The following is a 144,179-nucleotide window of genomic DNA, read 5'->3' on the forward strand; positions in this document are numbered from 1 at the left end:
TATGACGCTTGAACTCTGCTGGGAACACTTTCAATGAAGTGTGCAGGTCTGTAGAGGAGTGGTAGCCCATTCTTCCACAAGAGCGGAAACCAGAGAAGATGGTCATGTTAGACGCTGGCGTCTGGCGCGGAGTCGACGTTCTAACTCACCCCAATGGCGTTCCGTTGAGTTCAGGTCGGAACCTTGGACAGGCTAGTCCATGTCACGAATATTATTGTCCACAAACCACTTCCTCGCAGATGTTGCTTTATGACAGGGTGCATTGTCGTGCTGATAGAAACAGTCGTCGTCTCCGAACTGTTCCTCTGCTGTGCGCAGAACACAGTGCCATAAAATGTGTTCGCATCCTTCCGCATTTAGCGTTTTCTTAAGCACAAAAGGGGACCAAACCTGGTACTCGCGGAGTATATCGTGGTTCATCACTCCAAAACACTCGTTTCCAATCGTCTACTGTCCACTGGTTTCGCTCTTTCCACTACTTCAAGAGTCACATAGCGTACGGAACACTGAGGCTTTCCAGCAGTCGCTCGGCCATTCTTTTTAACTCCCTACGTAGTCGTTGTGTTAACTGGACTGCCGGTAGCACTTTGCAGCTTATGAGTGGTGTGGCTACAGCGTGATCAAATACTGGCTGTAGCCAACTGGAATTTTAGCTCAACCAGGAGTTACATAACTCATCACATTTCTCCGTTTAGCATATATCGTTGCGTCCGACACATACGATGGTTATAAACATTCAGATGTTTATCAAGTTCAAAACTTAACCACAGCATTGGCAATGCTGATCCAAGAAATAATTTCAAATCACATTTTGTGTGCTATCAAACATGAATGAGCAAATTTCACCAACGAGTGCTTGCATGATTACACATCACTTTCACGCATACACTTGCCACATCTGCAGCCATATTCTTCCACCTATTGTGAACTGCACGGCCTAGCGCATTTCCCATTAAGGCCACGTATTAAGTTTTCGTTCCGTTCCAGTTGCGTGCGGAACGCTGGAAGAACGCCGAAATGCCACTGTGCGAGCAGAAATTTGTCTGATCTTGTGTTCTCGGTCCCCACGGGAGCGATACACAGGACGCAATATTTCTAGATTGCCCATTTAACACTGGTCCTCGAAACTTTGTATGTAGAATTTCGTTGGATACTTACCATCTGTTTTAAGCGCATGCCGTTCATGTTGTTCAGCGTTTTCGTGACCATTTCCTGTGGGTCAAACAAATCAGTAATCATTCCCATTGCATTTCTTTGTATACGTTCAATATCCCCTATTATTTCCATTTGATATGAGTCACACACACTTTAGCAGGATCCTACCACCGAATCGAAGTCCACCACCGGCATTAGCCACAACTGATTCTATATGATTATTCCATTTCATATCCCTACAAATTGTTACACCCAGGTGTTTGTACGAGTTGACTGATACCAATTGTGATTAATTGACATTGTGATATTATGCTTTTATGTAATTTATTTAGAGTATGGCTAATACAGACATATCACAAGATCAAATTACATATACAAATGTATATATTTACACACAAGAAACTTAAGTTTGGCTTTACAACTGAATATCCAGACCTTCGATCCAGCGCACTGCATCTGGAGTTGCTAGCAGAAAGTCCTCTTCAGTACCGTGATAGGCTCGAATCCTGCATTCACTGACAATGTGGTGAACAGTCTGGTATGGAGCCCCGCAGTCACAGGCTGGATTAGGCAGCTTCTTCCACTTAAAGGAGCATCCCTGCATCGGCCATGGCCGGTACGGATTCTGTTGAGGGTAGTCCAGGTCTTGCGTGGTAGGTCGAATCCACTTGGAAGTGTAGCATCTGAGAAGATGTTACGCAGGCGCACATCTGTCCTGCTTCCCACCGACCTTTCCATTCTTCAAGAGGTTTGAAATCCTTAGCAACCATGTCAGCAGCATCGCACAGAGTTGGATAGTGTGATTTCAATCTCTTGCGATTTAAAAGTGGCAGGTCGCTATGCACGGGTAGGTTAGAATTCCTGAATATCTTGTGGAATTTCCTCATAAGGGCAGTACTTGTGCGTAGATCAGGAGGCATTATACCGGTTAACAGTGGAAACCAATAAACTGGAGTAGATCTGACTGCGCCAGATATTGTGCGCATTGTCGCATTCAGCTGGGTGTCAACAAGCCTTGTAGGAGAACTGTTCATCAGAACAGGTGCACAATACTCAGCACTTGAGTACACCAAGTCCAGCCTGAAGATCGCGGGGTGGTGGCTGAAGATCCCTGGGTAGTTCTGCATAGCTTATGGAGGATGTTGTTTCGAGTCCTCAACTTTTGAGCTAAGTTAAGAAGCTGTTGTTTGAAGCATAGAGTACGGTCCAGAGCGACACCAAGATATTTTGGGTTCCAATTATGACGAATAATTCTGCCTCTGAAACTTACTTCCAGTAAGTTCGCCAACTGATTATTTAAATGGAAGCAACACACTTTTGTTTTACTCACACTGGGTTGGAGTCTCCAGATTTTGAAGTAATTGTCCAATACAGACAGGTCATTGGTTAGAATCTCTTCTGTTGTCTTCATTTCCTGATGTTGTACAGTTAGAGACAGGTCATTGGCATAGCAGAATTTTCTGGACGAAGTGTCAGGTAGATCAGATAGATATAGGTTGAACAATAATAGTGAGAGAACTGATCCTTGGGACAATCCGTTGTTTAGCTTCCTCTCCTTACTTATGTTGCTTCCAGTGATTACCTGCAACTTCCGATCGCTTAGCATGCTGTTAACCAGTCGAACCATTGTTCTGCAGGGTATGATGTGGAGAAATTTGTTGATAAGACCTTCCCCCCACACAGTGTCGAAGGCGGCAGTTAGATCAACAAACGCTGCAGATGTTTTCTGCTTCATTTGGTATCCTGACTCCATGCAGGATGTGAGAAACAATACTTGGTCGCAGCACCTAAGCCCTGGTCTGAAGCCTGCCTGATCAACTGGAACATTCTCTATGATAGCGCTACTTATTCTGTTATATACTAGCCTTTCAAAAAGCTTACACGCTTTTACGTTTTGTGAAGTGCACAGTTTTACGTTTCTGAATATTTAAAGCAAAAAGTCAGTCATTGCATAACTTCGAAATATTATCAAGATTTTTCCGGTAGCATTTCGTTGTAGATAACTGCATCGACTGCAAAAAGTCTGAGGTTACTTTTAATATTGTCTGCAAGGTAATAAATATGCTAAACGAACATCAAGGGGCCCAGCGCATTTCTGTAGAGCACTCTTGAAATATCTTCTACGTGTCTCATGTGTCGACATCGAATATAATACGCTGCGTCCTCTATATCAATAAATTCACAATCCAGTTACATATTTCTTTGGGCTTTTCAGAAGTCAAAAAATACTGCTTCTGCCTGCTTTTCTTGACATTTGATTATCAGTATGTTATCTGAATTCGGTTCCGCTTTACAGTTTGTTTTTTTTTTTTTTTGTTTTGTTTCCGTAATCGAATCTAATTAGAACGGAGGCGGTCATACCGCCGTTGCGTTTGAGTTCAGAATATGTTCTAATATTATGTAGTAATTCGATGTCAGTGATAATGCATAGTAGTGTACTGAATCCCTCCTGCTACCTTGCTTGTATGAGGATGTGACTTGCGCTTCCTTCTAAGTACTACGCATAGTTTTCTGTTCGAAGGATCTGTAGTGTATTATAGTTAAAAGAGTGGCTAATTAAACTACTAACTTTATGTATAATCTGAGACGAATTCCATCGTATCTAGGGCCTTTTTCAGTTTCAACAATATATATTGTTTTTCTTCGCCAATGATATTAACATCTATAGAACTCACCTTTGCAGTGGTGCGACAATTAAACTGTAGCATGACTCCCCTACATATCTTCGTGAAGGAACATTTGAAAACAGTTCAGCATTTCTTCTTATTATTTTCTGTCCTCAATTTCAGTTCCTTTGTCATCCATGAGTATCTGGACACTAACTTTGGGGCCATTGTCAGTATTAACATAACACTAAAATTTCTTTTTTGTGAGAGGCCTTTCTGTTACGGCAGCTGTTGAAGGCCACGCATTGATGCTTTAATAGCCAAACTAATTCATGTTACATTTCGCTATCTATAGCCCTATACTTTGTTTGACAGCTGTTGTGCAATAGTCGTTGTTTCTTTAGAATATTTTTTTTATTTTTTCAGGTATTGTACTCCATGGTGTGTTCGTCCCATCATGACCTGTTCTACTAGCTACATATCTATCCTAGTGCTTGACCAATTACTCGTGTAATCTTGAACATTACCTCTATTGCTCCTAGCCAGAGCTACGTGTTTCATGTTCCTCCGCAAGGTATGACAATCCTGCCTCTTTATTGTTCAGTAAACATGTTAATACACTGGCGGGAAAAATAGCAGCACCAGGAATGAGTTGTGCGACATAAACGAACGTTGATAAGCGTGTTTCTACATGTGTAAGTTGATGATGTCTATTCAAATGTCCCATCTGTTGCGTAAGAGTGCAAATCGGGATTGCTTTAAATAAACACTATAATCGTCGTGAGCATTAGTTATCTTTGAGATTGGAGGTGGTGAGTTGAGGTTAGTCAATAGCGCCTTTAGGGAGACAAAGACGCCATATCAGCAACTCACTGAGCTTGGACGAGGTCGTGTAATAGGGCCACGAGAAGCTGAATGTTCCTTCTGCGATACTTGAGAAATACTTGGCACGAAAGTAGCCATTGTACATAATTGTTGGGAGCGGTAGTCACGGAAGTATGCGGCCCCAAGAAGACCGGCTCCAGACGGCCAAGTGCCATCTACATCTACATCTACATCTACATACATACTCCGCAATCCACCAAGCAGTGCGTGGCGGAGGGTACCCCGTACCACAACTAGCACCTTCTCTCCCTGTTCCACTACCAAACAGAATGAGGGAAAAATGACTGCCTATATGCCTCTGTACGAGCTCTCATCTCTCTTATCCTATCTTTGTGGTCTTTCCGCGAAATATAAGTTGGCGGCAGTAAAATTGTACTTCAGTCAACCTCAAATGCTGCTTCTCTAAATTTCCTCAGTAGCAATTCACGAAAAGAACGTCCCCTTCCTCCAGAGACTCCCACCCGAGTTCCTGAAGCATTTCCGTAACACTCGCGTGATGATCAAACCAACCAGTAACAAATCTAGCAGCCGGCCTCTGAATTGCTTCTATGTCCTCCCTCAATCCGACCTGATAGGGATCCCAAACGCTCGACCAGTACTCAAGAATAGGTCGTATTAGTGTTTTATAAGCGGTCTCCTTTACAGATGAACCACATCTTCTCAAAATTCTACCAATGAACCGAAGACGAAGACTACCGAGGGGGAAGACCATCGAGTTCAACGTATTGCTCTGGCGAATCGTACTGCATCTGCAGCAATTTGAGAGGGAGTTACAGTGACACACCGAAGCGTTACAAATCGGTTACTTCAAGGACAGTTCCACGCCAGACGCCCTATAGTGTACATTCTACCGATCCCAAACTACCGCCATTTGCGACTTCAGTTGCGTCAAGCAAGAGCTCATTGAGTAGAGGGGAGGATGTGGTCTGTCGTGTTTTCTGAGGCCTGTGTGTTGGTTGTAAGGAGGCCAGTTGAGGACCTTTAACCAACCTGTCTGAGTGCTCGGCGCTCTGGACCTGTGTCTTGGGGTCAGATTTCGTACGACAGCTGGAGCACTCTAGTGGTTATCCTACGCACCCTGACTGTAAAACTGTACATCAGTCTGATGATTCATGAACAACATTCCAGGGGGTGTTTCCCAACAGGATAACTCTCGTCCACACACCGCTGTTGTGACCCAACATGCTCTACAGAGTGTAGACATGTTGCCATGGCCTGCTCGATCGCCAGATCTGTTTCCAATCGAACACGTATGGGAAATCATGGGACGACAACTCCAGCCTCAAACAGAATAACCGTCCCTGTATTGACCGACAGCAAGGAACATCCCACAAACTGAAATCCGGCACCTATCCAACATAATGCACGTACATTTGCGTGCTTGCATTCAATAGTGTGGCGGCTACACCGGTTATTAATGTATCAGCATTTCACATTTGCAATGGCTTAACTCGCGCTTACATTAACCTGTGCTCTTGCAATGTTAATCGCTTAAATATGTTATATAGATCACTGTATTCATAAATATTCATTACTCTACATTAATGATTTTTTGGTGTTGCGATTTTTTGTCAGTGTGTATGTTTGTTTTATTTGTCCTTTGTACTTTGGTAATAATTATTACAACAACTGTCTGACGTCCATTATTATCGGTGAAAGTGTAGATACCCTCAGATCTTTTTGTTGCCATAGGATCTAACACATTTTTGTCCAGGGGACTTCTGAACCACCTGTTTCTACTCGTTCTCAGAAAAATTATTTAGGATTGCATCACAGAGTGTCTTATCACGACTTTCGCTTATAAAACTGTAATTACCCTAGTATATTGGTTGGTGGCTAGTCTGCTTCAGCGAGGACAATATGACCAGGGAACGTATGAGGCAATGAGCTAAGGTTTCTCTCAAGTTTTCGATTGCAACCTTGGATGAACCTAGTTACCAATAGAAGGAGTTAGTTATAAGTTTTACACTGATACATTCAGCAAAAACAGGGGTATCCAACCAGTTAGAAGTAAAGCCCAACTGTTTCTTCATGCCTGACGATGTGCAGTGGGAAACCAGAATCAAATACGTAAATATTTTCGTTTTGGCAGCTATATGGGAGTTATATTGAGCAAGCAATAAAGGAAACAAAAGAAAAATTCGGAGTAGGTATTAAAACCCATGGAGAAGAAATAAAAACTTTGAGGTTCGCCGATGACATTGTAATTCTGTCAGAGACAGCAAAGGACTTGGAAGAGCAGTTGAACGGAACGGACAGTGTCGTGAAAGGAGGACATAAGATGAACATCAACAAAAGCAAAACGAGGATAATGGAATGTAGTCGAATTAAGTCGGGTGATGCTGAGGGAAGTAGATTAGTAAATGAGACACTTAAAGTAGTTAAGGAGTTTCGCTATTTGGGGAGCAAAATAACTGATGATGGTCGAAGTAGACTGGCAATGGCAAGGAAAGCGTTTCTGAAGAAGAGAAATTTGTTAACATCGAGTATAGATTTAAGTGTCAGGAAGTCGTTTCTGAAAGTATTTGTATGGAGTGTAGTCATGTATGGAAGTGAAACATGGACGATAAATAATTTGGACAAAAAGAGAATAGAAGCTTTCGAAATGTGGTGCTACAGAATAATGCTGAAGATTAGATGGGTAGATCACTTAGCTAATGAGGAGGTATTGAATAGAATTGGGGAGAAGAGGAGTTTGTGGCACAACTTGACTAGAAGAAGGGATCGGTTCGTAGGACATGTTCTGAGTCATCGAGGGATCACCAATTTAGTATTGGAGGACAGCATGGAGGGTAAAAATGGTAGAGGGAGACCAAGAGATGAATACACTAAGCAGATTCAGAAGGATGCAGGTTGCAGTAAGTTCTGGGAGATGAAGAAGCTTGCACAGTATAGAGTAGCATGGAGAGCTGCATCAGGACTGAAGACCACAACAACAACAACACAATGGGAGTTGACGTCTTTTATTTAAGCCAAAGATATTCCAGAATACAGAAGCAATTTTAAAGTGAAAATAAGGTTCTCATCATCTCTTATTGGGCAGTGCGTGATCACTGCCAGATGCTATAGGCCTATATCATGTGTGACAGAGATCAGTTATTGCCATCTCCAGAAGAGTTATCTAGCAAGTATGTGACTGCAAGCGCCGACTGAACGTTGCAACTCGGCGTCTCTTTCCTACGCGAGGCGGCTGGCAAGACAGATGTCCCTCCACCGTTAGCAGGAGTGACACAGAGCAGGGGTTGTCCGTCTCTTACACGTTTAGGATGCTCTTTACCGTTTGCGTCTCGTATATGGACGGTGGTGGCTCGTGACAACTGATGGCATATCGAGACTGGATCTCCCAGGCACGATCATTGTTACTGTGTCTCCGACCGAGTGCTGAATTACCACAAATGTGACACAGTGGCAGTGGCAGCTGGGCTGGAGTGACCCCTAGTTCCTCGTAGACTTGGTACGTATTTCTTGTAGTGTGCTAATTGTTCGCTGTAGCATTTACTTGAATCTTTGGTCGATGATCGGATGCAAATAGGAATGTGAAGTGCTTACAGAAAATGCTGTTAACATGTGGACAGCCATCCCTATCCAGCACATCTTTACAAAACATTTGAATGCCAGGATGTAATGGAGGAAATAAAAATAATTTTGTAGGAAGAATTTTTTATTATATATACTTCTACAGATGATCAGTGATCATAATCAAATTACAGTAATTGTGCTTTTTGCAATATTTTGCGAATTATCTTTTACTGTATACTTTAAATTCACTCTGTACCGCATTCAACCCTATAGGAGCAACAAAGAACATGGATATTCTGTCTGTAAATTCACTTTATAGTTATGTACTGAGGGGAGCAAAAGCTACGTACTTTGGCACTGGATGAATTGACTTGTATTTACACTATGCTCACGAAAATCATATAATACGTCTCCTATATATGGTCAAAAATGACTCAATGTGTCTGTCGCGACAACTAATGCACTATGTAGGTCGGGCAAGTTCACTACACTCGAATGTACAGTGTAAATGCTAGTTTCTCCAGAAGTTAATCCTAGTATTGATTGCTTCCCACGCCCAGGTTCCCGGGTTCGATTCCCGGCGGGGTCAGGGATTTTCTCTGCCTCGTGATGACTGGGTGTTGTGTGATGTCCTTAGGTTAGTTAGGTTTAAGTAGTTCTAAGTTCTAGGGGACTGATGACCATGGCTGTTAAGTCCCACAGTGCTCAGAGCCATTTGAACCTAGTATTGATTCTCTGTACACATCGACTATGGACACCTTCCTTCCAAACACGAACCTCAATAGGAGTATGAGAAGCGTCATAATCGATCGTCATTTTCCTGCCAGAGTATTCCATCGCGCTACTTAGAAACTCCCACTCATACCAAGCCTGCACTCTAGCACCAAAACGTTGAACGTTTTCAAAAAAATGGTTCAAATGGCTAGGAGCACTATGGGACTTAACTGCTGTGGTCATCAGTCCCCTAGAACTTAGAACTACTTAAACCTAACTAACCTAAGGACATCACACACATCCATGCCCGAGGCAGGGTTCGAACCTACGACCGTAGCGGTCGCGCGGTTCCAGACTGTAGCGCCTAGAACCGCTCGGTCACTCCGGCCGGCTGAACGTTTTCAATTTCAATTATTAGATCTAAGTCACTATTAGATGCTTGGCCTACATTCACGTGTTTCGGTCTCTTTGAGAACACTGCATTATGGCGACTATGATGAGACTCAGAAAAGTTTGTGCTGAAAATGCGAACTGAGAAAGAAAAGATTGTATTAAAGGAAATGTAAGAAGAAACTAATATTTAACCGAAGAATTATTGAAGGTTATTGCTGTGTCGTTAGCAACAAAACCTTATGACAAAATAAGTAAGTAGTTAATATCCAAGACAGATAAAGATATTTGAGAAGAAATAATTTGTCGATGAGTAATAACTAAATTAACTGACAACAGCTGCGACTACGAAGAATTTATAAACTCTATGAGTCGGAAGATCGACGTCAGAGATCACAAACGGCTGAAATTGATTTTGTCAGCTCCATAACTATGCCACAATGATTAACGGAATGCCGGCCGGAGTGGCCGAGCGGTTCTAGGCGCTGCAGTCTGGAACCGCGCGACCGCTACGGTCGCAGGTTCGAATCCTGCCTCGGGCATGGATGTGTGTGATGTCCTTAGGTTAGTTAGGTTTAAGTAGTTCTAAGTTCTAAGGGACGTATGACCTCAGCAGTTGAGTCCCTTAGTGCTCAGAGCCATTTTTTTTATTAACGGAATCTGTGGCAGCTGCTCACCGCCAGCTGCAATTCTGGTTTATTAAGTTGAGCAACCTAGCTACCTGTCTCCCCGTCACTGCTGCGATAGTCTCAGACACGCAAACAACTCTTATGAGTTGTGGTGAAGCCAAATTAACGTGTGTGTATGTGTGTGTCTGTTATGGGATAATTTAAAGAGCATTTTGTGTTCAAAACGAAGTTACCTGCCCACTGTGACAGTCGTGACTGAGTATTGTTTAAAATTGGAAATTTGTGAGAAGGTCTTATGGGACCAAACTGCTGAGGTCATCAGTCCCTAAGCCTACACACATACACACCCATGCCCGAGGGAGGACTAGAACCTATGACGGAATATTGTTTCAGCTTCATGCCTTTATCGACTAGAAGTTTGGGGCAGCGTTTAGAAAATGTATTCAAAAACCTTTACTGACAAGTTAAGAAAGCTAGATGCAATTAAGGCTGCTTTAGTTGAACAATTAGAAGCGCAAAGTGCTAGATTCAAAAAAGCTGTTGTGGGGTAAAAGGAACAGATGATCTTTGAACTTCACGATAAATTAGAGGTCACCAATGCAAATTTGAAAGCTGATTTAAAGGCGCAAGGGGATGATGTAAAAGGTGAATTACAAGTAACTGACCGGAAATTCTATCAACATGTTACGAACTCCCGCAAGGGAAAGTTACAAATTAATAATAATCAGAGATCGGGTTATATGCATCATAAAAACCTTAAATTATGCATGCAAACATGCATGAAAAATGCTTAAGATGCGTGAAAAGTGTCGAAATAAGCAAGTTCAAATAATAACAAGGTATGGTAATTACTGTATGCGTTATATCTCAAAGTCGAACCTGTGCATATCATTTACGAGGAAGAGCGCCGGCCACGCAAAAAATCGATACATTTAGAACGCTGATATTTTCTGAATACTTTCTAGTAGAGGTTGGGAAGGGTGCCTTTCTGAGATTATTTTCTAAAACTTTGCAAAATGGGGACGCATAGAGTGTATCAAGAATTGTTTCTTCTTTGCTATTGTTGTCGGTAACAAGGGGATGCGATCCGAGTGAATCGCAGCGAAACAATCGTTATGTACAGGACTAACTTCTCGCTCTGTCGCAGGCAGAGGGGCACTCTCAAAAACTCCGTAATATTTTATTTAAAAAACAAAATACAAACATGAATTTTTTGAACAGCATTAACTTTTAATTAATACTATTGGACCAAAGCATCATTTTCAATTTATTTTACATTTTTCTGCTATTGTAAACATAAACGACTAAGTACTGTTCCCATGTTCGGTGATAAGATTGTGTCTTCAATCACTCAAAACATTTTTGTAAGTAGAAAAGACCGTTCCACATCAACGGAGGTAATTGGGCAGTATCTGAATTTGGGTGCTATGTTGGCACTTATTGTTTCTGGTAAAATTTCACCCGTCCCATTAATAAAACCATCAGTTTGGGACAAGGGTTATTGTTCAAAATAATTTTCAAAATTTTCTTCAAGTTTTTTGGGAATACCTCCGGCAATGAGGAGTTCATTAGAATAATTTTATTCATTAATTTAATAGATTCATTCAACGCCAAACCTTGAGTTTCAAGCTTTTTAATACTTGCAGGTATATGGGAAAAATGAGTGCTAATCATAACAACGTCTATTTTTAATATGGTATCATTAAATGCTTCCTTGCACTGGCAAACTTCAAAATCCTCTGCACTATCGAAGTCGCTTACTACCCTCTAGTGGCCTCCAAATGTTCGTTGTAAAACAACACAGCTTCGACCCACTTACACCGAGTTACCACTGGTTCGGGAGATAAAGGCACATTTGGTAGTTTTTCTTTTTAGGTCTTGATGCGAGGAGGAGTCTTTAGAAACAGTTTCTTTGTGGATGAAATCAGTTTATTTACATTCACAAACGTGGAACGTACTTCTTCAGCAAGGCGATGTACTACATGAGCAAAGCACGTCATATGAATCAAATTGGGATAAAATACTCGGAGGGCTTTTCCTGCTTTGATCATATAGGGAGCAGCATCTGAAATAAACACAAACACCCCTTCATCTACAGAAGATTCTGGAAATATTTTTCTCATACCATCATTTACAAATCCGGCGATCGAAGAATGATTTACTAGTTCAAGTTCTTTGCAGGCCGCTAAATAGAAAGAAGAAGGCTCTTCTTTTAAAGCACCAACAACTAAATTTGTAATGTAACTGCCACAAGTGTCGGTAGTTCCGCCAGCTGAAACCCAGATAATACTGTCCTTGAGTTCATTGCGCGTTTCTTCCAGAATATTTATGTAAATTGTCGGTATGTAATTTTTACCCAATGTTGATTCACCTGGTATATTTTGATTGAAGCAATATTTTGCGCAGGAAGCCTTTGAGGATAGGGTTTGAAAGTTTGTGGAGAGGAATATTGCTTGCAGTGAATGCTTCACATAGATCCATGTTAAGCCGACTTTTCTGGTTGCCTTTGGACAAATTCCTGCTACTGCAACTTGTTGTCAGATGTTGTTGTGGTCCTTTCTTCTCCATTCCTGCAATGTGAAGACTTGTCTTGACATGCTGGTCTATTTGAAACTTTTATCTGCACGAAACATTTTTATCGCAAACTCGACAATATAAAATAATTCCGTCATATGTAAATATTCCAGGATGGTCAGCTATCCAAGCAACGACGTTTCTTTTTTCGGGCGGAGTGGCGGTCAACACGTTACACACTACACGTCGTTAACACGTTCAACTGTGTACAAGTAAATAGAAAGCTAAACTGAAACAATGGACGTGCGACTGAAAGCTTGCGTAGTTTGTTGCCGACGCGTACGTTATGACAGCGGAAGGGATTAACCGGGAGGCGCGGCCGCAGGAGCATTGACTGTTTGCCTGTTCCTATTCCTCTTCTGTAATGACTTCGCTAGGCAATGGCTCTCGGTTAGCGATTGCACGCAGTTTTAGGTCGCGGTCAATCTGTGAGACACCAAAACTAGATCTAGCTCTAGACCGCCCGTCTAAATTTTTAAATATTGTAAACATAGAGGGAAAATATGCGTCGTCACTAGTTGTTAGTTAAAACATGCAATAACCGGTGAAGAGTAACCAAATATATAATTGCATGTGCAACATGCAAATGCATATAAGCCGGTCTCTAATAATAAGAAATCTCAATCACAATCTACAATTTCTAATTTAACCATCCAGCAGGTTCGCTGGAAGTACAGCAGCCGCGGTTTTCATGCCTTGTCAGTGCCTTAACCTTGAGCTATTGCACCACCGTTGCAATTTCTTCCATGACGCTTACTCGACAATGTTAAAATGACTCCAGTTTCTTCGTTTAGCTTTTTTAGTTACTTTCTGAAGTATCAGCATCGAGGTGCTGTAGGTTGTGAAAAGTATAACGCGCACGTGCTGGTGTGATAGTTGTAAATTAAGTTCTACGAATCAGTATGCAGGGGTAGGTGCAATAAATGCTTGCCTATACTTATTCACTATTTTTTATTTAACATTTTATGCAGTGTATGTAGTAATTTGTTCAGTGCAGGCTTAGTTTTTCTTAATAATATCCATGTCGTATATTTTACAATGTCCGCCTGCTCGTGTGTCTTCAGGCGCGCCTGCCGGAAGTTTAACCCTCCAGCGGGTGCGCTGTTGTGAAAAGGACGACAGCAATGATTTTTATGCCTTATCGATGCCTTGAGCTTGAGATATTGCGTCAGGTTTGCTTTCACTTGAAAATTTCCATCGTGTAAATTTTACAACGCGCACCTGAACATGTGACAATTTTTGGTGCGCTTGCTGGAAGGTTAAGAGAGAAGTTATGTTCTGAAATGAATGAAAAAGATGACTTAGTGAGAAATGAGATTGATGAACAATTTAGGGACATAATAAGGATTTAAAATAGATTTATTTCACTGAACAAGAATTCACAGAAGCACATAAACAAATCTCATATACTACAGAAGGATAAAAAAAATTAGAGCAAAATAAAGATTCCGAAGTAACTCCAATCACAGGCTGTAAACTTGCAACTCTGGAAGAGCATGTTGGTTATTTAACTCAACAGAAGTTTCAGGAAAATTATGAGTCACCTGTCAGCAGACCTCGTCCATCTGCTAAGAGAGAAAGGACAGAAACAGAGCCACACAGTTGTGGGATGAATGAGCTAAAATAAAGGATGAGGTTAGCAAAAAAAGAGTAATGGCAGTTGCAGTTCCCTCTAGAGTTAACAGACGAATTGCACTTAGAAAATGGGACAAACTTATGCAAACAATTTCCTAAATTTAAACTGGAAGAGCAGATTCACACTCAGAGGAATTCGCTTCTTGGGGCGATTTCCAAGAAAAAAAAAGTATTGGTCATCCAATAGTCAAGAGAAGTTGACACACTTGAATTATTGGACCTTAAATGTTGTAGTAATAGCTGGGGTAGTTTTAAGAAATTTATCGAATGGTACATAACAAGGAAAAAATATTAGATGATCCTACTGAATAAAGTCAGTTAATAAGAGTATTAGTTAGAAGGTTAAAGAACCATATGAGAAAAGAGCTATGGTACTGTGGTTGGTCAAACGTTAATGAGTTGTTAACATTTATTGAAGGACTGGATACATTAAACAAAGAACGTGTAGACTAATCCCAGACTGACAACTCTCGTGAACAGACAATAATACTGACAATCGTTACTCACCCTAATTTTCACGAAAGAATGAAATATAGTATTGTAAGGTAAGAGGAAGAAAAAAATAGGATGAATAATGAGAGTCATATGAGGATTCAAGTATTTAATTCCAACAATGTGAGAAATATGCCAACAGACAGACCATTTTCACACCCATCAGCGAAAAATAATGCATATTCTGAAACGGGGGCGAGGCTCCAGGATGTGACAATGGAACAGTAGGCCCTCATACAGAAAAGATGGTAGCCCAATATCTACTAATGAGTGGTCACTGGGAGAAGAAGAAGAAAATAAATATAAGGAACAAATATAGCCCATAATAGCGGCCTGTGTTTTGAGGATTAAAGTAGATATTCATTTAGATTCTGGAAATGAAACATCTTTAACATCACATGAATTACTGTCAGCTAAGAGAAAACATATGCATACCCCTATATTACCTCTAAGTGGTATATATGTGGTGGCTACAACAAGCTGTAAAGAAAAGCAAACACAGAAATTAACGAGGCTGCCTATCATAATTGATACCTTTAAGTTTTGTCAGACGTTGTGGGTGGTTAAATTTAGATGTTCTTCTGGCATTGGAATGGTCACTGGATAATAAACTATCATTGTATTTTAACAGAAGCCAAGTTGTCTGGGAAGGAGAGAGTAACACCTATAGCGTATCCGCGGGAAAGCCAAATCTGGATGGCAGGCTCTGGGGTTGAACCCTGCTCTTCTGAAAGCGAATCTAGTTAGTGCGCTAGGTACTACGCCACCACGCTCAATGCTACGAGAGAATTGATTTTGGTGATTGGGGGGGGGGGGGGGGGGGAAGAATAAACGGAAAAGCATCATAGTAAAGTGGACTTACAATAGAACACAAAACGGCTGTATATTGCTTGTATTTATATAGAAAATTTATATTATTCTGGATCATATAACTAATAAATTATAACTTTCATTATCCGTCATAAATCAGTGAAATTCTTTTGTCGACATTGTGCCTATGGCAGTAAACGTTGTTTACAGATGGCAGCGAACTTTTGCGTGTGCATGTCGGCAGTCCACGTCTTTCCAACATATGTGACATAGCGAGCTGGGTAAGAAGCACAATGACCATCACGAAGACAGTAGAAGTAGGTGGAAAGGAATTTCATCTTGCTCAAAGCTGAGATATGTGCACGGTGCCCACTTCGTAGGCCCATCGATCATGTGCTATGGTAGAATAAGGGAAGTAGGTTTAGTTCAAATGTGTATGGATTCCTAACGGATCAAACTGCTGAGGTCATCGGTCCCTAGACTTACACACTACTTAGACTAACTTATGCTCAGAACAATACACACACACCCATGACCGAGGGAGGACTCGAACCTCCGGCGAGAGGGGCCGCGCAATCCGTGATATGGCGCCTCAAACCGCGCGGCCACTCCGCGCGGCGTAGATTCAGTGTTTTATGTCAAGCTAAAGTAATTAGAGACGTACCTTTGTTCGGATTTTTTGTTGTTGGAGGGGAATGAAGCGAGTGTGGCCTTTTAAAGGAATCATCCCAGCATTCGCCTAGAGTGAACAAAGAAACCGCGGGAAAGCCAAATTTGGATGGCCGGCTCTGGGGTTGAACCCTGCTCATCTGAAAGCGAATCTAGTGCGCTAGGCACTACACCACCACGCTCAGTGCTACTGCTATCGTCCGCCGCTCGTGGTCTCGCGGTAGCGTTCTCGCTTCCCGAGCACGGGGTCCCGGGTTCGATTCCCGGCGGGGTCAGGGATTTTCACCTGCCTCGAGATGACTGGGTGTTTGTGTTGTCCTCCTCATTTCATCATCATCCAGGAAAGTGGCGAAATTGGACTGAGCAAAGGTTGGGAAATTGTACGGGCGCTGATAACCACGCAGTTGAGCGCCCCACAAACCAAACATCATCATCATCACGCTCAGTGCTACGAGAGAAATGACAAACGAAAATCATGGTTTCATAAAAGCACAGAATAAGAACGTTTCCGTTCAGTTGATTCTTACAGTAATGAACATGATACATGCTGTATCAATGCTAGATCGCTACCATTAGACCCAGAAGAAGGCTGCTGCAATCGTGGCCGAAACGTTGGCTTTTCTATAGCAGCAGTAGTTTTTACATCATGACGCGGTACCAAACCCAGAAAACTTTTATGTCAACTTTAAGAAACTTCTTATGAAATAGCATATTCTCTGTAATACGTACAAGGTAAACTCGAAGATAGGCAGATGCTGATCGAAACACCGGAGGCTGTCAGAAAGACATTTCGTGAAGCATTCAATTACTATCGAAGCAAAACATTACCAAACGGGCTCTCCCTAAATCTTAAAAAAATTTGTCGTAAGCTAAAACAATCAGTGGTAAAAAATAAATGTTGATACACTCATTGTCGAGACAGGAGCCGAAGTACAAAATAGGAAAATTAAAGCCGAAATGTTAAATTCCGTCTTGAGATGTCCCTTTTCAAAATAAGATCAAGAAATATTGTCACCATTTAAAAATCGTACTCATACAAAGATGAGTAACATAATAATCAGCACTAGCAACGTTGAGAAACAGCTCAAATCTCCAACACAACAAATCTCAGGGCCCGTCGGGCTCCCTGTCAAATTCTACCCAGATCGAATTAGCCCCCCACCTTAACTATAATTTACCGTGGGTCTCTTTAACAAGGAATTGTTCCTAGTAACTGGAAAAGAAAACAAGCCACACCCCTCTATATAAAAGAAAGTAGAACGGATCCACAGAACTACAGCCCTATATCGCTCACGTCTATCTGCAGCAGAATACTATAACATACTTTGAATATAAAGATAATATCCTACCTGGAACAAAATAAACTTCTCCATGGAAGTCAGTATAGATTCCGAAAGTATCGATCAAGCGAAACCCAACTTTCTCTGTACACTAATGATATCCTAAGCGACAGGGGAAACCAGGTGGATTCAGTGTTTCTGGACTTCCAAATGGCACAATTCACTTCAGAGTTGATCGTTGCACCATGAGGGAGAACATCAAACAGAATAACCCCTTCATAGTCCCACAAGAGTCGCCACATCACCGGCTGAGAGTGTGGCTTTGAACTTTTCCTTCGGTGTGGCGTCACTCCATAAATTGCCGTTTTGTTTGCGGTTCGAAGTGAGGAACCCATGTTTCATCGCCTATGTAGATTTTGGCCAAGAAATTGTAACGATCGGCTTCGTAATGTGCAAGCAATTCCGCACAGATGGTCCTTCGTCGTTCTTTATGGTCTTCTATTGGGCAACTAGGAACTCGGCATTTACACACCTTTGAGAACCCCAACTGGCTGACGAGGGTGTCAGCATTACCAACAGAGACGTCCAACTGTGTAGCGAGTTGTTTGACTGTGATCCGTTGACTGCCTCGAACTAGAGTGCTCGCACATTCCAACATTGCAGGAGTCGTAGCTCTGTGCGGCCGGCCAGCTCGCGGGAGAGCGGACAGGTTTGTGCGACCTTGTTGCGATGGTGAGTCACACCTCGCCCATCGACTCACCGTGCTTTTGCCCACTGTCAGGGCTCCGTAACCACTCTGTAAGCGCCTATGAATATCTGCGATGCTCTGGTTTCCCTCCAAAAGAAACTCAATGGCAGCTCTCTGCTTGGAATGCAACTCCGCTACAGACGCCTTTTTGAACGCTACGTATAGTGCCGCTACCAATCGGAACTTCATGAAACTAAAGGGGCTGAAGCAGGAATATTTCACAATGTCCCACAACAAATTCTGCATTTTTTCAACTGAAATTGACCGAAAAAGTAAATATGTTGCATTACTTATTGAATACTTCTCATACGAAGGTAAATATAGAAAAGTAAACATACAAAAATAGAGATATTACCATATTCTTCACACCAGCCGTTCCTCTCTCATACATAACGATAATTAAAGTAAACATCAGGAAGCGCGATACCGATGCCCTGTGAACGAATGTTTGCTCAGTGCACGCATCCCCATCATCTTGGACAATTAGGTTAGCCCACACGCAAGGACAACGCTACCTGTACTTCCCAGGACCCCAGACAGACCATACTTCTTTGAGGCTCAGTCCACACAGTGATGCCAATATCGTCGCCAACGCTGGCTCATCGCTGCCGTAATTCCCTCGCGTACTACGTCACGCTGGCAACAGCAGAGGTTTGAAAAAGCGGTAATTTTGAAACAAAGATTAAATTGCAATCGATTTTAAGATCACTTCCTTTTTTTAGCTTTGTCAATCGTTCGGGAGGTGTCTGAACCCCAACCCCCCTCCCGTCTGGGGACGGCCATGATAAACTTTAAACATGAACAAATTAGTAAAATCTCTACATCTATCAAATGTACAAATGTGTGTGAAATCTCATGGGACTTAACTGCTAAGGTCATCAGTCCCTAAGCTTACACATTACTTAACCTAAATTATCCTAAGGACAAACACACACACCCATGCCTGAGGGAGGACTCGAACCTCCGCCGGGACCAGCCGCATAGTCCATGACCTACATCTATCAGTTACCACAAATATTATAGTAGTAGAGAAACAGAAGTAAGGAGGAGAAGAAATATTAGACAGTTTAAAAATAAAAGCATGAACTGTAACATATACTGAAGTAACAAGAGTCAGGGGCTAGCAATATGCACATACGTGGATGGTGGTGGTATAACGTACACAAGGTGTAAAAGGGCAATTCATTGGCGAAGCTGTCATTTCAGTTGATTATGTGAAAACGTTTGTGACGTGATGATACCCGCATGACGGGAATTAACAATCTCTGACAGCGTTATATTAGTTGGGGCCAGACAAATGGAACATTCAATTTCTGAAATCGTTAGGGATTCAATATTCCGAGATCCACAGCGTCAAGAGTGTGCCGATAATACCAAATTTCAATCATCACTTCTCATCACGGGCAACGAAGTAGCTGACGGCCCTTCACATAACGACCGAAAGCAGCGGCGTTCACGTTGAGTTGTCAGTGCTAACAGACAAGCAACACTGCGTGAAATAACCACAGAAGTCAATGTGGGACGTACGACGAACGGGTCCGTTAGGACAGCGCGGCAAAATTTGGCATTAATGGGCTGTGGCAGCAGACGACTGACACAAGTGCCCTTGCTAACAGCACAACATCGCGTGCAGTGCCCCTCCTAGGCTCGTGAGCATATCGTTTGGACCCTAGACTACTAGAAAACCGGGGGCCTGGTCAAATGAATCCCAATTTCAATTGGTAAGAACTGATGGTAGGGTTCGAGTGTGGCGCAGACCCCATGAAGACATGGACCCAAGTTGTCAACAAGGCACTGTGCAAGCTGGTGGTGGGTCCATAATGGCGTAGGCTGTGTTAACATGGAATTTTGACTGGAAAAGGTTATGTTTGGATACTTGGATATCATTTGTAACCATTCGTGTACCTCATGTTCCCAAACAACGATGGAATTTTTATGGATGACAAAGCACGGTATCACCAGGCCACAATTGTTCATGACTGGTTTGACATCATTCTGTACTATTCAAGGGAATGATAACCGAGAGCCAGTTCGTATACAAAATCCTGCACCAGCAACGCTTTCACAATTATGGACGGCTATAGAGGCAGCATAACTCAATATTTATGCGGAGGCCTTCCAGCGACTTGTTGAGTCAATGCCACATTGAGTTGCTGCTCTATACCGGGCAAAAGAAGGCCAAGTGTGTATAGCAAGAGGTGTTGAGTCAGTTTTAGATGCATGAACATTGTTTACATACATTGCGACTGAACAGGACTGGCCCATCAGTACAGAAGAGTTATCATCGAAATTTGTGTGGGTAAGTTATTACTAGTTTCTAAGTCTCTGAAAGACCATTGCGCTCTGTTGATTTGATCTTTAAGAAAGCTACAAGAAAAAGCAATAACAATTAATCTATCGAAGTCACATTTTGGAAGACAAGAATTAAAGTTTTTGGGTTATATCATTGGGATTTTGTGAGGATTCAATCAGACTCAGATAGAATAAGAAGTATAAAAAAGTGTCCTGAACCATGAAACTAAGTTCGTTCCTAGGTTTAGCTAAATTTTATAGACGATTCACAAAAGCACAAGTGATGAACGATCAATGAATATCTAATACGTTGAACACTGAGTTAAGTGGCTTTGTGATGAAGTTACTTCTGTAGCATTTACTAACATTATACAAGCGTTATTAGACTTCAAGATTTTAAGTCGCCCTGTGATGAACAAGGTCGTCAAGTTAGCCATGGATGTGTCAGCATATGACCTCGGTTGTGAATTGTTTCGAGGAGAATGGGATCCTGAGAAGGGAGACCACCTAACCATAGCTTTTGCTATGTGTAGTCTGAATAAACACGAATCAAGTTATTCAGCTACTGAGAAGGGACTACTATCTGTAACTTAGTTACAAGGAACACCTGAGTGCGTGCTCGCAAAATCCCAATTATGTTTACGGCAATCGATGCCCCACGTGTTGTTTACCACGCAGCCACACTATTGGGTGCTAGTGGCAACATGGGGAGGTATGCGATGGTGAGCACAGCATGAGTCTACGGGAAGTAGGTGAGCTGCTCAGTCGATGAGCAACTAACTCGCAGCACTGCACATGCTTGGTACAAAGCAGAGCAACTGTAACAATAAACAAAGCAAACAATGCATTATATCTACAACAGTTGCCTAAGGTGACATTTCATCAGGAACCCGAGGAATTTCGCAGATTGAAAAAGAAGTGGCAGATGAAGCATATTAGTCTCTATAATCTGGCACTTTACCAGCCGACACGTCCAGTAGTCAGACACAAAGAGCCAAGATCACGTGACGTGAACGGGTGGGCTACATCAAGTGAACAGTTTAGTAAACAATACGTAGTCAGCCACCAGTTGTGGATTGTTGCGTACATTGTGCAATCGAATTAATACCCTTTTTAACTTGACTTTGATAGTGTTAGTGAGTGTTTCGTATCTTTACTACAATATGTCTTAAACAGGGAGCGAGAAACGTGAACACAAGACATTGGCCTTGGTTGAAAAATCCGAAATTATTAAAAAATTAAACAAAAGAGAAAAAAATAACGATTTAGCTTTATTTTATGGAGTTGGGCGTGCTACCATTTATGGCATTAAAAAATCGTGATAAAATTGAAGGGCTGGTGCACAATTTGAACAACAAATGCAGTGGCAGGAATTCATAAAAACCGGTGAGTACCTATTAATTAAAGACGTTTTGTACAGATGGTTTTCTTCGCGGACGTAGTAAACACACTTCCGTTTCAGGAGAGCTTATCCAAGAAAAAGCGAGATTTTTCTATAAAGAAATTATGAAAAAAGACGATTTTCGCGGAAGTACCGGACGGCTTGATAAGTTTAAAAACAGATTTGGTATCCGTTTGCTAACCACAACAGGAGAAAAACCCTCATGTGACATCGAAGCTGTAGAGCTGTACAAACTTTAGAAGAGTTAAATCCTTGTCCTGATCAGGTTTACACCGTGGAAAAGCGGATTGTTCTGGAGACTTTTGCCCAGAAAAACATTCGTCCACAAAGTAGAGGCAAGTTCTCCTGGCAGAAAAATGCCTAAAGATAGGCTAACATTTATGCCATGCTCCAATGCTAACGGAAAGCACGAACTTCAGCTGTTTGTCATAGGAAAATCAAAAAATCCTAGGGCGTTCAAAACTGCAAAACATCTATAAGTCAAATATAAACACCAAAACGAAACTCGGATGACACGGGAATCATTCAGTGAGTGATTTCACGACAAGTTTGTGCCATCGGCCAAAAAATTCCTCAAGAAGCAAATCTTGTCTCAGAAAGCTTTGTTGGTGTTGGATAACTGCCCCAGATATTCAGCCACAAAAGAGTGCCCCCTTCATCACCTAGTACAACTCCTGAATGGAACAACTGAACCACATCCTTCACCACGGCTATGATTACCTACTGTCATGCCCTGAATTGAGGGACATCCTACCTGACATACTTCCCACCCCCCCACCCCACCCCCAAAGCATTGTTCGGTCACCAACCCAACCTCCACAACATCCTAGGCCATCCCTATGCCACTCCCAATCCCAACCACTTACCACAACAATCAAACCCTGTGGAAGTTCCTGATGTAAAATCTGCCTAGTCCATCCACCCAGCATTTCCTATTTCAGTCCTGTCACAGGTTTATCCTACCCAATAAGGGGCTGGGCTATTTATGAAAGCAGCCATGTCATTTACCGGCTCTGCTGCAGTCATTGCACTGCGTTTTATATTGGTATGACTACCAACCAGCTGTCCATCAGGATTAACGGCCACCGCCAAACTGTGGCCAAGAGCAAATAGACCACCCTGTGGCACAGCATGAAGCTGAACATTAACACACTTGATTTCAATGGCTACTTCACTGCCCAAGACATTTGGATCCTTCCCTCAATCACCAGCTTTTCTGAACTGCGCAGATGGGAGTTATCCTTACAACACATTCTTGATTCCTATAATTATCCTGGTCTCAACCTCTGATAACATGCTGCCTCCACACCCTTCACCCAATAGTTTCCACTGTTTCTGTCCTATAATCTCCTCCCCATTCTCATCTCCCACCCTATTTATTTGCCGCTCTCTGCCCATGCATCCATCCATCTTTCCCTGATCCTCTCCGTTTTTGCTCCTTTTTTTTCCCACCTCCTTGCCCCACAACCTTCTGACAATGCACCTGTTGGCATTCTAGCCCCTGCACACTCCACCTGACAGCATTCATCTCTCTCCTCAGTGATGCACTACTATCCCTTCCCTGCCCTGTCCAGATTGCTGCTTACATCCGATGTGATAGTTGCATTCCGGCCCAAGATGCTGGAGTTGGCAGTCATGTGTGCATGAGGTGTGGTTGTGTGTATGTATGAATGGTGTGTGTCTCTCTTTTACTGATGAAGGCATTGTTGGAACCTAAGGTTAGTTTTAATGTCACAATATGTAAATGTATGCCCCCATTTTTCTCTAACAGTGAAACAAGTTGCATAAGTTATAAGAGGATCTGTAGTTTAATGTTGTTGTGAAGCACAGATCGGTCTAATACTAGGTTGGTGCATAAGTTCATAGCATTTTTGTTTTGCATGTTGGTATTCTAGTTGCTATGGCTTTATTTATTGAATGTCATGTTTTATTTGTAGATCACTGTTGCTACTTAAGTTTCCATATTGTCATTTGGAGATAGTGAGTGAAACTGTGGATGCTAGAAAATGGGGTGCCAAGTTGAGAAATCGAAGCATTTGTGACAGATTCTTCTGTTTGATTTCGGTAGAGGGTGCTAGTAGAGGAGCCAGAAACATTTTTGCTGTGTATAGGGATAGTGCCATTGGACAGAGCATGGCAAGAAAATAGTTTTCTCATTTTAAAGAGGATCATTTTGACATTAGTGACACTCCATGTTCAGGAAGATCTTTGACATATTTAAACACATTAATCCACAACAACTTATGACAGTGAACCCAAGAACTGGGAAATATGATGAACTGTGATCATTCCACCATCATGTAACGCTCTTATTCAATGGGGAATGATAAAAAATCAGACATATATAGGTACCAGATTCTCTAAGCCAAAATCACAAAAGTCAGCGGGTGGTCATTTGTGCATCTCTGATTGCTTGTCGTCAATTGGCTAGTGAATATCACGGAGCATTCCTATCGTGTTTCATTACTGGTGGTGAGAAATGGGGTCTTTATATTAATATAAGGAAACGATAGGAATGTTTGAGCCCAAACAAAGCAGCAACTCCATGTACAAAGACGTGTGTGCATCCACAAAATATAATGTTATGCATCTGATGGAATGTCAACAATGTAATATTCTCTGAATTGCTTCCCTGATGTGTAACCATCACAGCTGATGTTTATTGCCAATAACCAAGATGTCTTGCAGACACAGTCCAAGAACAGCAATACTGTGTACTCCATGATAATTCCCACCCGCATTCTACTAGATTGCCAAAATACACTAGGCAGGATACAGATTTGGAAGTCATTCCACACCCACCTTATTCACCTGAACTTGTGCCCTCAGATTTTTCACCTTTTTCTTCTCTTTATCAAACAACCTTCAAGGAACTTCCTTTCCAGATGAAAATGCATCTGAATGTGCTGTACAAGTTCTTCGCCTCAAAATCCCATGATTTCTACAGCTGTGAAATGGAAAAGTTACCCCAGCATTGACAGACTGTTACAAGTGAAGAAGGAGAAAATATTATTGATGACTAAAGCCTCTGTTATGTGTATTTTTGGCGCTCATTAAGCTTAGGGAAAAATACTATGAATTAATGCACCAACCTGATAATAAAGCAGAAACAGCCATCTTCCTTCCTAAGGAGTAACTTTAATTTACTATTGTTGATCATAAAGTTAAAGAAGAGAGGAATGGATGACATTGTTAAGTGAGTGGAATAAAATTCACCCCTAATAAGTAATGACATTTCATTTCAAGGAATTCTGCAACAGCATATTTTTAAGAAAAGTTTATGTTGTCAGTTTAAAAAATAAAGTAAAATAATAATAAGGACTTGTTCTAATAGATAAACAAAAGAAGAAACCATTTAGAACTTTGAAATACTAATTAGATGGTGAAATCTTTTAGATAAAAGTAATTGGCCTGGGGTATACAAAAAAGAAATTCTAATGCCCTATCACATTAGCATCAAACATTTATAACTGTTCCTTTTGATGCACAACATGTTCCCGATTTGAATTCACACTGCAGTGATGTGTGTGTGTGTGTGTGTGTGTGTGTGTGTGTGTGTGTGTGTGTGTGTGTCCAATTCAAAGTCTTTGCATCAAATGTCTAGGGTGACAGATCACATTATTGGAATGACTGTTGTCAGAGATAAAATTTTACTGACACTTCCTGATGACATTAAGAATAATTTGGTATTCATCAGGCCTGGGCGGCAAGATTTCACTGAACTATCAGGGTTTACTAACCAGGTGTGCCACATACTTCCTACCCCAGTAAATTGATAGAATAATTTTTAGCAAAAAAACCTTAAGAGTGAGTGTCTCTAATTAGAGAAATGTATTTTGTATGGAGTGACAACTGGATTAAAGGTAACAAATACATATGCTGCAGAGTGTCTACATCCTGCCACATCTCAGGGGCACAAGCAATACAAAGGGATGTCTAGCATCACCGAGAAGCATCAGCGTCTACGACTTTGATGCAAAGAAAATGAAACATACTTACCATGTAGCAGCAATACTGAGTCGCAGATAGGCACAACAAAAAGACCGTCAAAGCTTTTGGCCAAACAGGCCTCCATAAGAATTAGACAACATACACACATATGTTTGCGCAAACGCAACTCACACACAAATGACCACAGCCTTTGGCTGCCAAGGCCAGACTGCGAGCAGCAGCCCATGATGAGACAAGCAAACTGGCTGATGGGGGTAAGGAAACTGGTGTGGGGAAGGATAGCAGAGTAGGGATGAGGGCAATAAAGCTCTGCTTGTGGGAGCATATGGGGACAAGGTTTGAAGAAGGTAGGGCAGTTAGGCAGAGTTGGAAAGTTAGATGGAGGGTGGGGGCAGTAACTCAGTAAAAAGACTGTGGATGCATTTGTGGAATAGAGGGCTGTGTAGTGCTGGAATGGGAACAGGGAAGGGGATAGGTGGGTAAAGGGCAATGGCTAACAAAGACTGAGGCCAGTAAGGTTACAAGATCATTGGGTATGTTGTAGGGAGAGTTCTCATCTGCACAATTCAGAAAAGTTGGTGTTGGTGGGAAGGATCTAGATGGCATAGGCTGTGAAGCAATCATTGAATTGAAGAACGACACAACGGGCAACGTGCTAGGCCACAGTTTGTCGGTGGCCATTCAATCAGACAGACAGCTTGGTTTTCGTGCTAATGTAGAGGTAGATGATGATTGAGACCGGAGTGGTGGAGGGGGTGACGGTGGGAGGGTGTATGGGCCAGGTCTTGCATCTAAATCATTCTCCTACCACCACCTATGCCACTTTTGTACAAGCATCACCTATCTCATCAAAGGCAGGGCTACCTGTGAAAACAGTCATGTGATCTACAAGCTAAGCTGTAACCACTGTGCTGCATTCTACATTGGCATGAAAACCAACAAGCTATCAGTCCACATTAGTGGCCACCTGCGAACTGTAGCCAAGAAACAGCTGGACCACTCAGATGCTCAGCACACTGCCCAATATGATGTTCTTCACTTCAATGACTGCTTCACAAGCTGTGCCATCGAGATCTTTCCCATCAACACCAGTTAATCTGAATTGCATAGGTGAGAACTATGCAATATATCCTATGTTCCTGTAACCCTCTTGGCGTCAGTCTTCATTAGTCATTGTCCTTTACTCACCTTTCCCCTTCCTTGTTCCCATTCCAGCACTACACAGCCCTCTATACCATCAATGTACCCACAGTCTTTTTACATCTCTCCTTTTCCGTTACCTCCCCCCCTCCCCCCTCCCCCCCCCCCCGCCCCCGCTTCTGTTTCTTGTTTCTGTCCGACCTTCGAACTGCACCTAGCTGCCCCCTTGCCCTATCCTCTTCCCACCTCATCCTTGTATGCTCTCGCAAGCAGCACTTTACCTTCCCCCACTACTACCCTGCTATCCCTTCCCCTGTGTGAGCCAGCCTCCTCCTTACCCCACTATGCAGTTTGCTTATCCCATATCCCACCATGTGCTGCTACTCACAATCTGGCCTCGGCAACCGGACTATGGCCATGCTTGTGTGACTTGTGTTTGCATGAGTATATGTGTGTGTTTTTTGTCTAATTCTGATGAATGCCTGTTTGGCTGAAAGCTTCGTTTAACAGTCTTTTTGTTCTACCTATTTGGGACTCAGCATCTTTGCTATATGTTGAGTGGCAACTATCCTTTTCATAAAATTATCATTTTCTCATATTTGGGTTTTATATATACAAAAGTGTAACTGCACTTGTCACTTTACAAATGAAGTTAATACTTACTGATAACAGAGAGCAGTATTCCTTCTCTCTGTCACAGATTCTGTCAGTTCTGCCATCTCAGCAGGATTCCTGCTCACAGTTAAGGATCAGTACCACAATAGAATACATTCAAAGAGAACATTTAAACTTAAATTTTTTTTTATTCTCACTGTTTACTTGGTATCATCTGACTTACATTTCTTAAAATAATATAACATTAGATAACTATAGACATTGTGCCTTAGATATACTATTAACAAATTAAATTAAAATTTTTGTGTTGTTAGCACAGAATCATTCTTTTTTCTTCACAAGAGGCACAGCATACTTCTCATAAGCTGCAGACAAGGCCTTTAGTATGGGGCCAACATATTCCAATGATCTAGAACAAAATTACGTATTGATAAGTACCTCTGTTCTGTGTGAGCAAATGAATTTTTTCTGATTAAAAATCTTACATAAACATTAATAATGCTTTTTATCACAAGGAAAAAATAGTAAAATTAGAAAAACAGAGTGGTGGGTCAAGTACTCACTGTCAGCAGCCGAAATACCTGTATTCCCAATGGGCATATTCAAAAGTGAAAAAACTATTCAAAGCAGTTATTAACATTGCTCTTGAAGATGTAAAAATATTGTTCCATCAAAGGCTAACCTTGAGTTTCAATATTATTTTCACATGAAAATTAATTTGAAATATCAGACATGAAATGCATAGGCTCACATTGTATATACAGGGCATGAAAATGTATTTCAGATATACAGTGAATGGTCAGAAACGCATCTAATACTGCAGGCTGGTCGAAATTGAACTGGCAGGAGATATTTCATGCACTTTAAAACAGACTTACGTCATCCAAACCTGAGGTGGATAATATAAGTTGGGTTGCCTGTTTTAAGATGCCAACCCTGTAGAAAGGAACTGTGCTAGGTTACTGAAGTAACAGCAAACAAATTCAAAGATTTTACATAATCAATTACAATTGAAATAACTCAGTTGCATTGTGATTAACTTTCACTCTAATGATTTAACATATAAGACTTGGTGGAATGTAAGCAATGAAATGAGAAATGATAACTACCAAACATTCAGAGAAGTCATGTAGAAATCAATTGGTATAAGAAAAATAACTTAAAATTGTGGTACAATGTTAGAAACTTGAGTCTATCTTCTGAGCATACAAAATAAAGCAATGAAGACACCAAGTTGGAACATCAACAACGTAAGGAAAAGATAAATTGCTACTTACTGTAGAGATGACATGTTAAGTTGCAGACAGACACAATTAAAAGACACTTACATATCAGCTTTTGGCCACAGCCTTCATCAGGAAAAGAAAGAGAAAGATACACTCATTCATTCACACAAGCAAGCACATGACCACCATCTCCGGCAGCTTGGACCAGCATACAGATAATCACTTAACATGCAGATCAAATTCGTAAGTGTATCTGGGTATGTACATCTGCATCAGTGTGTTCTGAAGAAAAAAGCAACAGGGGATATTCAATGTATACCAAGAACAGCATGGGAAAGAATCACAGAAATTCCGGAAAACCTGAATTACAGGCTCTTGAAGATAGATTCCAGCTATCCTGTGAAATCCTACTTGCAGTTTAAAGAGCAAGTATTGAGTGAGGAACTTAGGAACACACTACATTCTCTTATATATTGCCCCCAAAGGGATTGCAAAAACAAAGTTACATTAATTACTGCATGTTCAGAAGCATTTATCAATCATTCTTCCCATGCTCCATTCACAAATGGAACGAGGCAAAACGCTGCTAAAAAGTTGGTACACAGGAACTACCTTCTATGATGCACTTCACAGTGGTTAGTGGAGTACAGATACAGAAATAGATATCCACTAGTCGACAAATGACTCCACTGTATGGTGAGTGGTTGCCTCCACTAATTTTTATTTTTTTATTCCACACAGTCTCAACTCCCCCCCCCCCCCCCCCTCTTCCCCCTCCTCTGGTACATTTTAAGTGGGAACACAAACAGAAGTTGGTGGAAGACAGATACTTGATTTCAGAAGGATTGCAAGAAGAAGGATGTGTTCGAGGGACAGTTCCCACTTGCATAGTCTAGAAAAAAAGAAAGGAAGAATAGAGTTTAACATCTTTATTTATTTTCACCAATTTCACTACTTCTTAGTCATCTTCTTTCCATTGCTGTCAGAGCCTACCTTCATAGAAAGTTTTGCTTCATGTTCTCCCTAAGCCTTCATATAAATACCTCCATAGGAAATTCTGCTTCTCATTTTCCCTAAGCCCTCACCTGTAAACTCATCCATATTTTTACCAATTTTAAACTGTCATATAATTAGCTAACATTTCAAAGTTGTATGCCCCAATGGATATGATATGCAACTGCAGGTGCCAAATAATTCTCTTCTATGAGGTATCTGAGAACAGCAGTTTTGGTTTCTGGTGAATCTCAGGCATGTTATAATCAGTACTAATAAATACTCGTATTTTGCTCTTAGTATTTATTCTGTTTGAACTGATTGCTGACAGGATTGTTGTGGCAACAACCACAGACCTGACTTTGCAATGTGTCAAGAGGCATGCAGGTGAGCAGCCTACAAAATCCTACCACCAGGCACTAGAACACTGCTGGCACAGCATGCTGCAACACCACAGTCTGCTGCAGTGGTGGGCTAGATTTCCACATGCTGTGGCACAGCACTGTGCTTCTGTAGTCAAACCTGTGTGATCAGAGGTGGTCTCCTGTCACAACATAGGTGGCCTAAGCAACTATAAATACTTGCCACTCAGCTCTCTTGGCCAAACTTGAATTTGTACTATGCATAATTCCAGGACTACCAGCTGCAGTCGACACCTTGACAGGCTTCACGTCAGCTGTAAAATCCAAGTAGGCCAAGTAGCTTCGGCTTCATCTAGCAGCATCATCATATAGCCACTGGTCTGCAAGCCACTTATAGATCTGAAGAAGGTTCTGTGTATTGAGCCAGAGTCATGAAGTGAAGACCTGCTCTAGGATTTCTTTGACTGGCACTTCAGATGACTCTGAGGGCCCCCAGTTTGATGCAGGGCGTCTGAAGTGCACAGCCACCAGTGCATTAGTTCAGTGGCTGCTGGGAATGTATTCCTTGCATCAGCCGTATGGCCTTGCTGGCCGTAGCTCTTCTGCTGTGGCAGCTCTCCCCTGCTTAACACACACATGCACTGCCATGGTATCTAGCACATTGTGAAGAGTTATGCTGAGGTAGCAATCCAGTGCCTGGATGACCACACACACACTACTGAGATGTTGACAACCATCCCTGAACAGAAGTCTTGCTGAATAAAGTATGTTAATACTGAATCTCTTGTGATTCATCACCTACCGTGGTATGGTAGAATGCAACCCCCAATTCGTGCACATGCCGTTGTGGGGCAAAAATGACTGTTCTGGCTGATGGTAGTAACCACATTGCACATTTGGTGTTAGAAGAAAGCCAGTAACACAATGACATCAAGGGACAGCAGCATCATTTCAACATGGTGATTGGTGAGTTTTTTCATGTGATTGCACTGTCATGCCAAACTGCCTAGATTGGAGGATTGAATTGAAGGTTCAACTGGTGAAAGTTGTAACAACCCAAGGGTGATTTTCTCTTTTCCAGATTGCGTGTACTGATGACAGTCTGTTGGTTTATGAATCATCTGATACACTTTTGATCAACATTTGGACGATTGTCAGCTTTTGCAGAGAAGCTGGTTTTTTAATTGGATTTATCCATTATTTCTACTTCTGTATCCTAATGGATAGTTATGAAAATCTTTGGTATTTTTTGGTATGCATATAAAAATTTTTGCACTCTAAAAAGCTAGTCATCTGGATTTTTTGCATTTAATTTAAAAAGAATCACATAAAATTAATTATTAATGTTAATCCAAATTTTATTTTACATTAATGCATGAATCTCTACTTTTATAATTTACAAAATTAATCAAAATACAGAGTCATTTTCCAATTTTGCTGTTTCATTACTATTATTTTCCAGTTTCTGTAGTAATACAGCCAAAGTGGAAAATGACACCATCTTTTTACTAAATTCATTGCTTCAGTATCCACTATGAAGAAAATACAAAATTAATGTTATAGTATAGATCAATATAACTTCTTTGAAAATTATCTTTGGTGTATTATGGGCTTTGGCCATAAGTTGAAACCATGTGAGGCAGTTTGTTTTCTATTGTTGTTGTGGTTATGGCTCTGCTTGGCTAAGTCTCATTTCAAATCTGTTGTGTGAAGTTATGGCAGGTGTACATTGTCTGTTGTGACTCACAAAGACATAAATTCACTTCACAGAACTATGTAAATCAAAGAAATATTATGTGATACAAAGTGTGGCATGGAATGTGTTTGCAATCAAGTTAATGATTAAATACATCAGCAGCAGCAAATAATCAGTGTTTAGCCACCTATAAATCAAACCCCTGACCTCTATACTGCAAAGTTTTGATCAAATTAGTTTCAGCCTCTGGACCACTAAAGTCACCAAAACAACAGGTAGAGGTTGACATTTTACATAACTACCACTCAATGGACTATTTTTATTTTGCAAGAATGAGATGATTCACCAGAGTGGCATGTTACATATTTTTCTGATTATTTTTCATAACACCTTTATGATGGATAACTATAAAGTGGACTCCGTCAGTGATTTAAGTGACTTTAGGTTGCACACTAGAGAATAGATGGTGGTTTGTGTCCATTTAGGTACAGTAAGTGTAACTTGTCAGAGCACAGTTCTCCATACGCCCAGTCCTTCCAGTGATTTGTTGTAAATGTATGAGGCTTGGACATTAGGCCAGAGAATGCTTTCTTCCAGGAGTGCAAGTTCTGCAAGGTTCGCAGAAAAGCTTATGTGAAGTTTGGAAGGTAGGAGTCGAGGTACTGGCAGAACTGAATCTGTGGGGATGGGTCATGAATCGTGCTTGGGTAGCTCAGAGGGTAGAGTAGCTCAGATGGTTGATCACTTGCCCGCGAAAAGCAAAGGTCACAAGTTCGAGTCTTGGTCCAGCACACAGTTTTAATCTGCCAGGAAGTTTCATATCCATGCACACTCCGCTGGAGAGTGAAATTCTCGTTCAGTAAACATACTGTATGTGGTTGAGCCACTAAAAGTGAATTAGATAAGACGTGGCATTGCATATGCAGGAGTGTGGTACGTATACTTGGTGAGGATGTACTGTCTGTCAGAACAGATTTCTTTGGGACCAATGACATAGACTTGTCTTAAGTGTTGATGGTTGCCAATTTGGAGATTTTAGAGGAACATGATCTGGACAGAATGAATTCAGAGCCTTTACCTGTTAAACTACATTACAGCAAAACATAGAACACTTGAAAGGAGTAATAAAGTTAGCAATGGCACAGTTGCTATTAGAGTTTGAAGATCTGTTTGGTCCTCATTACTCTTTTCTTGTGACCCTAGAGACACAGCATCAAATCACAACTGGGTCATTGCCCATGCGTCATAAGCTATACGGAATGCAACATCATCTGCAATCAGTGATGGGATAGTCCATTGATCAGGAGTTACAAGACAGTATTATTGCAGAAAGTAATAGTCTTTGGGGAGCACCGTTGATGACCATTCCAAAAAATAGTACAGATGGCACAAAAGCCACAGAAGTTTTGTTGTGATTACAGATACCTAAATAGTTGCAAGATTACAGACACTTATCCAATCCCAAATATAATGGAACTTTGGATAATCTGGGGCAGTGCAGGTATTTCTCCACCATGTATCTGTGGAATGGCTATCATCATCTAGAAGCAGTAGCAGAGAAACAACTGTGAAGTTTGGAAGGTCACATGACTTAGTGTTGTGGTTGCAACTGTGCTGTGGAAAGAAGTAATGAGGTAGGCATAAGATCATGTGTTAGCAGGCCATGGGGTTGAAGAACCTCAGAACGATATGCAGTCAGTGTGGGTGGCGAACACAAAAGCAGGCCATGGAGCAGTATGTCAAAAACTGCGTACAGTGTGTATAGTGGGCTGAATTGAGCCATCAGCACATTCCTCTGCAAAGTTTACCAGAAGCCAGTAAACCATTTTAAGTGATTGGTTCAAATATCTTAGGTTCTTCTGGGTAAATGCTGGCAGGGAATCACTATGTACTAACAATAACAGATCACTTTTCATGCCATGGGAATGGTGGCTATCCCATATCAGCAATCTGACATGGTGGCTCAGATCATGGTGAATAATTCATTGTTGAAGTTTGGTGTTCCAAAAATGTGGATATTGACCAGAGCACTAATAGTATGTTAGTCTTAATGAAACAGTTTTGTCATTTGTTAGATATCTATAAATTAGGGGCAAGTGCTTTACACCCACAAGCAAATGGAAGAACTGAGTGAATTCATTGTACAATAGGGAAAATGTTAAGCCATTATGTCAATCATCATAACGACTGGGATACCTTATCCTACAGTGTGATAGTGTAGAATTCAAAAGTTCATGAGAGTATGGGACTGTCACTGTATGAGGTAATATGTGGCTGGAAAATGCCATCACCAAACAAGGGAAAAATGGGAAACTGATACAAAATTTCCTGAGAACTTAATCAAGTACAAAAAGTAAATATAAAATCCCTGGAATATGAAGAACAGGTGCAGCAACAGACTGCTAAGTTATCTGAATACTGTGTAGGACAGTGGGCAATGTTAACAAGCCTTATAACCTGAAAGGAAATACAAAGAAACTGTTCACTTATTATCAGAGTACATACCATGTAATCGAGATGACCTCATCAGTGAGTGTGAAATTGCAACTTCCTATTTGTATAACAGTTGCCCACATTTGGCATATATGAACTTTTTGTGGTGTGCTGAGGTCTCTGTCACTGTTACCAGCTTCAGCCCTAAATGTGAGGGTAGCAGCAAGTGGAGAAGACCGTTCTTGCACAATCCATGTGCACGTTGTCGTATACATTAAAATGTAAGGTGAATGATATAAAGGAGACTTGAGAATGATTGATGTTCCCTGCTTCAGGGAACACTGCCTGGGGAGATGGCCATGAAGGGAATCATGTTACTGATGCTGCTGCACTTCTCAAGCTGCAGGAGGATCAGCACCATGCAGGTAAAACCAATAGAGGGTGGGGTGCTTTTCACCTGGCAAAAATATGTCATCATGATGGATCATTGATGGACACTGAAACTGACATACACTGCTGGGATTTGAAGAATGAGGTTGAGAGGCTGGATGAAGTCTTCAAGGAGCATCATCAGTAAGCTGGAGAGAAGAGGGTACTGAGTGAGGTGCACATGGAATACCAGGTGCTGCAAGTCTCCTATGATCATCTTTGGGAGCAATAATCGGAGGCCACGGATTTGGTTCCACACACTTGGAGGAGGCATCAGTGGGGGTGGATAGATGCATTAGATAGGTTGTTAAAAACTGTGTTATAACAGGTGACAACAGTATAAGGCAAGTTAATGATCTGTTGATTCATGTGCAAGTAGAAGGTGAAGGCATTAAATTTCTGGCAGAGAGACTTGCTACCCAGTTGACAAACATGGACAGGGGGTGTTAAACAGCATTAGTTAGTTGTAGGAGTTAACAGTGGAACTGACTAGATACATAAAAATGATGAGCAATACAATAATCAAGATTTATGCATATTGCATGTCCGGCTAGACCTGTTGGCTACATGGTTAGCATGGCAAAGCTCATGCATACTCCTGCCATCAGTATTGTGGATGCTTACACAGAAATAGCTGTATTATGGTAACCCATGCCCCATACAGTTTATGGACAGCTAATTTATATACTGCTACCACCAGATCAATTTCTGCCAGATCTGTGCCAGGCAAGGGCTAAACTGCCAGTATGTTGGACCTTATTGTACGTCCAAAGGAAAGTACTAGTCACTGTATTACCATCTTGCAACAATGGAGGTCAGTGCCAACTATGCTCATTCCCATGAGCTAGTACGCTTGTCAGTAGTTGGTACCAACAGAAGGTATGAGTGCTATGCAATTCACCTGTGTCCCGTAATATGAGTGAAATTTTCACGTGTTTGGACAAAGATGATTGTCCTGGTTACACCAGATGGGAAGAGACATACTTTGGTGACAGCAGAGGGAACATATTATGGTGTGTCCATCCATGGTGGCCCAAACTGTCACAGAGATGTGCAAGATAGAATGTTTTTTGGGGGGAGAAGTGCGGGAGGATGTCCACATGACAAACTCGCAACACAATCATGTTTTCAGAAGGCAAGCTCTCATGATCATATATACTCCTTGTATGATTCGGTTGTATCTATCACCACTTGCTGCAAGCACGTATGTTCAAGGGGAACAATACATTTAGAACTACATAACAGTGGGATATTACTGCATGGAATGAAGTATGATGTAATAGTTGATATGCTCCAGAACCTAATCGATCCTTAACTGTATTTACCTGATAATACTTTAGAAATCTGCCAGCCAGGAATCTGACATACCTGAATAATATCCTAGTCACCACCATACTCAGTTCTCTCAATGAGCTTATAGCCACCCAGAATTGGCATATTAGTGAAGAACAGATGTTCCAACATCTCCAATAATACTGCAGCAAATAACAGCACAGGGTTCTGGTAACAGAAATTTCATTCTTGGGTGTAATGTTAACCCCAGTCTTCACTTGTATAGCCTATGTCTGTCAATGGCAGAGAACCATCCGGCCATCTACACTTGCACGACCACTCTGCAGTTCACACTCACATGCTTGGCAGGGGGCTCATCAAAGCACTTCCACAAATTTCTCTGCTGTTTCACTCCTGAACAGCACACAGAAAAGAGAACATTTAAATCTTTCCATGTGCACTCCGATTCCTCTGATTTTATTACTATGATCATTTCTCCCTATGAAGGTACACTTCAACAGAATATTTTTGCCTTTGGGCGAGAAATTTGGTGATTCAAATTTCATGAAAAGAGCTCACAGCAGTGAAAAATGCCTTTGTTTTAATGATTGCCACCACAAATTTTATATTGTATCCATGTTACTCTCTCCCTATTTCACAGTAATACAAAACCTACTGTACTTCTTTGAACTTTATCAGTCCCATCTAGTATGGATCTCATGCTGCACAGCAATACTCTAGCAGAGGACAGACAAGTGTGGTGTAGGCCGTGGATTCACCGTATCATCTGAGTGTTCTGCCAGGGAACCACAGTCTTTGGTTCACCTTATCCACAATATTATCTGTGTGATCATTCCAGTTTTAGTTGTTCATATTTGCAATTGTTATAACTGTTAGGTATTCAGTTGTACTAGCAGCCTTTAGATTTGTGTGATTCATCATGTAACAGAAATTTAATGAATTTCTTTTAGTACTCATGTGTATGACCTCCATTTTTCATTGTTTAGTGTCATTTGCCACTTTTTTTACCATAAATGACAGGACCATCAGCTAATAATCTAAGAGGGCTGCTCAGATTGTTTCATAAATGATTTGTGTAGATTATGAACAGCAGAGGGCCTATAACACTTCCTTGGGTGACATCAGACATTACTTGTTTCACGTGACAACTTAGTGTCAATTTCTATCAACTGTGGCCTCTCTGGCAATAAAACACAAATCCAGGTGCACAACTGAGATGATATAATCAATAGGCTTGCTATCTGATTTGAAGATAATTGCTAGGAATGGTGTCAAAAGGAAATCAAGAAATCTGGAAATATGGAATCAATGTAAGATCCCCTGTCAATAGCACTCATAACTTTATGAGAATAAAATGCTTGCCTTTATTAAGTTGTTTGAGTTGCTGAGGATGTCCACTTCTAAGTTAAGTTAGCAGCTGTTTTTGATTCAAGTTCTGGAATATTTACTTCATATTCTTTGGTGGAAGAATTTTGGAAAACTGTATTAAAACTACTTTTGTAGTACTGTCATTGGTAGCATCACCAGCACTGTTGGCTATACAATCATGTGAAACCCAACTCACATTTTTCTCACATGATATACTGAAAGCTTTGGATAAAGGCAGTTATATAGATGCAGTATTTCTTGATTTCTGAGAAGCATTTGGCTCAGTACACACCTAGGCTTATTGTCAAAATTACAATCATATGGGGTATCAAGTGATATTTGTGACTGGATTGTGAACTTTTTTGGGAGGGAGGACACAGATTGTTCTCTTGGATGGAGAGTCATTGTCAGATGTGGAAGTAACTTCAGATGTGTCCCACGGAAGTGTGTTGGGATCCTTGCTGTTCAGGCTGTATATTAACGACCTTGCAGACAATATTAATAGCAACCTCAGACTTTTTGCAGATGGTGCAGTTATCTATAATGAAGTGCCATCTGAAAGAAGCTGCACAAATATTCGGTTAGATCTTGATAAGATTTAAGGTGGTGAAAAAATTAGCAACTTGCTCTAAATGCTCAGAAATGTAAAATTGTTCTCTTCACAAAATGAAAAAATGTAGTATCCTATGACTATTGTATCAGTGTGTCACTGTTGGAATTGGCCAACTCATGTAAGTACCTGGGTGCAACACTTTGTAGGAATATGAAATGGAATGATCTTGTAGGCTCAGTTGTGGGTAAAGCAGATCTTAGACTTTGGTTTATTGGCAGAATGTTGGAGAAGTGCAATCAGTCTACAAAGGAGATTGCTTACAGATCACTCAAGTGATCTGTTCCAGAATATTGGTAAAATGTATGGGACCCATAACAAATAGAACTAACAGATGGTATGGAACATATACAGAGAAGGGCAGCATGAATGATCACAGGTTTGTTTGATCCATGGGAAAGTGTCACAGAGATACTGAAGGAACTGAACTGGAAGACTATTCTGAGAAAGTCTATTAATAAAGTTTCAAGAACCAGTTGTAAATGATGACTCTAGGAATACATTACAATCCCCTGTGTATCACTCAACCAGGGATCATGAGGATAAGATTAGAGTAATTACTTCACGTGCAGAGGCATTCAGACTATTATTCTTCCCATGCTTTGTACATGAATGGGATGGAAAGAAACCCTAATAATTGGTACAATGGGTTGTACCCTCTGCCATGCATCTAATGGTGGTTTGCAGAATATAGATGTAGATGTAGATGTAGAAGTACTGATTGTGTCTTGCTACTGGTGTACTTTACATACGAGCAGAATCTCTTTGGATTTTCTGTCAAATTTCGAGACAGTTTCATTGGGGAGTCCTTGGTAAATTTTGAGCTTCTGCAAAACTTTGCTAATCTTGGCAGTTTTGTGTTGTTTTAAATTTAGCATGCTATTTCCATTGCCTGTGCAACTGTGTTCTAACATGTCTTATGTACCATGGGGAATCAGTTCCATCTCTTATTGATTTATTTTGTGTAAATCTTTCAATTGCTGTTGATACTACTTTCTTGAATTCAAACACCATCTGTTTCTGTGCTTACATCATTAGTTCAGAAGGAATGGAGACTTCCTCTTGGGAAGGTGTGAAGCAAATCTTTTAAATAGATATACTTTAGATTTATTTCTGATGAGTTTGGATTTTATGATATTCAGTGTCACTATAACTACCTTGTGGTCATTAACCACTGTACCCATCATGATGCTCCCTATTTGCTCAGAATTTTTTGTTGCTAAGAGGACAAGTATGTTTTTGGAAACATTTACATTTTGAGTGGGCTCCTAAACTAATAAGTCAAAATAATTTTCAGAGGAAGCATTTAGTAAAATTTTGGATGAAGCTTTATGCCTACCACCAGCTTTGAACATGTATTTTTGCCAACATATCGAGGGTAGACTGAAGCCATCGCCAGTTATAACTCTATAAGTGGAGTATCTATTTGAGATGATACTAAAGTAATCTTTGAATATTTCAGCAACTGTATCATCAGAGTCAGGGGGCCAGTAAAAGTAACCAATTATTAATTGATTCCAGTTGTCAAGTGTAAGCTCTACCCATACTATGAGTCATACTCTCCCGCAAGTCACAGCATTATCAAAGGCACCTTCAGTGCTGGGTGAGAGGGTTTGCATGTTGCAGTGCAGTCAGGTGCAATGTCGGCAGTAGCATAGCTGCTGGCAGGTCACCCAAGCCAGACAGGCTTTGACAGAGGAGCAGGATGACAGGCTTTGACAGAGGAGCAGGATGAATCATGTCTCACATATAGCAGGGGGCACTCTATAGGTGAAGGGAAGCCAACCTGGTCCTCAAAGTTGGGGGCTGGGCATTTGGCTGACAACCCCAGCTCATGAAATGGAATTGTTGCAGATACTGCACGTCAGCCTAGAAGGATATGCATTATAGGATGCTGACATGGCAAAGAAAAAAGTTAACAAGAAGGAAAATGGATATCATGATAACCACCTGGGACCTGAGGACACTTACGAGACCTGGCAAATTGCAAGCAATTATAGAAAAAATAGATAAGTATAGAGTAAAACAGCTGTACTACAACAAATACAATGGAAAGGACAGGGAAAGACTGCTTCAAGGAATCATATACTGACGTATAGTAGCAGGGATACAGGCCATCACAGTATTGGCTCTCTTACACATAGCTCAGTGAAGTAAAATATAATTAGTTTCAAAGCAATTAACAATACGTTGTGTTCTTTGAGAGTTAGGGCAAAATTTTTCAGTGTTCAATGTGCGTGCCCATGTCCCTAAGGAGAAATCAGATGAAGATGAGAGGGATGCAATTTACTCCAAACTGGAAGAGGACATCAGCAAAGTACAAAGGCATGATACAAAAATCTTTGGGGATCTGAATGCTAAAATATGGAGTGAAGAAGTGTGTAGAAACATAATGGGGAAAGAAAGCTTGCATGAAGACAGTAATGATAATGGACTAAGGCTGGCAGACTAAGCCAATGGCAAGCAGACAATAATAAAAAGCACATGGCATCAGAGGAAAGATATTAAGAAATGCATGTGGGCATTACCAGACGGAGTTACAAGAAACCAGATAGACCAAGTAATTATAGATAAATGGCACACATCAGACAATGTGGAAGTAGTATCTGTAGAGGGGCAGACGACACACAGTTCATTATTGTACTTAGTGTAGATCTGATACAGACAGAATGCAGATGTGGCATGAAACAAGAGGAGTAGGGGAAAAGTGGAACACAGTAGAGAAAGTCTCCAAACTAAAGAAAAGTAGGAAGAATGCAAGAATAAATTAGAAGAGACTATTGATGCAAAAAAGACTGCATGGAAGGAAGGGGGTGTGGAAACTGAATGGGGGGGGAGTGGAGAGGGATATTGGAAACAGAAAACAGCCATCATGCAGCTGTGGCAAAAGTACCAGGAGGGCAGGATACCAGAGAACAGTGAAATGGTTCAACGTGGAAGTGCCCACTGGTACTTCAAGAGACAAATAAAGCAAGACAAGAAAACTGGGAAACGAAGACTATAGACAGAGCGGATAAGTAATGCAAGGTGAAGAAAAGGCTATATGAAAGGAGTACGAGAATTGAAAGAAATGAATGATAATAATGAGATACAAAAATTCTATGAAACATCTAGAGGAATGAAGAGAGGACTTCTATAAAGGTAAAGATGGAAACTTATTGGAAATAAAAGCAAAGCTTTGGGAAGATGGCAAGAGTATTTTGCCAAGTTAATTGATGGAAAGGCAGGTGGGAGGAGAGGGGAAAGCTTGAGTGAACAACAGGAGGAACTGAATTTGGAACTGAAATTAGAATCTGAAGTGCAGGACCAGGAACTCAAATCACCAGATTCATAGGATGTGAAGACTGCAATTTTTAAAATTAAAGAATAGTAAAGCAGCAGGAGAAGAAGGCTTAGAGGCTGAATTATTAAAATTAGGGGGGAGGGGAGGGAAGAAGATGGAGATGGCTTTTAATGAATTAATAAAGGAAATGTGGATTAAGAAAGGAATGCCTAAGGACTAGAGCATGGGAATAATCTGCACATTACTTAAGAAAAGGTATAAGGCAGAGTGCAGCAATTACTGTGGGATTTTCTCTTAGATGCAACATATAAGGTGTTTAGTAAGCTTTTAGCCTCTCAGCTAGAAGACCTGATGGAATTGATCCTGGGGGATTATCAAGTTGGATTTAGGAGAAATGGTTCCACAGATGCCCAGATTTTTTTTATTAAGAGAAGAGAAATTTGATGCATATGACAAGCAACAGCATGAGTTGTACATTGATTGTAAATAAGCATATGACAGCCGTGACAGGAATGAGATTCTCCTTGGTGTGAAGGACTTAAGAATCGCACTAAAATTAACGAGAATGGTCAAAATGACAATGAAAGCAACAGTTTTCAAGGTCAGAATAGAGCAAGAGTTGTCAGAAGAGTTCCATCTGGGTAGTGGACTGTGGCAGAGAGATGTGATCTCTGGTTCACTCTTTAAATTAGAAGTAGATAAGGTAATTTGTGAACCAACTCAGGGGGAATAAAATTTTATCAGCAGGTCCAGGTAGTAGCATACATTGATGGTCTAACATTAATTGCAAGGAATATCAGAGCTCTAAAGAATAATTACGCTGCATTGGAAGGAGCAGTGCAGAAGTTAGGACTGGAAGTGAATAAAGGTAAAACAAAGTGTCTGATGATGGGAGATCCTGGTGAAGATAAGAATTTCAATAAAAATAAATGGGGAAGCATACCAAAGAGTGGTAAATTTTAAGACTCAATAACAACAGAAGGTAGCACTCAATAACAACAGAAGGTAGCAGGACAGCAGGAGAAAATCAAGAAATGATAGCAAGTAGGAACTGATGTTATTATTCCTTGCAGAATACATTCAGGTCAAGAAGTGTTAGAAAGAGTCCAAAAATCCAAATACATTTTTGATTATTTTAAGACCTATAGTAATGTATGGATCAGAAGGCTGACCATGAAGGAGGAAGGCTGGTTATTGAGATGGGAAAGGAAGATTATGAGAAGTATATTTGAGACAGAGAGAGAGAGAGGAAGGAAACTGGAGGATAAGGATGAACAAAGAACTACAGACACTTTGTGGACAGATGAATATTGTTGTGAAAATCAAGCAAGGAAGAATACAATGGGAAGGATATGTACAGAGAATGCCATAAACTCGAAGTGTTATGAAAATGTTTATAGAAGCCTGCAGGGAGAAGGAAAAGAGGAAAAGGTGGCTTGAAGGTATGGGTTATGACCTCAAAGCAATAGAAATCAGAAACTGGAGAAGGAAACCCATGGACAGAGAAGAATGGTGGCAGGTGGAAAAAGAGACCAAGTCTCTACAGGAACTTATAAATAAGTAAGTATACTAACTCAAAAGAACTACTTACAATTTCAGCATAAGGTAAACTAATTATAACAGCAACAAATGCACTGTCATCAGCTTATCCAATCCGCCCTTTCTGAATGCCGTTAGGTTGTTTGTAAGTATTTCAGATGAACTTATCTCTAGCTTTAACCAGCATTCAGTACCTATAATGATTTAAGTTTCAGTACTTTCTATAGTACTTGGGGCTATGCAGCTCTGATTCTTTCCCACTACAGCAATAACAATTCACTAAAGTTCCTTGATCAAGCCTCATCTTGTGTTTGACCTACACTCCTTGAGACTGAAGCCATTTTTGTTCCTTCCTGAGACTCTCTAACCTTAAACACCATCCAGTCCACTCCACACAGCCCCTGCTACCACTGTAGCTGCTTCCTGTTTGGAATGGAACCCAGATTATTAATCAGAATCTGATACCACACCACCCTATGGTGCAAGTCAAGTAATTTACAGCCTACATGGTTGCAGAACCAATGAGCCTCTGATTTGGACTTTCCATTTGGCTCTTTACCAAAGATACAGGAGCTCTGCCTTCATGTAGCAAGCAAGACTGACAGTCTTTACCAGTGCAGACAGCTGCCAGAAACCAGAGGGAATATCTTCCAATCAAAAGTGACACACATCATTAGTATCACTGTGAGACACCAACTGCAGTTGGCTGTACCCTGTTCTCTTCATTTCATCTGAAATTACACATATCACATCTGGGATGACTCCCCTCTGATATGCACACAGAGTGCACACTGGACTTGTTCCCCTCATTGGCAGCCGTATCCTTAAACGGCCCCATTATGTACCTAACATTGGCACTCCCAACTACCGATGATCCTACTCTCTCTGGATGTCTGTATCTTACATGCTGAGAGGCTTCCTCTGAAATAGGACAAGTGACTGCATTTTGCTCAGGATGTCTATCAGCCACAGAGAGCTCCTGAAACCAGTTTGTCACATGAGCCAGGAAGGCCTTTCGATTGGCCCCTCAGAAACTCTTCCGCTGCCTGCCACACCTTGGAACTACCTCTCATTCAACCACAGGTGAGGGATCATCCCCAATGTGGTCAGTGACTAGGGTGGTTACAATAGTGAACCAATTGTGGGACACATGGTAAGTACTGGATGTAACTTGGATTCCCACGTCTGGCCCCCTACAATGATGCCCATTAGCAACAGCCTCAAGCTGTGTGATTGAAGCCAGCACTGCCTGGAGCTGTGAGCAAAGGGTCCCCTACTCAGTGCACATCCAAGCACAACAATCACAACCCTTATCCATACAAAAGATGGCAGAACTACACACTAGACAGTTACTAAAACGTGGACCTGTGCCTACCAAATATACAAACTTGCAATAAACGTAAAAGAATTAAACTACTAAGCACACAGGTAATTGTAAATAAGTTGCTTCTAGTTATAAGCTCATAAAATAATTCACAAATGAATGTTCTACTCTCCTGTTGTGCTGCAGAATGAGAAGCTGCTGGCTAACTAAGGTGTCTCACAAGAGCCCACCCAAATTCCCAGTCCATTACATACCAACAAAGTGGGCCAACCAAGGATGTACTGGTCATTCTGTATCGTCTGACAAGTGAACAGATAAGGCCAGTCAGTTTAGAAAGTGTAAATAAGAATGTAAGAGAGATAAAAATGCAATAGTACTGTGTTATTTTAAGTGAGTCCCTTTGTTAGCAGTATCCTAGAATCTTCATAAGGGGGAGGCATATTGGCAACAACCACAGACCAGACTTTAGTACCTTTTGAGGAGCGTGCAGGCAACTTGGTGTGTACCTATGAAATTCTGTTGCCAAATACTAGAATACTTTTGGCACAGCATGCTGCAACACCACAGCCTGCCATATCAGTGGTCTAGGTCTCCACATGCCATGACACAAAATCTTCCATAGTCATTTACGTGTGACTGGATGTGGGCTCCTGCCACAATATATCTGGCCATAACAGCTATAAATACTTACTGCTCAGTCCTCAGCAGTATTTGATTCTGTGCTACGACTGGTTCTGGGGCCTTTGACTGCAGCAGATGCTGAGAGATCCTCCATGCCAGCCATTGGTCAAATGTGGGGTCAAGCAACTTCAGCTTCAGCTAGTAACAACATCAGCTAGCCTCTGTTCTACAAGCTGCTACTAGATCTGATAGCTCCAGGTCTTGAGTCAGTGCCAATGAGTGAAGACCTTCTGTAGTGTGTCTTTGTCCAGGACTCTGGGCATTTCCAAGGCTCCTAGATTTGATGCAAGGCCTCTGGACACCCCACACATTCCACTGAGACTCTGATAAAAACCCCTGAGTATTGGAGAATTTTAATACTGAATTAGCTCTGCCCTCACCATAATACTGATAGAACACAGCCCACATTTCCCACCCACATGGTTCTAGGGCAGAGGCAACTATCCTGGCTGATAGTGGTGTCCACATTGCTGATACCATTACAGAACTCAAATGACATATGATTTTCTTCGTTTCCTTTGGTAAAACTAGTAAACTGTTTTCCTGAAATGATTAGAAATAACTGACATAGTTATCTCTAAATGGACTTGCTTAAATAATCAAGCATATTTCATTTAAAACATTTTAAATATTGAGTTTTGGTAAATTAGTTGTTACACAGTCTATACAAGTAAATGGAGTATCAATGTCATAAAAATTGTTGTGCAAATAATTTTAACTTATTTACATCTGCACTACATACTTACTCTGCCAGCCACTTACAGTGTATGGTGGAGGATACCACATACTACACACAGTACTCCTCACTTCCTTTCCTATTTCATTCATAAATGGAATGAGAGAAAAACAACTGTTATATGCCTCCATACAAGCTCTAATTTCTTTTATCTTGTCTTTGCAGTCCTTGTGCAAAGTGTAAATTGGCAACAATAGAATTGTTCTACAGTCAGCTGCAAATACCGGTTCTCTAATTTTTCTCAACAACATTTCACAAAGAAGAATATCATCTTTCCTCCGGGGATTCTCATTTGAGTTCACAAAGCATCTCCTTGACACTCACATGTGGATTGAACCTACTGATAACAAGTCTAGCAGTACACCTCTCTATCGTTTTGATGTCTTGCTTTAATCTGACCTGGTGAGGCTCCCAAACATTCAAACACCTCTCAAGAATAGGTCACACAAGTTCTCTATATGTTGTCTCCCTTATAGATGAGCTACAGTTTGTTAACACTTCCAGTAAACTGAAGTCAACCATTCACCTTCCCTACTACCATCCATATGACCTTGTTCCATTTCATATCACTTTGCAACATTATGCCTAGATATTTAATCAATGTGACTGGCGAGCAGCACATTGCTAATACTGTATTCAAATTTTAGAAGATTGTTTTTCTTCCTCATCTGCATTATCTTATATTTTTCTTCATTTAGAGCAAGCTGACATTGCTTAAATACACAGATAACAAATATTGGAATTTCCTAGAACATTGTGTTCACTTATAAGTAGGTGTACTTCTACTGGCGCAGTCAGTTCAACTCCATATGTGCTAAATAAAAGTACTTTCAGTGTGAATTGTTCTTGTTAATTGTGATTGATTCAGATTTAATAAAAAGCCAGTCTGACAAATACTCTGTTCAACTTGCTGGAATCAAACAGACTTTAGATTTTAAAATGTAATTATTTTGACACTAGAATTTTTAGCTCAGTTAGATAAATATGCTTTGTTATATCTTACCGCTTTTGGTACGCTGATGACGAATAAGCAGTTGAAGGAACTGGATTGTTAAAAGTGGCACCATTGGCATAAGCATCATATTGAGTTCCCACAGCACCAAGAGGCTGACTGAAGTAGGTGACATGTTCACAGGTGCCCAACAGGTAGCACAGCTTGATGCCAAAGAGTGGTAAGATAAGGGAAAGTATAGCAGCTATCACCAGTACTGCGAGAATGATAGCACCAGCAGAAGCCAGGAAGTACATCACGTTGGCTGGCAGGTCTTCTGTAACAGTCCTCAGGCCCACTGATGACATGCATACAGTTACACTAGACTCTGGCTATTTCTAACTACATTAATGTTTATATGATAAAGGTATAGCTGAGCATATCAGAAAAGAAAACCACGTGGCCAGACACTTCAACAAAAGAGTTGAACAAGGCAACTGTGTGTGTGTGTGTGTGTGTGTGTGTGTGTGTGTGTGTGTGTGTGCTATATGAAGTTTATCCTCTGGAAAACATAACATCATAAGCATACAGTGTAGTCTTCCACAGCTGTGCAGCTGTGTATTCTTTAGTTAAAACTTCCAGGCTGAGAGGCCATGGTCGATGTACAAGACTGTTTCCTGACATTTTGTCTCTAACTGTGGGAGACATCTTCTGAGGTAAAATGACTACTGCCACTAAAGTTTGAGGGGCTTTCACACTTACAGGGTGCATAGAGGACACAACCATACATCACATAATGCAGACTGTGTGACTCTCTCTGGATGGCATCATCATTCTTGATCAAAAATAAATGATTGCCATTCTGTTGGTGCAGTGTCAACATCCATATTTTATCTAACTTCAAAACTTCTTCTTTTCTATTAAAATTGTTATGGTGTTTATGAATCTCTATCTCTTATTTATACATGTGGGCATGATAATGTGAGACGGAAACCACAAAAAAAATTTCAGTGAGATGAGCATTTTAGCAATGACATTGCATTATCATCAGGCATGTATAGAGAAGCAATAGTGATTCATAAACACTGTAATAATTTTAATATAAAAGAAGAAGGTTTGAAGTCAGATAAAATACAAACATTGACTTTGTGCCAACAGAATTACAATCAGTTATTTTTGATTGAGAATGTTGATGCCTTCCAGAGATAACCACATAGTCAGCATCACACGATGTCTGGTGGTTCCCTCTATGACTCTATAAATGTGATATCCCTTGAAGCGTTAGTGGCAGTAACTGTTTTACCTCCTGCAGTTGGAAGTGAAACATCAGAAAACTGTTTTATACATCAACACAGCCTCTCAGGCCACAATTTTTAACTTAATCACATCAGAATGTCAGATGTACTACTTAGTGTCTATTTTATGCACCTGTTCAATGTTTTTACTTAAATTTGTGTTTTAAGATCTAATAGAAAACTCAAAATATCTTCACAGAGGCAATCTTGATATGAATAGAAATTTTATGAGTAAAATTATATATTTAGTTACAAAAACAAAGCAGTGATATAATTACACAGTCAAATCATGTGTAGTCTCACTTTGTAATGTATCAGTTGTATGAATACATTTGTAAAATGTCATGCCACTCACACGACAACAATGATAGAAGGATTTTATTTAATGGCAAGTTCATGGTAACTGTGAGTCATATCTAGACTCATGACACAGTGCACATTTCCTTGACTCTGTGTGTAAAAAAGAAGATTGAACTTTAATTTGAACTGGTTGGTTTTTGGGAGAGGAAGAGGAAAGCTGTGATTTATGCTTGGCTCATTCAGAGAATTTTCTTGGTTAACCGGGTCCCACGACTGATTTTCATTGCAGTGTGTAACTAAACTGTACAAGCATCATTTCATGTAGAGAATAGCTGTGAATCCAGGACACCCATACCCACACCCTAGCTCTCTGGAAAGCAAAAATATTGTTTAATAATCTGTATTGTGCAGACAGGTTCAGAACTGGAACTTTTCTGTGGCTAACTACAAGTCACCATTCATCTTACAAAACATTAAAAATACTCCATAATTCCAGATCTAGCTCCCCCCTCCCCCCCCCCAAAAAAAAAAGAAAACCAGAAACTCTCATATGGGTGCCCTTGCTATGAATGCTACGAAACAGTATTAGTTGTGTAAATAAACAGAAATATTGTTCAAAGGATAGATATTTACTAAATCTACCATGACTCTTGGAATATTTAAGAGTTGGATGATATCTGCACACCAAGAAAAGTGATCGCTGGTACGAGTCTGCAACCAGTCCAATTCTGTCAGCTTAGGAATTCTCTTTAATTGCAATTGTGTTTTGTTTTTTTCCAAATTCATGTACAGCACTATCAATTGGAACTGCTGATCATTATTCTGGAGAACAGGTCATATTGCACTAAAGCAATTTCTGATATGTTTGTCATGTCACTTTGAAGAGACAAGTTCAGTTCTAGAAGGCCAGAGAGTTCACAAGCTGCAGTTGGATGGAGCAGAACAGAATTTTTGCTGAGTAACAAACTCTTCTCCAATTCTACAAGGTTTTGACAGATGAATTATGGTCAAGTGGTATCTAATCAAAAAGCATATATCTGTTCACTGATTACTCAGAGGCTAAGAGTGAACTTCTGCTACAATTTTATGCCTAATAACCTAATTGTTTTAATAAGTACAAACTAATAATCTTCTTTCATAGAACATGTTTGAGAGTGATCCAGGCTAAATTTTGAAGCTCAGCAAAAATATTCTGACACACTTAAAGCTAGCTAACTTCTAGGTGGTAGTGTCAGAACATTTTCATAGTTAACCCTGATTTTTGAGTTAAAATATTATCCAGAGTCATTGATAGATAAGAATTTTTTGACTCAGTGAGATAGTTTGTAACCATTGAGTGAAATACAATCCCAGTGATGCACTTCGTAGGGGAAATTTCCTAGAGCAATTAGAATATTTAAGTATAATGACATAAGGCAACTGGTCCAGAACATATTGAGACATGTATGCCAATTGTGATTAAAAAATTCAAGAGTGTGGTATATTCAGTTGTGAGATCCTGTCCCCCAACAGGCCCATCATTACTGTGCTGTATTTGAAAAGAGTATATTCAATCTTTGTATGTTAAACCTTGCTATACATGACATATATGAAGGCTACTATATTCACAGAATTTCTTGAAAATGACTGTACTTGTGAGCATACAACCAACAAGTAACTGCCATTGTGGGGAATTTGTGTACCTAACACACCAATTGAGGTTGGCAGTGGTTGCCGTACTTGACTCATACTTACAAGGAGCAGGATTCAGATCCCCATCTAACAATCATGTTTTAGATGTACTGTGGTTTCACCAGGTCAATTAATGCTAAATGTTGGGACAGTTCTTTCAAAAATGACATAGCCAATTCCCTTCCCCAACATTACACTGTCTGAGCTGGTGCTTCATTTCTAATGATCATATTGCTGATGAGAAATTAAATCCTAACCATACCTTTTCCATGGGTAATTAATGGCATTGTTTTCTTTTCTACTGAGAGACTGTCATATTTATTGATAAGAATATAACATGTAAGGTGGCTAAAACATCTCCAAAATCTTGACACTGTTAGACAGAATAATGCATATGATACGGCATCCTGTCCAACATCAATTATTATCCTGCAGTTTCAAGCCAAAGATAAACTTTTTTTTCATTCTTGCCAACAATTCAAGGCAGCCAGAACTAACAGCAGTGTGAGTACAAAACTGAAAAAGTTTTCTGATGTCACAGGCTAGGTATTTGCATAATAGCCCAATAATGTTTTCTTGTATAAATAAAAATTCGATTGTCCATGACCAAACCTTAACATCTCAATGCAACATTTCAAATGTGCTATCTCTTAATGATAAAGAATAACATATTTTTGTGACATAATCAATGTATGCATGTTGCTTGATTCACAGTGCTGATTTCATAGTGTGTTCCATTATTTTAACACATTGGTAATAATTTTTTACAGTTTTAAATCCACACTGCCCTAATTATGTCCCCTACATTACTTTAACAGTCCACAACTGCTGTTTGAATATGAGGGCCCTACACCACAACCTCCCTCCCAGTCCAAATAAAAATTACTAATCATGATGCATGTACAATAACAACAGAAAATTGCAGTCAGCTATATATCTGTATATTGTTAAATGAAACCATCTGATTTTCAGATAATGTGAGGTGTATAAATATTGTGTGTTATGCAAAATCAAAACTGCAAAAATAAAGTTTGTACCAATATGAATGAGGAAAAAAAAAAGGACACTTGCAAATTCAATGCAATAACATACCAGGAAGATTCATCACAGGAAGAGAGTGTCTGTCAAGTGGTTCTGAATCATCTTCTGCTGTGTCATCTGCATATGAAGAAGCACTCATGCACAACAGAAGAATGACATAAAAGATGTGGAAAGCCATTCTGTAACAAAAAAGAAAAAAATTTACATTAAAACTTTCTCTTAAATAATAAACAGTAATTTCTACATTGCAACCAAGGCTGTTTTCTTCTCCACATCAAAACTTAATCAATAAAATTACTGGAAAGACAAATACATCTAGGGACCAGAAATGGAAGCTGAAACATTCTGGCTGCTGCATAGAAATCTAGTTAACATAAAAGTTTTTAGAGCATAGAATAGCAACAAGTTCTACAATAACTGTCACTAAATGTCCATCAGTAGATGCAGAGGAAGGCCACTATTACTATGACTGAAATGTCAGTTTTAACCATTTAATAAACAATGTTTTACAACATAAAGTTTGTCTGCACACAGAAAACTTTTATTAACTGATGCTGTCCAAAAATTCTGTACCCTTTCATGAATACAGTACAAAAAATACTGAAATTACTTAAATACGGCAAAAGAAAATTAACACAAAAGAGGTACTGAGATGTTTACAAAGCACCTATAGCCATGTCATATAATTGGACAGATAAAAATAGTGTACTCACGAAGCGGCAGGGGAGTTGATCGGAAGGAAGAGGGGTGAAGGAAAAGGACTGGTGAAGTATAAGCAATGGCGAGGGAAAAGTCACCCAAAACCCCAGGTCAGGGGAGACTCACCAGATGGGATGAGAAATCCAGTAATTTTTCACTGACCAGCCCTTTTGATTAACCCCTCTTCCTTCTCCTTCAGCGTTTCTGATGGAAGAAGGAGCCACTTGCTTTGAAAGGTTGCAAATTTCAATACCTTTATATGTGTGTTCTCCTGCTGCCACTTGGTAAGTAGATTTTTTATGTATCCAATTACATTCCATTCTCAAAAACTGATTATTTTTGTTCATATATACGAATGTCAGTGATTTTAAGAGGAATGATAACATATTGTGAAGCAAGATCACAGTGTTCCAAAATTATGTTATGTTAAATTAGCTATCAAAAATGGCAGAAAATTTTATCATCTAAGGAGAGACAGAAGGCACAGAGAGGTTCAATTACAGAAGTTACTAATAAAATTGAGAGAGCGTTGAAGAGCGAAGACAGCAGGAGGAATGTATTTCTGAACAAACGAAAAATACAGCTATATTCATAATAAGATTATAAGTAATATTATTATTAATAATAACACTGTGAAGACCATACTCCCAAACATGCTATATCTTTCAGACTTTGCTAAGCAGACTTCTGCTGTCTGGAAAGGAACTACAGTGATATCAAAGGCCTACCTGATACTTCTGTCAAGTTATTGCTAAGCCCCAGGAAATTGATATGAGGTTGGAAGGCATTACAGGGCTGGCAGTCTTTACAAGTGCTTCTTTGGAGTGTTAGTCATTGTCTTTCAATCATGAGATGTGATACTGTTGTGAGGAATTTCTGAATTCAGTTCTGGAACTATATTTTACTTCATTGTCAGAGTTTTTCATATTGGTGCAAAGGTTTTAAACATGCTCCTACAAATCATTATAAATTCAAAAGGAAATTAAAAACATACCATATTAGCCACTTTCAATTTATCTGAGTATCTGAATTTATGAATAGAAGATTCTGGTTAGCTTCACAAGTCATGTAGGTAGCTATTATTGTATGATTAATATTAATGCTTTCATTTAGATATTGTTGCTGTTGTGGTCTTCAGTCCAGAGTCTGGTTTGATGCAGCTCTCCATGCTACTCTATCCTCTGCAAGCCTCTTCATCACCAAGTAGCTACTCCAACCTACATCCTTCTGAATCTGCTTAGTGTTTTACACTCCGCACTTCCCTCCGATACTAAATTGGTGATCCCTTGATGCCTCAGAATGTGTCCTACCAACTGATCCCTCCTTCGAGTCTAATTGTGCCACAAATTCCTCTTCTCCCCAAGTCTATTCAGTACCTCCTCATTAGTTACATAATCTACCCATCTAATCTTCAGCACTCTTCCGTAGCACCTCTTCTCAAAAGCTTCTATTCTCTTCGTCTAAACTATTTATCATCCTTGTTTCGCTTCCATATATGGCTACACTCCATACAAATACTTTCAGAAAAGACTTCATGACACTTAAGCAGTCCTCCCATAGTCCATGTGTGACTGGATTGGAAAGTAACCCTAATCTGTGATATAATAAAAAGTACCCTTAGTTGTGTTCCTCATAGTGGTTTTTAGAGTATGGATGTAGATTTGGATGTGGAGGAAGAAGTTTATCATCATTTGAGTCAAAATTAGTGGTTGTCTGCATCAGGACCACAGATGCGAATCAGCGTTTCTTACTAGCAGATGAGTGCATTGTCTACGCTGAAGTTTAATGATCAAGATACTGGATACATCCCATATAAGTGAGATTCAAATCCATCTCCAGCTCTCCTGGTGTACATTTCAGTGGTAATCATAGTCCATTCATGGTGACTGTTCATAAAAATGTGGCTTCTTCTTTGACTATTATCCACCAAGGACACTTAATTATAACACTTATTTTGAAGGAATATGCATACCGTATTCTATAGAGTCCAACTTGACTATGAGTTTTCACTTATACTGTGTGAGCCAAGGAATATAGTACTTGTAAGAAGACACCATTGCTTCTTTACATTGCACTACTATCAATAATGCTACTGTCTTTTTGAGTTACTGATTAATGGTATGAGGTCTGTTATATATCTGATGTCACTGTAAACAAACACACAGAAAAGTCACTACCTTAACATGAGCAGACTCTTCCAACTATAATATTAATTTACTGTTTATCTTCTGTTACATGTTCAAAGTTTATGTAACTACATGAATAGCTTCAAAACTATAAAACTAGATACTTGTTTTACTGTGAATTTTATATATAGATCAGGACATATATTAGATACTTTAACCTGCAGAACAGAATACCACTATGAGCTCAGTAACAGAAATGAAACCAGCTTCAAAATTATTTTAATTTCTCATGTGTTGGCTTACACAGAGTGAGATAACATAGTGGTTAAGGCAATGTATTTGAATGGAATGAATGAGGATCATATGAATCTCTGAAAATACAGATTTAGAATTTTTGTAGATTTCCTAAATCACTTTAGGCAAATATCCTGCTCTGTTCTAGTCTAGTCTGAACTTTCCCTCCCTGTCTACTCACCTTGACCTTTCTCTGTTTTTTGTACAGATCAATTTCACCTGAATAAACTTTTGTTAATCAGTGAGTGAAAACAATGTCAGGATCATTGCCTTAACATATTTTTTATTGCCTACTTGAGTAAAAAACTAAAACCTCCGCCCAAACAGGCCCCTGAAGGTCCAATGGTTCTGACTGATCACTGTGTCATCCTCAGCCTATAGACATCACTGGATGCAGATATGGAGGAGCATGTGGTCAGCACACCACTCTCACAGCCACCGTCAGTTAACAAGACCGGAGTCACTACTTCTCATTCAAGTAGCTTCTCAATTTGTCTCACAGGAGCTGAATGCACTCCACTAGCCAACAGTGCTCAGCAACCCACTGGCCAAGCCCAATAGCACTTATCAGAATAGAACACTTATAAAACTGTAGCTGTCATTTTAAGAAGACATAAAGATATCACTCGTTCATTAACAAGTGTAACACTACTTATTATCAATAACAAAATAGATGCTGTCACCATGTTGTTACTATATGAAACAAACTCAATAATGTGTGACATAAAAGTATTTTAACTCAGATCACTGCATGAAAAAAAAAAGAGGACACAGAAACAAAGGAAACAACTGCCATTTCAAAAATTGGTAATGGCATGATGAAAAAGACCAATAAAGCTGAATTGCAGTGTACTTTTGGTGTGTCGAAAACAGCAATGAGTGTAAGTTGTAGCATTTTTCTTTTGTCCATAGGACAATGGACAAGATACAGGAGACTGTAGAGCTCAATATAAGCTGAACTGAGCTTTTGAGTTGCCTTGCTTGTTATCGGTCTGGATTAGTGACAGCAAAATTGAGAAATGAGAATTGCTAAGTTCTTGATTCCAAATCATTCTGGTTGTTCTCAAGAACTGACCTTGGTTCTCAGTTTTTAGTTCTCCATGTTTGGGTCTCGGTTCTCACTTCTAAGTCGTTTCTCAGATCTCATTTCTTACTTGTCACTTCCTAGTTCTCAGTTCTCGTTTCTTAGTTGTCACTTCTTATTTTTTGCTTTTCAGTTTCGGCTGTGTGTTCTTTTCCATTTACGAATAGGTGATCATAGTTTTCGGTTTTTAGTTTTGTATGTGTTTTCAGTTTATGCCTGTTGCTTTTTACTACAGGAATTTGAGCAACGTCATTGATTTCTTTTGTTAAACAAATTAAAAAGTTACAAGTTACGAAGTTAAATTGAAATACGTATTAAAACAACTAATATATTTGCAATGATAAATACATAGAACTATGTAAGGAAACTTTACGTTAACTGAAAGGTTTTCCAAATAGAAACAAGTGTTACCGAAAATAATGAAGGTGTTGTTAATGAGAAGCGGCAACAAATTCTGTGGGTTCCCGATAAATACGAGTAAAACCCACTGGGAAGCGACACAGAATTACGGTAGCTATGTGTCTAGGCGTTGTAAGTCGACCCCTGGCTAGGCACCAGGCGTTACTGACTGCAGCGGGGATCGCGGTTTCCAGACTAATAAGGGTAGGCCTATTTACGAGCGCTGTTCGTTTTTTGGGGTCCGATGGGTCGCGAAGTCGAAACCTTAGTGAAGATCAAAAATGTTTTATTATCAAAAGTTAGCTACACCTTCCAGCTACTGCTACATAGTCGCTGCTCCAACTTGGACATACATCGTAACGTTGTACCAACTTTCCAGTACCCTCATAATACAGGGGAACTGCCCGTGCTTTCCGACAATTCCCTATGCTGGTCTGCAGCTCGTTGTCTGTGCCCAAATGTAGTTTTCATAGCCAGTGGTTCATGTGACCAGAGACGGAACTTACAGGGAGCCATTGCTGGCTATATGGTGGTAATCAAACATGCTCACTGCACGTCCATAACTGAAAAGAGCGACGTGATGCGATCGCCGGGCGTACTAGACACTGTCCAGCACAGCTGTGCAAAGTCTCATTGAACTTTCACTGTGGTTTCCATTTTGTGACCGATCGAACCTCAATAAACGAACAGCCCTCGTATTTTAACATAATGAGGTTGCTGAAGACACCATTTGTATGGATCAGTTGCCAGATTTCAATTACGTATGGTTTTAGTACGTGAGAAATCATTTCTAAAGCCTGGTTTACACAGGAGTGACATAAGAAGACGAGAATATTCTCTCTAGTGTAAACGGTACCTAGCCGAACGAGAGCGTACACCGTTTTGTCGTGTTCGATTTGCATTCACGGATGCCCGCTCGTCTACCACTGATTCTCTTGTCTTTCGGCGGGTCATCAAAGGAAGTTCGCGTATGCTGCGCTTCAGCGCTAGCAGCACGAAGAGTATTCGTCTGCTGTTTTGCGAGTGAACAACCTTCGTTGTTGCATGAGCAGGGTGCGATTTGTGCTTTTACTAGTGGGGGAGGGGGGGGGGATGTCTTAGGGGGTTAGTAGAATTATATATGTTACTAGCTTGGACTGTGGCGTTACGAATGGTTAAACAGCTATTTATAAATAGATGTTAATGCCGAAACTCACTACTGACGCGTATGCACTATCAGAAAAGCCAACCCTTGTTATATCTTTAAAAGTACATTATAGGTAAAGCTTATTTACAAAATCATCTACATACGGGTACAGATATACGAGGGGAATTCAAAAAGTAGAGGCACATTTGTGAAAAGTGGTACTTATTCTGATGATAGAAAACTGAAACATATTAATAGTATTAATAGTAAGACTTATTAAAAACTTTCAGTGTTCGGCTCCACAAATTTAAATTATATGTAAAGTTTTACTCCAGTGCGTGGGAAATAAACATCCCAGGTTAGGAAGCATAAACTAAAACCAGAGGAGGGGATGGTCTGATGCAGAGGGGGGAAATCTCCACCATCCCCCCCTGCAAATCGCACACTGTGCATGAGTTGCGTGATCGGTGGAACGGTACGAAAAGAATATAACGTTTCTTATAGCAGAATATAGAAGTCATGGATGTCGGTAGAAAATTGCCGAAACTCGCAAACTTCCAAGTTTCAAGAGGGGACGTGAGATAAACGATAAATTAAATAGATGCTTTAACCATGGAGGAACAGAGTGAATAAGCGCAAGTTTTGTATTCATTTTTATTATAAAATAACAGCATAACTAATTCCGTTGAAAGTAAAGAAGTACGAATATGTAATTATGTATCTAATATTTTAATTGATTCTACATGCTGATTAAAATTAAAAATATACGAAGAACTGACCATTCTCTTTTCACTTGTTTATTGTAACTATAATCACATGGCTGATGTATCACTGTTAGTTTAGAAATTTTTTATGTACTGGTAATAATCTAGTAAATCAAAAGCTTTCCCCGCAATTATGCTATCTGCCCTGTAACAAAGTTTATAGCAGATTTTAACATGCAATTTATGTGACCTGTTGTGTGTATATCCACATTTCATTATTGTACCTTACTGAAATTATCTACCTTATATGAACTTTAATAAATCCTAAAAATGCTTAGCAAATGTCACTCCAGATACAAGAAAATATATGAGATATAGCAGCTATTCAAATATGAAACAAAACTGTCACGTAAATGTCTCCAGTTAAAAATTAGAGTGTAGGGGCCTACATGTTAGCCTTTCTTTAAGTTATGTTGCTCTTCAGTTATTCGTGTCCTGTTTTTAAATTTCCTCCTCAGTACTAATGCGGAACAAACGAAAATCGTCATCCAGGATATGTGAAAAATTTTGAAATATTGCTAAGATTGACTGGAGCTGCAATTCAGTGTTATTTTTACGGTACATTACCTCCACCCCCTCCAAGCGCGACACCTATGCTTTACATTCTTCTCTTCGTGTGACATTTTCCTTGCTTTGTCAAAATTAACGCGCTCCCCTACAAACTAGCCCTACCTGAACACGACAGTTTTGCTTCTTGGCTCAAATATGTGTTGATTAATTATTAGCGCCAAAAATGAACACAGCGTTCGGAAATCCGTGGTTCAATGAAGCCAGGTAGAAGCATTGTTCGTCGTTTTTCTACAAGTATTTGACTCAGTACCATACCACATCTAACCTTATTATGAAAAATACAATCGTATGCATTATGAATCGAAATTCGTGACTAGAATGAGGATTTTTTTTTTTGGTAGAGACCCACGCAACAAGTTGTCTTGGGCGCAGAGTCATCGACAGATGTAGAATTAACTTAAGGGGTGCCCCAGGCAAGTTTGTTGGAACCTTTTTTATCCACAGGGCCGGTTCGAGAACATTTTTACACACAAGCAACATGTCATTGGTCACCCCCGCCCACCTCCATTTTTCTACTACACAAGCGGAAAATCATTCTTCCCGCGCTCCATACGTGAACGGATCAGGAAAAAACTCTAATAACTGCTACAAGGGGACCTACCCTTTGCCATGCACTTCACAATGGTTTTCAGAATGTTGACGTAGGGTTGGCACGCCTTGCTCGTTACCTTGTGTTGTCTACTGTCCCCTCTTGTGTGTACGCTTGTTCACAGGTACAAGCGATGGTAGTGAACAATGAACAATGACAAAATGTCTGCAAATGCTCTCTCGAATCCATCCCTTACGCTGTAAAGATGGCTTAAGGGGGAACAACAGGGTGACGGTCGAAAAAACTCGCAATTTTTTTATAACATGATACGAATTTATATACATTGAAGAATTATTCCCCAAAATATTATGCGCGAACTCCAATAAGAACGATTATGTGAGCGTTTGAAGCCGAGCATGCACTGCACGCCTCGGCGTCAGAGAGCCGGTTCAGCGTTCACGCTCCCTTTGTTGCGTCCATGAGATGGTTATGGATGATTCTAATTGTGCAAATGTTTACCAATGTCTCGAACACATAACAGACTTCCACTTTTTTCATGTAGCGCCTCCCTGTTCCATGGCTGATTTAGCGTCAGTCGGCGTCATTCAGAGACGAGTGTTTTTATTGGTATTTTTTACATTAATGTACGTGGTAAATGCCCTTCAGATAAAAACCGGCGATGAAATGCGCCAATTCTCTGAAGATTGAGATGCCAGATCCGATGCGCTCAAAGATGAGAAGGGCTGTGAGGACGAAAATGAGGGCTTATCAGGTCAGAGTAGCAGAAAGTGGCCATCCATTAGTCGGGGCGATAGTTACTATGGATCGGGCATCGATTATATCCCGTAAGTTTCAAGCTTTGTCCCTTTTTTATATAATAAATGTTTGTCAAACTTTAAACGCGTTTTCTTCAAAACAATGTTTTTCGACATGGTTGTCATCGCCCACGCTACAATTTTGATCCAATTTAAATGACTATTGAGTCACCCTTGAAGCAAACTGAATTCTCGTCAGTGCATCGCAGCCGATGTTTTTTATGTTGATATTTACCAATTTTTCGGGCAAAAAAGATACTTCCAAAAATGGCCATTTTTTTCAAAATACCTGTAATTTCGTTTTTTTTTTTTTTTGCAATTGTTTACTATGAACTAAAGTTACATCTGTAAGACTCAGGATGATAATGTTAATTTCATGTTTCAGATAACCACAACCGGAGTTACAGCGACAACCGGAAAATCCCAATTACACAAGGAAGCTATTAACATTTTTCAATGAAATGTACCAATAAAAGCTTCAATGTATGCTTTTTTCATTGCAGTAAACACCATTTGTCTACTACATTCCAGCTCGGAGAAAAAAATCCTGAATTTGAGCAATGTTTTCGTGTGTCACCCTGTCGTTCTCCCTTAACACAAATAACGCATAACATGTGATGCGTAATTCAGTAGTGATAGAAGATCAAACTGAATGCCTGGATGTATATTTCGACGTGCAATATTTACCTGTCTGCTTACTTACTAATTGAACAAAAGTACTATGAGTATAAGATTGTCGTAGTGTGTGGGGGAGGGGGGGGGCAATATGAAAGTGTTTACATGTAGCGAAAACTAACGACATTAGTATCAAATCCTCAATTTTCATGGTCTCTAGGCCGATTGATAACATGTCTTAGTTTAGTCGAATAGAACATTATGAAAATATTTATAAACGAACAGAACTCTTTAGAAAGTTCTGTTAAGAAATGAAATCGAAGACATTTCCCCCCGTTATGTCCTGAAACATCAGTCATCTTACCCTTACACGTACAAACACAGATGAATATAAGTGGGCCGGCCGGGGTGACGAGCGGCTCTAGGCGCCACAGTCTGGAACCGCGCGACCGCTACGGCGGCAGGTTCGAATCCTGCCTCGGGCATGGATGTGTGTGATGTCCTTAGGTCAGTTAGGTTTAAGTAGTTCTAAGTTCTAGGGGACTGATGACCTCAGAAGTTAAGTCCCATAGTACTCAGAGCCATTTGAACCATTTGAATATAACTGGTAACGATTTCCATCCAGATTCCTCGGATATTATCTTCAATTTGAGTAGGAATACCTCAGGTAATATATACCTCAGGTAATATCTTCAATTCGTCGAGTAAGAGTGACTGCTGAAAATTATCTGCGGTTTACCACACATAACTGACAGTGCACTTAAAAATTTTAACTGTGTAATCGCAATGCGCAGTGCAAACACTGCATCTCGAACGAATACATTCTTCTTTTAACTGCTTAAATGAGCGCAAATAGAAGAATGAATTGCTTTAAAAAATTGCTGTTGTACGTATCAAAGTTTTGAGTTCTTGGCTGTTTGTTTGATTTCTTTTGGTTTTCGAGGAAGGAGTTCTCGATTCCCTTAAAATATCATTTCTGCTCATTTTTAATCTGGATACCAAATAACCTGAAATATGGAATTCTCTGCCGTGAAGGTAGAAACTATACATGACGCGTTGGTTAGAACAATGGGCTCATTTTGGAGAGGAACGAGATTCAAAACCCTGTCAAAACCCACGATTAACCCGATCCGCTTAAGAGGAATGCTGGGATTATTCCTTTCTTGTTCATTAAAGTTCTGTATTGACCTCAATTTCAACAATACATTAAATCCTACCTGTTTTCATTTGTAAATATTTAGAATTCCATAATATCCTCTCCTTCAAAAATATTCTTCTGAACGTGTGTACACACAGCGTCGCGTCGCAAGAAAAGGCAATTTCGGTCATAGCTCAACACATAACGCACAAAGAGGCCAGTGTTACGATAATAAATCTATACATATTATAAAAATGTGTGTGTGTGTGTGTGTGTGTGTCTCCCTCGTCTCCTCCTAAACCACCGGACCGATTTTAACCAAATTTGGTATACATATCCCTTACTGTCAGGCAATAATCGCTGTGGGGGTAAGAACTGCCTACCTATCGTAGTTCAGGAGATATGACGTCATGAACAGTGACATGCGTGAAAAATTGCCGCATCATACATGACGTTTAAATGTATTACCTCCTTGCAAGTACCTGTATTCGCAATAAATTTCGCAGGCAGAATCCAAATTTGCTGCTAAATGCACCTACAACAGTATATCATGGTATGACACATAGTTCAGAAGATGTGACGTCATAAACAATGCGTGCGTGAAATACTGCTGCGTTGTGGATGACATTTAAATTTAGTACTTCTTTTCTGCCAACTCTATTCGCAACACATTTTTTAAACAGTATCCACATATGCCCCTGAAAATACTTACAAAATTAGATCATTGTATGTCACATAGGTAAGGAGATATGACGTCATAAAAACTGACATGCGTGAAAAACTGCCGCATCATGCATGACGCTCAGATTTATTACTTGTTTGCTACAAACACAATTCGCAACATATTTCGCTGACAAAAATGCGCTGAATGTATCTAACAAATATATCATTGTACAAACTAATCTAAAGAAATATAACATCATACACACTGAGATCGTGAAAAAGTGCCGCATCATGAACGACGTTTTAATACTTTTTTTTTATTTTTACTGGTAAGATGCCCCTGCAATCCAGTCACCTTACGGAAACCCGGCACCTGGCAGCGCTTTTGACAGCTATCAACTGTGAAGCGCAAACGGTTGTAGGCGAAAACTATAGCCGTCTGTAGAGGTATGAAAAAGCGTTGCCATCGAGGCGGTTACAAAATCGCTTTATAGACACGCGAAGCAGCTGTTCCCAGCGTACAGAAGCTGTCCGGCATCATGTTCCTTACTTTGGATACCGTACTTATACATTTGTACATTATGCATATTTCTTTGTACGACTGCTTTATCACGAATACATGGAAATGAAGTTTTTTCTCGATATTCCAACACAAACACAGTTCAGTTTTTGTTTGCCTTTCTAATAGAAAATTACAAAATGAAGACCATGGCAATGCCGAGCTTGTCAGTGACTTTATTATAAACCGAGATAGTCTTCCAATCAGGCAATAATTGTAATATCGAGTCCAATCTTGTCAAGATATTAGCCCGACGCGTAACTAGCAGTTGATGTACGGAAATATGAAGTTGTGAACTTCACAAAACGTAAAAATGTGGTAGTCTTTAACTACACGATTAACGCAGCTTGAGTCTGTTATCTCTCGATCAACGCAATATGAGGCAGTTAACTCTTACAAATAGCTGTAAATAGCAATATGTGTGGACAGGAACTGGAACGGTTCCACAGACCCAACAATAGGAAAGCGAATTCACTCTCAGTACGTTAGGAAACTGCTATATGCCAACAAAAGCGATTGCTTCAAAACACTTGTGCGGCCTATGCTCAAGTATATGAGAACAATATCAGATCGACCTATCACGAGACTGGTAGCGTGTAAGTTAGAAAGGACAGCGTGTATATGGCTACATGTTTATTTTACAGGCGTAAGAGGTTTCTTTTTTTGTTGTTTGTGTTCTTCAAGCTTGATCAATTAGGCCCTCAGTGAGGGTACTGTCGGTTGTGAATGTCTGACTGAAGATGGAAAAATGTAATTACATTCTCAAGCAGGGCCGCTTCGAGAACGTTTTTCCACAGAAGCGACTTATTATTTGACGTCCGCCCCCCCCCCCCCCTCTTCCCCCGCGCCTGTGACCCTTTTCATGCGTACATTATCACTCGTGTCAGTTTTCGTTACTAATTGCGGAATGCACGGTATACAAATCTTTCGTTTGCCACCAGGGGCGCCGCAAGTGGCCGCTGCTGGCTGTGATACGTCCTGTATGGAAATCTTGCCGTTGTGCCCCTCTGCCACCCCTCTCCAGCATGGCGCCCCAGGCAGCGGCTTTTGTAGATTGGGCCTACAACAGACCCTGTTCTCAAAAGGTTTCGACAGCAATATCGGCCATGGCATCTTAATCAGCCGAGATCAAGTTAATTCTTATTGGTTCAAAAAATGGTTCAAATGGCTCTGAGCACTATGGGACTTAACTTCTGGGGTCATCAGTCCCCTAGAACTTAGAACTACTTAAACCTAACTAACCTAATGACATCACACACATCCATGCCCGTGGCAGGATTCGAAGCTGCGACCGTAGCGGTCGCGCGGTTCCAGACTGTAGCGCCTATAACCGCTCGGTCGGCTGTTAATGGTCTGTGAAGTATCGTGTGCACGTCTGTGACACATGAGGCCACATTAGGACTGTTGATCAAGAGTGTGCGCTCTCTGTCGCTCCGTATAAGTATTTTATTGAGCCATGTCACCTAGCATGAGTGACTCTTTCGTGCTTTACTTAAAATGTAAGTTATCCTGCATTCGTTGTCTTGAATATTATTTGCGTTTTCCCCACAACAGAGAGATTGCCGAAGTTGTATCCCATTTGCCTACTCACTTATGTACAATTAACACGAATTTAATCATTTACTCTTATCCGAATTTTACTCGTCGGTTTCATAGTATACAGATAACTGAAAATTAGATGAATATACCACATAACTAAGGAGGAGGTACCGAATAAATGTGAGGAGAAAAGAAATTTGTGGCACAACGTGGCTAGAAGGAGAGATCGACTGATAGGGCACATTCTGAGACATTAAGGGATCACCAATTTATTGCTGGAGGGAAATGTGGAGGGTTAAAGTCATAGAGCGACACCAAGAGATGAATACAGAAAGTAGATTCACAAGGAGGTAGGTTGCAGTAGGTACTAGGAGAAAAAGAGACTTGCACGGGATAGAGTAGCATGGAGAGATGCACCAAATTAGTCTCCGGACTGAAGACCACAACAACATAGATAACTAAGGCAACATAAATGAAGTGCTTACGTGAAAGCTGAGGCAGACGTTAAGTTGGCTGTCTGGTACTGGTGCAAAATGGTTCAAATGGCTCTGAGCACTATGGGACTTAACATCTGAGGTCATCAGTCCCCAAGACTTAGAACTACTTAAACCTAACTAACCTAAGGACATCATACACATCCATGCTCGAGGCAGGATTCGAACCTGCGACCGTAGCAGCAGCGCGGTTCCGGATTGAAGCGCCTAGAATCGCTCAGTCACAGCGGCCGGCGACTACGTTATTAACTAGTCACAACGGAGGCAGTAATTTCATACAGACACCTGTAATTAACAGTGTGTTCATGTATAAAAGTGGGCGCCGGCCGGAGTGGCCGCGCGGTTCTAGGCGCTACAGTCTGGAACCGAGCGCCCGCTACCGTCGCAGGTTCGAATCCTGCCTCGGGCATGGATGTGTGTGATGTCCTTAGGTTAGTTTGGTTTAAGTAGTTCTAAGTTCTAGGGGACTGATGACCTCCGAAGTTAAGTCCCATAGTGCTCAGAGCCATTTGAACCATTTGATACACGAAAAGAACGGAGAATCCAATACAATTAAATAGAAACATCGTCTGCCGTTACTGTTCATAGCCTCTCTGACTTAAAAGTATGTTCATTTTATGAGATGCTTGTGTGAGAAATTTTGAAATATGATTAATGCCCTTCATATTCATAAAGAGAAAATTCTTGTTTTTATAATTATTTACTACATACTATATTACATGGTCCAGTCAGTTCTCTCCTCACTTCGATAGTTTAGTTTGCGATGCAAGGGCGTGCAGGTCTGCGAGCATTATACGATGCTGAGCACATCTTTAACAACGCTTTAAGTCGCTAAATAACAAGAATACATTTATTATAAAAACTTGATTGGCGCGCTGAGAGTACGGCCCGTCACCAGAAAGTCGCCAATGAACTTAGTACACGGTATCGTGGCATATGGTAACAAAAATCTATGAAGTTCGGAGCTCGAGCAGTGTTAAGGGTGTGCTCAGTTGAACACCTCAAAAGAATGAGAGGTTAATGAAACATATTTCCTAGTATTTCGATAGTGAAAGCACGATAAGTAAATAAACCAACGGAACTAAAAGCCAGAAGAAACGCAGAACTAAAATTAAACACTTCCAGAGTTTTTAAGGAATGGAAAAAAAATCTTCGTCTTGGAATAAGGAAAACAACATAAAAGTGACGAGATGAAGAGAAGACAGGTAACAGAATTGTAACTAAAAGAACAATTATGGGTAACTGTTTGAGTTGGTTCACTATTGGCCGGATGCGAGTGAAGGGAAGGTCAGAAAATTCAGTACGATGTGCAGAGAATCTACATGAGCGACGGAAATCCACGACAAAATTACCCGTCAAGAAGACTGCATACCTTTTGGTTCAACAGGACACGGCGCCAGCAGCGAAGCTCCCCAGACACGTACGAGAGGCACCGAAACCCCTGTGCTTTTAAAGCGACACCCCCGCACACCGCCCCTTAACGGGTCCAGCCAATGGGCTGCCGGATGCGACCACTGCCTACCCTCTTCTCGCTTCCCGTGCTCTTCCTCTTACATTTTCAAAGTGGTGATTCCAAGCAAACCGCGGGAAACTATTCATGATGACAGTGTCTGTTTCTACACTCAGACTTCTTCTCCATTGTCCTACCCTCGCAATTTAAGAACTTGTGAGATGTTCTGTGCAAGAAGATAAAGTACAGAAATGTGAACGCAGACAGGTATCCAACGGAAACTTTTGAGGAAATATTGTAGACTTTTCTCGCGAAATATTCTAACTCGAAAAGTCCTATCTTACAAGGATCTCACACATTTGAGCGTTGTCACAGTACGTAACCCACAGGTCTCCTAAGCCTCCTCTGTCTCAGGTGAACTGCAGTCTCCAAGTGCTCTTATTAATAAAGGAAACAAACTTTCTGAATAATTCTGCGACGCTTGTGGATGTTTTGTGAATAAGGCCATTTAGGTCGCTTTATTGTGTTTCCTCTTCTTATAACATCGCTTCTGCTGCTGCCATCATAAGATAAAATTTAATAAGTAAAGTATCTTACAAATGAAGAGATACATCAAACGATCTAAGGCACTGCTTTCAAAATATCTGCAAGTAGTCCACAAAAGAAATCGGAGTCTGACACTTGCTTTCACTATCACTACTATCGTCGAACTTCAGATCTTCACCCACTTCACTCCCAGGAATGTGTAAGTCATGACTAAGGCCAGTATATTTCGTTTTTTTAATGGATTTTAATCCTTTTTAGGTATGCATAAACTATTTTATCCTATTATTTATTCGAGTTTCTGTCACAGCTACACGCAATATCCTGGAGATGACTATTTTAGAACGTTAACGTTCATCCTCATACCGTAGCCTCCATTTCGAGTGTTTGTTAGAGCATAATACCATTGCCTGCATTTCCTGACTTTTGGTAGTGTTCGGCATAATACACAGCTGCACCCAGGTGCACCAACGTATAAGTTTGGGCTCAGGTGGTAAGGGAATGTTTGGAGCTATTTCATAAATGGACTGAACGCGGGCTGCAGCTCCGAGTAATACTTCCTTGTTAAAAAAAAAAAAAAGTGTGAAATCTTATGGGACTTAACTGCTAAGGCCATCAGTCCCTAAGCTTACACACTACTTAACCTAAATTATCCTAAGGACAAACACACACACCCATGCCCGAGGGAGGACTCGAACCTCCGCCGAGACCAGCCGCACAGTCCATGACTGCAGCGCCTGAGACCGCTCGGCTAAACCCGCGCGGCAATACTTTCTTAAAAGAGGAAATGATCCTGTTAACCTCAGTAAAATTATTCTTGACATCCTCTGTAAGACGTTGTAGGCCATGGGCAAGACATGTACAATGGATCATATCGGGATAGAATTATTTCAGTATTGATCCCGCTTTTAACATACAGGCAGTATAGTGTGTCTCCAACAGGAAAAATTTTCCATACCTGCCATTTCGTGGCCATAGTATATGTAGGGCAACCCTGACAGGGGAAAGAAAACCTGTAGATAAAATTAATAATAAAAAACTCATTTGTTTAGGACAAGCTTGGTAAAAAAATCAGTTGTGAAATTGGAATCTTCCCCAATCCAATGCCGGAAAAGACCAATTTTTGATGGTATCTGTCTAGGCTTGATGAAATTACAGCTATAGCGCACTACTCAGTGCGAGTCAACACACTACACAACTCTACTTAGTAACTACAGAAATAAATAGACTCAGTGTTACCGATTTGTTCGTTTAATATACCTCTCTCTAGTGTCCGACATCATTTAAGTAAAGGCTGTTTGGGTTTATCCCAATGCGCAGCGACTTGTAAACATATTCTCAAAGGGACAATGCATCATACAGTGTTGAATTCAGTGCGGGATAATTTCTTATACGGGTGGGTATAATTAAAGTGCAGCTACTCAAGATGTCGAGTGTGGGCTGTAATTATCGTTGGCTGCGACAGTAGGTAGATGTTGTAATGTGTTACTGCGGAGCCGATTTACGCTGGAAAAAAATAGTTCCAATTTTGGCAACCATGCGCAAATTTGGCGCTGTGAATACAAGAAAGACGTATAGAAATATTTCCCTGTGCGATGTATTAGGAAAGGGATTTGGGTGGAAAACGACAAATAAATGACAAAGGCATAAGGTTCATTTCATTGTTAACGCCTACTTTCACAGTTTGTTCAGAATGAGCACCAGAGGCGTCGATGAAATGCTGTACGGCGTCAGATTTGCACCTGGTGGCCATAACTGAAACTATATTTCTATTAAAAAACTAAAAACCCGCCTAGATTGCGAAAAAAGCACCTATTTTTTTTTAAAATGCAGACTATTATGGACATATGAATTGTGAAATAGTAGTCAAAACAGCAAGGACTTTTTTTTAGTGCATATCCACCATCAGATATAATTCTTACGACACACACATTTCTGCATTCCGAAAATTCTGCCCTTGTATTATTCGTTTCTTCACTGTTATGATTTAACCTCCTGGCGACGATGAGGTCGTAAGAGAGTGAGAAAAAGCTCGGAGCAGCGGAAAGGAATCCACCATGTCCTCTTCATAGAAACCATCCTGTAATTTTCCATTAGCGCTTCAGGGAAACCACTGCTTATCTTAACCTGAATGGCTGGATGTGAATTTGACCCGCCTTCCTTCCGAATGCGAGTCCAGTGTGCTACTTACTGTGCCGCACCATCTACATCTGTACTCGGCCAACCACTGTGAAGTGCTTGACAAAGAGGACGTCCCATTGTAACAATTATTAGGGATTTTTTTCCCGTTCCATTTGCGTATGGAGTGCAGGAAGAGCGATTGTTTCAACGCATATGCGCGCACTGTAATTGTCTAATTTTGTCCCCACGATCTCTGTGGCAGCGATGCTTGGGGAGTGGGGGGGCAGTAGTAAATTCCTAGTCACCCCTTAAAGTTGGTTCTAGAAACTTTCTAAGTAAGTTTTCGCCGGATAGTTTACGCCCATAGTCAAGCATCTGCCAGTTCAGTTCGTTCTGCATCTTCGTGATACTTCCCTATGAATCCAGCAATCCTGTGGCCTTCTTTGTATCTCCTGTTAGACGGTACGCGTCCCACACGCTTGACCCATATTTAAGTCACCTATAGTAAAAATTTTGCCTACCGCAAATGAAACTGAAATACGCATGTCGTAAATTCTAGTATGTGAGATGTAGAATTAAGGTTGTAACATATCCACAGGCTCAGAAACTTAACAGTCTCTACTTCTTGTGAAGTAATGCATGAAGTAAAGAACTAGCGTGCATTTCCGCTACGCAGATTGATATGTCTCCGCTCCAAGACCGAACGCTTTCCTCTACATCTTGTCTCAGTGTAGTGTGAGTGCCAATTTAAACGAGTTGTAATTGCACATTATATGATCGTGGACATTCTGTGAGTTCGGGGTGCTATTCAATCTTTGAATGCTCAGAAGCTGAAACCTGAAATTTTTTGCTATCATCCACTCGAAGTATGAGGTGATACAGGAATCACTGTGATAAAGTGGTATGGGATGTTCAATTATAGAACATATGCCCATGAAGAAAATCGACTCGGACGCCCATCACACCATAAGTTTTCGCTAGGTTCCTGGCTAAACGTATGTCTGTGTGTTTTTCGTATGTGATGTTACCAAATTATCCGCTAGTGCCTCGTGATGACTGGGTGTTGTGTGATGTTCTTAGGTTAATTAGGTTTAAGTAGTTCTAAGTTCTAGGGGACTGATGACCATAGATGTTAAGTCCCATAGTGCTCAGAGCCATTTGAACCATTTTTTTTATCCGCTAGTTTGCTTTTCATTTTATCCACAAAAAAGGTCTTTTGACCTGTGCTTTTCTAGAAGTCATAGGATATCACGCAGAAATGTATAAGTAAAAATCGCGCTTCAATATGTTTCGTAACGAACTTTTTAGAACCATAAAACAAATCAAAATTGTAAATATGTTTCATTCAGGACCACTGAGGATGTTTTACGTCAAAGCGAAATTCGTGTGATACAATAAATACGCATTTTTTAAATAATTGCAAAGTCCGATTTCAAATAGCCTGAATTATAGTACTGTGGACACACAAATGAAGATTTCTTTTTAGTTTTCCCGAGGCCTCTCATCATCTTCACTTTTTTGCTACAACTCCTCCATGTTTCTTTGCTCCCGAGAAACTTTTCGATGATCGAAAAAGAAAAAGCGCTAAAACAGTTTCATGGGCCTCCCGGTGAAACAGCCCCTTTGTTGCAGCTGAAGTTCGTGAACGTTGCGTCCGATGGTCTTGCTGAAACTATGAAGTATTTTGAGCCATCTGTTCACAGCCTTCAAGTGACGTCATTGACTGTCTGTGGAATCGCATCAACTGCCTGGCAGCCAGCGACAACGAATCCGCCTTCGTAACCTACTTCAAGTAGTTGTTTGATATGTATAGGGGGCACCTCATGCATGAGCAGATCTGCAACGCCGAGTCTGATTTTTATCCCCGATTATTACTGTATGGAAAACTGGATGACGGTGGAGAGTGTCGCCGAAACTGCTCGCATTTGAATAAAGAGATTTAAACACGCGGCTGAAGGTGTTACAATTAATTCTCATATGCTGACCATCAGTTGTCCCACTCTCCATCCGAAGTAGAAAACAAATATACGAAGAAAAAGCTTTGATCCCTGGCTTTCCGTATGGCATATGAGAAAAGTGAAAGTTTCGCATGATCGATTTTTTTTTCGGTACACAAGATGGTTTGCATGGAGGTGGTCATTGTGTTTGAGATACCTTATTATGTTTGTGTTCATAATAACCTTCCGTGTTCTTGTCGAATAAGATCTTTCTTTTTCCAAAGACTGCCAGTTAATCACTAATCTTTCTACCTTCAACAACGAAACGTACTTCGGAACTTAGGAGTTCTATCATCTGATAGATGTTGTTTCGATTTTATTTGTACTGTGGAGCAATTTAGAAATGTATCAAAAGTGATATTGCACGCATTCATTGTCTTATTTATATTGCGATATTTTTGAAACCTAACGTCAAATATCTAATGAAAGAGACACGAGTTTATACTTTCTTATCATTTTACTGCTGTCTTCCTTAGGTGCACACACGATACCACGATAGAAAGCACTATTGAAAGGGCTACTTTCGGTAGAACACCTACACGTATGACAATGTACAGGCTGGTGTAATAACATTTTCAACCTAACGATTACAGTTTGTTAAATGCACCAGCGCCTGTCAAAGACAGAACTGTTGTCGATAACGAGACAGATTGGCGTTCTCCTCGGTTCCCGGATATGAGATCTCGGCGTAGCTTCTCCATCCCCCAAGTTTTTGTCTACCTGCCTAACGGATCTGCTGGTGGAGGGCAAAAACTCTCGGCGCAGAATAGGAAGAGATAATGTTCGTGCAACAGGATGTGTGGACCCCTCCACGTAGCTGACCTCATTTCCCAGGTATCCCTCGGGCCCGTCGCATCTCCAGTCGGGGTTGTTGCCCTATATCTGGTCTGCTCTAACAGCTAGTCTAAAAAAACCGCAGAAATGCAGAAGACGCCGCAGACTGTAATGAAAAGACGTCACATTAAGTATACTGTGTATTTCCGAGTCAGTTACAAACGATAATTTGAAAAAAAATTGCTTTCAATTCCTTTTTAAGGTCATTTGCTACAAATCCGGTGTAATTATAAGGAGCAGCGTCTACGGATTCGTTTTAGCGTGTGTATGGTCCTATTGTAGTACTATGTTTTTGGAATGTTTAATGCGTTACGAAAGAGAATAAACAATTTAGGTCTTGGACATACTTCTGAATTGAATATCCGCACCTGCTTACTCATCGGTTCGTCCTCGCTATTTGACACAATCCTGAATAAAATCTTCGAACTGAATCATTCATCGCTTCGTCCCGTGGACTTCACGTATTTGGCGTTGAGCGTTTGTAGTTGTAATGTCGCCCACATTTAAAAAAAAGAAAATGGATATAGCAATCGTTAGACAGATAAGATTCTTGAGTCAGCAACGAAAATGCCTGCGTGATGCCACTTGAATCGTCCGTCAAGAAGTATAGGCCAATGATGATCTGACCATACTCTCCTTACATAGTGTAATACACATTTTTCTCAAAATCTATTATTTAACTACGTAAATATCTATTAGCAGTAATTTTATTTTTCCGCTAAGCATTTCGGAGAATTATACCTCAGCCAACAGCTGGAATTATTTTAAAAAATCAACGTAATGTAGATGTCGACTATCGTTAGTGCGATTTTCTGTGCATCTAGCGTACTGCCTTATACCTTTTTCTAATCGTGTGCGTATTACAGGCTTCACTTTTTTCGATCGTGTAATGGAAACATACATATACTGGTGCATTTTATCTAATATTTATAACAGTCGCGGTTAAGCGAACTGTAACTAAAATGTTCTTGTTCAAAGTTAATTAATCCCTTCAGCCAATCTTCATCATTATAACAATACTTTTACGAGGAAAGTAGACCTAAAACAACCAGACGTGTCTAGTTGCAGCTCTCCTTAGAAAAGTGTTTTACGAAAACCAATTTTATACGTGTGAGTACAAAAACTTTTGGACAGATGCGGCAGACCCTCGTGATATTCATTCGGAAAATAAGTGTGGCTGTTAAATTGAACGCTCCTTGCAAGCCATCGTTCTTGCAACCAGTCTCAGTTAGTTCTTACGAATCAAGTATTTGTGCAGCGTCCGGTTCTTGGGCGTATTTTACTCTAATGTGCCCAAGCAACTAACGTTAAGGGACTTTTTGAGAGTGTATACTTAAAGAGACAGTAATATTTTAACATGTGCATAATTTTAATTGACGTTTATGAATTCGGCTGCGCTAAGTAAAGTCTGCCGCTTATGTCAGGGGTAGCGTGGTATGTAGCGTGGCTACTATAGGCATAATAGAAGTGAGAGGGCCGGCCGATGTGACCGAGCGGTTCTAGGCGCTTCGGTCTGGAACCGCCCGACCGCTACGGTCGCAGGTTCGAATCCTGCCTCAGGCATGGATGTGTATGATGTCCTTAGGCTAGTTAGGTGTAAGTAGTTCTAAGTTCTAGGGGACTGATGACCTCAAATGTTAAGTCCCATGGTGCTCAGAGCCATTTGAACCATTTATAGAAGTGAGAGGGAGGAACATTTTATTGTTTGTCTTCCAGTGCTGACACCTAATGAGCGTGCGCTGCTATAGTCCTATTAAAATTACTTGATAGTTGACGTACGTCACTTGCTGCTACTGTGTAGTGACGTGGGCTGCTGGCTACTGCTCTGTTATAGTTGACACACCAACATGGCGCGTCACTTCACAAATGCTGTTAATGTGCAACGCGGAGCAATACTGGAAGCGGTCGCCGCGAGGTATGACAGAAATGCGAGGTGCTCTGTCGGCAGCTGATGTTAGGTGACCAAAGACTGCACTGCGGCAGACTTGTTTTGAAGCTCTGAATTTAAACTCATGTCCCAACCTAACCACAACTTCGTGGTGCGCAGTGTATCTGTTAGCGACCAAACCCGATTTTAGGATGAACTAGTTTCGCCTAGGTCAAACTCGTTACCGATAAAATAAAACAGTTTAGTCTAAGTCGAATCGGTTTATTCTAGTTAGAATTTACATGCTTTAGGATAAACTGGTACGTCCTAGTCTGAGATAATTTCACCTATTTTGTATCTTCAATAAGCTTTTCAAAGTAAACTGAGTAAAGAAATAGAAATAAAATAGTCAATATAATTTATTTAAGTTATTTATTAACTAATCAGTAATTTCACATCTATCACTAGATCAACTTACTCATTTTTGCAAGGTTTACTTTGGTGGCACTTAGAATTGCAGAGAACTTTGTTTTTCTTACAACTGCATTTGTTTGTTGCACAGTTTTTCATGTAACTGCATTTCACGAAGCCTTGCCGTGATACAACAGAGTATTTTGTGGCTGCAGTCCTTAAAGATATTTCAGTATCTTGGTTAATACGAGGGCTATCCACAAAGTACATTACGTTTTGGAATTAAAAATAAATAAAGTATTGGAATTTTTTTTTTATTATATACAGATGAAAGCCACACTTAAATACTACTTTTCTACATAGTTGCCATTTAAATTAAGACACTTATCGTAGCGATGGACGAGCTTGGAAATTCCTTCGTCGTAAAATTCGGCCGCCTGCTCCTTCAACCACGTGGTTACCTCTTCTTGAAGCTGTGCGTCGTCATCAAAACGCTGCATAGCCAACCACTTCTTCATTGCTGGGAATAAGTGGAAGTCGCTCGGTGCCAGGTCGGGACTGTACGGCGGATGAGGAAACAACTCCCACTTAAAAGATTCGAGAACATCACGAGTGACATTTGCCGTGTGGGCCCGGGCGTTGTCGTGAATCAGCAAGATCTTTGAGCCCAACTTTCCCCTGCGCTTGTTTTGTATTGCTCTTCTGAGGTTGTGCAGAGTTTGGCAATACCTTTGAGAGTTTATTGTAGTGCCTCTTTCCAGGAAATCCACGAAAATCACACTATTTCTGTCCCAAAAGTAGAGGTAACCACGTGGTTGAAGGCGCAGGCAGCCGAATTTTATACGACGAAGGAATTTCCAAGCTCGTCCATCGCTACGATAAGTGCCTTAATTTAAATGGCAACTATGTAGGAAAGTAGTATTTAAGTGTGGCTTTCATCTGTATATAATAAAAAAAAATTCCAATACTTTATTTATTTTTCATTCCAAGACGTAATGTACTTTGTGGATAGCCCTCGTATCTCCCACATCTAAAATCTTCTGAATGCAGACGTCGAAATCAGTTCTACAAAAATAAAAAAGCCGTTAAAACAAATATTTTTTGATATATTATTACAAAAAAATATGGAAAATTTTTAAAAAAAATTATACCTGCAATAATGTTCTTGAAGTACGCCAGTTTGGTGCCAACTTTGTAGAAGCCCTCACAGTCTTTTGAAGTATTACACCAATTATGTTTCGAAGGTCATTTCTCCCCTTATCTACATCTGGAATAGGTATGGTTGCATTGTCTCCAATGTCAGCTGGTGGATGGGATTTGTGAGAGGAAGCTTTCAATCTTTTAGCTTGTTTTTTTTTCTTTTTTTTTTTAAATTTCTGTCGCAACTTTTCTAGCATTTTGAATGTCGTTTGTGTCAGTTTTCACAATGTTATCATCACCACTGTCTTCGTACTGTTCAGTATTGCTGCCTTCTTTAGGCCATCTTCATCCTGAATATCATTAATGATTTCTTGAGGCAACGAGGTTCAAAAATGGTTTAAATGGCTCTGAGCACTATGGGACTTAACATCTGAGGTCATCAGTCCCCTAGAACTTAGAACTACTTAAACCTAACTAAGCTAAGAACATCACACACATCCATGCCCGAGGCAGGATTCGAATCTGCGACCGTAGCAGTCGTGCGGTTCCAGACTGAAGTGCCTAGAACCGCTCGGCCACAGCGGCCGGCTGGCAACGAGGAAGTGAAAGTTCTACTCTAGGTTCGCCGGACAGAGTTGCCGAGCGGTTCTAGGCGCTACAGTCTGGAACCGCGCGACCGCTACGGTCGCAGGTTCGAATCCTGCCTCGGGCATGGATGTGTGTGATGTCCTTAGGTTAGTTAGGTTTAAATAGTTTTATGTTCTAGGGGACTGATGACCTCAGAAGTTAAGTCCCATAGTGCTCAGAGCGATCTGAACCATTTTTTTCAGGTAGAGGTCGCAAACAGCATAGCAAGAAGACGTGAGCGTGCAGCTTATCATTATCTTTTGGTGTTTGAAAAATGTCAGATCATTGGCATAAGGGACGCGAGCGAATCATACCGATAGATCGCGCTGACAGCTGGCTGTAGCGCAATGACTGCAATACGACTGGTAAGGAGGCGGACTTAGGCCGGCGAAATGACAACAGTGGAAGGGAAGGAAGATTAGGTTTAATGTCTCGTTGACATCGAGGTCTTTAGAGACGCCGCACAAGCTGAGATTGGATCAAATATGGGAACGGAAATCAGCCGTGGGCCTTCAAAGGAACCATCCCAGCATTTGCTTGGAGCGATTTAAGTAAATCGCGGAAAACATAAATCTGGATGGCCAGACACGAGTTTGAACCGTCGTCCTCCCGAATTAGAATCCAGTGTACTGATCGCTACGCCGCCACCCTCGGTGACAATAAGAGTGAGCACGAGTCGGACCAGAAGGACTACAGCTCGAGGAGATGGTAGGATTGTTTGAAAGGCTCTGACGAATAGACGGATGACAACAGTCGGGAACAGATTACTGGAAGCCGGGTTGAGATATCGAGTTGCTACGCGTTGTTTACTGCTGACGCCGTGCCACACAAATCAGTGAATTGCATGGTGTAGATCCAGACTCAGCCGACATAGTGTGGCAGTTGTGGCAGTTTGTGGTATTTTGCCATGAGACTTGCTTCTGATCAACACCACCGTGTTTGTAGACGACATGGTGAACGGTCACAGGTAGCGGCGATACTCGAGAGCCATACCTCTCCAACTCCTGCAATCGCGGTGTGTGGAGCTGTTGTATATGACAGTAGGAATGATTTCATAATTATGTATTATGCTATGAGACCAAGATGCTGCTGTGTTCGATTAAATTTTTATTTCAATATGTCTATTTCGGTGTGTTTGCAGTCTTCACTTTCTCTGTGGAAATACATACTTTGGTACAATATTTCATATTTTGAAGTAGATAATTTAATGTATTGTGGAACAGAATTATGCTCTGCTACGTACTTCAGGCGGTCTTCATGTCCATACGATATCGCAGTCACTACTGTATAAGTTTGCTCCGTTGATGTTACTGGAGCTATAGACGGTGTTAAACTTTAACTGGAGGAGTTATTATTGAGATTGTCGAATCAAGAAAGTTTATGTCGTAAGACTTTATGTGTTTATGTAGTTCTACACCCATACATAATTAATACCACTTTTTTTAATTGATTATGCCAGCTAGTGTTGCAGTGTGCTAGGTTCATTATAATTTTCCCCTGTTGTTTTATTCTCAGTCTACTTGTCTCGTGATTGCGAGGATAAATTCAATAACATTTTCAGTGTAATGCTTGTGTTTAAATCGATGCGTTCATTCAGAATTATTTGAGGATGATTTTGGGTATGTGAATATACTTCTATCTCTTCAAGAATATTTATTAGTGATCCTTTTCGAAAAATGTATGAAAATTTGACAGGCCATTCTATATAGTCTGCTGTGTTGCGTTCTGTCTTTGTGGCCGAAGAAAGTTGACATGTTACTGTTGCTCTCTCTAACGTCTTCTCGGTATCAAATATTGAAATTCCGTCCATTTTGACCTGTATAGACTTTATCACACTCTTCACGTTGAATTTTATATATGCCAGGATTCGAGTGTATGGTTGATTTTGTTAGTCCCGAGTGTAGTAATGTTGGAGGATAGTGTCGTGTCTGCTACGCAAATTTTATGTTACTGTATTTTAATAATGCGTTAACTGTGTGAGATATTCCTAGATATGTAGCGGGCATATATATATTGTTTTGTTGGTAATTCTGTTGTCGGAGTTATTTCCTTGTGTATCGTGGATTTTATTGGCTTATTGGGTTTTCGTATAGGTATGTGACAATTTGGGGATCAAAATCATTTCGTTCTGGAACGTATTTTAGGATCTGCAACGTTTTTGCATGGTATCTTATTCCGAAGGCAGGTTACCACGAAGATAAAAACAACCACTGGAAAGCATACGTTTGAGAAAAAAAGAACATCGGAAAGTTATCATTAACCTCACACACTACAACACTACCTGGTACAACCAATTTTTTAAAACAAGAAGTAGGACGTACGTATGAGCGTGTAACCACATAAACACTAATCATATAAGCAATATAATGTAGCTGTTAAGAACAAAAACATGACTTATAGAATAGAATAGCAAACAGCCTGTGACCATACATCGCTCACTCAACTGTCAATACAGCCGTCAAATAACATTATTATGAAAAAAACTGTGATAGTTCGATAACGTCAGAAATTACTGCTCCGGTTAAAGTTCAACACCTACTATAGCTCCACTAACATCAAAGGAACAAACTTACACAGTCGTGACAACTAAGACAGCAATATCATTTGGATATCAAGACCATCTGATGTACCTAACAGAGCGTAATTCTATTCCATAATACGTTAAATTATCTACTTCAAAATCTGAAATATTGTGCCAAACAATGTATTTCCACAGAGAACCTGAAGATGGCAATCACACAGAAATAGGCCAATGGAAATAAAAATATAATCGAACACAGCAGTGTCTTCGTCTCATTGCATAATTTATAATGTCCTTATATGACGTATACGACGCGGCGGGCCCGGATGAGTATAGATTTGATAATTGTTTCTCGTCTGTACGTGTCAAGAATGGTAAACCATGTTTCATACTTCTCATGGCCGTGTCACCGAGTCCAATTCAAATGATTCGTAACCCGGAATCCGTGGTGCGGTACCCTGACCATTTTGTGGGCTGCTTATCCGGCGGCTTCCAGAGGCAACAAAATGTTGATTTTCAATATTTAGCAAAATTATCTACCGAATTTAAAAATTTAAAACGCTCTCATAATCACTCACAAAGAGGTACAATCTTATGTCAAAAGTTATAGCAGTAAGACAAGTATTACGATTAGAAACTGTTCGTCTGGCGCGCAAATGCTCGGGCTTTCCTCATCCAGTATTTGGGAATGACAGCTTTTGACGATTTCCAACAAACATGAGACACAGTTTCAAACCTTTTCGAATTTTTTTCTCGTTGACACCACCCTCAAAATGATGAAAGGAAAAAAAGTTTATCGCTTACTACATTTTGGCCTTTCATGCAGTAAAACAACATCAGGCGTGACATTTTGAGTTATTACTTCTTTACTACTAACCCTGTTCGCAACACATTTTGCAGTCAATATCCATATGTACCACTGAATGTACCTGCAAAATTATATCATTGTACGACACACAGTACAGGATATATGACATCATAAACATAAAGAGGCGTGAAAAACTGGCTTTTGCTTAAGATTGAGCACAAATTATTCAGTTTACATTCATCCAATATTTCATAAGGACAGCACTTAGTGACTTCCAACAAACTTTAAGTATAATTTCAAACTTTGACGAAACTTTTTCTCGTTTACACTCTTAAAGGTACATATTGAAAACATTCACTCATTTGTAATCAGACGTTTGAAGCTGTTTTATGCATGCGAGTTCGATTCTTTAAAGAATCGGTGGTTTAGTGGTATTTTAGAAGCTTCGGTATTAAGCTGTAACTTGGACTCGTTACATTTTGGGATCAAGTCGTGAAAAAGTTCCGCTTTACTGTAACGCTTACTTTGCACTATAAGCTTGAGACTGAAAAGCCCCCAACTGCTGCAATTACTCATTGTCTTACAAACACAACCCTTTGAAAAGACAGCGTCGTAAACCTGACGCATCTCTTCTACCTCGCCCCCTGCGTTCCCTCCGGGCCCACCAGCCTTCAGCTTGTCTGAGCTAACAGCACATCGACCCCGGATTCAGGGCTCCGGAACGCGCGCAACCACAAAAAAGTGGTGCGTAAGGTGTGTGTGTGGGGGGGGGGGGGATGTCGAAAAACACCCCCTACGCCCGTCGCTTACACCGTTAGGGCAGACAGACGCATTCCACTCGGGTCGTCTGCGTAGCAGCCCCTTCCGGGCTCGCGTCCAGGAGGCGAACACTGCCACTGGACGACATTCAGCTTCTCTGACTCCTGAGTCCTTTGTTGGCCAAAAACTATTCAAAGGTAAAATCCGACGTCACTTTTGATGGTTAGCCTCCCTTTGTGTCCAAATTTGTTTCATCCTCTGAGAATGAAATCTCCTTCTTTCATCAGATCTTGGTGTTCCCGTCCGTTTTCTAATTTCCCTTTGACCAACTTTCCATAAGAAATATCTTTTGTCTGAATGTTTTTCTGTCTGTAACGTTTGCCTGAGTTATACGGGCTACTTTAAGATCCTCCTTCATTGCAGCGATCCATTTAATTGGCTCAGTTTTGGCTTTAATTCTGTTTTCGTAGAATTCCATTATTTGTTTTGTCAACCTAATGGGTGCCATTCTTTTAGTGTGACCGTAAAATTTAATACTTCGTTTTCTCAAGTCACCATGTACGTCTGTGTGTTCTTCTATTTCCTTATTACTTCTCAGCCCATAAGTTTCTCCATCAGAAATTTTGGAGCCTAATATTTTCTTAATAATCTTTATTTCTTTCTTCTGAATTTCTTCAGTGTCCATCTTTCTATTTAAAATTAAAGTTTCTGCTCCATAAAGACATTCAGGTTTGATTGTAGTGCAGCATTGCCTAAGATTACTGAATTTCGAAAGTGATTTTTTATTATAAATATTTTGTGTTAATCTTAATGACCTGCCATTTTTTGCTGGCGATCTACGTTTGCTGCTTTTTGCAGACTGTTTTCTTGCATGATTTCCCCCAAGTATTTAAACTGTGAAATCATTTTTATTTTTCCATATTTTGTGTTCAAAAACTTTGGTGCTTGTTTGTTGCATGTCGTATATTCCGTTTTTTCGAATGATATTTATAGCCCCACTTTTCTCCTAACTTCTTTAAGAATTTCAATTTGTTTTTGAGCTGTGATAATATCCCTAGTTAATATTTCCAGATCATCTGCAAAGGCGAGGCTATCTACTCTAACATTACTTCTACCTAACTTGACTGATTGATCTATATTTTGACTCGACTATTGCTCTCTCCATTCTGTAATTACCTTTTCCAAAACACAGTTAAACAGTTAAGGGGAGCGTCCATCTCCCTGACTAACACCAGTCTTTATATCAAATGGTTCAGAAATTTCTTCCATGAATTTAACTTTAGAGCTAGTGTCAGTTAACGTTTCCTTCATCAGTGCTAGAGTTTTATTATTCAGCCCCTATTCCTTTAAAATTTGAAAAAGAGATTCACGATCAACTGAATCGTAGGCCTTTTTAAAATCCACCAATGTACATACAATATTGTTACCAGAAATCCTTTGGTTCCTAAGGATTTGTTTTAAATTAAGAATTTGTTCCGAACAAGATCCGTTTGGTCTAAGGCCTGTTTGATTTTCACCAATTTTTCGTTCTAACTGTTCTTGGGCTCGATAAAGTAAAGATTACGAGAGAATTTTGTATGTTACCGGGAGAAGAGAGATTCCTCGGTAATTTTTAACATCGGTTCTGTCCCATTTTTTATGCAATGGATGAATTAGGGCAGTTTTCCAGTCCTCGAGTATTTTCTCAGTTTGCCTGATATTTTCTATTAGTTGGATGATCTCTTTTGTAGTGTTAGGGCCAGCTGATTTTAGTAGTTCTGCAATTATACCGTCTTCTCCGGATGCTTTATGATGTTTTTAAGTCTCTTAATTTGTTTAATTATTTGGATATCGTCAGGTTCTTTAGAGTTAGGGTTGGTGTTATTAGTTTGCTATGGTTGGAATTTATTCGCTGGTTCTGGACAATTTAATAGTATTTCAAAATAATTAGCGAGTTCCTTACAATTTTCCTGATTGTTAAGAGCCAGACTGCCATTTTCATTTTTGAAGCAAAGACTTTGAGGTTGGTAGCCAGGTAGTTTTGTTTTGAATGTTTCATAAAAGTTTCTTGTACTGTTCTTTCGGAAGTCTTTTTGGATTTCTAAAAATTGGGCATTTTCGTAGTTTCTTTTAGTCTGTCGGATTAGTTTAGATGTTTCTTTTCTCACAGTTAGAAAGGTGTTGTACGTATTTTCAATTTTGTTATTATTCCAAATTTCGAATGCCACATGCGTATACTTAACTGCCATTATACAATCCGCGTTCCACCAGGGATGTTTTTGTTTCTTTCGATGCGGAATTAAATTGTGTGGTGTTTTGATGAACTTTTCTTTTAGGCTTTGCCAATTGCTGGATTTTTTGTCAAGTTCGCTTGTTAGAGTTGGGGTCATTTTAGCAGTGTGTAATTTTGGGATAACATTTTTCGTTTTGAAGGGCTTTTGAGGTTGAAGTTTTACTTTAATTCCCTTTAAATAATGGTCAGAATTAATATTAGCCCCTTTCCTAACTTGAACATGTAAAATGTCTTTGTAGTTAGGGTATGATCGAATTAAAATTCCCCAATAAATGTATTGGGTGCCCGCTAAGTTCTTTTTAAGATATGTTTACAAGATTTGATGGTTAAAATTTTTGCAAATTTCAACAAGTCTTTGGCCATTTTGGTTTGTCCATTTATGCGCAGGAAATCCACCCACCGCCTTCTTATATTTTTTTCTCTTTACCTAATTGAGCATTAAATTAACCCATCAAAATTTTAACATGGTTTGAGGGATTTTTCGAAATGATCCGTTCTAACGTTTCCCAAGCTTCATTAACTTCTTCAGGTTTTTTACGATTTCCTCATTGATTGGCGTATGGGCCTTAATTAAAATGTGTGACTCTTAAGATAAATTATCATTAGTCTATTGTTAATGGATTTTTACCTCCGTTATTGAATTTAAAAAATTTTTGGAGACTGCAAAAGCAACACCTAGACATGGTGTATTACTAAGTATTCTTTTATCAATTTTACCTTTAAAAAATACGATAATTACCGAAATCTATGGTGTTATTTCCGTCATTCGCGTTTCTTGATGTGCCAAAATTTAATCTTCTATTCTTTTAATATATCACCCGATTTATGAAGTTTGCTTGGCTGCAAAAGTGTTCGTATGTTAAGTGTCGCAAAAAATATATTTCTTTGAGGTTTTAAGTTGGCCCCAAAATCCGAAAGTCAAGTTGCATCAGTAATATTGGCGGTGGATTGATCACCTGGAATAATATTGTGGTTAGTAATATTGTGATTATCAAAGTACTCCATGGTGGGTGTACCTGGAATCAGGTGGGATAAGAGTGGAAGGGTTAGTTCCAGAATATACATTTCAGCCGCAGCACTGGTGAACAGATACTGACCACATTGCCGCTTGCTACAAGGCAGACGCAAAGTGGATTTGGTTTTATTTTGCCTCGGTCTGGGACTTCTTATACTGTATTCCCAGCTGTCCACCATATCTGATGGAACGTTCACTTAGTCGCCACCTGTGACCCGTTCAATACCCTGGGCAAGGTCTGCTTCTTATACATTTAGCCACAAAGTCTTGAAGCCTGAATAAATCTCTTTATTACAATTAATTCTTGTATACTGACCAGCCGTTGTCGCACACTCCATCCGAAATAAAAGACGGATGTACGAAAAGAGTTGGTGGCGTGTCAGTGCAGTAGTTTTCTCTCGGGTGTCTTGTCGTGTCTTCTGGCAACGATGGTGGCCGTGGGGAAGGGGGGGGGGGTATGCCTCCCGAGTTCAGTCGGTTTTTTCAATCGAGTAAAATAACTAAATGAAACTAGTCTTGGCGGCTACAATCAGGCGCATGAATGTTTTTCACTCTCCGGGTTTCAGTGGTTTAACTTAATGTGAGACGACCCATCGGCACAAGACTCCGATGTCTGCATCGGCGTCCGAATATTTTCATTCAGAGTTCAGGCAGGAGTGTATTCACTTTCCTACCTATTAAGCCATTTCGGTTGTATATGAGCCACGATTAGGGTTGCCTACTTTTTAGACACAAATAATATAATTTATTTCAAGGAGAAGTAGAGAAAAAGCATATTTCTAAAAATTAATCCATTTCAAAATTTATGTAATTATTTACGTAAATACAAATTTTTCGTACTTCTAAACTTTAAACAGATTAGTAACTTGTACAAAAATGATGATTAATGTTTCAATAAACGAACGGTTCCATTTTTTTAATTTAATTTATTGTATCTCTCTCCTCGCCGGTTTGCACCCATCACCGATACTTCTCTTTCAATCAGTATTGTGGCAGCATGAACAGACCGCACATAGCACACAATTTTTTTAATTGTTAGCTGACTTAAGTCATTTGCTTTTTAAACACATACTTTGTCGGCAGTACTTTCTTGCGAAAAATGTTTGCTGCCATTTGTTAATTTTCTTTGGATGTTTAACCAGCCGAACATTTGCCTAGACGAGTGTGCCTATAAAGAACAGTTGTTAGAAAGACTGTGCAGGGTGGGCCATTGATAGTGACCGGGCCAAATATCTCACGAAATAAGCATCAAACGAAAAAACTACAAAGAACGAAACTCGTCTAGCTTGTAGGGGGAATCCAGATGACGCTATGGTTGATCCGCTAAATGGCGCTGCCATAGGTCAAACGGATATCAACTGCGTTTTCTTCAATAGGAACCCCCATTTTTTATTACATATTCGTGTAGTATGTAAAGAAATATGAATGTTTTAGTTGGACCACTTTTTTCTCTTTGTAATACGAGGGCCGTTCAGAAAGTAACCTCCGGTTGATTTAAAAAAATACACCAAGTTAAATAAAAATATTTTAATATATACATCTTACAACTACATCTTTGCACTATTTTTCTACATAGTCTCCATAGCGATTGAGGCACTTATCGTATCTCTTCACAAGCTTTGAAATTCCTTCTGCATAAAAATCACCCGCTTGTGCCTGGAGCCAGCCTGTGACCGCATCTTTGAGCTCTTCGTCGTCATCAAACCGCTGTGACCCGAGCCATTTCTTCAAATGCATGAAGAGGTGATAATCACTTGGCGCCAGGTCTGGGCTGTAAGGTGGATGGTTGATAACGTCCCACTTGAAGGACTCAAGAAGGGCCGTTGTTCTGCGAGCAGAGTGAGGACGGGCGTTATTGTGCAAAAAAACGATACCGGAAGTCAGCGTACCACGGCGTTTGTTCTGTATAGCCCGTCGTAACTTTTTTATTGTTTCACAGTACACGTCTTGATTAATGGTCGTACCACGTTCCATGAATTCAACCAACAAAACCCCTTTGGCATCCCAAAACACCGTTGCCATCAGTTTTCTGGCAGAAAAATCTTGCGAGGCTTTTCTTGGTTTGGTAGGCGAATTTGAATGTGCCCACATCTTTGATTGTTCTTTTGTCTCTGGGTTCACGTACTTAATCCAGGTTTCGTCACCGGTCACGATTCTGTTTAACAATGGTTCTCCATCGTCCTCATAACGTGACAGAAAGTCTAATGCAGAGGCCATTCTTTGAGTTTTGTGGTGGTCGGTAAGAATTTTGGGCACCCATCGTGCACAGAACTTACGGTAACCCAATCTTGCTGTCACTATCTCGTACAAGAGAGTCTTAGAAATCTGTGGAAAACCAGTAGACAACTCCGACATTGAGAAACGTCGATTTTCACGAACTTTTGCATCAACTGTCTGAACGAGTTCGTCAGTCACCAATGATGGTCTACCACTCCTCTCTTCATCATGAACGTTTTCTCGTCCTCTTTTAAATAAACGTACCCATTCACGGACAACTCCTTCACTCATAACTCTTGGTCCGTACACGGCACAAAGCTCACGATGAATAGCTGCTGCAGAATATCCTTTGGCTGTAAAAAACCTTATGACAGCACGCACTTCACATTTGGCGGGGTTTTCTATTGCAGCACACATTTCAAACTGCCACAAAAACTAAACTAGCGCAGGTACGACGTTCACTCGACCACGGCTTGATGCCGACTGACCAGTTGAGTGCGTGAACGCACAGATGGCGTCGCTACTCCCCCCACAACCCGCACTGTGACCGATCGGAGGTTACTTTCTGAACCGCCCTCGTAGATTGCGCTGTAATAGTCACAAATGTATAAGTACGTGGTATCACGTAACATTCCGCCGGTGCGGACGGTATTTGCTTCGTGATACATTACCCGTGTTAAAATGGACCGTTTACCAATTGCGGAAAAGGTTGATATCGTGTTGATGTGTGACTATTGGGATCAAAATGCCCAACGGGCGTGTGCTATGTATGCTGCCCGGTATCCTGGACGACATCATCATCCAAGTATCCGGACCGTTCACCGGATAGTTACGTTATTTAAGAAAACAGGAAGTGTTCAGCCACATGTGAAACGTTAACCAGAACCTGCAACAAATGATGATGCCCAAGTAGGTGTTTTAGCTGCTGTCGCGGCTAATCCGCACATCAGTAGCAGACAAATTGCGCGAGAATCGGGAATCTCAAAAACGTCGATGTTGAGAATGCTACACCAACATCGAATGCACCCGTACCATATTTCTATGCACCAGGAATTGCATGACGACGACTTCGAACGTCGTGTACAGTTCTGCCACTGGGCACAAGAGAAATTACGTTCTATTTAGCGACGAAGCGTCATTCACCAACAGCGGTAACGTAAACCGGCATAATATGCACTATAGGGCAACGGAAAATCCACGATGGCCGCGACAAGTGGAACATCAGCGACCTTGGCGGGTTAATGTATGGTGCAGCATTATGGGAGGAAGGATAATTGGCCCCCATTTTATCGATGGCAATCTAAATGGTGCAATGTATGCTGATTTCCTACGTAATGTTCTACAGACAATGTAGAATGGCGATATACTTACAACATGATGGATGTCCGGCACATAGCTCGCGTTCGGTTGAAGCGGTATTGACTAGCATATTTCATGACAGGTGAATTGGTCGCCGAAGCACCATACCATGGCCCGCACGTTCACCGGATCTGACGTCCCCGGATTTGTTTCTGTTTGAAGGATATTTGCTATAGTGATCCACCGACAATGCCTGATAACATGCGTCAGCGCATTGTCAATGCATGTACGAACATTACGGAAGGCGAACTACTCGCTGTTGAGAGGAATGTCGTTACACGTATTGCCAAATGCATTGACGGACATCATTTATTGCATTAATGTGGTATTTATAGGTAATCACGCAGTAACATCATGCGTTCTCAGAAATGATAAGTTCACAAAGGTACATGTATCACATTGGAACAACTGAAATAAAGTGCTCAACGTACCTACGTTCTGTATTTTAATTTAAAAAGCCTACCTGTTACCAACTGTTCGTCTAAAATTGTGAGCCATATGTTTGTGACTATTACAGCGCCATCTATCACTGAGCGAAAAAAGTGGTCCAACTAAAACATTCATATTTCTTTACGTACTACACGAATATGTAATAAAAAATGGGGGTTCCTATTAAAAAAAACGCAGTTGATATCCTTTGACCTATGACAGCGCCATTTAGCGGGCCAACCATAGCGCCATCTAGTTTCCCCCCCCCTTCAAGCTAGACAGGTTTCGTTCCTTGTAGTTTTTTCGTTTGACGCTTATTTCGTGAGATATTTGGCCCGGTCACGATCAATGGACCACCCTGTATACTGATTTCGCTTGAGAAGGAAGAATGAATAATTCAGTCAATATGCAAAACTACAACGGAATGCATCGATTGTTTTCATTCGGTTGCTCCTACAGACTGATTTTATTCGAGAGGAATACCAATAATAACGAATAGGAATGAACAATACAACCGTTACGCAGACCTACAACTAACTGAAATGATTTTTTCATTCCGTTGTTTCCATTGACTGGTTTCACTCAAATGAACGAATGAATAATTCAACCGACACGTAAAACTACAGCCGAATGAAGTCGATGGTTTTCCAACAACCGACTGAATCGATTCTTTTCATTCGGTTGTTTCCATCACCACTCGGACGCACGGCGAAATGACACGGCAAGAAACACGAGAAAATTTTACTGCATTGTTTTATCCGCGATGGTGACGACTGAGAACTACTGCTATGTATTCTGTCAACGGGAAACTGCAGGATCCAGCCACCTGCACAGTTTTCAGTTAAGTCGGACGAACACTGCAGTTCTTCAGTATAGGTTACTGGAATATTTTAATTGTAGAAATAAGTATATGAAACACATGTTGTCTTCTTTAGTTTACGGACTTTATTTTTCGCATTCGCAGTTATACAAGTTACATAGGTCGTTTGCGACTAGAAGTCTTGACCAACATTTACTTTAAAGCATCTTCAGCGGTCAGATTTTTTTGTGACGTACGTCTTTTTTCATGATGTCCTTCACATATATGGTAGATTTTAGCGAACAGCACTTTTACTAACACTAAATATATTCGCTTTTTTATGATGTAAAAGTCCACGTCATCTCGCCATTTCGCATACACGAACATAAACATGTGAATATACGTTGAGGAGACAAAAGTTGTGGGGCAGTGATATGCATATCGCGTACATAACGTATAAAAGGGCAGTGCACTGATGCAGCTGTCGTCTGTATCGGGCCCTGCAACGAACTGGTGCCACACTAGGCAGCTCGAGGCCCACGTGAAAGGAAGCCCTTGGTGCGTAAGTCACGAGGGTAGGCCTGCGTGCGCTCGCTCGCTTAACTCAGCAGACTACGTTTCTACGCCTGTTAACTCGTAACCAGGTGTGTACGTACAGACGAGAAGTGCATCTTCTACTGGAATCCGTTATTATGGAGTCTTACTGTTATTAGTCCTGCATAGGCCTACTTATAATTTGTTACGGCTGTACTGGGGTGCAATAAAATTAAATTCATGCCAAAGTTATTATCATTTACATAAGGCACCACTTCTTGTATGAAATGAGGACTGTTAAGCAGAAGAGACTAAATGACATAAACGAGCCGTTATACCATTTATATCGATTATTGATCTTAAATTAAATTTTGTTGTAGTACTGTTAATCAGTAAGACTTTATAATAGTAGATTCCAGTAGAATTTGCAATTCTCGTTAGCACGTACACGCCCAGCTGTGAGTTAACAGGTTTAGAAACGCGTTTTGTCTGCTGAGCTGAGCGAGCGAGCAAGTTCAGGCCTACCTCCGTGACGTATGCGCCCCGGCCTTTGTTTCAAGTGGGCCTTGAGTCGGTTTGTCCGACACACTTCCTGAACTTCGGCTCCGTGCAGGGACCACGGGATATCAATATCTAATTGGAAAAGTAGCCACTAAAGGTCTTAATTTTGTCGTTTGCTATCGAGAACTTGCATGCATCTAAAGACGCAGTCCAGAATTATTAAACTCGCCTGAAACAGGTACTCGCACCCCGCCGAGGCAACACCTTCCATCAGAAGGTGTTGGCCGAGGACGGCTGCTGGCACTCGTAAGACCTGCAGTGTCACGTGCTCTGACGTACTCCCCACGTCCTGTCTTTCTCGTGGGTCTCGCTTGTACTCAGATGATTCATGTGAAAAGGTTCCGACGTGATTATGGCCGCACGAGGAGAACTAACAGACTCTGAACGCGGAATGGTAGTTGGAGCTAGGCGCAAGGGACATTCCATTTTGGAAATCGTTAGTGAATTAAATACTCCGTGTCAGAGCGTGCTGACACTGCCACATTTCCGACGGCCTTCACTTAACGGCCGAGAGCAGCAGCGTTTGCGTAGAGTTGTCAGTGCTAACAGTCAAGCAACACTGCGTGAAATAACCGTAGAAATCAGTGTGGGACGTACAACTATGAGAGCAGACGACCAAGCGAGTGCCTTTGCTAACAGCACGACATCGCCTGCGACGCCTTTTCTGGGCTCGTGACCACAACGGTTGCACACTAGCCGACTGAAAATCCGTGGCATGGTCAGATGAGTGCCCATATATCAGTTGACAGAGTTCGAGTGTGGCGCAGACCCCACGAAGCCATGGACGCAAGGGGGCACTGTGCAAACTGGTGGTGGCTCCGCAAATGTACTGGCTGTGTTTACGTGGAATTGATTGGGTCCTTTGGTCCAACTGAACCGATCATTGACTGGAAACGGCCATGTTCGGCTGCTTGGAGACCGTTTGCAACCATTCATGGACTTCGTGTTCCCAAACAACGATAGAATATTTGTGGATCACAATGTGCCATGTCAGCAGGCCACAAATGTTAGCGATTGGTTTGAATATCATTCTGGGCAATTCGAGCAAATGATATTGGTAAACTGCAGGAGTATCCAGGGCAAGGTTCCTGAATTAGTATCTCTTATTGAAGGAAATAGTGCGCATATAGTATTAGGAACGGAAAGTTGGTTAAAACCGGGAGTGAACAGTAACGAAATCCTAGACACAGAATGGAATATATACCGCAAGGATAGGATAAACGCCAATGGTGGAGGAGTATTTATAGCAGTAAAGAATTCAATAATATCCAGTGAAGTTATTAGCGAATGCGAATGTGAAATAATCTGGGTTAAGCTAAGTATCAAAGGTGGGTCAGATATGATAGTCGGATGCTTCTATAGACCACCTGCATCAGCAACCGTAGTAGTTGAGCGCCTCAGAGAGAACCTGCAGAACGTCGTGAAGAAGTTTCGTGATCATACTATTGTAATAGGGGGAGACTTCAATCTACCAGGTATAGAATGGGACAGTCACACAATCAGAACTGGAGCCAGGGACAGAGACTCTTGTGACATTATCCTGACTGCCTTGTCCGAGAATTACTTCGAGCAGATAGTTAGAGAACCAACTCGTGAAGCTAACGTTTTAGACCTCATAGCAACAAATAGACCGGAACTTTTCGACTCCGTGAATGTAGAAGAGGGTATCAGTGATCATAAGTCAGTGGTTGCATCAATGACTACAAGTGTAATAAGAAATGCCAAGAAAGGAAGGAAAATATATTTGCTTAACAAGAGTGATAGGGCACAAATCGCAGAATATCTGAGTGACCACCATCAAACGTTCAATTCTGAGGAAGAGGATGTGGAACAAAAATGGAAAAAATTCAGAAACATCGTCCAGTACGCCTTAGATAAGTTCGTACCGACTAAGGTCCAAAGCGAGGGGAAAGATCCACCGTGGTATAACAATCATGTACGAAAGGTACTACGGAAACAAAGAAAGCTTCATCATAGGTTTAAGAGTAGTCAAATCATAGCTGATAAGGAAAAGCTGAACGAAGCGAAAAAGAGCGTAAAGAGAGCAATGAGAGAAGCATTCAACGAATTCGAACATAAAACATTGGCAAACAATCTAAACAAGAACCCTAAAAAGTTTTGGTCATATGTAAAATCGGTAAGCGGATCTAAATCCCCTATTCAGTCACACGTTGACCACGATGGCACCGAAACAGAGGACGACCGAAGAAAGGCAGAAATACTGAATTCAGTGTTCCGAAACTGTTTCACTGCGGAAAATCGTAACACGGTCCCTGACTTCAGCCGTCGCACGGACGCCAAAATGGAAAATATTGAAATAAACGATATCGGAATTGAAAAACAACTGCTATCACTTAGTAGCTGAAAAGCATCCGGACCAGACGAGATACCCTTAAGATTCTACAGTGATTATGCTAAAGAACTTGCCCCCTTTCTGTCAGCAATTTATCGTAGATCGCTGGAAGAACGTAAAGTACCTAGCGACTGGAAGAAAGCGCAGGTCGTTCCCATTTTCAAGAAGGGTCATAAATCAGATGCGAATAATTATAGGCCTATTTCGCTTACGTCAATCTGTTGTAGAATAATGGAACATGTTTTGTGTTCTCGTATTATGACGTTCTTAGATAATACAAATCTCCTTCATCATAACCAACATGGATTCCGCAAACAGAGATCATGTGAAACTCAGCTCGCCCTATTTGCCCAAGAAATTCACAGTGCCGTAGGACACTGGCGAGCAGATTGATGCCGTATTCCTGGACTTCAGGAAGGCATTTGATACGGTTCCGCACTTACGTTTAGTGAAAAAAATACGAGCTTACGGAATATCGGACCAGGTTTGTGATTGGATTCAGGATTTCCTAGAAGAAAGAACACAACATGTCATTCTTAACGGTTCAAAATCTGCAGATGTAGAGGTAATTTCGGGAGTACCGCAAGGAAGCGTGATAGGACCTTTATTGTTTACAATATACATAAATGACTTAGTTGACAACATCGGTAGCTCCGTGAGGCTATTTGCAGATGACACGGTTGTCTACAAGAAAGTAGCAACATCAGAAGACTCGTACGTACTCCAGGAAGACCTGCAGAGGATTAATGCATGGTGCGACAGCTGGCAGCTTTCCCTAAACGTAGATAAATGTAATATAATGCGCATGCATAGAGGCAGAAATCCATTCCAGTACGATTATGCCATAGGTGGTAAATCATTGGAAGCGGTAACGACCGTAAAATACTTAGGAGTTACTATCCGGAGCGATCTGAAGTGGAATGATCACATAAAACAAATAGTGGGAAAAGCAGGCGCCAGGTTGAGATTCATAGGAAGAATTCTAAGAAAATGTGACTCATCGACGAAAGAAGTAGCTTACAAAACGCTTGTTCGTCCGATTCTTGAGTATTGCTCATCAGTATGGGACCCTTACCAGGTTGGATTAATAGAAGAGATAGACATGATCCAGCGAAAAGCAGCGCGATTCGTCATGGGGACATTTAGTCAGCGCGAGAGCGTTACGGAGATGCTGAACAAGCTCCAGTGGCGGACACTTCAAGAAAGGCGTTACGCAATACGGAGAGGTTTATTATCGAAATTACGAGAGAGCACATTCCGGGAAGAGATGGGCAACATATTACTACCGCCCACATATATCTCGCGTAATGATCACAACGAAAAGATCCGAGAAATTAGAGCAAATACGGAGACTTACAAGCAGTCGTTCTTCCCACGCACAATTCGTGAATGGAACAGGGAAGGGGGGATCAGATAGTGGTACAATAAGTACCCTCCGCCACACACCGTAAGGTGGCTCGCGGAGTATAGATGTAGATGTAGATGTAGATCGCCCAGCGTGAACCCCATCGAACATTTATAGGATAGAACCGGGAGGTCAGTCCTAGCACAAAATCCTACACTGGCAACACATTTGAAATAATGGGCGGCCGTAGAGGCAGCTTGACTCAATATTCCCACAGGGGACTTTCGACTACTAGTTGAGTCCAAGCTACGTCCGGTTGCTGCACTATGCCGCGCAAAAGGAGGTCCGACACTACATTAGGACGTATCCCAAGACTTAGTGAAAATGCTGTGTGCCAAAATGTACCACATATATGTAGAAGAACATGAAGAATGTTGTAAGACACATAAAAATCTGACTACTGAAGATGGTTTAAAATAAAGCGAATCGCGTTTAATCTTAATAACACATTTATTACAGCAGCAAACGACGACATTAACATATATCGCTACATAACTTGTATATGAAATGCTCTACTGACCATCAAAATTCGACACCATGAAGGAAAGCAAACAACGAAATTTTATTTATCGTGAGTGTACACTACAGAAGAAAGAACACATGATATGTAGGTGATTTGGGGGTATAAAGGTTGCGAAATTTAGTACATGAAGCTGCCAACTTTGGCCAGCAACAATGGTTGTAACTTAGTTGGGCAACGAGCCTAACTCAGCTTGGATGACAAATAAGAGTCAGTCATTCCATACTGCTTTGCGATAGTGTAGGCTTTGCGTAGTGTAGGCGAATGGTGGCGTGCCAGTCGGTCGACAACGCATGGGCTGATGTTATTGTCATCATTGGGTTAGAGATCCGCATACCGTGCTGGCCTGGGCAACTGTCGAACACTGTCCATATCGAGGTAGCTCAGGCCAGCAGTGGCAACATGTGGTCTTGCATTATTTTGTTGGAAGATACCGTCACAGAAGGCTTAAACACAGGGCTCAGTCACAGGTCTTAACACGCCAGAAATGTAACGCCTGTAGTCCATATTACCGGCTATGCCATCCAGAGGTCACGACATCGTGTTGTGTACCCAGTGGAGCCCCATAGTATCAAGATAGGTCCTAGGCCCTGTGACCATGACGAATGTAATTTGGCAAAGTTTCTTCAACTCTGAGCCACCACATACTAGAACGTCCATCGTTACACAGTACACAGTACGAGGACTCGCCTAAAAATAATACGTGGTGCCAGGCTTGTGCCCATTGTTGTCGTGTGGTCCATCACTGTAGTCGCATTTCTCTCTTGCAGTCGCCTTATGGGAAGCTACAACAATGGTCGCCGCGCTGGCAGCCCCTGATGCCCCACATGTTGCCACACTGTCCGTACGGATATTTGTTTTGCTGCAGACGAACCCATTTCCTCACTCTAGATAGCAGACGTGGCTGTGCGATCCTCGGATGCTAGTCCCGGGGAATTTGCGATCGTGCGTTCAGTATTCCCTTCCTAAAACCGTATTCGCATGACAGTCTCGGACTCGCGATAAACTGCAGTCTCGGCAGATCGCAGTACTGCCGTTGTACAGTTCTGGGCGTATTGGTGAACGTTTCTGCTTCTTAAATGGAGCACATACGATATTCTGGCTAACGACCAGCATTGAAAGCAATTCCTAAGTAAGACACCCAAAATACAAACTTCCCTTATGAAGAGTGTCCCATAGATGTTGCCGCAAACTTGTTGAGGAGGTAGGACACATCATAAGCTTTAAGAATTGCATAGCAACACATGGTCCCAAACGTCAGGGGTAAGTGGTATCAGAGGCCGAAGGTCGGAAAGAAAACAAGTGTGTCACGAATTTGAAACATTAATTGGACATAATAAGTACACATGTCAGGCGCAGCATGCTGTTTCAGCGTGATGGGGCACCTGCTCATTTTGGACTGGCTGTTCGTAGGCATCTGAACAGGTCATTCCCGCATCGACGGATTGGGCATGGTAGACCAGTGCCATGGCTCTCACGCTCACCAGGTCTATCAAGCCCTGATTTCTTTCTGTGAGAAATCATGAAGTGTCTCATGTATCGCTTCCCTGTCGACTCTGAAAGGGACCTCGTCCCAAGAATCGTCCGCACAGCTGATACTATCAAAGAAACTCCCAGTGTGTTCGTGCATTTCCGGCAACCAATGCTCCGTTGGTGTCAAGCGTGGGTGGCGTCTGATGGTGCAAATTTCGAGCATCTGTTGTAACATTAGTATTGTATTCATGTCGTACACGGTGTGTACTCATTGTGCCCAATAAACGTTTCAGATGAATCACTCTCTTGTTTCGTCTCCGATCTCCGACCTCAGCTACCACTTATCCCTGATGTTTGCGACCTTGGGTCGCTATGCAGTTCTCTTATGATGTGTCCCACCTCCTCCAGCAGTTTGTCGCCAGATTTCTGGGAAACCCTATAGACAAAATGTAGATGGCTTTACTTATACTCGCTTGGTGCAATTGAACTGAAATACTAATCATCTGCATATCCAATCATCTAGTACGCTTCATGACGATTTACCGTTTATTGGATGACCTCCTTCATGGTTTGGCTCTGTACATAAGAGCTCGCACTTGACAACGCCCTCTTCCTGTTATTTTCCATAATACTCTTCTCCTTCATGACATTTTTCCCCATTTAGATAAAAATTCTTCTGGGTTAATGATCGCATCATGGCCGACATTTCGGCAGATAACCTTCATCAGGAAATTCAAGTGACTCTGACTGTCGTCTTTGTAAGTTGGAATGTGTTGGTTATATATACAAAAAGATAATGCATCGGTCTACTTAAGTCGCGAAAGAACAACTGTGCCTTCCCGTGCGACAGTAACAATTCCCTAATACCTCTGTCAGCGAAGGTATTGTTAAATCGACGGGCCCGGACCAATATTCCGTACTGCTATCTCAGTGAAACAGATTTTTCGTAAACATAGCCAGCCTTGTTTGAAACCGCCACGTTATTACACCTCGCAAAGCTGTTTTGAGGGTTCCGTGCCTCAATCTGTAAAAACGGAATAATTATAGGAGGATCGCTTTGTTGTCCGTCTGTGTCTTTCTGTCTGTCTGCCCGACTGTTGAGAACCCTTTTTCTTAGGAACTGGTTGCCGTGTCAAGTTCAAATTTGTATCACGTATTAAGGTCTATCGTCCCTTGAATGTGTAAAAATTTTAAGCTTCTAAGCCACTTCAGTCAAAAGATACGGCGATTTATATCAATACTTTGATAATGGAAACTCAATCATGAAATTCTACAGGGTACTTCCCGTTGACCTAGAATCATGAAATATGCCAAGAAGCAAAGTTTCACAGCACAAGTAGAGGAAAAAATCCGAATGTTGTTAATTTGTAATTATATCACATGAAAAATATTTTTTGGTCATTTTTTATCCGTCTGCCTGTCTGAACACCCAGTTTTCTCTGGGACAGGTTGGGATATCAAATTCAAATTTTTGCCAGATACTTAAGTTTATGGTCCCTTGGCGGTGTAAAAAATTTAAGTTTCTAGCTAAATGGAACCAAAAGTTTGGTCATCTATGTCACATACTTCGATACTCGCAGACTCACTGATCAAAATCTGTAGGGCGCTCCCCGTTGACTTAGAATCATGAAATTTGACAACAAGCAACGTTGCTTAGCACAAGTGAAGTCAAAAACCTGAAACTTTTAAATTGTAATTATATCCCATACAAATATCATTTGCCATTGGAAAATACATTTCATCCATCATCCGTCAAAAGTATAACGGACGAACATCACTGCATGCAAACATAAAATGTAAGTTATAGTCATGGTTTAGTAAGTAAATAAAAATGTTTTGTTTAATCTTCTGTCTTTACATATATAAACTGAAGTCCCCTGCTAGCTTCTTTTCTTATGTCTCGGTACAAATACCTCGCCGGTACCGATATCGGTAACAGGCAAAAATCGTCGAGCTTCTCGATTCCTAGGATGGGTGGACTATATACAGCGTGAACGTTAATAAAACCGACAAACTGCAGGGACGGTTTTCTGACTGGACATGGAGGAGAAAAGGTCCTGTGAACATGTGTCCGCAAATGCATCGTTACCAAGGTAGATGGCGCTGACGGATGGAAGTTCCCCTGACGACGTGCCGTGTCTTTCTTGTGTTCTGCAGACAGTGTGACTGTCGCAGCGTACTGTAAGCAGCAGAAAATCCGGTATTCATATCGGGAATAAGCCGAGGTGGAGTTTGTATACGCCCAAACAGATAAAAACGATCGAAAGGCAGCAAAATTGTACCATAAGAAGTACGCTCACTGACACCAACGCCGTCGCACAAATTTTCAGGCCCTGTTGGTCGTTTGTGTGATCATTGGTCCTTTCAGACAGACGAACGTGCACGGAGGCGGCGGACTTCGCGTACACCAGATGTGGAGGACCGGGTTCTGCGATTCTTACTCGCACCTGGCGAGTTTTTCTTTTTGTACCAGCCCTTCCTTCACCTAACCATGAAACCATGACTTATCACGCCGAATAATAACGGCCTAGGCCTAAATCAACATACAAAAAAATAGCTCTAAGCACTATGGGATTTAACATCTGAGGTCATCCGTCCCCTAGACTTAGAACTACTTAAACCTAACTAACCTAAGGACATCACACACATCCATGCCCGAGGCGGGATTCAAACCTGCGACCGTAACGGCAGCGCGGTTCCGGACTGAAGCGCCTAGAACCGTTCGGCCACAGCGGGCGGCTAAGTCAACTTACAGTCGAGTATGAAAACCACAACTACCCATTAGCTGTTACCACGGCGAAGCTGCCGCCATAAAAGAACTTCCCGGTATTTGCCTTAAGCGGTTTCAGGGAATCCCGGACAACCTATGGGTGGCCAGGCGAGGATTTGAACCGTCGTTCTCCCGAATGCATGTCCAGTGTGCTAGAAACAGCGCCACCTCGCTCGATCTTTCACGTTATAAAACGGTAACAAATTATTTTAACTGAAAATTTGTTTGCGTACCTAACCAAGATATTATTTTTTCTCGAAATCTGGCAAATGATTTGATTTTTTAAAAATGTTGATGCTACTGCTACCGCATTTGTTGTCTGCCATGATAGCTGGCGCACATTCCTGCTCTTTGAAAAAGTGGTTCGGATCTGCATACGTTCCATTCCCGATGCAAGGTTATGATGTTCGGTGAACCATCTTTGTTGAATATTCTGCTGCAGCTTTCTAATGTTAAACATTACAGAAATGATGTTTCTCTTTTGGAAATTCAACTGGTTGTTCGGTAAGTGCCATGCTTAGATGTCCAAAAGCTTGACATTTAATCGGTAGTCAATCCTACGACTTTTTTCCTGCCATGAAAACGGTATTTCTCCCTTGGAAATTCAATTCGTTATTCGATAAGTGCCACATTAAAAAGTCCGAAGGTTTGACATTCAGTCATTAATCAGTCCTACGACTTTTTCCTGTCACATAATAGCTTCTTTCTCTTCTGGCAATGTTAAGCGCAATAGAAATGGTATTTTTTCCTTGGAAATTCAACTCGTTGTTCAGTATATGCCACACTTGTAAGTCCAAAGGTGTGACATTCAATCATTAGCCAGTCCTACGACTTTTTTCCTGTCACGTAATCGCTTCTTACTCCTCTATTAGTGATATATGCGTCTGAAAAATTCGAAGTGCCCCTGTAGCTCGCTGTTCATGTCGAGTTGTAGGTCCCCCTAAAACTGGCTGAAAAAGTCAGTTCAAAGATTGGAGGAAGGAACGAAATGGCGCCTTCTGATTGAGGAAGCTTTACTTTTACCAGTTCTTTTTATTGCACAGTAGTTATTTTTTTGTACCTCACATGACTACACTATCGTAAAACATTTGTGATCGTTATACCACTTTTTCAGAGACACAGTCACTCTGATAACGTTATACCACTTTTTCAGAGACACAGTCACTCTGAAACTGTTTCCCACACAAAATAGGGTTTGAATCGTCAGAACAGATAGAAGTCCGACGGAATTAGTTCGGGACTGTAAGCGAGTTTCCCACACAAAATAGGGTTTGAATCGTCAGAACAGATAGAAGTCCGACGGAATTAGTTCGGGACTGTAAGCGAGTTACGGTTCAGCTGTCCATCTCAGCTGACCAGTCTTCTGTTCAGTCATGGAGACGACAGGCAGCTTTCTGTTGTCGCGATAAGCTTTACGCCCCTTACGAGTAACAACAGCGTCCTTTGACTCTTAGAAATAGCTGGGTTTACAATCTGTAGGGATACTGAATAGCTCAGTCGTAAGTAAAGCAGGTAACATACGTCAGTTCATCGGTAAAATATTAGGGAAATATAGTCACTCTAGAAAGGAGATTGTTAACAAAACACTTATGTAATCCATCCCAAAACTGTGCTCATATGTGTGGGATTTGCATCAAATAAGACAGAATCGGGTACTGAACATGTACAGAGAAGGGTAGCACGAATGCCCACAGTTTTGGTTGACCACTGGAAGAATGTCACGAAGGTGCTGAAGAAACCCAGTTGGCAGACAGTTAAAGTAAGGCGCGAACTATCCCTAGAAAGCCTATTTACAGAAGGAGTCACCTATGATAGACTGCACCGCCCCCCCCCCCCCCCCCCCCCCCATCCCAAGCCATCAGCATATCGCTCCCGTAGGGATCGTGAGGGCAAGATTGGACTAACAAAGAAAGGACGCACCACGAATGAATTAATCGAATGGGACGGAAATCAGTAGATGGGATGCGCATGTTCAGACAAAAGATTACCATTTCAGAAAAATTGCATAATTTATTCAAGACAATGAGCTTCACGTATTGAGCGAGTCAGTAAAGCGTTGGTCCACCTCTGTTCCTTATGCAAAAATTTATTCGGTTTGGGATTGATAGACAGGGTTGTTGGATGTCCTCGTGAGTGATATCACGCCGAATTTTGTTCAATTGAGCGATAGATCGTCAGAATACCGATCTAGATGGAGGGCCCTGCCCCTAATGCTCCAAACATTCTCAACTGGGGAGAGATTCGCGACATTGTTGGCCAAGGCAGGGTTTGTCAAGCATGAAGACAAGCGCTAGAAACTCGCCAGCATTATCCTGCTGAAATGTTAGCCCACGATGACTTGTCAAGAAGGGCAACAAAATGGGCGTAGATTATCAACGACGTACCGCTGTGCTGTACGTGTGCCCCAGATGACAACCAAAGGGATCCTGCTATGAAATGAGTGGCACCCTGGACCACCACTCCTTGTTGTCAGGCCGTAGAGCAGGTGGTAGTCAGGCTGGTATCCCACCACTGTTCGGGCCGTGGTATCTCATTAACTGGAGTGACCTGTGTATTATTCCCACACAGAAGCCTTGATAATTGGCACACTGTGTTATGCAGCATCTTAATCAAAAGTCTCGACAGGTGACGAGCTACATGAACATGGCTAATCCTACATGCTGCAAACACCATGATAAAATCTCTGAAGACATTAGACCATATTGTTTCGATTCATTATGTTGTCGCTGTCAACTCTCAATACATTGTTGTGAAAAGATGTTGCTGAGTGATTCCAGGATTTGTAGACGTATTGAATCTTTGCACGTTTCTTCAGCTTTGACGTCTGCGGTGGCTTTCGATAGGTGAAGCCGATCTTAGGTATGTGTTAGAAAGTTAGATGCTAAAGGACCAACGCTTCTAAATATAAACTTTCATTACCTTAGTGTTCATTATTGCAGGGCAACAGAGAATCGTGCGCTGCTTTTGGACCTACCTTTGCACACATCAGTACGAAAATCTTTAAAACATAGGTACGAGGGCCATTCTAAAAGCAAAGAATCTTTGTTTTTACAGATATTTGTATTCGAGACAATCAAAGAAAACTAATTTTACAACATATTTTGATATGTTAACTGTTTTTCTACACAGTCGACGGTTAAATTATAAAACATTTGTCGTAGCACTCCACAATCTCTCCTATGACCTCCGCATATTTAGTTACCACCAAGCCGTTGAACCAACCACTAACGCGTTCTTTCAGCTCCTCCTCTTTTCTATAGTGCTTTCCGAATGAGTGGAACTCTCTTTTAATCCCAAAACTGTGTGGCCATAAAACTGCTCAGAATTTGTTTGGCTTTTTGGTTTTGTTATGGATCATGAATAATGCCATTCATTGACTGGCTCTTCGTTTTTTGTCTTTTAGGCGAATCCCAGTTCTAATAACCAGTAAAACTGTGGTTCAAAAACTCCTCGCCTTCGTTATCGTAATGAGTGAGAAAAGTCAGTGCAGCCCCCATTCGTTGTTTCTTGTGTTCACCTATCAATAGTCGAGGAACTCACATGGCACACACTTTATATCAAACAAATCATCACTAATATTTTGATAAAGATCGTATGGAGTATCAAGTGAAATTTGTGACTGGACTGAGGGCTTTTGGAAGGAAGGACACAGCATGTTATCTTCGATGAAGAGTTGTCGTCAGATGTAGAAGTAACTATGGGTGTGCCTCAGGAAGTGTGTTGCGGTCGTTGTTGTTCATGTTCTATAATAATTGCCTTTCGGGCAATATTAATAGTAGCCTCGGACTTCTCGCAGACGATGCATTTTTCTGTAATGAAGTACTGTCTGAAAGAAGCTACAGAAATATTCAGTCAGATCTTGATAAGATTTGGAAGTGGTGCAAAGATTGGCAACTCGCTTTAAATGTTCAGAAATGTGCAATTCACAAACGAAAAAATATGGTATCCTATGACTATAATCAATATATCAAAGAGTCACAGCTGGAATCGGCCAACTCATATAAATACCATAGTGTAACACTTTGTAGGACACAGAATTGGATGATTATCTAGGCTCAGCTATGGATAAAGCGGGTGGTAGACTTCGGTTTATTGGTAGAATTTTAGATGAAGTGCAATACGTCTACAGAGGAGACTGCTTACAAATCACTTGTGAGACCCATTCTAGAATATTCAAGTGTGTGGGACCCATAAAAAACAGGACTAACAGGGATGTTGAACGTATATATAGAAGGGTAGTACGAATGGTCACAGTTTTGTATGACCCCTGGTGCTGAAAAATATGAACTGGAAGACTCTTGAAGATAGACGTAAACTATTCCGAGAAAGTCTAGTACCACCTTTAAAAGACGATTCCAGGAAAGCACTACAACACTCTACGAATCTTTCGCTTAGGGATCTTGAAGACAAGATTAGAATAGTTACAGCACGGACAGAGACATTCAAACAATCATTCTTCCCGTGCTCCGCACGTGAACGGAACGGGAAGAAACCCCAATAACTGGTACAATGGAACTTATCCCCTGCCATGCACTTCGCGGTGGTTTGCCGAGTATGGATGTAGACGTACATGTAGATCGTAAAATTTCAGGAAGTCACAAGCTCAATCCATCAATAGTGAAACCTCTATCCTGCTGAATTTTTTTCTTACTCCTTGATTTGAGTTCCCAGTCACGACTGAAGGTCAGCCTCACCGTTTCTCGTCATGAATGTTCGTTCGTCCGCCATCAAACATGATGCGCCACTTTCCGTATAGTTCAGTAATCTGTAAATTTCGAGAGGATGGACTTTTTCGCATTCAGAAGCCGTATTACCAACCTCACTCACACTTGTCGGAACATTGAATGCCGTCAGATATTTTAAAATTGCACAAATAAACAGTGAACGACCGTTTCTGCTCGCTGTTATCGTCATACCCGTGCCAGCGATTAGGAGGATCTGAGACAAGGCGTTGGGACGGAGGAAGAATTGCGTGGCTCATGAGACCGAAATGTTATTTACTTTTTAAAATGTACAAAACTTTTGATCCACTGTGCCTATCTGATCGCCAAGTGTATTGTGTTCTTATCTAATGAACAGATTTATGGAAAGTACGTGAATATTTAGCACTTTCTTTGAATTTGGCACAGGTAACGAGGCCAACTGACTAGGTCAGTAGAAGCAAACTTGAAAACTGCACTTGAAAGCCGGGCGGATCTGGCGGGTTGCCGCGCCGGAGGTGATAAGTGACGGTAACTGACGGGGAACACTGCGTCACAGTGACCAGAACACGGCGAGAGTTGCCTCCTTGTAGCTTATAAAGGCACCTCGAGTCGTTATCCGAAGGCAGTCCTTTATGCTGAACACTACAGACTTGCGTTTTGGGCATCAATACTTCTTCCCCCAGGTAAGGGTGAATACAATGGTTTCATTTTGCTATCGCTCGGGCATTTTTTCCTTATTGTGGTTTGCTATACACTGAGGTGACAAAAGTCACGGTACAACGATATGCACATATACAAATGGCTGTAGTATCGCGTACTCAAGGTGTAAAACGGCAGTTCATTGGCGGAACTGTCATTTGCACTCAGGTGCCTCATGCCAAAAGGTTTCCAGCTTGATTATGGCTGCACTTCGGGAACTGACAGACTTCGAACGCGCAATGATAGTTGGAGTTAGACGCATGGGACACTCCATTTCTGAAATCGTTACAAAATTCAATAATCCGAGATCCACTGCGTGAAGAGTGTACGGGGAATAACACATTTCAGGTTTTCAGGTATTACCTGGTGCTACTGACAACGCAGTGGCCGACGAATTTCACTTACCGTCCGAGAGCAGCGGCGTTCGCGAGGAACTGTCAGTGCTAATAGACAAGCAACCTTGCGCGAAATAATCGGAGAAATCAGTGTGGGGCGTACGATGAACGTTTCCATTAGGACAGTGCGGCGAAATTTGGCGTTAATGGGCTGTGGCAGCAGACGAACGACGCGAGTGCATTTGCTAACAGCACGACATCAAATTTTTGTTCTCAAATTTTGGTTTAGAGGTCTCTGAGCACTATGGGACTTAACTTCTGAGGTCATCAGTCGCCTAGAACTTAGAACTACTTAAACCTAGCTAACCTAAGGACATCACACACATCCATGCCCGAGGCAGGATTCGAACCTGCGACCGTAGCGGTCGCTCGGTTCCAGACTGTAGCGCCTAGAACCGCATGGCCACTCCGGCCGGCAGATGCAGCATGACTCATTATTTCTACAGGCGACTTTCGACGACTTGTTGAGTCCATGCCACGTCGGGCTGCTGCACTATACCACACAAATGGAGATCCAATACGATTTTAGGAGGTATCCAATGACTTTTGTCACTTCAGTGTAAATAGAATGTCTGTATTTACATGGGGGCTTAGTCATGACGTTACACTGTCACATCGGAAAAGTAAAGATGCGGTCGTGAAGAAATTTTGTTGGTGATATCACTATTTCTTTAAATAGAGGATGATTATGTTATAATCTTATAAAGTTTGATGGATGACGGAGAATGGTACATGTAGGAATTTGAGGTAAGGTGCCCTGGTTCGGAAACAACCGAGTCGAAAGTTATTAATTAAATTGGTGTACTACCCCTGACAGTGACAGTGCATTCCCTGTACTGGTACTGTTGTTGCTATAATTGTAGGATAGGAAAGTTTCAGAGGTCGCAGTATGGGCCAAAACAGGAAAATAAAGTCTAGTAAAAATGGGCTCTAAAATGCATGTCTTCTAGAGCCAGGGGCGCTTGTTCAGTAGAAGGGATGTGTTTCACATAATGCTCATTTTTAAGGTACGCATTTTAGAGGTCATGTTTACTAGACATTTTTCTCTTGTTTTGATCCAAGTTGCCTACCCTACAATCTTAGAAACAACAGCAACATTACATATATTCCACTGTCAGAGGTACCAGAATGATTATCGCTTATAACTTGCGACTGATCGTTTTCGGACTTGAGTCCTTTATCTCAAATTGATACATTTACTTTTCTCCATCATCCCTGGACGATTATAATACCATCACGGAATCACCCGGTATACAGGGTGGTCAGAAACAATCTGAAGAGCTTGTGAGGGTATTGCAGGGCAGGTTGTTAAGAAAAAAATTCGATAAATTGCGCCGTTTCCGATTTATTTGGCATTGGAGTTAGCCAATAAGGTCACCGCACACGCAAATTCAAGCAGCTTCCCAGATGTTGTGTCGCCAAACGTGTTCTTCGTTTGGTTTCCTCAAACCGAACAAACGCAGCTTTTTCTCACCTAGCTTATATTTATCACTTCCGAAAAAAGCACATTATAACTGGTAATGAGCATTCCCGTACGTAATAACTCACGAGCCGACAGATCTCATACCGTATTTTAGCGTGTGCAAGTGCTTGAATACGCGCGCGCGACGACCTGATTGGCTAACTTCAGTGCTCAATATCTCGGAAATGGCGCAACGTATCGAATTTTTTTTCTTAACACAACCCACCCTCCAATACTCTTGCAAGCTTTCCATACGCGATGTACTTTTTCCAACAAGGTATGAGTTGGTGCAAGTCTGTGTTTCGGGTGTTCGGGAAACGTTCTACGACCAAAACCACCTAGTCGTCGTTATGAAAATGGTTTCTTCATGCTAGGAAAGAGGAAGAAGTGCTATGTCAGGAGAACGAGGCATAAGGCAAAATTTGATAGCCAAAACAAACAGCATGGGGGAGTCTGTTGTGTGCAAAATGAGCTGGGGAATTGTCGGGAAGCAGATACGCTCCCTCGTACAGCTTCCGTGACATTTCCTCTTGACTGCCATTCGTAACCTAGTCAGGAGATTTCGATAGTATGCTTCTGTGACTGTTTGCCCCCTACGAGCATAATCTGTTAGCACCACACCGTAGCAGTCCTAAAAAACTCTCAAGACCTTGTCCGACGGCAATCACGTATTCGCCTTCTTTGACGGTCGTGAATTCACCGGTTTCCACTCCTTGCTTTGCTCCTTTGTCTCGGGTTCATAATGATACACCCAGCACACGTCCACAGTGATCAGCCGGCTAAGCAAGCCATCTTGCTTGGCCTCACACAGCTGCACCATTTCCGTTGTTGCCTCGGTTCGGCGGGCTTGCCGGATGGACGTGGGCAGTTGCGGCGACCGGCGTCGTGTCCAAAATGCCGTGCAGCATGTTGATAACGGATCCGTGACTGATTTTAACTTCTTCCACTATCGCCTCGATTGTGATACTTCGGTTTTCTAGCACCAGAGCCTTCACTTCCTTTGCGATTTCCCGTTCTTCATAGAGAGATGGCCTGACACTTCGTTCTTCGTCAGTCAGACTTTTTGACCACACTCGAAGCGTCTACGCCACTTAACCACTGTATCATATTATGGTACAATGTTGCCATGTACTTCGCTGTATCAGCATAGGCTGTTATAGCTCTGTACCCTTCAGATGCGGAAAACTAAAACTAATCACCGCGCGATACTCCACTTCATGAACGGGCTGCACCACTTTGTTTTGGAGCCTCTACTGTTACATACGAATTTCAGTCAGGGTGACCAACTCTCACGTATTTCCCGAGATCTCTTGTATTGTCGCAATATTTTTTTAATGCTCCCGGCTGCCTTATTAACAGGCTGTTTCTCCCATATATTTCGCCAGTGATCACTGATGTAAATTTAATCTCGCGAAGTTTCTTGACCGACAGAGCTCGAAACGTTTTTGTATAATAAGCAATACTGTTGTCAACCTATAGTTTGGTTTCTGTTCGTGCTTCTGCTTAAAAAAAAGCCGGTTTGCCTCAAGAGAATGCGAGGAGCGTGGAAAGAATGGCGTAGCCTGCGCGTCTAGATGGGTCGTGAGGGCAGGAATTTCGCTTGTTCCAGGATCAGTACTGACAACGGATGCCTCCTAACAATCAACAGCTGTGACACAAAAAACACACAAGGACTCGCGAAAGAAGACTATAGAGACGTCCGTACACAAAGGTGACAAAAGTCTTGCGATAGCGATATGCACGAATACAGATGGCGGTAGTATTTCGTACACAGGACATAAAAGGGCAGTGCATTAGTATAGCTGGCATTTGTACTCAGTGATCACGTCAGAAGGCTTCCGACGCGATTATGACCGCACGAAGGGAATTAACAGACTCTGAACGTGGAATTGTAGTTGGAGCTAGACGAAAGGGACATTCCATTTCAGAAATCCTTAGGGAATTCAATACTCCGAGACCCACAGCGCCAAGGGTGTGCCAAGAATACCAAATTTCAGGCATTACCTCTCACCACGGATAGCGCAGTGGCCGATGGCTTTCGCTGAACGGCTGAGAGCCGCGGCATTTATGTAGCGTTGTCAGTGCTAACATACAAGCAACACTGTGTAAAATAACTACAAATCAATGTGGATGTGCGGCGAACGTATCCTTCAGGACAGTGCGGCGAAATTTGGCGTTAATGGACTATGACAGCAGGCGACCGACACAATTGATTTTGCTAACAGCATGACATCGCATGCAGCACCTTTCCTAGGCTCGTGAGCATATCGGTTGGGCTCTAGATGACTGCTAACCATGGCCTGGTCAGATGCATCCCAATTTCTGTTGAAAGGGGTGATGGTAGGGTTCAAGTGTGGTACAAACCCCACGAAGCCATTGATCCTGTTGTCAACAAGGCACTGTGCAATTCAAATAGTTCAAACGGCTCTAAGCACTATGGGACTTAACATCTGAGGTCATCAGTCCCCCTAGACTTAGAACTAATTAAACCTAACTAACCTAAGGACTTCACACACATCCGTGCCCGAGGCAGGATTCGAACCTGCGACCGTAGCGGTCGCGCGGTTCCAGAAATGATTGTTACATTTAAGCGTTCTAAATATCTATGTCATGCCTAGAACCGCTCGGCCACAACGGCCGGCCTGTGCAAGTTATTTGTGGCTGTTTTTACACGGAATTGACTGGGTCCTCTGGTCCAACTGAACCGATCACTGACTGGAAATGGTTATGTTCGGCTACTTGCAGGCCAGTTGCAGCCATTTATGGATCTCATGTCCCCAAACAACGATGGAATTTTTATGGATGACAATGCACCTCGTCCCCAGGCCAAAATTGTTTACGATTGGTTTAAAGAACGTTCTGAACATTTCGAGCGAATGGTTTTTGCCATCCAAGTCTTTTTGCATGATTCCCATCAAACATTTATGTTACATAATTGAGATGTCAGTTCATGCACAAAATCCTGCACTGGCAATTCTTCCGCAGTTATGGATGGCTGCAGAGGCAGTATGGCTCAATATTTCTGTAGTGGACTTCCAGTGACTGGACCACGTTCAGATGCTGCGCTACTCTAGGCAAGAGGTGGTCCGACACGGTATTTAGAGGTACCACATTACTTTTGTCACTATGTGCTCCTCAACTGACTCACACCATAAAACATTTCTTAACGCTTTGAAAGAGGTTTTTTTTCACTTATGAACAATAAGAGGACTGTTCAAAGAAAAATCAGCAGCTTAGAACTCATTAAGTCAGAGCTTATGATTGAAATCGGTTTTGATTATTATTGAAAGAATTTTTAAATTTGTACAGTAAGATAATACACTACAGAATTCTGCAGGTTTTTTAAATAAGTCCTTTCAGGGCGCACGTAATATATATGTGCGAATTTGTTAAATTTTATTGTGGTTATATTTGTGTATTATATGCTACGAACAACTGAATAGTTTCATTTAGATTACATTAGATTTACTTTTCTTTCCATAGATCCAAAAATGAGAGGACTCTCATAGGTGTCGAGCATGTGAGAAAACATGACATATATATTTAGAAGGCTTAAATGTAACACTCATTTCTGAATTTACATCACAAATGAGTCTTATTACACACATATGCGCACTAAAGCATTTCTCTCTCTCGGTTTGCGGAGTTACGGTACCCCAAATTACGATATCATAACACGTAATACAGTGAAAGTACGCAAAAATATTCTAGGTTTTTTAAAATATTTATATCTCTGTTGTCGCCCACTTCAGGAAAATACGACGTAGATGTGTGGCTGAAATTTATTGCGACCAAATCTCCCTTAAAATCGTGGTCAGATGTTGGTCATTTCCCTTAAAACCATGATCAAACGTTGGTCGCCTTAATTTCAAAATGTGCCAGACCTGCAAACATGTACCTGCACACAGTCCAATAATTAATTACCGATAAGTCATTTTAATTTTTTGAATTAGTTATTAAAACTTTGGCTAACCTCACGTACCTTTTATTTGCATTATAGTTTGGCGCTGAAGCTTTTTCACTAACTTTTTAAGGTATTGGCACAGGAATAATTTTTCGGCAGCCACATTTTGCCTAGATCGACCGGACAAAAAGCTTAGTTTCTGAGAACATTCCTCTTTTCAACACATTTTCAATGTGGCCTCTAGGCCACATTACCTAGACACTAAAACTTTGCAATAGGAGTATTGAATGCTTTCTTCACACAACGCAACAGAAGCATGCGTTTTGCATCAATTCACTTTGTTGACATGCGACACATCTTCCGAAAGTATCGAGTATCATATCGTTTTTGGAAACTCAGAATCTACTATGTAGGAATCAACATGGATTCCGGAAACAGCGATCGTGTGAGACCCAACTCGCTTTATATGTTCATGAGACTCAGAAAATATTACATACAGGCTCCCAGGTAGATGCTATTTTTCTTGACTTCCGGAAGGCGTTCGATACAGTTCCGCACTGTCGCCTGATAAACAAAGTAAGAGCCTACGGAATATCAGACCAGCTGTGTGGCTGGATTGAAGAGTTTTTAGCAAACAGAACACAGCATGTTGTTATCAACGGAGAGACGTCTACAGACGTTAAAGTAACCTCTGGCGTGCTACAGGGGAGTGTTATGGGACCATTGCTTTTCACAATATATATAAATGACTTAGTAGATAGTGTCGGAAGTTCCATGCGGCTTTTCGCGGATGATGCTGTAGTATACAGAGAAGTTGCAGCATTAGAAAATTGTAGCGAAATGCAGGAAGATCTGCAGCGGATAGGCACTTGGTGCAGGGAGTGGCAACTGACCCTTAACATAGACAAATGTAATGTATTGCGAATACATAGTAAGAAGGATCCTTTATTGTATGATTATATGATAGCGGAACAAACACTGGTGGCAGTTACTTCTGTAAAATATCTGGGAGTATGCGTGCGGAACGATTTGAAGTGGAATGATCATATAAAATTAATTGTTGGTAAGGCGGGTACCAGGTTGAGATTCATTGGGAGAGTCCTTAGAGAATGTAGTCCATCAACAAAGGAGGTGGCTAACAAAACACTCGTTCGACCTATACTTGAGTATTGCTCATCAGTGTGGGATCCGTACCAGATCGGGTTGACGGAGGAGATTGAGAAGATCCAAAGAAGAGCGGCGCGTTTCGTCACAGGGTTATTTGGTAACCGTGATAGCGTTACGGAGATGTTTAACAAACTCAAGTGGCAGACTCTGCAAGAGAGGCGCTCTGCATCGCGGTGTAGCTTGCTCGCCAGGTTTCGAGAGGGTGCGTTTCTGGATGAGGTATCGAATATATTGCTTCGCCCTACTTATACCTCCCGAGGAGATCACGAATGTAAAATTAGAGAGATTAGAGCGCGCACGGAGGCTTTCAGACAGTCGTTCTTCCCGCGAACCATACGCGACTGGAACAGGAAAGGGAGGTAATGACAGTGGCACGTAAAGTGCCCTCCGCCACACACCGTTGGGTGGCTTGCGGAGTATAAATGTAGATGTAGATGTAGATGAAAGGCGAAAACGAAAACCGTTTTTCGCTGTCGTGTTTAAGAAAAAAAAAATACTTATGGTCTGAAGCGGATATGCTAGCCCAGTTAAATATGGCGGCTGGGAAACAGCTAACCCAGTTTCTCATTCAGTCAACACAATCAATTCTCTTCGCTTAAATATTACAGGTATACTGCTTCGTGCTCAGTCTAATATTTCCGCTTCTCCTTCACTTCACAGTAAGCCCATGTTAACCGAATGTTCTGAAAAGAAGACGTATCTTGACAACCCACGACCTTTTCAAAACCAATTGCGGTATTGGAAAACCGGCAACTAGAAGCGGGTTTCCATAATGGAATTTGAAATGTTTACATGACCACCGAGAAAAAAGATTGGGAAATCGGTTTACAAAATCTAGTTTTGGGAGCCCCATGTAAACGGGGTGATTGTTAGTTCGTCTGATAAAGGGCCACGCTTTCAAGAAACAGCAAATAAAGTTCTGTGACTGAAATCTCGACAAAATTGGCGCCATATAATATTCATCACTGGGAATCATAACTGGTCACAGTCGATCGCCAGCAATAGTCCTCGTGATGTTCGAGATTCCATATCATAATAAATGGATGCTTAGTCAGTAACAGTATTGTCCACGAATATTGAAGTCTTAGTGCAGAATACAGTTTAATCGTTCACGATGTATCAAAACAATGCGCACTATGCATTGTACATTGTAAGATTCATTCCGGATAAATTCCCCTATATTTCGTTGAATACATGTTTTCGAAATGGTCGAGAGTTGCCTTATTTAGCTTGTGAATAGAAAAGTGAATAAAATTGTAGTGCATTTTGGATCCGATCATAAGAAAATTCTAAATGATTTTCCATCTTTCATCTCAAAGTACAACCCATTCCTCACAATTAATTATAGTTGGCAAGTACAATTCAAAGCATAAAACTACAATACATTTTTTTTTCTGAAGGCAGATAGGTTTTATTCCGGTTTCCATAACACTGTATTATTCGCCATTCTTTTGGCTACAAAACTCTATTTTTCATCACAATCTCCAATGTGATGGGCTTACGCCAACTTATTGGGAAGGACTGTATACTGTTCGACGTCGGAGCCAGTGTCTTGCTGCATCAACAACCTCCCCATCATTAACGTACTGCTTCCTGCAGAATGCATCCTTTCATTTCGTCAGACAGATGTAAGTTGGAATGTGCGAGATCCCAGTTGTAGAGTGGATAAGGAAGAACAGTCCAATGAAGTTTTGTGAGTTCCTTTCAGGTTTGCAGACTTGGGTAAGGGCTTGTATTCTCATGGAAAAGGAGAAGTTTGTTTGCCTTTTTATCATGATGAGCACGCAGAATTCATTTCCTCCATTTCCTGAGGATAGTACAATGCACTCTAGAGGTGATCACTGCACCATAAGGGAGGACATCAAACAGAATAATCCCTTGAGAGTCATAGAAGACGATCACCATGATTTTAGCGACCGAGAAGAAGGCTTTGAACTCTTTCTTCATGGTAAAGGTAATGTGGCGGCATTTCATGGACTGCCATTTTGTTTCCAGTTTGAAGTGATGAACTCATGTTTCATTACCTGTGATGATGTTTGACAAAAAATTGTCACAATCAGCTTCGTAACATGCAAGGAATTCCTCGCAGATGGTCCTTTATGGCCTTCTGTTAGGTGACAAGGAACGTAGCTGTTAGGTGACAAGGAACGTAGCAGGCAGATACCTTTCAGCATCCCAGCTGGTGGATGAGTGTTTTAGCACTACCAATAGAGACATCCAGCTGTGCAACAATGTATTTGATTGTGATCTTTTGATCACCTTGAATGAGTGGCACTTCAAAAGAGAGTGCCCATATTTTCTGGTGTTGCAGGAGTCACAGTTGTGTATGACTGGCTGTTATGCACGAGAACGGACAGATCTATGCAACCTTACTCCAAAGATCATAGGCACCTTGCCCAATGACTCATCGTGATTTTGTTCACTGTCGGGACTCTGCAGACATTCTGCAACTGCCTATGAATATATGCAATGCTCTGTATTTACAACAAAAGAAACTCAACAGCAGCTCTCTGCTTGGAATGCACCTTGATGACAGATGCCATTTTGAAGGCTATATATAGCACCACCACCTTTTTGAATTTCATGAATCTATAGGGGCTGATGTGGAAATGTTCCACAATGTCTCACAACAAATTCAGCATTTTTCCAACTGAACACCCCTCGTACAATCGGCATTATCTGTTGAGAGATAATCTACATTGACATAGAAGTGAGACGTATTACATGGGAATTTTAGAGTTCACATTTGCGGGTGGCAATTTACACTTAAGTCATGGGAAGGCAATGGACGTGATGTTAATAGTCAACAGCTGAAGACCACAGAGTGCTTTTGTCTCAGTATAGCCTTAGTAAAGATGGGTTCCTGACACCTCACATTCAAATTTGCAGTTATCTGACTCACAAATGCAAATTCTTGTGTAGTCTCTGATATGCTGTGACTCAAGCACCTTGCAATCATTATCATTCCATGTTCATGTTTTGTTAACTAGTGACATGCTGCTGTGTTCAATACACGCTTGACTGTAACAGACCTTTCGTATATTGTGTCATCATGCCATATGCTGCATCTAGTTGCAACATTTCTGCATCATACATGGCACATCTTCAAATGGATCCCGTCGTCCAGCTAAGGAATGATGTTTTAGACAGCTGCAGTAGTAAGCTTGTAGTGCTTCTCAAACAGCAAAGGCAAGTGACACTGAGCGCCGAGGGTGAGATACTTTCAAGAGTGCTCATATCTGCGGACAAGTGGGGGCCACAGCCCCACTATAGCTCTCAGGGAATGGAAAAATATATAGTATGGTCAGGTGTTTTTTACTTCAAGAAATGATTTAAAAGTTGGTATTATGCAGGTTTTTAACAGGGTTGGAACTGGAACTGTTTCGTGGCTACCGTACTTACAAGTTGCCGTTCATCTTCCGAGATATTAAAAATGCTCCATACCCACCAGACTGCACTGCACCCCCCCTCCCCCTGTCTCCTACCAACCATTGTATGGATGCCATTGGGTACCTTCCAGCTAATACACAATTATTCCTAAAACAGGCCTCAGTATGGGGCCAGTAAGCGTAACTTGGAAGGACATGTATGGAACTAGGTGTCTATGAATTTGGAATTTCCCTGCACAAATATTGCCACATATCTGCTCTACTTTTACTTGTTGGACATGGTTGTCTAGACTAACTATAAGAGTTTCCCATGATGTAAACCAGAACTTTGATGCATTACAATCTGCCTGATGGTTATCAATCATAGACCCAACCAAAAACATGTTTCAGACATTTCATGCTCAAGTTAGTGCAGATGCCAGACTGCAGTTCATTACTAGAATCCTAAAGTAACATAATTAACTAAAAAAGGTTAGAATTTACAAAATGTTTGTTCAACAACTTACTGATAACTCCTCAGCAGTCTAGAACCCATACCAGATAAGACTAACAGAGGTGATACTGAAGATCCAAGATTAAGCTCCATGCTACAGCATAGATTTGTCTAAGTAAAAAAGGTCAAGTTGTCATCAATCTGATCGGTTTGAACATGGCATTGATGTACTAGGTGTGGTCCTATTAGAGGTTGTATGCCCTTACCTTATTCTGCCTTCTGGACTGACAGTTATAGGGGAACCTAACAGATTATATGAATTCCAGACCACATTGCACCCTTATATTTTTCACATTAACAAAAGCAAATCATTATCAGAGGTCAAGAGGAAAGTCACAGATAAAATACTTGGAGAGGCTGGGAGTCAAAACTCCAGGTCTTTGGATTTGTAATTCAGAACTTACCAACTGAGCCATCAAGCAATGGGATATTCATCAAGCAAACACCAGAGCCTTACAGAGTTGCTCATCTAACTCCATCAGAAAACACCACAAGAGAGGTGATGTGTATCACAGAGAGGTTTAATGTTCGAATTTTGAGAGTTTACATTCTATGAAGAGTAAATCAACACATTACTTCTTCTATTTACTCCTAGCAAAATGATGATGGTAGCAAAATCATAAAAACCAGATCTCATTCTATGACTTCCCAACAGTTATTCTTTTCACGCACCATTCATGATTGGAATAGGAAAGGATAGGGGAAATGATAGTGGTACATAAAGTACTTCTAGTCACACTCAGTAAAGTGACATTCAAAGTATGGATGTAGGTGTAGAATCAATGACTGCAAGTATTTGTGCCTTATAAATAATTTAGTTGAAAAATTATATTGAAAGTGGAGGCTAATTGAGATAGTTCGGTGATTTCAGAGAGATGCTGGCTATCAGAATACAGTAGGCCTACTGTGCTGTTGTTAGAGAATTGGAGGAGTGGGATCTTGTGGTACTCATGTAGCCTGACATGTGGGAAGTAAGATGATGGGAAGTTGAGGGCATGAATGTTTATTAGACTTAATGTAACATAGAAGATAATTGGAATAACAGAGCAAATTCAAGTGGCGGTATTGAGAAGATTCTACAGACGGATAATGGTGAGCCTGCAGACATTAATTAAATAACAGCAGAGAGGAGGAGCTCCATCACAATACGTCATGCAAGTGGACTTCTGCAAGTACACTATGATCACACATGAGGGCCTTATCAAGGGGTACCCTTATCACTCAAAGGATATTACTGGCAATACAATGATAATTCTTGGAAGAAGACGAAACATTGCAGAGAGCTCATGACAAAACAGATTTTGATATCAGATACTGGATTGTAAGACATATCCACAAGCAGATACTGACTCAAATCACAATTTAGTAATGATGAAAACAGATTAAAAATTAAGATAATGATGAAAACGGATTAAAAATTAAGAGAACCATCAGGAAGAATCACTGTGAAAGGAAGTGAGATATGCAGGTATCGATGAATGACGATGAGTGTTTGTAATTCTGGAAGACTGTATGTATTGTAACAATGAGTAATATAATACGTGAATCGGTGTCCTTAAAAGGGCAATTATAGAAGTTAGACTGACAAATGCGAGTACAAGGAAGGTAACTGTGATGGAACCCTAGATAACACAAGAAATGATTCAATTGATCAACAAAAGAAGAAAATACAAAACTGTTCCGAAAATACAAAACTATTCAGAAAGACAAAAGCATATGTCAATGTAAGTCACTTAGGAATGAAATTTGTAGAAAGTACAGGAAGCTAAAGCAAAACGGCTGTAGGAAAAATTGAAGAAGTAGAAAAGAAAATTGTCACTAAAAGGAGTAAGTTAGCATACAGAAAAGTCTACATAACTTTCAGCAAAATTAAAAGAAAATGTGTCATATTACAAGTGCAAAAGGAATTCCACTGCTAAACACCAAGCAGAGAGTGGGAAAATGGTAAGAGAACATTATGGGCTTCTCCAAGGGGGAGGAACTACTTGCTGGCATAATAGAAGAAGAAATGGGAGTCAATACATATGACATGGGGGACGCAGTATTAGTCAGTGTGACAGATCGTTGGAAGACTTGTGATCAAACAAACCATAAAAGATAGTGTTGTAACTCACAACATAAAAGAAAACATGACGGAACACCTCCAGATCAAGAATACTTAATGGCCACACTGAACACTAGCTCACAATAGATACAATGTGTGGCTAGGCCATGTGGCAAGACAAGTACAGTTTTAGCTAGGGTACTGAATGGCATGTAGAGTGCGAGCAGACAGTGTGATCTCCAGGCAGCAATTGTATAAGTAGACAGCACGTTGGAAGTGGTACTGAGAGGTGCCTGCATAGCTGTCGCAGGTGGTCGTTCGGTGACAGTGTCTTCTCTTGATGGTCACACTTTGCCGCAGTGGATGTGGAGTGACTGTCATATCGTATGGGCCAGTCGTGCAATGATGGCCGATGTCAAGACTTGGCTGGTGGCTGACGTGTAAGTGGTAGCCTGGTGGGTTGCCACAGCCCTTCTTCCATGGGGAAGCAGTGAGCTGCTTCATGACAAACTGACATCCACCTAGCCAAACACCCAGGCAGCTCTCAAAATCAAGCCATTGCCATCGGGCAATCCCTCCAGTGTTACAAGATTCTGATCAGCATGGACAGTAGCGTATGGCTGGAAGGTCCCCACCTGGTAGCACAATCAAAATCTTGGTCACCCTGACGCTAGTAATGTCCACATCAGGGCCTGGCATGAAAGGAAGCAACAACAGTGGGGGCAGTGCTGGTGTGGATGGTACCACAACCTGAACTCCTTCCAACACCCGGATTATCTTGGGTGGCCTAGAATCAGAGGGAGATGAGAGCATGGCTGGGAGTAGTGAACAGGGCTGAGAACTAAGAGGGCAGAAACAGCACAGGAGGAGGAGGGAAGACAGTGTAGTGTATGGTGGAAGAGAAACAGAAAGTGGCATCATCCTGATGTAAGTTTGCTGTAGACCCCAGAGGTGGCGGCAGCTGGATCCCCTGCCACAGGCAGAGCTGATTTGGATGGCACACCCCTGTCCAGTTCTTTGTGGCCAGAATGAACATACAGCATCCCAACTGCTGCCATGCAAGCGGGTCCACTTGTCCTGACATCTGAGTCCCCAAGTCCACATGTGATTACCTGACCAGAAGCATGCAAACCTTGCCACAGTTGGGCTCACAGACTTTGATAACTTGAGTTGGAGGAGGGTGTGGGGTTGACAGCCATATGGAGGAGGGTGTGGGGCTGACAGCCATGGCAAAGGTCCACTGGACTCTTCTCCTCTATTTGTGTCAACCTGTAGGAACTTAAAAGAAAGTGTTAGTGTCATATCCATTTGAACATTGGTCACATATTTCTTCATTTGTGTTTTAAAAGTTTGTACAAATCTTTTGTACTCACCATTTGACTGGGGGTGGAAATACAGAGGAGGCAGAAGGGGTTGAACGCTGAGTCTGTGGCAGTGGGAGTGAAATTGTGGTCCATTGTCTGACACCAGCATGAGGGAAAGTCCTTCAATAGTGAAAATTCTGCTGTGTGCTGCGACTGTACTCTCCACACTTGTAGGCTGACAGTTGACCACATGTGGAAAATTGGAGAAGGCATTGAGGACAATAAGTCAGGTACCATCCAGAAAGGTGCCCATGAAACCAACATGTATTTGCTCCCACAGGCATGAGGACATCAGCTAGGAGACATTTGGTGGAAAGCCACTTGCTATTGTTCACAGTGATGACAGTTGTAGACAAGATGTTTGGATGTTTGACCTGCTGGACTATGCCTGGCCAGTACACAAGGTACCTGACAAGCATTTTAGCTCATGAGATGCCCCAGTGACCTTAGTGTAAGAGCTGTTAAGATTTTTGGGTGCAGAGGTTCTGGAAGGATTACTTGGGGAGGTGACTGATGCATGGTTAGTAGGGTAACTCCATACACAAGGATTAACCAGTGACAGAGGTGGGAGTAATGCCACAATGGGTTGGAGTCCTGACTGGGAATGAGGTTTGGTCAGCCCTATAGTATGCACTGCCATGCCTGTTGTAAGCTGGTGTCCTTGTGGTCTTGGCCACAGCCACATGAGCCCCCATGATGGGAAAAACATAAAACATCCACCGTATGTTGAGCCTCTATGTCCAACTGGAAGCATAAGATCTGATCTTGGTTGAACTCCAGGTCGGGGGCCACCTGGAGACATGGAAGGGCATTCATGGTGGTGAATGCAGAAGTAAATTTCATAATTGCATTTGCTGAGAGTATCCAGCACTGGAGTCAGTGGGCAGTTATCTTAGGTAGCTCTGCTGCAGGACTGAAGAGGGAGATCAGCAGCTTCAGATGAGGTGAAACTTTGTTCCTTATAGAAAAACATGGAATTTCTTCCGAATGAAGGTGGTTGAAAGGGTTTCTTTTTCGATTTGTGAATACCTCTTCTATGTGGCATTGAGCATCTTCAATGCAAATGTAACTGATTGTTCAGAGCCATCTGCGTCTCTACGTGCCAGGATTGCCCCAGGCTGTCTTCAGAGGTGTTTGTTACCACGACTAGCTGTTGGCATGATTGACATGTGACAAGACATGAGGCTGAAAGAAAGAAAGAAAGAAAGGAAGGAAGAAAGGCCTTCTTCAGGATCTTGAATAACTGTTCACATATCTCTGACCAAAGAGAGAGGACACCTTTCTTCTGCAGATTGTTGAATGGTTGCAAAATCAATGCCATGCTCGTGATTTCCCAAAGAGTACCAGAGCTCCTTTAAATTTGTGGGGCAAGGAAGTGTGATGATGCCTTCGACTAGGTTCTGTGTGATCTTAATACTTTCATGAGAGCACAGGCCATGCTGAAAACTAAGCGTTTGAAATGATATAAGCCATGTGGCATATTGACTACTAGGGCTTTCTGTGATTCCTTGTAAGTAAGGTCTGGAAAGCTCAACGTTCAGAAAATAGTGGCTTTCCTTGATTGCAGTGTAAAGCTTGCCTGGTTTTGGAATGGGATACATATCGATCGCTGACTCAAAATTGACTGTACCCTTAAGTCTCCATACAGGTGTGGTTTTTCCAGTGTTGCCCACTCACTTGCAGACTTGGGTTCAATGACATTGAAAGCTGTCAATCTTGATGGCATCCCGCAGTGCGAGGGGCATGGATAATGCATAGAAGAAGCGAGGGCACACTGATTTCTTTAACGTAATGTGATATTGCAGTTCCTGTGTTGTTCACAAGTATGATGCAATGTTCCTTAAGACATGCATGCATGTCTAAAGGGACAGACACTGTGGTGACCACAGCCATTATGAAATAAATGAAATGTAGTCACAGTTGCAGATATGGGCAATCATCAGTTGTATAATGGAATAAAAATTTGTGCCTGAGTAGGGTGTGAACCCAAAATTTCTCAATTATCACAAGTGGTCACCTTAGTAATCGGCTATTTGAGCATGCTTCATGGCCAGAACATGTCCAAAGGAACACTGTGTCATACTGCTGAACAGTACAGACACTGCAATATCAAATTTATCCACTGACACTGGGCAAGTGACTTTCAATTGAAGTGCCTGCCCTGTAACGGAGTATATATAATGGATGTGTTAGTGCAGGTTGTAGACACATGGTTGATGACACATGGAAGTTTGGGTCTGGCTGTGCAGTGTTCTCAGATGGCCTAATAATAACGTGACCACTCATGATAAGTGAGAAATCACGTTCGAACACCGGTCTGGCACGAATTTTCATTCTCATCAATCTATTATACAGGTTGTCCATATTCACAACTGTGAATATATTTTATGTATCTCGAATGCAATGTACATCATTCCAGGGACACTTGAGCTTTTGCTTTTAAACAAAAAATTGGGGGAAGTTTTGGTGGTATTGGTATTAGTTGCAGTTAAGTGTATGAATTGCAATAGTTGCTTTCTCAGTATAGAGTGAATTTCAAGATCACTATTGTTAGTTCCTTAAATTGTTCTGCTGTAGTAATTGAATTTTGGTGATGTTGACATTTAGTTTTTTCAGTAATTGTTAACATTTTTCAATGAATGAGAAGTGTGGGCTTTGTTGTAGTTTGTGAGTAATGAGTTACGGCGTGAGATTTGTTGAAAGTATTTTTTTGGGGAAATGCAGTGGGGAAGTTAGCAGGCATTCTAGTGAGATCCTCTCCTGGAAATGGAGAATTTGATGCAGAAATAAGTTAACAAAGAAGTAGGATCATAGGATGTGTGCCCTTCAGGCACAAAACACAAAGGAGGAATTAGATACGATGAGGAGGGAGAATGGCACTGGGGAATGGGAACTGGCAGTCAGTAAGAAGGCAGATAGGAGGAGGAGATATTCAGACAGTTGCACTTTGCATTTCACCAATAGATTTGACTAACTGTCAGACTTTAGTGGGGAGGAACCTCTTGTAGCTGTAGATATAGAAAACATGCAGCAGACCTCGGTAGTTAAGAACCCTAAGACAGATGCAGTTTCAAATAGAAAGAAGAAGGTTCTGATGTTACATAGTTCACATGGAAAATGTGTAGGCCAGCAGTTGCAGGAAGTGTTGAGGAGTGAGTACCAGGTCACCAGCATTGTGAATCCTACTGCAGGGTTGTCTCAGGTGACTGTTAACTTAGGGGAGTTATGTTGGAGTTTTACAAAAGAGGATCAGGTTGTGATTGTGGGTGGAACTGGGAATAGTCTTGATAGGGATGGGGAGTATGATGTAGGTGGTGACCTGGGAAAGGTAGCTACTAAAACTGATGGGACGAATCTGCACTTCATGCAACTGTTTCAGTGTCATGATCAGTCTATTCTTAATGCTGCTCTTAGGCATGTTAACATGGGCTTGAGAAGGCACTGATGGTGTGGGGCATAGCTTACATTGTGATGGTACAGCTGAGAGATCAGGTTTACAAACAGTACCGTAAGGTGCTTAAAAATGTTACTAGGAAGACAAAGGGTGTATGGTAGGCAAATAGAATAGTTAACCCAAGGATAAAATCAAAACCATATGGTCAGTCCTGAAGGAAATGTGTGGTCAGCAGCATAAGGTTTGGATATAAAGTCAGCACATAGTAAAGATGTTTCTGTTACCGATAAGTTAGATGTATGTACAGTACTTTAAAACTGCTTTCTGAACATAGCTGGTGAATTAATAAAAAGTTAGTTTCCAGGGAATCACATAAATCTCTTGGAAAATACCTTTCCAAGACTGATACCTGAAATACTCCTCTGTGATACTGACAAAGGAGAGACTGAATCAAGAATTAAATCACTGAATACTAAGGACTCTCATGGATGTGATGGAGTATCTAGCAGAATACTAAAGTACTGTGCTGCATATGTTAGCCCTATACTTAGCCATATTTGTAATTTTTTCTTGAGGAATGGGCAGTTTCCAGAAAGTGATTAAAATATTCAGTAGGAAAACTGCTTTAAAAAGAAGGGAGACAATTTTAGAAATATTTCTATCCCATCATTGTTTGGTAAAATTATTGAAAAGTCTGTGTATGTAAGAAAAATTGATATTTCATTTCACATAATTTGCTGTCAAATGCGGTTTGATTTCAGTAGAGGTTTAACAACTGAAAATGCTATATTCTCTTTTCTCTGTAAGGTTCTGTGTGGATTAAACAAAAGGTTTCAAACACTATTCATCTTTCTTGGTTTAATTAAGGTGTTTGAGTCTGTTGATCACAAAATATTGCTCCAGAAGTTGAACTGATATGCAATATGTGGAGCAGCTCACAACTGGTTCAACTCTTACTTTAAGCAAAAGGTCATTCTCCACAGTACTGAGAATGGCTATGATATGGAGTCCGAGTGGGCCACGGTTAAATGGGAGGTGTCGCAGGGGTCAGTGCTGGGGCCACTCCCATTCCTTACTTATATAAATGATATGCCTTCTAGTATTATAGATGATTGTAAAATATCTCTGTTTGCTAATGACACTAGCTTATTAGCAAAGATGTTGTGTGCAATGTTGGCACTGTTTTAAATAGTGCAGTTCAAGACATAAGCTCACAGCTTGTAGAAAATTAACTAACACTAAACACAGTAAGACTCAGTTTTTATAGTTTTTTACATACAATTCAACAAAATCTGACATTTTGATTAATCAGAATGTGTATATGATTAGTGAGACTTAACAGTTCAAATTTGTAGGTGTTCAAGTAAATATTAAACTGTTGTGGTAAGCCCATGTTCAGGATCCTGTTCAAAGACATAATGCTGCCATTTTTACTATTAGAACATTATCTGAAGTAAGTGTTAGCTTGATATGAAAAGTAGTCTTCTTTGCTTATTTTCATTCACTTATGATGTGTGGTATTCCATTTTGCAGCTTTCACTCAGTTAATATGTTGCAGAAATTCAATCTGCATTTGGATCGCTCTTCCTTGACTCTTGTGCAGGAAGGCTTGCAATATTCTGCTGCATCCATTTGCAATAAGCTACCAGAAGAATTAAAAAAATCTTAGCAGCACTCCACACACTTTCAAATCTAAGCTGAAGAATTTCCTCATGAGTCACTCCATCTATTCTGTCGAGAAATTCCTTGAAAAATTAAGCTAATTTCTGTGTTACATTGCAGATTGCATTTATATAAACTTATAGCTTGTTGTTGTTTTAGGATTCAAAAACATTTTATTTGATCTGTTATTACTTTTCTGATGTAATTTCAAGTTCTGACACATTCTGTGACCATGTAGATTTGCTCCACAATTTGGTCCTGTGGATGTAGATACATAAAATAAAATAAAATTCTTTTGCTTTGCACGGACCCCCAGGGAAAATTTCGGGATACTTCTTACTGAAGTTTTCCAATATCTGAAATGGTATTTGTTCTGAGTCCAGGTGAACCGAGTCTTTGATGACAAATCCGAAAGCTTGAAAGGCATCAAGGCCAAACAGAGTCACTGTATTCTTGCTGTGAACCAAAAGGAAGGTAAAGGGTCATACAACATTTTTGTACATCTCCATATTTGTAAGTTGTCCTTTGAGTAGAATGTTTTGCTTTGCACGGACCCCAAGGGAAAATGTCAGGATACTTCTTACTGAAGTTTTCCAATATCTGAAATGGTATTTGTTCTGAGTCCAGGTGAACCGAGTCTTTGATGACAAATCCGAAAGCTTGAAAGGCATCAAGGCCAAATAGAGGCACTGTATTCTTGCTGTGAATCAAAAGGAAGGTAAAGGGTTATACAACATTTTTGTACATCTCCATATTTGTAAGTTGTCCTTTGAGTAGAATGTTTTGTTTGTTGCATGCCATTAACTATCAAGCTGCAGGTAGGAGGTGTGGTGCTCCCAGCTGGAGATATGTTTGAGTATTTAATAGGAATGCAGAGACTCTAGTGTCAACCCATAGCTGAACGTGTTTATTGCACAAAGTGAGCGTGATGAACAGTTTCTGAGATGACATCACCCTGGCATGAGATTCCACTGGATTCTTCTCCCCGTATCGGTGTTGACCTGTAGGAACTTTTTTTTTTTTTTTTTTTTTTTTAAGTGTTCGTTCCTTATCTGTAGGAGCATTGGCCACATATTTCTTCATTTGTGTTTTAAATGTTTCTGTAAGCATTTTGGCCTCACCATTGGTTGAGGGTGGAAAGGCAGAGACAGAAGGGGTTGAATGCTGTTTCTGTGGCACAACTCACTGAAAACCTGGGAGTGAAATTGTGGTTCATGGTTAGTGTTCATTAGTTCCTGTTGAAGCTAGTGTTTTTTGTCCACATCACAACAGACAGATATGAGATGTCCTTCCTTCCGGCATGTCTCGCACCATACCCACCGTCGGAGCAGTATTCTCTGATATGCTTTCTATTTTAAAATGTCCTCCAAAGAAGATCCTCAAACTGTAGAGCTTTCTGATGCACCTTTTTATCAGGATTTGTCCAAGCAGTTGTGACCTTAATCATCACTTCTGCGTATGAATCCTTATTTGCTGGAATCACAAAATGGCATTTCCCACTGAGTCCCTGCAGTCCTGCTGCCCATGCTTGGTATGGTTGGTTAGGCTGCTTATGACACAGATAAAATTTCACATGGAATGCAAAGACAGAGCAGGGTCAGTGAAAGTAGATAATTAATAAACCACACATTTTGTTAAAGGTCAGGTGTGCTGATTTGTCATAAGGCAGGAGTGGTGACGGATTCGTAGATGACTTGATGGGAGACAAAGCAGACAACAAGGTTTCCTGATATTTCCATCCCTCTAACTGCTGCTGAGAAATTGCTGTAGCATGACATCAGTTGACACACCAGGAAAGGTAGTCTGTTGCACAGGATCTGAACAATTACATTTAATGATTTCACTGAACACTACTTCACAGTGGACTCTTGCCACATGGCAAGAAAATTACAGTTTTATCTAGTTAGTGAATGGCAGAATGAGTGTGAGCAGATTGAGAACGATCACTGGGTGATGATCACATACATAGAAGGCATGTTGCAGGTAGCACTGGGAAGTGCTTGCATAACCATCGTGCATGGTCACTCAGATGTAGTGCCTATGCTGGCAGCTGTACTTCACAGTAATGGATGCAGAGTGACTCTCACATCATATGTGCCAATCGTGATGATGGCTAGCATCTAGGTGGTACGCCATTAGGTTACCACAGATAGATAGCATTCTTTTGGAATTTCTAAAATCATTGGGGGGGGGGGGGGGCAGAGACGTACCATTGGACTTTTGGAGGAATATCATTCACTTTTGGAGGAATATCATCCACACAATCTGAAAGATAGCAAGAGCAGATAAATGCTAGAACTATTGCACAACCAGATTAACAGCTCTTGCATCCAAACTGCCTGAAAAGAATAATGTACAAAAGAATGGGAGAGAAAATTGATCTGTTACCTGACAATTAGTAACCATAGGAAAGGCAGAGAGGCAGTTTTGAAGCTGCATGTGGTAATGGAGTCAATACTTGACAAAAATTGACACACAACAATGAACATACTTCATAGGATTTGTTGACTTAGAAGAACTACTGAATGACATAATATCGTGGAAGATATTCAAATTTCTAGAAAAACGGGTGTAAGTTAGAGGGAAAGCTGGGTAATACACACTATTTATAAGAACAAGATGAAGCTTGAAGAATGGAAGACCAAAAGTGAAGTAGCCATACTAAAATATGCTTAAGGCAGGAATGCAGTCTTGCTTCTCTACTGTTGAACATGTATGAGGTGCATTCAAGTTCTAAGGCCTCCGATTTTTTTTACTAATTAACTACTCACCCGAAATCGATGAAACTGGCGTTACTTCTCGACATAATCGCCCTGCAGACGTACACATTTTTCACAATGCTGACGCCATGATTCCATGGCAGCAGCGAAGGCTTCTTTAGGAGTCTGTTTTGACCACTGGAAAATCGCTGAGGCAATAGCAGCACGGCTGGTGAATGTGCGGCCACGGAGAGTGTCTTTCATTGTTGGAAAAAGCCAAAAGTCACTAGGAGCCAGGTCAGGTGAGTAGGGAGCATGAAGAATCACTCCAAAGTTGTTATCACGAAGAAACTGTTGTGTAACATTAGCTCGATGTGCGGGTGCATTGTCTTGGTGAAACAGCACACGCGCAGCCCTTCCCGGACGTTTTTGTTGCAGTGCAGGAAGGAATTTGTTCTTCAAAACATTTTCGTAGGATGCACCTGTTACCGTAGTGCCCTTTGGAACACAATGGGTAAGGATTACGCCCTCGCTGTCCCAGAACATGGACACCATCATTTTTTCAGCACTGGCGGTTACCCGAAATTTTTTTGGTGGCGGTGAATCTGTGTGCTTCCATTGAGCTGACTGGCGCTTTGTTTCTGGATTGAAAAATGGCATCCACGTCTCATCCATTGTCACAACCGAGGAAAAGAAAGTCTCATTCATGCTGTCATTGCGTGTCAACATTGCTTGGCAACATGCCACACGGGCAGCCATGTGGTTGTCCGTCAGTATTTGTGGCACCCACCTGGATGACACTTTTCACATTTTCAGGTCGTCATGCAGGATTGTGTGCACAGAACCCACAGAAATGCCAATTCTGGAGGCGATCTGTTCAACAGTCATTCGGCGATCCCCCAAAACAATTCTCTCCACTTTCTCGATCATGTCGTCAGACCGGCTTGTGCGAGCCCGAGGTTGTTTCGGTTTGTTGTCACACGATGTTCTGCCTTCATTAAACTGTCGCACCCACGAATGCACTTTCGACACATCCATAACTCCGTCACCACATGTCTCCTTCAACTGTCGATGAATTTCAATTGGTTTCACACCACGCAAATTCAGAAAACGAATGATTGCACACTGTTCAAGTAAGGAAAACGTCGCCATTTTAAGTATTTAAAACAGTTCTCATTCTCACCGCTGGCGGTAAAATTCCATCTGCCGTACGATGCTGCCATCTCTGGGACGTATTGACAATGAACGCAGCCTCATTTTAAAACAATGCGCATGTTTCTATCTCTTTCCAGTCCGGAGAAAAAAAATCGGAGGCCTTAGAACTTGAATGCACCTTGTATATCAAAGAAGCAGTGACATAAACAAAAGAAAGGTGAAAGACTGGGATTAAAATTTAGGGTGAAAGGAGATAAATTATAAGATTGTCTCATGAAATTACTATCCTTACTGAAAGTGAAAATGGAATGAGAAGTCTACTAAGCACAGAATATGGACTGCAGTTAAAGTAAAGAAAGACAGAGGTAATGAGAAGCAGCAGAAATCAGATTAACATCAAAATCAATGGCCTTCTGCTACCTCAGAAACAAAATAATGCACACAAGGAAGGTATAAGACACAGACTATAATAGAGAACATTCCTAGAGAACATTCCTAGAGAACATTCCTCACTAAAAGCAGTCTGTTAGTATGAATCATAGGCCTCAATTTAAGGAATAAATTTATGGGAATGTGTGTCTGGAGCACAGCACTAAACTGATTCATGGACTGTGGAAAACTAAAAAGAAGTGATTCAGAGCATTTAAGATATGGTATTACAGAAGGATGCTAAATATTAAGTGGACTGGTTAGATAAGAAATAGAATTGGTGGGAAATCCTGACTAGAAGAAGGGACAGGGTGAGAAGACACATTTTAAGATGTCAGGAAATAACTTTCACAGTACTTGAGAGAGATGTTGTGGGTAAAAACTGCACGGAAGCTGGAGACTGGACTATGTCCAACAAATAATTGAGATTATGAAGATTTTGGGACAGGAGAGGAAATCATAGAGGGCTACAATAGATCCCCCCCCTCGCGTGCTCTAAAAAAATGCACTGTGTATTCATGAAGTAGACTTGGGTCTCATTATTCTAATATACATCTACAGCTACATAGATATCCCACAATTCAAATGGCTCTGAGTACTATGCGACTTAACTTCTGAGGTCATCAGTCACCTAGAACTTAGAACTAATTAAACCTAACTAACCTAAGGACATCACACACATCCATGCCCGAGGCAGTATTCGAACCTGCGACCGTAGCAGTCGCTTGGTTCCAGACTGTAGTGCCTAGAACCGCACGGCCACTCCGCCCAGCTATCCCACAATTCAACCTATGGCACATGGCAGAGGGTACTCCATACTACTAATAGTCATTTCTTTTCCTGTTCCACTTGCAAATAGAATGAGGGAAAAATGACTATCCATGTGCCTCTGTATGAGCCCTAATTTCTTACATCTTATTGTTGTTGTCCTCACTCATAAATTATGTTGGAGGCTACAGAATTGTTCTGCTGTCAGCTTCAAATGCCGGTTCTCCCAAATTTTCTCAATAATGTTCCTCAAAAAGGGTGTTGCCTTACCTCCAGGGATTCCCATCTGAATTCCTGAAGTATCTCTGTAACACTTGCATGTTGTTTGAATCTACCAGAAACAAATCTAGAAGCCCACCTCTGAAATGCTTCAATATTTTCCTTAAATCCGATCTGGTATGGATCCCAAACACTCAAACAGTACTCAGGAACAGGTTGCATTAGCATCCTATATGTGGTCTCTTTTGTATGAGGGTTGGAACTTAAATATTGGCAAGTATTTATTCACAACCAATATAAAAGAGTTAAATGTTTGCACCTGTTACTGTCTTTCAAAGTAGTCATAAGCATTGTGTAGAAACGTTGCCAGCGATGTGGATGGCGTAGTACACCAGTAGCAGAGCCTGTTCTGTTGATGGTGTGAATGGAGCGGTCTACTGCCTGTCGAATCTCTGGAACAGTACTGAAGCGGATGCCATGATGTGGTTCCTTAATCTTCGGACTCAAATCAAAGTAACAAGAACTTAAGTCTGGGGAGTATCGTGGATGGTGCAGTACTTCTCAGTCCCATCGACTGAACAGAGCAGCCACAGCTTGCGCTGCACATGCTTGTGCATTTTCATGCAGAATGATGGATGGGTTGAGCAGAAAGTGTTGCCACTTTGTTCGCAATGCTGGTCACAGGTGATGCTCCAGAGGAATGTAATGCATTAGGATAACACCATCACAGTCTCACATGAGAATCACCATAACTTTAGATGCTCCATTTGCACCATCAACAGAACAGGCTCTGCTAACAGTATACTATACCTTCCACATCACTGGCAACAGGCTGTACACAATGCTGGTGACTACTTTGAAGGACAGTAACGGTGCAAATATGTAACTCTTTTGTATTGGGTGTGAATAAATAGTTGCCGCTATTTAAGTTCCAACCCTCGTAGATGAACCACACTTCCCTAGAATTCTCCCCGTAAATCAAAGTCGACCATTCACCTTTCCTACCACAATCCTTACGTGTTTGTTCCATTTCATATTGGTTTGCAACATTATGCCCAGATATTTAAATGATGTGACTGCATCAAACAGGACACTACTAATTCTGCATCTTAACATTGTCAGTTTGTTTTTCCTATTCATCTGTGTGAACTTACATTTTTCTACATTTAGGGCTAGCTGCTATTCATCACATCAACTAGAAATTTTGCCTAAGTCATCTTGTATCCTCCTACAGTCATTAAACTTCGACACTTTACTATACACCACAGCATTATCAACAAACAACTGCAGGTTGGTGCCCACCCGGTCTGCCAAATCATTTATGTATATAGAGAACAACATTGGTCCTATCACACTTCCCTGGGGCAGTCCTGATGACACCCTTGTCTTATGATGAACACTCACCGTTTAGGACAGCAAACTTGGTTCTGAGTGGCTTGCATCTTCTTTAACAGCCTTCATGGGACACTGTGTGAAATGCTTTCCGGAAATACAGAAACATGGACTCTGCCTGTTGCCCTTCATCAGTAGTTCTCAGAATATCATGAGGGAAAGGGCAAGCAGAATTTCCCATGAGTGTTGCTTCCTAAAACCATGCTGATTTGTGGATGTATACTTCTTTGTCCCATTATGTTCAAACTGAGAATATGTTCAAGAATTTTGCAGAAAACCATTAGGAATATCGGTCTGTAATTTTGTGAGTCTGTTCTTTTGCACTAATGAAAGAAGTTATCTTGAAGTGTGATAGTAAAGAGTGGTGGAGTATTAGACACTTCAGCAGTGACGGTGTCAAAGGGGATAAAGACATGATGACTTCTATGGATACATTGTCAGCAATAGCTGATGAAAATTTGTCCTGAGAATACCAAGTAAATATAAAAACTGGGAAAAAATGACACTACATTAACAATGGCAGTTAGAATACAATAATTTTATTTCTTCCTGTTTTGTTTTCCCTGACAAGATGAAGGTTTCCAGTGTATCTCATAAATCTAATCAGGATCTGGCACCCTGCAACTAATCAGGCATTTGGCATCCTTAGAGGTTATATTTACAATTAAAATTGCAGTGTGCATGTACACAAGTTACACAAACAACAACAACAACAACAACAACAACAACAATAATAATAATGATAATAATAATAATAATAATAATAATATTCATAGTTATAGTAAGTAACTTAAGTATTAGAATAACGTCATTCATATAAACATTATGTTAAGTACATTCCCTGTAGTAAAATATTACTGTGGATTGAGAAGCAGTTTTTAGTGTATCTGTACAGGGTGGTGAAAAAAGGTACACTCAACTTTTTGGACACATTCCTCACAGACAGAGGGAGGAAATGTATTACGTGAACATGCTTTATTCCCAAATTATCACTCATTTTCTACAATCTGTTTTAGCTCCTTAGAAACTCTTTTGTAGAGGAAATGTTCAAAATGCTCTCTTGGGTATGGTTGGTTAAGTTGTAATTGGAGACAGACTTCACACCTATGTTGTGCAGTATCGCAGGGGTACATCAGTGCTTCCAGGATTCAATTTGATAGGGAATAATCTGTGCAATTGAAGGACTTTTGAACATTTGAGTTGTGAGTTTCATATGGTATGCATGTTCTTTCTGTTCTACGTGTTTCCTGTGATTAATCTGCTATGAAGAGCTGTAGACTATGAGTCCTGATATATAAATAAAGTGTTCAAGACCCATGTTAATACTGATTCCACAGAATAGTAAAAAAGCCCTAGTAGAGTCTGGAGTTGTGCAGCAGAGACTGTGGTAGGGTGAAGATTTGTATCAGTCCAGGAAGTGTTATGAAAATTCAGTTTCCAGCACACAATCTATGAAAAATCAGTATCAGGGATTGAACCTACATGCACATGTCCAGGTTTTAATTTTCTAGATGGTTCATACTCAAGTAACTGTGCATGAAGCTTTCAGTTTGTTGATATCTTTCACGGTGTTTGCAAATTTTTATGACAGTTAGTTTTTAACATACACAGAACTGGCAATTCCTCTGTGGTGAATCTGTGGTAGAGAATTCCACTAGCAAAATATATTTTCAAGGGCTTTTACTTTATGAATATATTTCAGAGGTTGGATTGATTTTAAAGTGCTCCCAACACTGGTGTCTACATCTACAGCTACATCGTACCCTGTAAGCCAACAAGTGGTGTATGCCAGAGGGTACTTCTAGTGCCACTAATTGATCTTCCCCTTCCCTGTTCCACTTACAAATGGTGCATGGGGAGAATGATTGTCAATAAGGCTCCGTATTAGCTCTGATTTCTCTAATTTTCTCGTCATGATCATTTCATCAGATGTATATGAGAGGAAGTAATATATTGTCCAAAGTGCTCACACAAAATTTCAATAGTAAACCTTTCTGTGCCACACAACACCTCTCTTGTAGTGTCTGCTACTGGAGTTTGCTAAGCATCTCTGTAACAGTCTTGCACTGACTAAATGATCCTGTGACAAAACGTGCTGCTCTTCATTGGAACTTATCTATCAGTCGTACTTGGTAATGCTCTCAGATTGATGAACAGTACTCAAGAATTGGTTGAAAAATTGCCTTATAAGCCTCTTCCTTCATGGAGGACTTACATTTCCTTAAGATTCTTCCTATCAAACTCAGTCTGGCATCTGTTTATCCTACTGTTTTATATAGTCACTCCACCTAAGTTCGCTCCAGGTAGTTACTCCTAGATATTTTATGGTAGATAGTGTTTCCAGAAATTTGTCATCAATAGTGTAGTTGTACAGTAGTGGATTTCTTTACCTGTGTATGTGCAAGACGTTACATTTATTTACATTCAGGGTCAACGGCCAGAGCCTGCAAGACTCATCATACCTGAGTGGGTCACTGTGTCCTTCCTACTTTCTTATAAACAACTGCATTATCTGTAAACAGTCTTAAAGAGCTTCCAGTGCTTTCTAATATGTCATTTATGTACTTTGTAGACAGTAACAGTCCTATCGTACTTCCTTGGTATGCTCAAGAAATTATCTTTAAATCTGACAATTTTGTTCCGTTAAGAACAACGTGTTGAGTTCTTTCCTAATGGAAGGTAATTTGATGGTGTTGATTTCTGTCTAGGGTGAAATCATTTGAGATGAAGTAATATTTCATAAAATTACAAAGAGGCAAAATTATTGGTTGTTGTTGTGGTCTGCAGTCCAAGCTACTCTATCCTGTACAATCTTCTTCATCTCCACGTAACTACTGCAACCTACATCATTCTGAATCTGCTTAGTATATTCATCTCTTGGTCTCCCTCTACAATTTTTACCCTCCACACTGCCCTCCAATACTAAATTGGTGATCCCTCAGAACATGCCCTACCAACCGATTCCTTCTTCTAGTCAAGTTGCGCCACATATTTCTCTTCTGTCCAGTTCTGTTCCGTACCTCCTCATTAGTTACATGATCTACCCATCTAATCTTCAGCATTCTTCTATAGCATCGAAAGCTTCTATTCTCTTCTTGTCTAAACTTGTTATTGTCCATGTTTCACTTCCATACGTGGCTACACTCAATACAAAAGACTTTCTGTCACTTAAATCTATACTCAGTATTAACAAATTTCTCTTCTTCAGAAACCCTTTCCTAGTCATTCCCAGTCTGCATTTTATATCCTCTCTACTTCAACCATCATCAGTTATTTTGCTCCCCAAGTAGCAAAACACATCTATTACTTTAAGTGTATCATTTCCTAATCTAATTCCCTCAGCATCACCTGATCTAATTCGACTACATTCCATTATCCTCATTTTGATTTTGTTGATGTTCATCTTATATCATCCTTTCAAGACACTGTCCATTCCGTTCGACTGCTCTTCCAGGTCTTTTGATGTCTCTGACAGAATTACAATGTCATCAGCAAGCCTCTAAGTTTTTATTTCTTCTCCATGGATTGCTTCCTTTACTGCTTGCTCAATATAGAGATTGAATAACAACGGGTATAGGCTACAACCCTGTCTCACTTCATTCCCAACCTCTGCTTCCCTTTCATTCCCCTCGACTCTTTTAACCGCCATCTGGTTTCTGTACAAATTGTAAACAGCCTTTCACTCCCTGTAATTTAACCCTGCCACCTGCAGATTTTGAAAGAGAATATTCCAGTCAATATTGTCAAAACCCTTTAAGTCTTCAAATACTAGAAACTTAGGTTTTCCTTTCCTTAATCTATCTTCTAAGATAAGTCATAGGGTCAGTATTGCCTCACATGTTCCAACATTTCTACAGAATCCAAACCAATCCTCCCCAAGATCAGCTTCTACCAGTTTTTCCATTCATATGTAAAGAATGTGTGTTAGTATTTTGCAGCATTACTTATTAAACTGATAGTTTGGTAATTTTCACACCTGTCAACACCTGCTTTCTTTGGGATTTGAATTATTACATTCTTCTTGAAGTCTAAGGTACTTTGCCTGTCTCATACATCTTGCTTACCAGATGGTAGAGTTTTGTCAGGGCTGGCTCTCCCAAGGCTATCAGTAGTTCTAGTGTAACGTTGTCTACTCCTGGGGCCTTATTTCGACTTATGTCTTTCAGTGCTCTGTCAAATTCTTCACACAGTATCATATCTCCCACTTCATCTTCATCTACATCCTCTTCCATTTCCACAATATCGCCCTCAAGTACCTCACCCTTGTAGAAATCCTCTGTATACTCATTACACCTTTCTGCTTTCCCTTCTTTGCTTAGAACTGGGTTTCCATCTGAGCTCTTGATGTTCATACAAGTGGTTCTCTTTTCACCAAAGGTCTCTTTGATTTTTGTGTAGACAGTATCTATCTTACACCTAGCAATATATGCCTCTACATCCGTACAGTTGTCCTCTGGCCATCCCTGCTTAGCCATTTTGCACTTCGTGTCATTTCATTTTTGAGACGTTTGTATTCTTTTTTGCCTACTTCATTTACTGTATTCTTATATTTTCTCCTTTCATCAATTAAGTTGAATATCTCTTACGTTACCCAAGGATTTCTACTAGCCCTCACCTTTTTATATTTTTGATCCTCTGCTGCCTTTACTACTTCATCTCTCATAGCTACCCATTCTCCTTCTACTGTATTTCTTTCCCCTGTTCTTGTCAATTGTTCCCTAATGCTCTCTCTGAAACTCTCTACAATCTCCAGTTCTTTCAGTTTATCCAGATCCCATCTCCTAAAATTCCCACTTTTTCATAGTTTCTTCAGTTTTAATCTACAGTTCATAACCAATAGATTGTGATCAGAGTCCACATCTGTCCCTGGAAAAGTCTTACAATTTAAAACCTGGGTCCTAAATCTCTGTATTACCATTATATAATCTATCTGAAACTTTCCAGGCCTCTTCCAAGTATAAAACCTTCTCTCATGATTTTTAAACCAAGTATTAGCTATAATTAAGTTATGCTCTGTGCAAAATTCTACCAGGCGGCTTCGTCTTTCATTCCCTACCCCCTTTCCATACTCACCAACAACTTTCCTTCTCTTCCTTTTCCTACTATTGGATTCCAGTTCCCCACGACTATTAAAATTTTCATCCCCCTTCAGTATCAGAATAATTTCTTTTATCTCATCATACATTTCTTCAATACCTTCGTCGTCTGCGAAGCTATTTGGCATATAAACTTTTACTACTGTGGTGAGTGTGGGCTTCGTGTCTATCTTGGCTACAATAATGCGTTCACTATACTGTTTGGAGTAGCTTACTCACACTCCTATTTTTTTATTCATTACTAAACCTACTCCTGCATTACCCCTATTTGATTTTGTATTTATAACCCCGTATTCACCTTACCAGAAGTCTTGTTCCACCTGCCACCGAACTTCACTAATTCCCACTATATCTAACTTTAACCTATCCATTTCCTTTTTTAAATTTTCTAGCCTACCTACCCAATTAAGGGATCTGACATTCCATGCTCCGATCCATAGAACGCCTGTTTTCTTTCTCCTAATAACGACATCCTCCTGAGTAGTCCCCACCTGGAGATCTGAATGGGGGACTATTTTACCTTTGGAATATTTTACCCAAGAGGATGCCATCATCATTTAACCATACAGTAAAGCTGCATGCCCTCGGGAAAAGTTATGGCTGTAGTTTTCCCTTGCTTTCAGCTGTTTGCAGTACCAGCACAGCAAGGCCGTTTTGGTTAATGTTACAAGGCCAGAGCAGTCAATCATCCGGACTGTTGCCCCTGCCACTACTGAAAAGGCTGCTGCCCCTCTTCAGGAACCACACACATTTGTCTGGCCTCTTAACACATACTCCTCCATTGTGGTTGCACCTACAGTACGGCTATCTGTATTGCTGAGGCACGCAAGTCTCCCCACCAGTACTACCAATAATAACTCTTGAAGCGAAAACAGTAATACCAGTTTTCAGAGCTATTTCTCAGACAGGAAAGAGGAGCAGGTCACCCAGGGGCTGTAATTCAGAATGCAGGATGATAGGGTGATCCCTGCTTCCGGTTTTAAATGTGTCTATTGGCAGTACTGAAATCCTGCCTCCTGACTGGAATGTCATTCTGTAGTTTTACAATTTTCTCAGGTAAATTTTCTTTTTGGTAGGAGTATTATTCATTTGGGCAAAAGGTAGGTGAGGATGATTGTGATTTCACTCGAAGAAACTTAGAGAATTATGCAATATCTCTATCAGAATGACTCGATGGCAGTTTGACCTCCATTTCCCCGAAGTACCAGTCCAGTCTTATAATTACTATGACACATCAATCAATACATACAGGGTATTTCCATAAGAGCATGCAAAAATTTAACAGGACATAGAGGATGCTCCACTGAACAATCTGAGGTAGGGAGCCTGGGGCTGGAGAAGCCAGCTTGAGGATATATTAGGAATAAAATCACATTACTGTGACTTTTTTTATCTACATTAGGTACAGTTAACTGCAAATACCATCACTGACACAATGAATGTACCATTTGTACTGTATCTTACAAAATGTGCTGAAACTCATGGCCATCAACCTCAATGCAAGTGTGACACTGGCGAACAAGATTCTGATTCATCCTGACAAATATCCCTGGTGTGTTTCAAATCCCATGACAGGCAGTACAATTCTGGCAACTAATTCCATCTCCATATCCACTGGGGTCTCATACACAAGTGACTTTAGATATCTCCATGGGAAATAATCAAGGGGATTCAGGTCAGATGACCTCACAGGCCATGGAATACAAATTCTCCTTCCAATCCAGCACCCAGGAAATACAGCCACTCTGAAGTAAGGCGGTGCACTGTCATGTTGTATTCACATCGTCTCATGAACAGCCATGGGTACATTTTCCAACAACTCAGATAGAACTCTTTGCACAAAACTCAAGTACAGATGGTCAGGTAGGCTTCCTAGTAATCAGGCTTGTCCTCATTGTTTCCTTGCAGGAAATAAAGAATGTACATGTAAATAAACAGCACAGTATGTGTAAACTTGTATGCATGTTTGTTGTAAACAAGCTGAAAAACAATAATGTTAGATGAAGAGGTAGTCAAGTTTACTTCCATATCTCCTTACGCTGGCTTCCCTGACCCCCAGTTTCCTACTGTTAAGCATCTCTGTAACAGTCTTGGAGCATTTTCTATGTCCTGTTCATTTTTGCATACACATACAGAAACACTCGTATATGTTGCAGTTGTCCCGCAGACTGCTTTAAGCATCTCTGCAAAGCATCTGTCTATCTGTATGTATACATCTGATATATCTGCAATGTCAATACACACTTTTTTCATGAAAACGTGCTAAAACTTGCTTATTATAAGTGACACTGAATAATTGCCTTAATAAAGCCTACACACAACACAGCAGATCAAATGTAGATTGAATTATGATTTTAGTAATGCATTTATTAATAATATTCACTGGTGCCCAATGGTGAGACAAAAGAGTTCAATAATGAAGTGTGAAATTTTTATCAGTCTTGTTTCTCACACTGATGAATAGTTGTATTGCATTTTTCAATATTTGTGATGCCAGTGTAACTTTGACTACAGCATTGGAGTATTTACTTTCTACAAAAGCATCCCTATTTCAAGTACATGTTTGCTTCCACTGTTAACATCAAGTTCTTGAATATAAACACACGTGGCAGTAAAAGTATGCAAATAGATGTTTTTGCAGAAGTTCATAGAACACTTTTTCAACTACTTAAAATTACATATATTGCTATTTTTTTAATTTTACAGAGACAATGAAGACTCTTGCAATAATTCTAGTTATTATTCCCCTTGCCATGGCAGGAAAGAAGCACAAATATGAACATTTAATACATGATAAATATGGAGCACTATGTAAGTTGAACATTCAATGGTATGATTTATATAAACATTGTACATTTTATTTGGTACTTTAAAACTGAGAAAATAATCATGCAAAAGTGAAAATTAAGCTAGATTATAACAAACAGTTGATCATGTATCTTGAGAAATAAATCTTCACTGAAATTAAAGTGTCTGATATTGTTTCACTGTCACATTTTTAATGCTGTTTAATGATTAAGGCATAAAGCTGTCATGCAGACAAAAGTTCAGTACTACTGATAACAAATGAGGTATATGACTGGGCACCCAATTTTAAAATTAGAAGCATTAGCCAATCTCTTGTCATCCATGCTGTTACTTAGGGGGGAGGTGCACTTTAGGTACTTTCCCCAGGGCCCCCATTATGGTATTTACACCCCTGACGGGAAATGAAAAAGAAGACCTGAAAAGTATCTCCTAGCTGTCATCTCAACACAGAGCTGAAATATCATGCAGCTGGATAACATTTCACCTAAGCTGCTAATTGAATGCGCAACAGAATTATTTAAACATCTGACACACCTAATACATACCTTCCACTACCGTGGTGAATTTCCTGATCTCTTGAAAATCACTTAAATTCTATCAGTGTATAAAAAGAGAATAAAAATTGACACAAAAAGCTACAGAGCAATATCGTTTTAGCTTCAGAACTTCACAAACTGCTAGAGGGAGTAATATTAAATCAACCCGAGGCATATTTCATCAAATCTAATCTGTTCTACAATCCACAGCTTAGTTTTATGAAAGGGAGATTTGCTGTAACAAGAGTAGCACCCTTTATACGTGAAATCATAAACTGGATAAAGGAGACAAAATAAGAAGCACTTTTTTAGATATAAGCAATACTTTTGATACTGCAACTCATACTATACTGCATACTGCATAAACTGGAAGAATATGGGATGAAAAGAGAAATACTAACACTATTTACTTACTATTTAACAGACAGGAAACAATGTATGAATAGTAGTCTGAAAAGTTTTCAACCTCATCATGAAGACAGTAACACTTGTCAACAAAAGTTGGGGAATATTTTTGCACTTGCATAATAATGCACTCACCACAATTTCAAATATTTTGGACTTGCATTTGTTATTTGATAGTCATTTTAGCGAGTTGGTATGAGTATTTTTGTGAAAATGAACAAAACAGAGTATCAAGCTGTAATTAGATTTTTGTTTTTAAAAGGCAATAAGCCGAAGCAAATTATGTATGAGTTGACTGCTTTGTATGGGGACTCTAAACTGTCATTTAGCACCGTGAAATATTGGCCAGCTGAATTTGGATATGACAGTACCAGCTTGAGTGACAATGGATGTTTTGGATGGCCAAAAACAGAAGCCACTGATGATAACATTGCTCAGGTTCATGAAATAGTGCTAGAGAAAAAGGAAAATCTATTATAGGATCATAATACACATCATTATTTGACAAGCTGAAAGCTGAAATGAGGAATGGTCACATTTCCAGGAGAAAAAAAAATTTGTTTCACCAAGAAAATGCACCATCTCACACCTCAGTGGTTGCCATGGTGAAAAGCCACCAGTTGCAGTCTCAACCAGTTGAGCAGCATCCTTATACACCAGACGTAGAGCCTCAAGTGATCTCTCTCCCCCCCCCCCCTCCCCCCCCCCCACCCCTTTGCTAAAAGTTGAGTTCAGAGGACATAAATTTTCATTGAATGAAGAGGCCATCACCTTTGTAAACAAATGTTTTGCAGAGAAAGACACCTGTGGAAGGGGCAATTTTCATAAAATTGCAGGTAATAAAAAGACTGCAGATCACAGTCTCCATACAATAAGGACAACTTTTTACAGTAGATTGCCATCTGATTTTATGATAACTAATTTAAATAACTTGGGATTCTTTGATGACACTGATCATTATTTAATCTGCAGTGAAATGGGGATTGTGAGGCCGAAAGTGCAGGAGGTCAGGTCCATATGTAGGAGGATAAGAGTGGAGAAACTTCAGGATAAGGAAATCAGGCACAAGTACGAATGTAGTCAATTATAGTCATTGGAAAAGGAATGGACAAGGTACAGGCACGCAGTACTAGAAGTGGCTAAAGAATGTCTTGGAACAGTAGTGTGTAAAAGTAGGATGAAGCAAACAGCTTGGTGGAATGACACAGTCAAGGCAGCCTGTAAAAGGAAAAAGAAGGCGTATCAAAAATGGCTACATACTAGAACTCAGGTAGACAGAGAAAGTTATGTTGAAGAAAGAAACAAAGCCAAACAGATAATTGCAGCATCCAAGAAGAAATCTTGGGAAGACTTTGGAAACAGGTTGGAGACTATGGGCCAAGCTGCTGGAAAACCATTCTGGAGTGTAATTAGCTGTCTTCAAAAGGGAGGTAAGAAGGAAATGACAAGTATTTTGAATAGGTCAGGAAAACTGTTGGTGAATCCTGTGGATGCCTTGGGCAGATGGAAGGAATATTTTGAAGAGTTGCTCAATGTAGGTGAAAATACGATCAGTAATGTTTCAGATTTCGAGGTAGAATGGGATAGGAATGATGATGGAAATAGGATCACATTTGAAGAAGTGGAGAAAATGGTCAATAGATTGCAGTGCAATAAAGCAGCTGGGGTGGATGAAATTAAGTCGGAACTCATCAAATACAGTGGAATGTCAGATCTTAAATGGCTACACAGGATAATTGAAATGGCCTGGGAGTCGGGACATGTTCCATCAGACTGGACAAAAGCAGTAATCATACCAATCTTTAAACATGGAAACAGAAAAGATTGTAACAGCTACAGAGGTATCTCTTTAATCAGCATTGTGGGTAAAATCTTCTCAGGTATTGTTGAAAGGAAAGCGCGAGTATTAGTTGAGGACCAATTGGATGAAAATCAGTGTGGGTTTAGGCCTCTTAGAGGTTGTCAGGACCAGATCTTTAGCTTACGGCAAATAATGGAGAAGTGTTATGAGTGGAACAGGGAATTGTATCTATGCTTTATAGATCTAGAAAAGGCATATGACCGGGTTCCTAGGAGGAAGTTATTGTCTGTTCTATGAGATTATGGAATAGGAGGCGAACTTTTGCAAGCAATTAAAGGTCTTTACATGGATAGTCAGGCAGCAGTTAGAGTTGATGGTACATTGAGTTCATGGTTCAGAGTAGTTTCAGGGGTAAAACAAGGCTGCAACCTGTCTCCACTGTTGTTCATATTATTTATGGATCATATGTTGAAAACAATAGACTGGCCAGGTGAGATTAAGATATGTGAACACAAAATAAGCAGTCTTGCATATGCAGATGACTTAGTTGTGATGGCAGATTCGATTGAAAGTTTGCAAAGTAATATTTCAGAGCTAGATCAGAAATGTAAGGACTGTGGTATGAAGTTTAGCATCTCCAAAATGAAAGTAATGTCAGTGGGAAAGAAATATAAACGGATTGAGTGCCAAATAGGAGGAACAAAGTTAGAACAGGTGGACGGTTTCAAGTACTTAGGATGCATATTCTCACAGGATGGCAACATAGTGAAAGAACTGGAAGTGAGGTGTAGCAAAGCTAATGCAGTGAGCGCTCAGCTACAATCTACTCTCTTCTGCAAGAAGGAAGTCAGTACCAAGACTAAGTTATCTGTGCACCGTTCAATCTTTCGACCAACTTTGTTGTATGGGAGCGAAAGCTGGGTGGATTCAGGTTACCTTATTAACAAGGTTGAGGTTACGGATATGAAAGTAACTAGCATGATTGCAGGTACTAGTAGATGGGAACAATGGCAGGAGGGTGTCCACAATGAGGAAATCAAAGAAAAACTGGGAATGAACTCTATAGATGTAGCAGTCAGGGTGAACAGGCTTAGATGGTGGGGTCATGTTACACGCATGGGAGAAGCAACGTTACCCAAGAGACTCATGGGTTCAGCAGTAGAGGGTAGGAGGAGTCGGGGCAGACCAAGGAGAAGGTACGTGTATTCAGTTAAGAATGATTTTGAAGTAATAGGTTTAACATCAGAAGAGGCACCAATGTTAGCACTGAATAGGGGATCATGGAGTAATTTTATAAGGGGGGCTATGCTCAGTCTTAAATGATGATGATGATGATAAAGAATAAACTGCAATACTTATTAATAGAGAAATGCTGTTATTCAATAGAAGAATTCAAATTAAAATCCCTCCCATAAGTTTATTTTTGTATAAAAACCTGATAACTTCTGATCTTCATCAATGCATGCATTTGTCTTTTAGTGGCGCTATCTTATGTTTCACCTTATTTGTAAATTAAAACTGTGACAATGTCTGAAAACTGATTTTATGTGGGCAGCGAATAAATAAATAAATGGCATTATATTTGTTTTTTCCAGGTTATATAACAGAGTATAACTTCCATACCCACAATATTATGAAAAGTATAGTTGCTATTCACCATACAGTGAAGATGATGAATCACAGATAGGCACAACAAAAAATTGTCTGTAGCTCCTGAGGCCAGACCGAGAGCAGCAGTGCATGATGGGAGAAGCAACCAAGAAGGGCAGGGGGGGGGGGGAGGGAGTAAGGAGGAGGCATGGGCAAGGAGGGGAAGGGATATCAGGCTAGGGATGGAGGTCGGTAAAGTGCTGCTTGTGGGAGCATATAGAGATGAGGTGGAGAGACGGTAGGGCAGCTACATACAGTTGGGAGGTTAGCTGTATGGCAGGGGGGGAGGGGTAGTGGAAAAGGAGAGAAGTAAAAAAAACTGTGAGTGCATTGGTGAAACAGATGGCTGTATGGTGCTGGAATGGGAACAGGGAAGGGGCTGGATGGGTAAGGACAATGGCTAATAAAAATCAATTTTTCAAAAATATGTTAATTTTGTAACACACATCTTTCTGAAGACATATAAAACATATATATATTAGAGGAAATGTAAGACATGTTATTTGGTCTTACATGTGCCAAAGTGCAGTGACATGTCTCTTCACTCAGCATTCTTCTATTGAACGTCACTGTATTTCGCTCTGTGGAATTCAAACTTGTAAATTTTGTAATGGGAGCCATAAAACCTACATTCAGGATAGTGGAATTTAAAATGTGTCTCTCCTGCTCACATTTGTCCAGTTTGCCATCCTACCCATCTTAAAAACCTCACGATTAGTACTGGGTGGGATTATTTGTGGCCAGTAGAATAAGAACTCTTCAGAAAATTTGCACTCTTTATTGTCTATTAGCTAATAACTTTCTGTTTTGTGTGACATAAAATTAAAATAGGAAACATAAAACCATTGAAGACAAGAGACAATCAAGACAGTACTCATTTCTCCAATCCTTACATGCCAGCATTTTTTTTCTCTCTAATCTTGCTTTAGCTTTACATGGCCTTCTTTCCTTTCTGTGAAATAATCTATTGCATCTTCAAAGTTTGTCAAACCTTTTGCTACATGATAAACCAAAATGTTGTCAAATGCTGAAACAGCTGTTAACATGTATAGTTCCCAAGACTGGTGTGGTTTCTTCATTCGATTATGTATATTTTGTCACTGTCTGCTAGACAAAACAAAGTAGGCCTTTCTAATACTGCAGCAATTGTAACACACGCCAAATAAGCATGACTGTTTTGGCACAAATAGGCATTTTATCTACCTCATTTACATAAGTAACACAACAGAATATAATTACTAATGTTGTGGGTTGGCAGGAGAGCCAACACTGGGTGACTAGAGGAAGCCGAAAGGCACGCGTTTTAGCTCACGCAGGCTGGCATGAGGTCTGGAACAGGACAAGGAATTTAGACTTTAGAAAAACGGACGTAGCTGGTGGAATACTTAACTTTAATGCATTAATGATGAGCATCACTCTTGACGGTACATGATTACAGTATCAATAGTAACTGGTACTGGCGCCTTGCTAGGTCGTAGCAAATGACGTAGCTGAAGGCTATGCTAACTATTGTCTCGGCAAATGAGAGCGTATTTTGTCAGTGAACCATCGCTAGCAAAGTCGGTTGTACTGGGGGCGAGTGCTAGGAAGTCTCTCTAGACCTGCCATGTGGCGGCGCTCGGTCTGCAATCACTGATAGTGGCGACATGTGGGTCCGACGTATACTAACGGACCGCGGCCGATTTAAAGGCTACCACCTAGCAAGTGTGGTGTCTGGTGGTGACACCACATTCCTCCCCCGCAAATCGGCGGACGGTTGTGGCATAAGGCTTCCGCCCGCCATGGGGAGGACCCCATGTTGACGTATGCGAAGAGGTGGGGAGCCTAACAACAGGCGAGGCTGTGCCACCCGCACCCTGCAATTCGGACCGCGGGGAGCTAGGAAACGCCTGAAACCCTGTTCCAGGGTGCACGCCAACATGCGGTGTAAGCGCCCGCAGAGAGACAGGAGGGGCCGAAGGGTCGACCTCCATCGGGCCGGGAAACTCGACGTGCGAAGACGACATATGGTCCGGAGCGGGCAAGAGTTCCATGGCGGAGGACAACTGGTCACGGGAAGCGATCACCGGCGCATGACCCAGGGAGGCGCCCGGCGGTTGCAGCGACGCGTCCACTGCGGGCGTCGCCGGCGGGAGAACAGGCAGCGGCGGCGGCGGCGCGGCGCCATGGGGCAAAATGGAAGGCAGCGTCGGTAACACCTGGGGCTGAGGCGAACCAGTAGATGGGTTCCCAGGGCGCTGACCGGACGGCACCGTCGCTGAAAGCAGACGGGGAGCGACAGATGCCGTGCGACGACAGTGGCGCTGATTGAGATGCCGAAGCACCTCACTAGAGGCCCCCAAAACCAGATACATAGCGCGGCCGAGGCAGCAAAGAATGCGCCCTCCGAGCCAACGCCGTGAACCTCGATAGGGACGGTAGTAGACAACGACGCCTGGGGCAAAAGCAGGTGTCTGCCGCTGCACAGGAACCTGATGCGGCGGATGTAGCAAAGACATCAAGGTTCGATGAGGGCGACCATGGAGCAACTCAGCCAGCGAGCGACCATCTCGGGGCTGAGAGCGATACGAGGACAAAAAGAGCAATAGACAACAAAAGGAAAATTACTGAATGAATCTACCACAACCAACCATCACACATTCCAGAATGGACCAGCAAAATCGATGTGTAAGTGTTTCCAAGAGGAAGTGGCATTTGGCCATGCAAAGAATTTCCACGGTGGTGCTGATTGGTGTTCGGCACACACCATGCAAGAAGAGCAAATATTCGTAATCGCGGCATCGATTCCGAACCAAGTACAGTGCTGACGAGCAAGTTGTTTCATTCTCACTATACCCCAATGTCCTTGGTGGAGAAGCTGTAAGACAGAGGACTGTAACGAACGTGGGACCACGACCCTGGACTGAGCATTATCTGAACGCAACAGCAAAACACCACGTCGTACAAAAAGTCTCTCCTTGTGAGCAAAAAATCGGCGAACCAACAGATCCCCAATCCGTGACTTTGACAAGGGCCATTGCATAGCAACAAAACGCAGAACGGTAGCAAGGACAGGGTCGGCAGCTATGGCTGTAGCTACACGCCGAAAATCAATCGGAAACGATTCGACCACGTCATCGGTTTCCGAATCAATGAACATGCAAGCAAGTTTGGAGGAATCGAATGCTCTATCCTCAGCAACAGGCAAATGGGACAACGCATCGGCGTTTCCGTGCTTAGCAGTGGACCGATACAAGATATCGTAGCGGTACTGTGAGACGAAAATAGACCAGCGAATGAATTTCTGCTCTGTACGTGGAGGTACAGGCTTGGTTGGATGAAAAAACAATGTCAAAGGTTTGTGGTCTGTGATGATGGTAAAGTGACGACCATACAAGAAATCATGAAACTTTGTAACACCAAATACGAGAGCCAATGCTTCTTTCTCGATCTGTGAATAATTTCGTTGCGCAGACGAGAGCAATTTGGACGCAAAGGCAATAGGGCGATCGTGCGAACCATCTTTGTGCGCAAGCATAGCACCGATCCCGAAATCCAATGCATCCACCATCAACAAAAGGGGCTCCTGGGGATCGAATGGCGTAAGGCAAGTATTGGAAAGCAATGCCGATTTCAACAGGTGAAAGGCG

At 41.0% G+C, this 144,179-nt stretch overlaps 1 protein-coding gene across 1 annotated transcript; it reads right to left on the minus strand.

Annotated features, from left to right (window-relative positions):
- Positions 1 to 27,827: 27,827 nt before the first annotated feature.
- Positions 27,828 to 116,400, minus strand: LOC126182507 (uncharacterized). Its single transcript, XM_049924859.1, has 4 exons — positions 116,285 to 116,400; positions 50,769 to 50,896; positions 46,483 to 46,747; positions 27,828 to 27,915 (listed from the first exon to the last, which is right to left on the minus strand). The coding sequence occupies exons 1-4, from the start codon at positions 116,398 to 116,400 to the stop codon at positions 27,828 to 27,830; spliced, it is 597 nt and encodes a 198-aa protein (XP_049780816.1).
- Between the last annotated feature and the right edge of the window lie 27,779 nt (positions 116,401 to 144,179).

This window comes from Schistocerca cancellata, chromosome 1 (genome assembly GCF_023864275.1).
Source record: "Schistocerca cancellata isolate TAMUIC-IGC-003103 chromosome 1, iqSchCanc2.1, whole genome shotgun sequence".
Lineage (NCBI taxonomy): Eukaryota > Metazoa > Arthropoda > Insecta > Orthoptera > Acrididae > Schistocerca > Schistocerca cancellata.

What these genes read in the sequence shown, in the direction of transcription:
- LOC126182507 (XM_049924859.1), bottom strand. Translation starts at nt 116,400, where the DNA reads ATGGCTGTCAGCCCCACACCCTCCTCCATATGGCTGTCAACCCCACAC. An exon ending in GTTTGCATGCTTCTGGTCAG is followed by an intron (nt 50,897 to 116,284) that starts GTAATCACATGT and finishes TTTTTGTTACAG; the next exon opens with AATGGCTTTCCACATCTTTT. An exon ending in TCCTGTGATGAATCTTCCTG is followed by an intron (nt 46,748 to 50,768) that starts GTATGTTATTGC and finishes GGACTGTTACAG; the next exon opens with AAGACCTGCCAGCCAACGTG.